The 144,179-nt window shown below is 44.1% G+C and overlaps 1 protein-coding gene across 1 annotated transcript; it reads right to left on the bottom strand.

Annotated features, from left to right (window-relative positions):
* Positions 1-33,128: 33,128 nt before the first annotated feature.
* Positions 33,129-35,711, bottom strand: LOC142775318 (ankyrin repeat and LEM domain-containing protein 2-like). The gene has a single exon (XM_075876666.1). It carries the CDS (start codon positions 35,709-35,711, stop codon positions 33,129-33,131), a length of 2,583 nt encoding a protein of 860 aa, XP_075732781.1.
* Between the last annotated feature and the right edge of the window lie 108,468 nt (positions 35,712-144,179).

Genomic DNA, 144,179 nt, shown 5'->3' with positions numbered 1-144,179 from the left:
ACTAACTCCTTTTCCCAGTCATTCATACCGCGTACATCACAGGAATGGAACCACCTACCCGCACTGACGGCAACAATCTCGGACCACCAACTTTTTAAAACTGCTTTAGCTAACATTGTATAACGTGTAACACTGAAGTACATTGCATTTTCCTCGTTTTGTTGTGTTTATACCTTTCTTTTGCTCTGTTTTATATTACGTTTGTAACTATTGTAACCCACTCCCCTCTCTAATGCCTCTGGCCCTGAGGGTACCTAAATAAATAAAATAAATAAATAGAAGAACCAGAGTAAAGCAAATGTGCGTATATTTAGCCGCACAGTTCATATAGTCCCAGATAAAGAGAACACGCAATATGCCTCATCAGTGACGTTCGGCAAATCACAGGCCGTATTTATTTCACAATGTTGCTTTTACTTATCCTTCAATTATTCGGCGAGCCTTATATTGAGTGTTGGCAAAGGTGGAATTTATCCAAGGGTTCCTAGTTAAATATTGGTAAGAGGCATACGAGAGGAGACGTACGGCAGCGGAGCTCAAATTCAGGCACATTGTCGTGATTTCAAGAAATAAAGGGATGGCCACATTGCGCAAAGACCAGTGGCACCGTATTTTATTCTCTTTTTTATCTTTACTGGGAATCCCCCCCCCCCCCCCAAAAAAAAAAAGAGACCGTCAGCGACAGAGTAACGCCTCACCGCTCTTCTCGTGCGCGCACCAGAGAGTTATCTCATTATTGCGTTCAGCGCTTCCGACACGTTCTATTGCCAAATCTCGGCTGCCGCGAAGAGTCGCACATGGCGGTAGACGAGACATGCGTAAATGCATTCGCCCACTACAACGCCTAGCGAGGACCTAAAGAGGGCCGAAATAGTAATCCAGGTCTGAAGTCAACTCGCCTCTTTTACGTAATCTGGGGAAAGCGCTTCACGAGGTTTCTCTTTTTATGCCTCGTCGCGGTGTGCTTGCCTCTTGGTGTTCTATGAGCGGTTGTGGCTGCATCGTATGGTTCACCTCCATCCTACGCTACGTTTGCAGTTTGTGTGTCGCAAGGAGAGTCCATTTCACTGTTGGTGAAATGGGTTATTAAATAATCGCGTTTGTGCCTTTACTGGGTGGACGCCCAGTGTGTATACGCAGAAAACGTAGCGACATCTACAAAAATAAGTTGAAATTCCGTTTTTCTTGTCGGTTAAAGTTGGGACTGAGGATTTCTTCACTAATACGTTCTAGAGTAGTAACCTGCATTGCATAAAACCTCTACGAGTTGAAAACAAAAGACTGAAGGAAAGATGGGGAAATACTCTGCACACAATTGTTGTGGCTCACTGGGCTGTTGCATACGTTGCAGCAATTCGATGACGCCGGGAAGTGCTTTACCCAACTTTCAATTCAGCGTTTACAGAAGAAATGTTTCGGCTTTTCGGGCACACGAACACTATGTTGAATTGAGTGAATTTTTATGAAATACCTACATGATTCCTCATCTCTCTGCAATGCATCGTGGTACCCTTTAATAAAAAATTGACTTTTTTAAAGTCAGTTATTTCAAAATAAATAGTTTCTCTCCAGTTAAATTTTTTCGTAAGTGCTTTGTAAATTTACGAAGACAGACTGCAAAGTGTCGCCGGTTTCTTCAATATAAAGTCCCCGCATCATTGATTTAACTCGTCATAGTTTTGTCGTACCAGGCTCCTTCTGCCCGGGGCATAACGCATATAAGTTCTCGAACATCGTTTGTAGTTACACATGGAGCTTCAGTGTGTTGATAAACTTTACTTCCGCTCGAAGGTGGAGTACTTTTACCCCTGTCACACGTGGAGCCTTAACCATTGTTGAGCTGACTACGGGTATGACTAACCACGAATGGGGGATCTACGTGGCACACGTGCAGTTAGTCTCTTAACTGGGTATCTCAAACCGAGCTATCGGCAAGCATCATTTACTCTCACAAATGAAGCGCTAACAAGATGACGGACAAGCTTCGCACCAGCCGTAAATCAGCGCAACGTAATGGGCTGCTTCGCGCTGTTTCAGCATTTTCACCGAACACGACTTCGGCAGTATTAGCTAGTGAGTATCGCTACACGTTTCTTGGGGGGAACTGCTTTTCACATTATTCGTGTCTTGCCCTCAAATAAAGCTGCAAACACTCAACCCGTAATCTAAGGTGTAACGAATCAACACTCGATTGCGGAGGTGTGGAGGGTCTGTCTCGCACCATGAAACTTGCCGAGGTTACGCTCACCGTAAGTTCAGCCCGTAGATTCATACACTTAAACAACTGAGCTAACTGAGAGCCTGTAGCAACGGCAAGCTGCGTTTGCGTTAACCACACTTAATGCTGTAAACCACGGTGGCGCATAACTGTAATTAAAGTTCTCCGTAAAACTCGAGTATTGCATGGGATTGGCATAGTTCAGACTACAATTATATTCGGCCACCCTATGTCGTTGAAGTTGTTATCATTGACCAGCTTATCTTTTAAAGAGGTAACGCTTGCCTTCAGGCAAAACTCTATTAGAATACTTGAAAATGCCCACACATACACACTCTCTGTCTTTCATTTTTATTAAATTATTGTCTAAATAAAATTATTTGCTGTAGTAGTGCGCAGTAAACCTATAAAGAAATCTCAGCATTTCACCAGGCTGCATATTGAAGTAGTCGGGGGTCTGTGCATAGGACTGGAGCTAATCAAAGTCTCGGGGATATGTAAAAGAGAGGAGCCAGGGCTGAATACAGAACGTAGGTTTACAATATGCATATATTTATTGTAGCGTCATTACACAATTGATGGTAACATCATGAAAGCTGGATGGGGGCATCTGGGAGCTTGTATAGGGGTGTCTTGGTTCTCGCGTTTTATGCGCTGCTGTTCCCACGATTCCCTGCAGAGAAAAAGAATGGAGGCCAGGGCAGTTGCCATCTTCAAATCTGCCGCCAAAATGGGAAGGTGGAATATCGTTTCCATCCCAACCCAGGAAAGAGGGAAGAGGCACGCCCATTCCGTCCCGTGGCGGAGACGAAAGCACCGCACAAACACATTGCGAACAACACAACACTGCGTGAAGACGTTGGGTGCTATAGGCGCAGATCAACTTTCGTTGACTTATTGATGTGTTCAGCGGCTCCAGGTAAGCCATGGCTTGTAGAAAACTGTCGCCATGAAGGCACCACGGAGTACGTGGGAAATGACCCCGCAGACGGATCTCACAAGCTTGCCTCATTGTCCGGGGCACCTTGACGTATACAAAGCAAGCAGCCTCGGTAAGCGGCTTTCTCATCATAAGTTCTAACTGTGTTCGGGCTCCCCATACCAGTGTGAGGTGCGCGAACGCCGCACACCGGCTTTCTACATAAAAACATTACCCACGCCCGCGCACGCACACGCACTCGCGCGCAAACACACACACACACACACACACCAACAAACTGATAAAGATATACGAACACCGCACTAGAAAGGTTATAAAAAGCGCACTTCACATAAAATTATCTTTGTATAGGGAACAGTGAAATGAGGCCACGAAAGAATTCTTCTGAAACTCTCATATTGACTGCTGCCGCTAGCGTAAATATTTTCACTCATAAAATTTTTCGTTGCAAAGTGTGCGGTCACTGCGCTATCTCCTGTTTATTGGGAGATATCCCCCATTTTCCTGCCCCCATTTCCTTGCTCCGTTGAATATACTCCGAGTGCGCGCTCACAGCATTCATGTCCGTAATCACGCTAATGGGCTTGTGGATCCACTTTTTATTTATCGGGCTCAGGAGAGGGTATTGGCAATCTTTTCTTGAAAGGTTATTTTTCAAGACGAGTTTTACCATTGTATATGCGTTCACCCGCTATTTCGGTGTTTTTGCTTACCAAGGTGTCTTATGTCACAATCATAGAATGACTTTTGTCGTGCTACTATTTATAGCGCAGCTAGACACACTGGAAAGGACTTTGAAACGGTTTTCGCGATTTTTTACTAACCCATTGGGCCGGTAGAGCAAGTCCCAAGTGTGATTTGAAGATTGATTTGAGATCTCTGCGAAAACTGTACAACTTATTACAACGCTTTGAAGCGTCGAATCGCTCCCGATCACAGCAGATCGCTGCGACTCGGCCAAACGCGTTTTCAACCGCCTACACACCAAGTGACACGATCTGCGCTATTGACATCATTGTTTTCAGCTGATATTGTTGACTGTGCAACGTTCCGCACAGGTATTTCTTTTCTAATAAACAAGGAACAAATGTTGTTCGTCATTTGTAAAACACCCTATAATTTGTTTTGCTTGAAAATTTTACACAAAGAATGAGAACACAATTGCAGTTTAGAACTAAGCTTTGGGATTTCCGGCACATGGTGAACGTTGTCTGCTTGAATTTCACACGCTCTATGTTGACGTAAGCGGACCAGTGGGTATCACGCGGTTGTTGTGACACCACGAATCACCCTTGCGGCGTGACCTCGTTGTGAGCTGCAAGCAGAGCAATTGGCGACAAGTGAAGATACGACACCGTGTGCCTGGGAAAGGCAGCAGGCGCACCGAGTGGCGGCAGCGCATCGGATTGCCCGTATCAGATCGGTGGCGGGGTTTACGCGTATGCGGTCGCCCCTTTAGGCTGAAGACTACGAACATGATTCCGTGCTTGTGCAGCGATTCCGTACTTGTGCAGCTTGTGCAGCAACGAATTGTAGGTAAATAGAGCACCTCAAATGGGGCTAGTTTTTTTTGTTTTCCGATATTTGAACATGCCCTATGCAGCACAATTGAAGGACGCATCAATAAACAGTCTTCTTTACGCTTTATACACTTCAAGGCCACACACAAGACATGCCTAATTATTGTTTTCTTGCAAAGTGTGATTGTTTAAGAAAAAAACTGCAGGTCTCTAAAAGAAACAATAATGATAATTTAGCCTATTATACAGAAATAATGTAGTGGGAGCGTGTAAGAAAATTATATCGAATAAGCGGTATGATAGTGTTAGCACAGCACGTATTTATTGCTAGGATCGGCTCAGAAATGGAATTTTTGAGCAGTACTTGTGATTATTTCTGTTGCAAAAGCTTTTTCCACCAAGAACAACTTTTTAAAAGATCTGATAAGCAAAAGTGAAGTAGCATCAAGGTTTATGAATCCCCAGGTTCTTATACCTACACTACTAAATTCAGTAATGTTATCGTAAACATGCTGGTACATCCAGTACATCTTACAGTTCATTCTTTTTATAGCACTTATTAACTTAGCATGTTTCTTCTGCAAACGTTCCACGTAATTCAACAGGCGCTTGCTCGCTCGCAGCTCATCATGCAGAATATGGTGGATGGCCGATCACGTACGGCCCAAAAGAGTACCACTCGCTCGTCGCTTTACTATATATGCTGCATTCTAGTTTTCACGTCAACCAGCCTCCCCCCCCCCCCAACCCCCTCGAGACACGGGAAAGCGTGAGATGCAGAGACCGACAGCAGGTGGAAATGACAGTCGACGTCTTTACTGCAGACCTGCTAGGCTCGAGTTTTGCCTTTTGTCGTTGAAAGTAAAATTATCGTCATCATGAACCACCACACGCTTTCTTCATCTTCCCTTGCTTCGCTCAAAGACAGGCTCACTGCTTTATTCGGTATGTTATGCAATAACTCCGATCGGGGAGAGAAAGATTGTAGAGCGAAACAAAAAGATCTATAAAAAATTCTTGGCGAGAACAATTTACGGTGAACTGAGAATCCAGACTGCGTGTCTTCGATCAAAAGGTGAATGTCCTAAACCTTCAGGTATACAGTTTTATTTTACTGCCAGAGCTGTATTTGGCTAATGTAGAAATGAAAAAGTGTCTGGCAGCGGTGGCATGAAATGTCTACTTTGGCTGCCCTCCTATTCATTACGTCATTCTCAGCGTCGTAACTAAGAACGTGTGCCATTGGTTGCGTTATGAGTGACGTTGTTCATTTCGTCGCAGCCGTGGGGCGCCGAGCCCGCCACACCAGTTTGTCCTAGAACCTTCCACATGGGTATACTACGGATAATTTATTTAAGAGTGCTGGCAGTAAAAAACTGAGAGAGCTTGCATTCTCCGGGATAATGGTGCAATCCTGGCCCAAAAACAGGACGTTGCGGCGTCAACGTGATAACTGCGAAAGCGCGTTCGGCGGGGCGAACGCCCACTTTGACCGGGAGTTTCCCCAGCGGCGCATTAACTTAAGGTGCAACGTCCTTGACCACCTGTGGATCAAGGACAATCACTGTTAATAATGCATTGCGATACTCATTTAACCGCTCATTACATTTGTTACATGAGGCAGCCAAGTTGGACTAAGTAGGAACAGTAGACTCGTCTTGAAACATTGTAGATAACATGGCTGCAATTTGCGCATATGTCGTGAGTGGCGTTGGTTTTTCGTCGGAGTCTTCGATGCGAGAGTGCAAGCCATGGATGACAGCTCCACTTTGACATTATCGCGCAGACTAGCAGATGCAAAGTGAGGCCGAGGAATGGCGCGTATGGCAGCCCTTGTACTTGAAGCTCTTCGCATAACAGAGTGCAAATGAGCGAACGCTAATTTGCATCCGAGGAAGGCCAGGTGTCACAGGCGTCTGGGTGCAATCAAATGGGTTGTAGTTCATCAAGATGTTGGCAAGTCAGGATGACGTTTTTGACTGCATGGGTGTCAAACGTGACGTGCACGTCTACCTTTGTCAGGGTGTGTCAGAATGGGATCGGCTTCTGTCATCTTCGTGTCCACGCGGCGGCAAAGGGCACGAAGGTCTTCGATGTACGAAGTGTACGTACGTCTGCCTTGGACGTTGGGCGCATTCGTCCAGGTTTCGTTTCGTGACTTCGAAGTGGTTGTATGGTGTTCCAGAAATCCTCGAGCTTCGTTAAGTACAGGTAGGCCGATTAGTGAAGCTGCTTTCGTGGTTAAAAACACGATTTTGCGACGTTGTACAAATGAAAGGCAACAGGACGAAGTTTTTCTTAGTTTCGCCCTATTGATTATACACATTTGTCATCGTGGTTAACAGCGCGAAACACCCGGACAGGAGCGATAGAAGGACACGGTACAGCGCTGACTTTCAACTGAAATTTTTATTGAAAACACGAGAATATATATATAGACAGAACAGAAGACCTCGTGACCAAACCAGCCCCCTCAATCGATAAAATTATACACGGCGACAAGGCTTTGTCATGTGCACGCAATCTTGCCACAAAATAACACAAACTTCAAACTATAAGATTCCAATGTCGCCAAGAAAACCGGGCATGAGCAGACGAATGAACTTTAGCCACTATCTAACAAAGATAATTCATTACCAAGTAAGGCGATAGACGGCTGGCTAACGCATTGAGACCCTTTCTTATTTATAAAAAATGCCTCCATAATTTCTCTTGAAAGCTTGTCTGGGTGCTTGAAGAGTACTTTTGTTTTTTCAAAAAGTGGGTGGCATCCACATTCGCGGCAATGCAAAGACAAATGTGAATGCGCAAATCCTTTCAAGGAACTGTGGTGTTCCCTTAGCCGTATATTGACACAACGCCCGGTCTGACCAATGTACTCTCGCCCGCATGAAAATGGGGTTGAGTACACGACATTCTGCATGCACGGGAGAAACTTCATAGTATGTTTGATACTACACTGCTGATAAATTCCAGTCTTCCTGCCTTCTATGCGAGTGTTTACTGCCTGGCACAGTCCCTTAAGCTTCGTTCTGCTTGAAAACCCAACGTTTAATCTGAACTTAGATGCTACTTTCTTTAATCTGTGCGAAAAAGAATGAACATATGGAATGTAGACAGAACGGCTAAAATCTTTTTCTTTCACTCGGGAGGACTGCCCCTTGACCTCACGCAGCAGCTTATCGCAAGTCGTAGAAATGATAGAGTGAGGAAAGCCTGCATCACGCAGCCTCTCCACCTGATAGTTAACGCTGTCAAGCATACGATGGGGACAACTCTTATTGAGGGCGGACCTTATAGCGGAAGTGGCTATACCTCGTTTAATCAATTTCGAGTGCCCTGATCTGAAATCAAGAAGAGACTTCTTTGACCTCGGTTGATAGGTCCAACACACATGTTCCGCTTTGAAAGACAGTCTAAGGTCTAAGAACTGCAACTCCTCCTTTTCAGGAACCTCAATAGTAAACCTAAGACCTTGTCCCTGTTCATTAAACAACTTTACGACGTCCACAATCGATCTTTGGAAATTTAGCCTATTGACGAAAACCAAATAGTCATCCACAAAGCGGAAAATTCTCAAAGCTAATTCACCTAGGTTATCATTTATTTTGCGGTCAACGAAACTTAAAAAGATGCTGCTTAGTACTGGCGCTACGCAGGAACCTATGCACACTCCTGCCCTTTGGATAACTGTCCTTCCTTGCCACTGAACGATCGTGGACTTCAAGTAAAACTCCAAAAGCTCTAGGAAGCTAGCAACCGGTATTTTGCAACTTTCGACGAAGCCTAACTCATTCATTTGTCCCTCGATGGTCTGTTGCACGAATTTCAATAACTGTACATGAGGCAGGGAATAATAAAGATCTTCTATGTCTATGCTGAATCCAAAGCAACCGCCAGGGTTATTATTCTGCAGAACTTGAACTACGCAGTTAGAACTGGCGACTTCGAAAGGGTCCTCCAGCTTAAGCTGTGCGAGATTAGTCTGCAAGTACCCTGAAATAACATTTAACCATGACCTTCTTTCCGAGACGATGGTCCTGAAAGGATAGTTCTGCTTATGCGTCTTTACATAGTTCTGCTTATGCTAGTTCTGCTTATGCGTCTTTCCTGCGTAGCGCCAGTACTAAGCAGCATCTTTTTAAGTTTCGTTGACCGCAAAATAAATGATAACCTAGGTGAATTAGCTTTGAGAATTTTCCGCTTTGTGGATGACTATTTGGTTTTCGTCAATAGGCTAAATTTCCAAAGATCGATTGTGGACGTCGTAAAGTTGTTTAATGAACAGGGACAAGGTCTTAGGTTTACTATTGAGGTTCCTGAAAAGGAGGAGTTGCAGTTCTTAGACCTTAGACTGTCTTTCAAAGCGGAACATGTGTGTTGGACCTATCAACCGAGGTCAAAGAAGTCTCTTCTTGATTTCAGATCAGGGCACTCGAAATTGATTAAACGAGGTATAGCCACTTCCGCTATAAGGTCCGCCCTCAATAAGAGTTGTCCCCATCGTATGCTTGACAGCGTTAACTATCAGGTGGAGAGGCTGCGTGATGCAGGCTTTCCTCACTCTATCATTTCTACGACTTGCGATAAGCTGCTGCGTGAGGTCAAGGGGCAGTCCTCCCGAGTGAAAGAAAAAGATTTTAGCCGTTCTGTCTACATTCCATATGTTCATTCTTTTTCGCACAGATTAAAGAAAGTAGCATCTAAGTTCAGATTAAACGTTGGGTTTTCAAGCAGAACGAAGCTTAAGGGACTGTGCCAGGCAGTAAACACTCGCATAGAAGGCAGGAAGACTGGAATTTATCAGCAGTGTAGTATCAAACATACTATGAAGTTTCTCCCGTGCATGCAGAATGTCGTGTACTCAACCCCATTTTCATGCGGGCGAGAGTACATTGGTCAGACCGGGCGTTGTGTCAATATACGGCTAAGGGAACACCACAGTTCCTTGAAAGGATTTGCGCATTCACATTTGTCTTTGCATTGCCGCGAATGTGGATGCCACCCACTTTTTGAAAAAACAAAAGTACTCTTCAAGCACCCAGACAAGCTTTCAAGAGAAATTATGGAGGCATTTTTTATAAATAAGAAAGGGTCTCAATGCGTTAGCCAGCCGTCTATCGCCTTACTTGGTAATGAATTATCTTTGTTAGATAGTGGCTAAAGTTCATTCGTCTGCTCATGCCCGGTTTTCTTGGCGACATTGGAATCTTATAGTTTGAAGTTTGTGTTATTTTGTGGCAAGATTGCGTGCACATGACAAAGCCTTGTCGCCGTGTATAATTTTATCGATTGAGGGGGCTGGTTTGGTCACGAGGTCTTCTGTTCTGTCTATATATATATTCTCGTGTTTTCAATAAAAATTTCAGTTGAAAGTCAGCGCTGTACCGTGTCCTTCTATCGCTCCTGTCCGGGTGTTTCGCGCTGTTAACCACGATGAATGCTCACCAACTAGCCCAGTTTTCCATCTTGCTCACATTTGTCATGTCGTACTCTTTCAGCCATAGTTCGACGTCATTGTCGGGGAGACCAGAAAAGATGTGTAGGCTCCACAGCCGAGCGTTTACAATCCATGCCTGGGCGAGTGATTGTGCAGGAATGCTGCATCATCTGCTCAGCATTTTTTGGGGCGTTACAGCGAAATGGGGGAACAGGTGACAACCTGAATGAAGCTCTATAGGGGAACTCGACACCGTACAGGGCCTTGGGGCCGAAGGAAGCCTCCACCACTGCGCAAGACAGCAGAGCTTTTATGGTATCGAGGACGTTTATTCGACAGAGTCGCCTGACCAACACAACCCTTCGAACGAAGTTGACACTCGCCGACATGGCGATTATATACAGGTGAAGCAGGTGAAGGACAAATGCTGTGAACATTGCGCATACAATGTTTCTAAAAAAGATTTTCTGTTACTCTTTTGGCGAGTTCTATATTTGCCACATATATAACACTCCTTTGAACATGCACTTTCAGTTACGTTATGGGCAGGAGTGCCAGCGAGGGCTCTCCAAATAGAGTGTTATGATCTCCAGAAAAAAACTTTGTGCGTTTTCAGAGTAACAGGTGCTCGTGAGAACCCTCCTAAAAAGTGACAGGTGATCCTATTTTTCTTACAGTACAATTACTGTACTTACATTCCATCATACACCCTATACTATAGTTGGAGATTGTGGTGATGTATAGAGAGAATCGGCTAGGTTCGAAAATTCTGCAAGGGCTAAACACGTTGCCTGAAGCATAATCAGCCTCTAAGCTTATAAAAAATGCCCCTTTCTGAAGAAGAATTTCTTACCTTCCCATTTACACAGCTTTGTCGTTTATCTTTTGTACTACAATAATTTCTATTGAGATCTCGGAAATATATGCTCATGGAACCCAACTCTGAAATTTTGTGCGAGGCGCAACACCTTGCCTAACTTACATAACGCCAATATTACACGACCATTCATTGATTAACGCGTTGTGCTTCTATGTTGACCTCCTTTTCTTTTTCTCTTTTTCGGCACAGCGTTATGCGTAGTGGTACTAGAGAAAACTATGCCCTAAACGCGAGGGCTCCCTATTGCGCTATACGTCCCGCACGCTTTGTAGGTGTTATTACGCTAAATGTAGCCTGCTCCGGTCTGCTTTAAGCTGACTGGTGCATTAATTCGAATTCCTTTCTTGCTCTATATCTAATTTTCGTTAACTTTTTTTTATCCAGCAGAATTGGTGTGCTATTGAGACCAAGAGTGAAAGAGACATTGCAGCTTCTAAGAAAAGTTATCAAAGTTAGCCTGGTTTGGTTTGGCTCAGATGGATTCAATAAGAATACCATAAGCCATTGATAATAGAACATTTACCTGTTTATTTTGAATGTCTGATTCAGTTGACATTTATATACTGTGTACTGCAGGCTCAAGTCTAGGAACAAGTTCGTCATGCGGGGCTGAGCACTCGATGCCGCACCATGGCCCTTATGTTTCCGATATGTGAATCAGTCGCAAACGACGTTCACTGAAAGCTGCGAGCACACTGATATTGCTTTTGAGCTCTGCGGCTCACAGCGGTACCCTTATGATGCGCCTAAGGAGCAGTTGCGTTTCAACACTTGGCCGACCTTTCGAGGAAAAGGCAACGGTCCCTGAATTATTCCGCATGCTTGCAACATCAGAACGCTTTCAAGGCTAAAGTTCTCCTACGAGATGAAGAATTCCACGCTTTTACTTTCTGCCCCTTTTCGATATCACCGCTAGCGCGCATCCCAATCGGCGGCGATATAATACAAGTCAGTGAACCCGGTCGATAAAGATGACTTCTGGAGCTGCGTGTTATAACACCTTGAAAATTTAAAGGTATTCGATAAAACAGCCAAGTGCTTGTCAAGCTTTTGTAGGAATTTGTGTAAAGTTAAAGGGTCAGTACCCTGTGTTTTGTACCGTTCATCAGCTGTAACCGCCCGGCCACCTAATTTAAGTTATTTCCATCGAAACTTTTTTTTTGTATGGCTGCCTATATGATGCCTGTGGCATAGTCGCTCTTTTGTCAAAGCGTAAACTTTTATTTGCGAGCTCAGCGTATACCTGAAAGTTCTTTCGTTCTCGTGATTTTTTTATTCACTGCTCGTGCGTCACTGTCCCTCGCGTGAAGAAAACAAGTGCCACATTTGAAAGGCAAGGAGAGGCGTGAGACGACGCTTTTTGCTCCCTGTAGACGCATTTATCTCGCCAAAAAAGGCGTTCAAGAAGTGCGCCACCTCACCGTTCATAAATTTTGTTTTAACAGCTGCTCTGGGGAAAGAAGGAAATGCGTTACTTTTTATCCGCCATGCTTGCAAGAGCACAAACACACCCACGCACGCACACACGCAGACAGAGAAAGAGAGAGATGGGTATAACTGGCAGAGCTGCAAGCGGAAAAGAATAAAACTGGATGACTCATAATAAACTGCTGTAGACTAGCGATTGTTACTATAGAGACATTAAGGAAAACCCAGGCAAGCTAGCGTTAACTACGACGCGTTACCAAGTCCCACTTTTATCACAACGTATCTATACCTACGTTTCGAACATATTTTTCCTCCAGTACATTGCTGTATATTATTTTCTTTTTTCTTCCTTGTTTTCTCCGCTATAATTTCTTGTCGACCATCTAACCATTCCGTATGGTGTTTAAGTCACGCACTTTGCCTTGTTCAAGCACTGTTACTTTTATACCTTTACGCTTCCACGACGTTCCCATGGCCTGTTGCTGGCATCATAACTGATTCTCTCTGTTGCAGTGATACAGTAATTGACAGCCAGTTAGCAGTACATAGTAAGGACAGCTTCATTTTATTGGTGTACTCAAGAAGAGTGAAGAAAAGTGCGGTGCTGCTTCTTGTTTCCCTCAACTAAAGAAGGCCCAAGCCTGGCCAGTATGTAAGGATATTAAAAACAGTGTTCGTCTTGCATGTCCGTTCCTTCCTTAAACTACTGAAATGAATCTAAAGACACTTCTTTATATATATATATATATATATATATATATATATATATATATATATATATATATATATATATATGAGCTTTGCAATTTTTCTATCTTCCAGCTGAGTGAGTTCGAACGACTTAAGTGAGATCCCATGTTTGGCTCTTCTCAATAGGAGCGTTCATCAAATCATTGGGTGGAGACTGCTCACCATATTGTTTTGTTCTTGATTTTGTCCTTGTTCTGTTGATAGATCTTCACGTTGCAGTTGCTGTAGAAGAGCTGCGCTACAAAAAGTTTAGTGGGGAGGCAAAATAAAACAGAGCCCACAGGGACGCTGTTTTCAAACCTGTCTGTTTTGTTAGCTTACACGAAGAAAGCAGGATGTTGTATTTATAAGAGGAAAAGCAAGAATGGTCATCACATGCGTGGCCATGGAATGCAACGTGCTGGTGAAGGTGTTCACGAAGCTATGCCGTATTCCAAGTATAGAAAAGCGTCTCCGCGGTGCTTTGGTCCAATTAGGGGTGAGATATGCGGCGATGGCGTAGTGGTTAGAGACTCAGCCTCACATGCAAAAGGTCTATCGTTTGAATCCCGGTGCCGCGCAGTTCCCAACCCGATAAAAAAAAATCCGCGTTGTGATGAAAGAGCATTAAGAGGCCTGGGGTGCGGCCTCACCAGTGACCACTGCCGGTAACGCACTCGTTCACCAGAGGGCGATGGTCACCCTGGCGCCACCCTGGTGCAGTATTGGCCACCCTGTTGCAGGTTCTGGCCACTACTTCCCACATGCATACGCCAATTAACTATGGCCTTCAGTCCCCAGCGGCTGTGAAGCAACTGACTTCGGCGGCGGTCAGATCTACAACGCAGCAAAGGGTGCTAAGAATCTCTGGATTCAAACAGGCGCCATTGGAACCGGAATTTGGCAAAGTTCAACGCTAGAACCTTATCTAGTGAGGCAAGTCTACCTGTACTAGTCGAGGAGCTGGAGGGTGTTAAATTGGATGTAATATGGCCCAGTGAGGTTAGGAGAACAGATGAGGCCTATACAGTGCTACAGAATGGGCACGTTCTTTGCTATCGGGGATTGGCTGACAGAAGAGAACTGGGAGTGGGGTTTCTTATTCACAGAAACATAGCTGGCAACATAGAGAAATACTATATTATTAATGAAAGGGTGGTAGGTATTGTAAAAAAGCTAAAAGAGATACAAGACGAAGGTGGTGCAGGCTTCCGCGCCTAACTCCAGTCACATTGACGGGTTAGTTGAAAGCTTCTCGATTGTTTGAGTTAGAGCTTGCTAAGGTACGAGTCAAATCAACCGGGAAAAGCAGACACAAACCCAAAAACTGGTGGGATGAGGAAGTTAAGGGAGCCATAGTAAGACGTCAGGAAGCCGTCAGTGAACACAGGTATGCTAAACAGAGGGGTGAACCGGAAGATGTCAATACAAAATGGGATGACTTTTTGAGCTGCTGAAGAGAAGCGTCCAATTTGATCAGTGACAGATTAAAAAAAAAGGGAGCCCAATGGATGACGGAAGTAAACAAAAAGTATGGAAAGGCACCTGCAAAGCATTGCAACCATCTCGATTCTCTGAGTAATAAAACAAGCATGAAACAGAGGTTTATAACTACAGTTCAAGGAATCAGACAAGAAGGGGATGAGGCAATGGACAATATAAAAACAATGATGACAGAAAATTTTAAACACCAAGAAAGTGCTGCATGCATCGTACCAGATGAGGATGGACCAATTAGCTCAGTTGCTCAACAGGGACCACGAGAGTGGGAAAGGGCCTAAAAAAGAGTTCCTAATAGCACATCAACAGTCCCTGACAGCATCCCAATTATTCTAGTAAAGAAACTAGGACCAAACCCTAAGCAAACATTGCAGCAAGCGAAGCAATAATGAATGGTGAAGCTCCCAATGGGTGGAAATTAAGCAGGATGAGCATGATCTATAAAGAAAAGGGGAACAAAGGCGAACTAAACAACCACCGTCCCATAACTGGGACGTCTGTAGTTTACAGGCTTGTGATGCAGATAGTAAAGACAACCGACATGGGTGGAAAATGAGGGGGTGCTGGGTGAACTACAAAATGGGTTCAGTAAACGAAGGAGGATGAAGGACAATCTGTTTTCATTGAAGCAGTGTATCGAAATAGCGGAAAAAGAACACAGGCCCTTGTGGCTGGCATTTCTAGATATCAAGGGAGCCTACGATAGTGTGATTGAGGAAGACTTGTGGGGAATACTGGACACACTAGATATGAAAGATGGAATAATCGATCTTCTAAAGGATATCTATAAAAGTAACAAGGTAGTTATCAAAGGAAAAAAAAACAAGTATCGGAACCTATAGAGATACGACGTGGGCTTCGACAGGGATGTCCCTTGTCACCTTTGATACTGGTGCTGTATCTCCTTGGACTAGGAGCAAAATTAGAAGTTAGTCGACTAGAATTGAGCCCCCGTTTTGCCAAGCAAGGAAAACACATTGACCAGTCATTACCAGCATTGATGTATGCAGATGATATAGTATTAATAGCCGACAACAAGTAAGATCTGCCGAGATTGATAGACATCTGTGGCAATGAGGGAGATAAGTTAAATTTGAAGTTCAGCAGAGAAAAATTGGCAATCTAGATTTTTAATGATAACAAAGGCAGGGAGCATAAGATACAGGAAGTCATGCTGGAAAGAGTGGATAAAAACAAATACTCGGTCGTATGGATAAATAAAGAGGCTTGGTATCTAAGGGAGCATGAAAGATACGTAATGACTAGGGGCACCAGGAATGCAGCTGTAATGAAAAATGGGCCACTGTGGAACTACAATAGGTATGACGTTGTGAGAGGGATTTGGAAAGGTGTCATGGTCCTGGATTTAACGTTCGGCAATGCGGTCTTGTGCATGAAATCAGAAGTTCAAGCAAGAATAGAAATTAAACAACGTGGTATAGGTAGACTTCCTTTGGAAGCACACGGGACTACCCCAAATCAGGTGGTACACGAGACATGGGATGGACATCGTTCGAGTGCAGGGAAGCTATCAGCAAGATAGATAGAATTGGAGGAGTGATCGAAAAAATAGGAGGGGAGCGTCGGGCTAGGAAAGTTTTCAGTTACTTGTACATGAAATGATTAATTGATTGAATGATATGTGGGGTTTAACGTCCCAAAACCACCATATGATTAAGAGAGACGCCGTAGTGGAAGGCTCCGGAAATTTTGACCACCTGGGGTTCTTTAACGTGCGCCCAAATCTGAGCACACGGGCGTACAACATTTCCGCCTCCATTGGAAATGCAGCCGCCGCAGCCGGGATTCGATCCCGCGACCTGCGGGTCAGCAGCTGAGTACCTTAGCCACTAGACCACCGTGGCGGGGCTACTTGTGCATGAATAAAACTGATACAAATTGGAGGAAACGAACTCGAAAATTGTCAAGCTAGTATTCAGACAACAGCAGAATACCAAGCGAAAAGGAAACATCGGTTAAGAAGAAGGTGAAGGAATTAGAGAGGGACATGTGGAAGATGGGATTGCTCACGAAACCATCACTAGATACCTACCGAACGTTTAAGCAGGAAATTGCAAGGGAAAAGAAATACGATAATTCTCGGGGTAGTTCTCTGCTCTTCGAAGCTTGAATGGGATTTCTGCGGACCAAGACGTACCGAGCAAAATACGAAGGCACAAACACTGTATGTAGTGCGTGTGAAAGGAGGTGGAAACGGCTGAACATTTGATAATGTTCTGTAAAGGGCTCTGCCCTATAGACGAGGATAATGGCGCCGAATTTTTCAAAGCATTGGGGTTTAAGGACAGTGAAGGCGAAATAGACTTCAAACAGGTAGAAATAACCAGAAGGAGGCTAACAGATTGGTGGCTACAATCGAGGTGCGAGTGAAATTCAATCCTTAAACACACAGTGATAGTATTTAACTTTATGGCTAGGTTGCGTGAGCCACCGCCTCATCTAAAGGACACAGCCGGATACATCCACCCATCCATCCATTCATCCATCCATCCATCCATCCATTGCGAGCCGAGACCACGTTTGGGAGCGTTCAAGTTAAAAGTGCTGACGGGTGTACAGCATCAGCTTTTCTTCACCACATGGGACCTGCTTCGACTGATGCTAACAATGCCAAGTGTTGGACATGGTTTACTTACTGCTACAAATAATATATGAAGCAGGCGTCGATTTCTCGAGTAAATTTCCAGTTCACTTCTGTTAAACTGCGGCTTAAAAACACACTTGGCAGGTTCGTTTTTGCTACAGTTTGCTCGTGGATATTTTTATTCAAGCCCATGAAATTCGCTGCCAACGTTTATCTCAGCTATGAATCATTGTGTGTGAAAACTCACGCCGCTTTGTAGTTTTAAATTGCAGCTGCTGCTCAAAAAAGTAAAGTATTGGAAAAATGGACGAAAGGCACATTCATAGCGCTTGTATAAATTCCACAATGAATAAAACTATACGAAATGCTTCGTTCTATCACCTACTGAAATTTCAAAATGAATGGTTTGTTAGCTGTCACACACAATGGTTCATTGCAGAGACAAGCATATGCAAACGAATTTATGGGGGTGCGTGAAACATAGCCATGAGCGAAACATGGCAAAAATAGACTTGCCAAATGAGTACATTAAACCCACCGGCTAGGCAGACATGAAACAAAAATTTCCTATTCAAATCAACCCCCACTCCATCTATACTATAAGTTGCAGCAAACATGCAGAGTCCAACACTTGGCAGCACTGGCATCAGTCAAAGCAAGTTGAGGAGCTGGGTCGAAGCATCCAAGTGTGTCGATGGCTGGAAATTGTGTGGCTGGAAATATAACTTGCAGCTGTGCTCATAAATTGGGCCCTGTGGTCGCCAAACTGGAAACAGAATATAAAACGCATGCATGACAAAACATACACTCCACTGAAATGAGCAAGCTTCCTCACTAACTTCTCTATGCTTCGGCTTTGTGTGGAGGCAATTGGTGCTGTGCAGGCATTTGGCCGTCTTCTGCCGCAAACCAATTCCAAGAGTTTGCGTTAAGTTCCTATGCGTGCCGTACCAGCCTCTGTCTACCTCATTGTGATGGTAGACCACTTGACCAAATGGAAGTTATTGGAACTCTCATCAGCCGACTCTAGGCGGCTCTTGAGGACATCACACCATTGCTAGGTGAACCTGCACACACACAAATAAAAAACTTTGATAATAAAACAGTAAACTAATATTGATTACTTCATCCCGATGACTGAAACGATGTGCTGAGTTTCATAAGCTCTGACTTACACTTACACTTTGAACTGAAACACATGCAGTAGAACCGCATTGATTTATCCTTGAGATATCAGTACAAAATTAACTTAAGAAATGTAAAACAGGCCAAACAAAAAAATGCTGTGCTGGACCACACAAAATGTTGTTTAAATTCATGCACTTGAAAACAAAATATGCAACGTTTCCTGGAGAATTTACTTGAGATAAGCGGCAAAAACATTTAGTGCCCCTGTAGTGTCACATCCACTTAATAGATATAGTGCCTTTATGACCAAAACTTGGCAAAAAGGCCTCACTTATAGCAATAACTGTCCCCAGGTGAGCCAGTGTCAATAAGCGATAACACAGCCCCGTAGGCAAGCAGGACAAGTTTCGAACCTTAAGAAAGGTGTAAAAATTTTTTCAGCCATATTCGTGATGGTCTGGTTGATTTGGCAAGGAATGCCACTTAAAAATGACTTTGGCTTAATTCATATATACCTGGGTGTGTCTAGTGAGAAGTACAGTTATTCTTATTGGCGAAATTTAGCTAGCATCTGCAGTAGCTTTGTGAGCACAGCCTGCCATAGGAAATGGCTGGCAGGCTGCATCCACAAAGCTGCTACGTATGCCCAATAAATCTATCTATTGTTTTCAAATTGGTTCTCTACACAGCTACACTTTTCGAAGCATGTGGCTCATTCTTCCTTTGTGTCCTTAGCTCAGTGCCTCTTTTTTAGTTTTGTTCTGACATCCATGGCTTCTTTAAGCCCATGGCTCCGACTAGCTTTTTATATCTGCTTACAATTCTGACCGAGCCGCCACTTCTATACTTACGATGCAATGTCATCCCCTCCTCCGCTATGTCTGAATAGCATAATAGAGTTTAACACGCACACACAATGTTGACTTTCAATTGTAAATGCAGTTGCAATGGGGTTTGCTTCTCCTCTGTCACATGCCAGATGACGCGGCGAGTGGTGCAACCACCTAAAGCAGCAAAACAGTGACAGTGTAGCCAATGTAGCTCCCTCTACAAAACTCTGAAATAATATGCATAGTCAAATGGGAGTACTTTATGGTCTCACTAAGCATGGCATTTTTATAGCTGCAAAGCGGCATGGCGGTGACAGTGAGAGTCGTGATTTTTGTTTCTTGACTGGCATGCGCTGATGCTATGTTTGGGAAGGTTAGGCAATGATGATGGCACTTAGAGATGAGGCGTCCATGATCAGTGACACAAGGAGTACATAAACAAGGTTGGCGTCGACACACAGGGGAGCTTACACATTTGAGCTCGAAACACTTCAATGGCAGACAATAACTGCTAATGAATAAATACCTGAAGAAATATTTACATTCACACGGAGCAAAATACTGTATGGGTGGTACTAAAGGAACCCATAAGCTGGTAAGCTTCGGGCTTCCCAGGTCACATGCTTGTTTTGAGCTTTTCCTGATGCATGAGCACTGTCGTGCAGCGCATTGAGTAACATATGTCAGCTATGTAATGATAATTACATCGCGTATGCAAATGCTCTTCCTACTAGACGTAAGCACTAGCTTAAGGCCTTTTTTGCATGTACTAATATGCTCAAATACAGTGTTTGTCTTAACATTATTGTTTACTAGTATGACCTACATTGTTTATTTCTTTATTTTTGTACCTAGTTATGCTTAGGATATAACAATATTTGTTCTGTTGAAGGACTTGTGATGTTATTGTTATTCTTTCCTATTGTATTTATGTACCCAACTCCTGTAATAGCCCTGCATTGGGCTGCAGTACTTGAAAGTAATTCAATAATATTAATCAGTCGCTTGCACCTGTCTTGTTCACTCCATTTGGGACAAAACACTTGACCAAGAACTGCGGTATTCGACAAGTCACCTGAATACTAACGTAGGTTCATTCTGATTTAAAAAAATCTTCCCAAACCATGGTTCCATATGATTCGCACACTGCGCAAAGCATAGCATCCTTTGACAAGCCTCTCTCGCGTCGACGGCAGCTCGGCGTGATGACATATTGTTGTATATGCAGTTTTAGAACAGTGCACGCAAACCTTCGCGTTTGTGATGCGCATGCTTTCCAAGCACCCTTCTCGCGGGCTCCCTTTACATGACGCTCGCAAACTACACTTGAGAGCTTTGCGTACGGTATTCTATACGCAAGTTACATTAAGCTAGTGGTCAGCAAGCGCTGTGGGTTATGACCTAGTTGAATAAACACGGCGTGGTTGAGCACATCGCAATTACGGGAGAGGGGAGGGGGATACTCTTCTTGGACGAGGCTAGCGAGAAAAAACATTGAACGTACGCCTACAATACGCAGAACATGTAATGAGGAATTAAGAATTTCACTTCACCGGTTCTATGCAGAAGTACGGTGTCATAGCGGCAGCCTTTGGTCTTCTCATCGGTGCTATCTGTAAGCACTGTTGGCGTCCCCAGGGGTGAAGTCGTCAACGTCCTTGCGGCTGAATCATCGCCGCACTAAGGTGGTCCCTACAACCATATGCTCTTCGGACTTATAACCTTATTGATCTTGTCAAACTGCTATAATATGTATAAGAACGGCGTCTCAGCAACAGTTGGCATGTGAGCGATTGTTCACGCACACAAGTTTTTTTGTGAAAGCCAATGAAAGAAAACACAGTGTTGCTAACATAGCCGTAAAAGTGAATGCTTCACTGCTAAGAAAAGGTATATTAGCATTAAATCTTTTTGGCCTATCAACTTTGCTGTTTCAACTGAAAAAACCCGAACTGTAAACTATAAATATAGAGAAACAAGCATAAAAACACTATCAATATTTATTTAGTTGTCACCTTTTTTTTATATTGAGTTTCGTTTCCAAAGGGCACCAAAGCTAGTTAGACTTTTTTATTAGTGCGCTAAGGGTTTCCACTATTTCTTTTTTTTCTGGGCTCAGAAATATTTGTCCTAGTAAGAGATTAAGCCGTCAAGATCACGTTGCGGCCTCATAGAATGGCGCATCAGCAGAAAAAGCAATAATGACGTACGTGACGGGCCTTTTAAATACAGCTTCAGCCTTCCGCCCAATTTTCTTCTAAAAAGCAAAACAACAATTTGTTCGAAGCTGTCAGGTTATTTCTCCCGCACTTTGACACGAACAAATCTTTTAAAAAAAGTTAATACATCTGGGGTTCGAACTTGCGACTTGTGGAGCCCCGTACTTTGAGGCAGCGCGCCAGCAGACTGAGCTATCGCAACAAAAACAGCAGCGTGTGTACTATCGAACGACTAAATACTGATATATTATTGTAATAGACGAGAGCACGCCTTTCTCGCACCCTGGCGCCTTTGGTGGTATATTCTCGCTTCCACAGACGCTATAATTTGTTTGCAACTGCAGGCGCTGCTCGCTAGCATGGCACACAGTGGCTCTGGAGTTTAAAATGCGAAAAAGCACGTGTTCATGGTGCGCCCGCTAATAAAATGTCGTGTGGGCGCCACTGCGCTGTCATCTGATGCGACAACAGCCACCGCAAGAGGAAGAGATTGCTGAGCAGAGTCTGTGAAGCTCACAGTGCATCGCCGGAATTGTGTTGGCGTGGTGCTTCGCGATTGCACTGATTTTCGTCCACAACGAAAAACGCTTAGCTCCGCCACCTTAGGTTATAATTGCAATCGGCAGAAAAAACTACGAACCTAGTAAAGTGCACGAGTAAGTATACTTATTGCGTTTATTCAAGCGCGAGTCCAGCTGTTCTACTCAACAGCAGCGATATGCGTGCAGTATATATGCCTGTAACATGCGGCACAAAACTATATCCGTACTCTTTGGCAGGCCGCATGTCAATAATGGGATATACGTATTACGACTCATGCATGAATGCACGCACCGCGCATGTTTAGTACCACTGTAATGACCTACTATTGGGATGCAAAGAGACGTGAACGGCGCGGAAATCATGGCTTTCGATTTGGTTGAACTGTGACATACCTTGACTGTCACTAGGCGAATCTATATGTGCTTTTGGCCGGCGTCACCGTAGCATTTAAGGATATTGTTCTGGCTGGCACTTTTGCACCACGTGCGTGTTCCGAGTGCCGGGCAAGTCTGGCGATTGATACACATGTGGTGCATAAGCGTAAGTTAGAGCCAAATTCTAGTGCTACTTTAGGGCCGGCTTACAGCACAAATTCTGCCGTGTCACAGCCAAAGCACGTTGCAGTTAGCGCTGTTGGCGTTTCTTTCAGTCGGATAATACCTACCTGATGAAGTTACTTCCGCAGTCTGCAATGCACGTGCTGCAGACATTCCGGACTGTCGAGAAAGGTCTCATCGACGTTTCACACGAAATCAGCCTAAAATTGTAGCACAGGAACAGCGCGAAACGTTCTTACAGCCGCACTGGGGTTCTAAAGTTTCGCGTTTGATTTGCAGATCGTCTGCTCGCGTGGCAGTGTAGGGTGTTGCTTCATCGCGTTTGCAACAGATGGTGCCATACGCTTTTCAATATGGCATCAAACACCGAGTTCGCTGTGTTCTGATGTATAGAATGGTGTGTGTGTGTGTGTGTGTGTGTGTGTGTGTGTGTGTGTGTGTGTGTGTGTGTGTGTGTGTGTGTGTGTGTGTGTGTGTGTGTGTGTGTGTGTGTGTGTGTGTGTGTGTGTGTGTGTGTGCGTGCGTGTGTGGTTTACACGTGCGTGCGCAGGTGCCATTTCTTGTTGCGTCAGTACCGTGCACCTGTTGAAATGATGGGCCCGTGGAGGTCAGTCAGAATAGTCGGCGCGTAGCGACTCATCAAAATTCCTCTGCGGAATGTGTGGAGCCAGAAAAAGGATCGTCTGCTATCCTAGATGCCACTTAGGTAAGTTTTATTGTGAAGTAACTATTGGGATCTGGCAATGTCGATTCTCACTTGGGGCTATTACGTTCGCGCTCATGTGAGGCAACTGCTTTTTTTTTTTTTTGCCGTAACTGACAGCTTTCCTCTGCGGGGCGATGCTGTCAGCTGTTTTACATCTATGCATCAGCTGAGTGCCCCACACGAGGAACAAGGGGGGGGGGGTGATGTAGTGTAGTAATGAGAATTCTAGCGTGAGAATGGGATTTTGCAGCTCATATATGAGGCTTTTACTAAAATTTTCAATGAAATGAATGCAGTATATATTGATCAGTAGTGAAAGCTGAGATAGGAAGGATTTTTTGCGTGGAATGTTTCTGTTTAAGCTACTGTGTACTTTTCATGTAAAAAAAGCTAACCTAATAAGAAATCCTTTTAAAGAATATTGAATGAGATGTGCTGTGATACTATTGTTTTCATTTGGTGTAGCTAGTTGTTCAAAATGCTTAGGATCTGAAAAGACAGTGATACAGTAAATTGTGTGGATAAGACTAATACTCTTTTATTGCCAGAACCATTATTGGTATGTTCTCATGACTTGTCCGGTAATACAGCTTCTGTGATCTTTTTATGATCGCATCAATTTGCTGTCTTCATTTTCAGTTTCACATCGGCTGTCAGGCTGTAAGTGCAATTGAATATCATGAGAGCTATTTCGAATGCAAAAGTGGCATGCAACAAAATGGACTATTAGAGGACCTCATTTCTAGCTCGTTCCCCTTGCTAAATTGCTTAGTTGCCGAAATCAAGAATATATTGCTTGTTGTCCAGAATTGCTAGGTAGTCATTAGCACGAAATACTAAGTACTTTTTATTAACATGCTATACTGGCTGTCACATAAAAGGAGCAAAAAAAAACAGGCAAACATGGTTAACTTGTTAGAGCATATGTCTGCCAGCTTCAGTGTGTACTGCTGCCTTCATAACGACAACATTCGACTGCTGTCTTTGTCGTGGGTTTCAGCTTCTATAGGTGACAACTAAGTTTGTCATGTCGTTCTCATGTGGTTTGTTGATTTGATTCATATGTGGGGTTTGACCTCCCAAAACCACCATATGATTATGAGAGACGCCATAGTGGAGGGCTCCGAAAATTTCCACCACCTGGGGTTCTTTAACGTGCACCCAAATCTTAGCACACGGGCCTACAACATTTCCGCCTCCACCGGAAATGCAGCCGCCGCAGCCGGGATTCAACCCCGCGACCTGCAAGTCAGCAGCCGAGTACCTTAGCCACTAGACCATCACGGCGGGGCGTGGTTTGTTGCTTTGTCAACAAATTCGCTTATGTGCTTGCCCTTCATGATCTAAGATTTGAATGCTTAAATCCTTAATATTGTCTCACTGCTATTTTGTTTCTCTTTTTTCTATGCAGGCAAGTTCAAATGAGCTAGCTGAAGACATTGTTGGGCTCAAAGAATAAACAAGTCCATGGGATGATTTTTCTTTCATGGTGATTCGGAAAGTAGCCAAAAAGCTCCTGTTGATGCTCAAGTCTTCGATGGGGATGCTGATCTTGAATTTTATATTACGAAACTCTGAAGTAATGCCTTCTGGCCTCTCTGCAAGCAGGTTGGAAGCTATGTGCTAGTTGTTGATTTTGTTTCAACAACTAGACTGCAATGGGCACAGGTGGATGGCTTGCTAACGCTGTATAATGCAATATGTTGAAATAATTTTTTTTGCGTGCATTTAAAGGGGTACAAACACCAATTTTAAAAGCTCACTTAACTCTACCATACAAATATCGTTTATATGGAGATGACCATGAGCTTGTGTGAAAGATTGGAAGGGCGGAGAATATTATCTCATCTTGGTGCACGTTGTGATGTTGACCCGATAGTGTGGTTCTGGTGGCCCCGTGCACCAGTATGGGCAGTGTTGATGATGTCAGGAACAAAACAAACAAAATGGCTGCGTGTACGTCACTAACAGAGCCGACCATGAAAATGTGTCATTATCTTGAGCTTGGGTGAGATTGTGATGAAAAGCTTGTTTAATGTCACGGTGTAAGGGTACGGTATGAACTGATACTAATATGTACTTAATTTTTCAAGGTGCACTGATACTTACTAGTGCTCTATCAGGGCCCTTGAAGGCTTTGCCTTGCGTTTGATGCTGAAAAAAGCAACTAGTAATGTTTGCATCATTCCCTTTGAATACAGATTTCACAATTTCGGAGCCTTTTGATTTTTGTTACTTTGAAAGTTCTGGCAACCTTCGAAGCCCCGTATAAGTGGATGAAATTTATAATATTATTCTATTTGTATTCTACATCCCCTGTCAACATTGCAGTCAGTAGGACCTTGCACTCATGGAAATCAAATCTTCATGTACAGAAAGAAACTAATATATTTTTACAATAATTGTGTGGCTCTTCACATTGTAGAATGTGCTGCACTGGTGAACACCATTTAAAATACTGTCATTGGACTTAGGGCGCCATGTCGGATTGTCCCTGACGCATATGTACAGATACGTGTTTGTCGTGCCCCAGGTATACACACGAGTTTGGTACTAATGACTGCTTTAAATTTAGATTTGCATTTATTGCAATGTCTGCTACGAAACAACACAATCCAGAATTTAGGTGCTCCTATATTCAAGTACCTAATTTATACAGTGTTCTTTTCAATTTTTCAATTATTTCATTACTATCAGTATCTGTTGGCCAAGTATAATGCGATAGATTATGTAGTACGCTGTACATATTCACTGCCGCAAAAAAGCTTTGTGTTAGTGTAATAACGGTGTATTCTGAAATAAGGTATACAGACTACTGAATGGCTTTGGTTTCTGTGCTTTTGTCGGTCATCAGTTTCACAATGTGTACTGATTTCGTGTTCCCAGGTAATTGTAGGGCTGTCTTGTGTTCTTTGATGATCTGGAAATCACCTGGCCAAGCTAGCTGTGTTGTGCCACGTGATGTGGTTTGTGCAAAAGAATATGGCATACCAGAGAGGGATATACATAGGTCAGCAATCTTACTCATGAGTCGACTTATGGTCCTACCTACTCAACTTCATTTCTATCACTGTTATGTCGGCTTATGTTCATGCTTGTGCCTACCCACATGCTTCAGTGCACGACAACTTATACACCATCTAAATATTTGTTGATAAGAGGCATAAGTTACGGCAGTGCGTTTTTGGCCTCAGTGCACAATCTCTTTCAAAGTACATTTTTTAATAAAAATATCTCGTGTGAGTTGCCTTTCAATGAGAACATCTTTACTAAATTGCTACTGATAACTCATATTAAAAGCTACCAGGTCAAATATACCAAGGAGGGCACCAATTATGGTAAATATTAGTACTGAACGAGTACTATGAATTGTAGTGGTTTTTTTATTGTTGCATCTAAAAAAGTTGAGGTGACAAAACTTTATTGGTGTTTGGAGTGCAGTTAATATATTTCTAATACTGCTCCCTAAAAATTTTTTTAGTTTTGACATCGAGGTGGTGGTATTAGAGGGATACGTAAACAGTGTGGCATATGTCTGAGTCGCTAGGAGGTTGTAACAAGCACTCTAGATCCCGGTAAATTGTACATGTTGCATGTAAACAGTGGAGGGTGAATAGACATGCAGTTGCTCCAAGAGCAACTTTGGTTGCACACAGACACAGAGTTTGCAAATAAAGTGAGCTGTTCTATCTCGGTGTGATAAGCTCTATTATGGAGGTTGTCTTCCGTATGCGGGCAATTTAACAGAGCTTGGGAAACAATGCAGGTATACCATATTACATTGAAATAGTACTCCAAGAAGCATGGCATTATGCTTTCCAAAATGCGGCGGTGCTTCAATAAGCTGCAAGGGCCAAGATGACTTTGGTATTCGTTTGTCAAGGGCCTGGCGTACTCACCTAGGCAACCAAAACTTTGAAATAAAACCAAAGTTTGTTATACGTGTTTCCTGCTTTCAGTGTTAATTGTGAGCGTAACAATAAATGCCAAGAAAAGTAAATATCATTGACATCATGGTTAGAAAAGCTAAATATAGATTAACGTACTCAAGAGTCAACTCACTGAAAATGATTGAGCCACGAGTATGAGAGTGACCGCCTGAGTAATATATATTTTGGTGAGTTTTAGTACAAGTGAGTCTGGTTGAGGAAAATATTGATGAGTGTGAGTTCGAGTGGACTCGGTTGAAGAAAATTCTTAGTCCAAGCCCCACGAAAAGAATATATTTTTCGAGTCCACCAGAACACAACCGACCAGAGCACACCACACTGGGTCAACTTTCACACCAGAACACATCCCACTAGAACACATCCCACCAGAACACATCCCACCAGAACATGTGCCGCCAGAACACAGCCGTCTGGGTCGACGTTCCCCCAAGGACACACCGTACTGGGTCGACTTTCACACCAGAACACATCCCACCAGAACACACCACAGTGGGTCAGTCTTCTCACCAGAACACAGCACACCAGGGCTGTTGTATACACAAAACACACAAGTGTTTTCTTGTGTATCCAGCAGATCACACTATAACACACCAGACGCACTCTGGTGGGATATTCAACTGGGTTGTCTCTGTACATAAATAGAAGAGACGCTGAGAACGTAGTAAAGAGAATTTCGTGGCACGCATGTGGTTTTATGAGGTACCGCACATTTCAGATCGTTCCCCTGCTTATCAGGCTTTAAAAAATAGGGGACCATAAAGCTTCGCTCTTTACGAGTTAAAGGGGATAGCGATATGCTGTTCCTAGTGCGGATTTCAAAGACTTAGCGAATGAAACCTTCTCGAATTTGCTTTCCACCCACTATACGTGGCCTTAGGGATATAAGTGCATTAGCGTGTGTGCCTTTTGTAGTGCGGTACTGGCTTTCAACCGCGGAGCCATTAGAATAACCACATATACAGATACCTGTTGGCAATGCACACTTGTACCACGCATTATCACTGCAATATTTCATGTTGCATTGTGAAGCATGTATACAGGACGCGTGCGTTTGTGAAACATAAAAGCTGTTTTCACTGCTTTTCCAAGCAGAGGAAGTTCTTTCCACTGTTTTCACAAGCAGAGGCGTGGCTTTGTTCTAGAACATCCACTTTCCCCACAGGTTCGATCCCCACTCCAACCTAAACAACCTTGGTTTGGTCTTTGCTCTACTTCAGGGATTTATATTATCATTTACTTTATTCGCATCGGTCTCGATGTTTCGTTCACGCATAAGATGATGATTATTCACTTCCAATCAACGACGCCGACGCCGACACTTGAACTTTTGCAAAATGAGCTCTTTCACGCTATTGCGTTAATAACTCATGGCATACGGTACAGAACCTGAAAAAACGTGAATAGCCACTTTGACCTAACTGTGTCTCAAGAAGCTTTCTTGGTGGCTATGTATACTCGTGCGCATGTTTTCAAGTGCAGTTTGCGACTGTGGTAGTGATGATGGCACAAAATATATTCCACCGAAAAGGTGAAGCAATGAATGTGATAGTGAGAAATTTCAATGTTGTACGAGGTGAGACTGGCAGGCAACTCATTTAGATCATTCAGAATTAAATTACTTATTTTTATTGTTTAAATACTTAACATTTCAAGGAACGAAGGTGGATAAAAAATTATAATGAGAAATTGTTAGATCAGTTTGCAAAATGTCCGATTAGAGAGTTTTGAACTTTTTATCGGTTAAATATAAGTTTTTTTCTGCTAATTTCCCCGAAATAAAAAAACACCAAGTCACAAACCCACTCACGTGCCAGTGCGCATGATAATTCTAGTGCTCCCTAACGTTGCGCGTACGAACAACTGTGGCATTTGCCCGATGGTGCTGTCTCAACAGGGCCACAGTGATGAAGGTGGCTTAGCGATGAACACGTTTTGCTATCAGCCACAAAAGTTATAACCGCTGTGACCTCTTATCGCTGTCATGAACCGGTACGAAATAAGCGTATCGTTCATGCGCGGAACGTTAGAGAGCCCCACAATCACGGCACGCGTAGGCACGCCAGTGGCTTTGTCATGTGGTATTTTTTTTCTGTACTTCGCTAGAAGCTGTAGTTAGCAGAAAATCACTAATAATTAACACATATAAAGTTCGAAAATGTCTGATCGGACGTTTTGAGAACTGATCTGCAACGTTCTCCAGAAAATTAATATAGAAGTGTACAGATCTAAAAATAAATGTAATAAACAATATTTTAGAACACGAAAAATAGTCACTCCAGGCAACGGTCAGCAACATGCACTTGGCCGTGGTCGGCGTATTTTTAAACTCTGGATAAAGATAACTGATATATATATATATAACGGATAACGAGCTACTTTCCGAACTTTCCGAACGGAAAGTAGTTCGTTATCCGAAGGATAACGAACTACTTTTTGCAGAATCTTCATACTGTATTCACAGGCAAGATTGGCTGGGGCGCCGGGGAGGCGGGGTTGTGGCGCTTGTAAAGCCTAGTTTGCCTTCCTCCAAAATTGATGCAGAATGTCGTCATGAAATCCTGTGTGTAAATCTAACTTTTCCAACCAGTAAAACAGAACTAATCGCATGTTATCGAGGCCGCGACTCTGACAATAATTTAACACAAGAACTCTACTCTGTTGTCTTAGACCTAACTTCTCGCTTTCCCCGTTCAAACTTCTTGTTGTGTGGCGACTTCGATTTCCCAGACATTGATTGGGTTCACCTAGCTGCTCACTCACAACTTTCAAAAAACTTTCTAGATTTGTGCCTTGTGTTTAATTTTGGCCAAATGGTTACTATGCCCACTCGTGGTACCAACATACTCGATTTATATTTGGTCTCTACTCCCGATCTTGTAAACTCAGTTCAATGCGTAGATGGTATCAGTGACAATAAAATTTTATTAATTGGCCTTTCCATTCCTATTCCTACCCGACAACCTCTCAATGAGTCCATCCGCGATTATAACAAAGCCAATTATTCCAAAATAATGAAGAACTGGCAGATTTCTATGAAACGTTTTTTCATTGTGCTGCTTCGCGAACGGTCGAACAAAATTGGGTGTTATTTAAAAACAAATTGCTGTCCTTAATTTACAGACATGTACCTATAATCTGTATTCACGGGGATGCCGAAAGACCATGGTACTCTAATTCCTTGAGGAGGCTGTCAAAAAGAAAAAAAACGCCTCTTCAGAGAAGCCAAGTTATCGAAATCCCCTGTAAAATGGGAAAAGTATCGCACATGTTTGCGCGAGTACACTTCGCTGTTAAAAAATGCAAAAAGGCAATTATTCGGTCATAATCTCCTCGGCATCCTGCGCGACAACCCACAAAAAATTTGGAAGTATTTGTCTCCTAAAAACAGCGCTGCTCAAAACTTCCCATTTACTAATCCCGATGGTTCGGCCGTTTCCGCCACTGAATCCACCGAAATCATGAATTCCCATTTTTCATCTATATTCACGCGTACACCTTTCACTGATGTTCCGTCCTTGCCGCCCAGAGACTTCCCGCAGATGCCACGCATTTTTGTTACAAGCGAAGGAATAGCAAATCTAATCGACAACCTTTAATTCTCGAGTTCCCCTGGCCCAGAGAATATACCCGCTAAAATTCTGAAAAGCACAAAAATAATAACCAGTCTTATCCTAAATTTTTTTAACCAATCCCTTGACACTGGTTTTATTCCTAAAGACTGGAAGATAAGTAAAGTCACCCCCGTGCCCAAATCAGGAAGCCCTTCAGACCCCTCCAACTATCGTCCTATTTCGTTAACATGCATTGCCTGCAAGCTGCTAGAACACGTAATGTACTCCCACATTGCAACTCATCTGGACCAAAATTCCCTCTTTTTTTCTAACCAGCACGGGTTCCGGCGCGGACTGTCGTGCGAGACACAGCTGTACGAATTTTCTACTGACCTTCATTTTAACTTAGACTCTTCTTTTGAAACAGACGTAATATACCTCCACTTTTCCAAAGCTTTCGACCGTGTTCCCCACCGCCGTCTAATAAGTAAACTTTCTTATCTCAGTATAGACCCCTTAGCTCTATCTTGGATTAAAAATTTTCTAACCGGTCGTGTTCAGTACACTATTGTCGCGAATAATGAATCAACCCGTGTTGATGTAGTTTCCGGTGTACCACAAGGTTCCGTTCTTGGGCCTCTTTTGTTTATAATCTTTATTAATGATATTCCAGACAAAATTTCATCCACCATTCGCCTTTTTGCTGACGATTGTGTGCTTTACCGTCGCATCTCATGTTGCAATGACCAAATTACACTCCAGAATGACTTGTATAGCATACATAATTGGTGTTCGCTGTGGCTAATGTAGCTTAATACACAAAAATGTAAATTCATGCAAGTTTCGCGCAAGCGCACTAACTTTTTCTTCCAGTATTCTGTGAACTTCCAACCCTTAACCCAGGTCGACTCCTATCGTTATCTTAGCGTAATAATAACAAGTAGACTAACATGGTCCGAGCACATAGAACAACTAGTCACCGCTTCAGCAAAATCACTTGGCTACATTAAAATATCGCTTACGTCCTGCCCACCACAAATCCGAAAATTAGCTTACGAAACCTTCACGCGTATTAAACTTAAATATGCTTCTGCTATTTGGAACCATCACCAAAATTACCTAATCGACGCATTAGAAGCAATTCGAAATCGCGCTGCCAGATTCAGCACCTCACAATACAGTTCGCACTTAAGTATTACCAGTATCAAACTATCCATCAACCTCCCTTCTCTAGAAATTTGCCGCAAAGTCACTCGGCTCTGCCTTCTGCACAAACTATACCATAATATCCGTCACAACGCAATAACGTTCTTCTACCTCCCGCCCGTTCATCGCGTCGCCTCTTTAACTCCCTATGTTTACAGCGCTTACATGGTTCAACTAACGCTTTCAATAAATCATTTTTACCTACTGCCATTGAAGACTGGAATAACCTGCCTGAATCCATAGTGCACGAACAAAACCCCTTAAAATTTAAACAGATAATCACAAATCACTTGATATGTTAGTTAATTTACAATCGTTGCCGTTTTCTTCCACGCATATATATATATATATTTCCTTCTGATGACATTGTTTTTTATCATGTAGTTCACTTTCGATTATGCTTTGTACCATTGACAATCAGGCATCTGTTGAATTGTGTTTTTGCCTCCCCCTTATGTAATACCCCGCAAGGGGCCTTCGAGGGTTCAGTAAATAATGAAATAATAATGATATATATATATATATATATATATATATATATATATATATATATATATATATATATATAAGGGAAAGAAGTGTATACCTAAGGGCTCGTTTTTCCCTGTTTTGACACAATATTAATGAGATTGAGATCTAACAGACAGTAATGCCAGGGAATGTACAGGGGAAGTTTTTAGAAGCAATGGAATGTAAATAAGAAAGAAAAGTGGGTGAAAAAATAACCCGCCGTGGTTTTTTCACCCTTTTTTCTTTCTTATTTACATTCCATTGGTTCTAATAACTTCCCTGTACATTCCTTGGCATTACTGTCTGTTAAATCTTATATATATATATATATATATATATATATATATATATATATATATATATATATATATATATGAATGACGGTGGCGACGGGAATAAACCAGCCTAGACTGTCCACACCATTGCTATCGCGATAAAATAGTTTGAACATGGTTTAAGTCAACTGCTAAAGCTAAACCTCATTTGCGAGGCTGTCAAGAGACCGAAAGAACCACCATTTCTGTGGTGGTGCATGTGCGGCCATAACAATTCCCACATGGCTGACACTACCAACTGCTTCAATTTATTCAAATGCCCGTGCTGACACAAGCAAATGACAAGCAAATGAGTCGGAATTAGAATTCTCTAGATCGCATAGCTACAGAAAGTCACGGTTGTCCTTGACTGCCATTCCAAAGCACTTTGGGGCGCAGTTGAGTGCCCAATATGTTCCTCTTCGGCGTGTGGCATCCGCCAGACTTGCCGTCTCTGCTGCAACTTGGAGAATCCAGAGATAATGTGTGCAGGCTGCGCCTCAGATTTGTCACCATAGGACTCGGCCAGGTTGAAGTGGTTTCCACTGGAATTGAGCACACAATTTGCATCCACTGGTGAACACAAGGATATGCGAGTGGGTCCAACGTATTTGGCTCCAACAGACTTGGCTCCAGAGCCCTCAGCACATGCAAGTCCATTTTACTGGGACAAGATCCTTCTATGAAGAAGAGTGGACCCTCTTCCGGAGTGTGCGCCGGAGTTGATGAGCCACTCGAGGTGCAAACACTGGCAGGAGGGGTGAAAAACAGTTCATCCTCTTCTTCCTGCTCCTCCTCAGGTTGGGCTTCGCAATTCACGGGAAAAAACTTTTTCGGACTTCCCATTGTCTTTTGAAAGCACAGGCAGGGTAATGGTTCCGCATCTGCTGTGTCGCTCTCCAAACAGGCACGCAAAGAATGCAGCACACACTGCAGGTGCCGCTTCAGAGTTCCCATGCTTCGACGGCTCGATCGCTGTCGATAACGCTGACAGCCATCGTCGCTGACACTAACGCAGTCATTTTCGTCATCGCTGGAGGAAGGAGAAGTGGGGACTCCTTGGTTTAAAAAGAGAGGTGGCGACCTTGTGTGCAAGGCGCGGCACAAGCTCAGCCGCTCCGATGGAGTCAGGTTGTCATGCAGAAGTAAGTGCACTTCCCGGCACAGCCAAGTGTGTAACCGCCACAACTCAGGTCCACCAGTGCGCTCGAGGTGGGCCAGCTCAGGCAGAACCTGCTCACTTAGCTGCCAGGCGAGCTCGGCTTCTGACACTGGGCCTGTGTTATGGGCCACTGCCCAGTCGAACAGTACATTTTCCAAACGCCGAGCTGTTGGGTGAACACCTTTATACGATGCCCCACCCTGAAGAATGGTGCAGCCTGGCTCTGCCTCCGTAGCTTCCTTTTCTTCGAGAGTCCTAAACATCTTGGAACCACGAAGGTGTTCCAGGTGGTCTTGCATGCTCTCACAGGTCTTATATTCTGGGCCCAGTTCAAGATCACCGAAGGCTTCACAAAGCTGGCTGATTAGACTGGACATCAACAGTTGATCAGATGCATCTGGGAAGTTCTCTAGAGTTCGTTCAGACACCACCTGTGAACGCTTGCATCGTAGGTGGGCCTCAAGTTTTTCTAGGCCCTCTGGAGAAGCCAAGTTGCACCAGCAGCCAAGGAAGGGCCAGTACTCGTTCCAAGCGACCTTCATTTCCTTGGCAAGACCGCGACCAATGCGCTCTAGCCCCTTCTCGATGTCAGCAAGTCGCACTCTCTCGATGGGCGAGAGTGGTTCTTTGAAGCCAATAAGCCGCTGCCTTGGAGTCTTCCACTGACGGTAGATGTTGCGGGCCTCAGTGGGAGACATGGGTCCTGCGGCGGCCATGATGCTCAGTGATGTGTCACGCGGGCTTGCCGTAGGGCTCTGCTTGGGTGATGCACTGGGGGAGAATGGTTCGCCGACTGTGGGTGCCACCGTGTTGTCGTCCGACCGGAGCACTGGCACAAACAAGCGTTCTTCAAACAACGATTCCATCCTCTTTTTGAAATCGGCCGTTGCAGCGGGCACCCTGTCGCAAATTATATCCCGTGGCGTCTTTCCTTCCTTGTTGCGCCTGTTTTTATCACACTCGGGAAATGCAACGAGAATTTCCGCCGCTTCGTAGCACCCGAACTTGCAGGCCAAGTGCAGCGGTGTCTCACAGCGCCCCTTTTCAGGCATGTTCAAGTACAGGTCAACGAGAAATGTTTTGCGCTGATTCATCACGTCAAGGCTGTCATCGGGGTAGATCAGCTTAAGGAAAAGTTCATCCTGGAGAGTTTTCAGGAGCAAAAGTACCAGCGCTGGCTGACGCTTCGCACACGCGACATGCAACGCATTGTACCGGTAGCCCTCCTGGAGGATTGTCGGGGTGTCAGCGTGTCCAACAAGGTAGCGAGGATTGGACAAAACTGTTTCCTTGAAGAAGGTGGTATCTCCGTTCTCGACCGCCTTGCGCAGCTTGACCAAGTCCTGGCTCACAGGAAGTTTGTAGTCACAGCTCGTTTGCCCAATGAGTGCTGTGGTTGTACAGTCTGGCACATAGGTACTTTCCCCAGCCTTCTCTGCTGGAGCAAGGCTGAAAGCTACTGCTTCTTCCCTGGAGCCAAAAGCCTTAAACCTTGCTCCCCGATATTTCTTCAAGATGAGTAATGCCGAAGAGCGCTCCTTAAAAACCAATGGCATTTCTTCATCATCGCAAGGAGTGGTACCTGCTTCCAGGGATATGCCGAAGTACGCCACCGGTGTAGCGGCATCCGTCGACGACATGTTAGACTCAGTATCGGCTGAAGCAATGGTGGCCATGATGATGACGATAATGATGCTCCTCAGAACATTGCCACCTACCCATTCCGGGGAATCCGCCATTTCTTGTCTTGTCTTGTCTCCTAGGAGATCCGCCATTTCATCAACTGCATCCAACTTCGTCTTCTTTGGTTTGCACGCATTACGAACGCTATGGCGAACTTGAAGCACTTCTAAATCACTGCAGCCATACCCCATCAAGTGACACATTGTCTTTAGTAGACATTACACGCAAGAATAGGCCAATGGCTAGTCCTCCATGAATATTTTGTCAGTTACTGAACTTTGAGCCTAATTGTAGCAAAATGCATGTGGCAAACTGTAGAGATGGTAGAAGACGAGGAATGGCCCCATCGTCATCAAGATCAGATCACATGACTTTATTTGAATATACTGGAGAAGCACCACCACCATCATCATTGACATTATAATCATCATCATCATCATCATCATCATCAAAAAGAGGTCGACGGAGAGATTCACGTTTGAGGCATCATCATCATCACCATGTCGACGGCGGTTTCTCCTTTTTCTGAACATTTTGGTGTCGTGAAACGCGAGATAGAGGGCCTACAGCTCTTAGACAGAGCGGACTTCTCGAATGGTCGGCCGCATCTGCAACCTGGAATACTTTTGTGAAGCCACCGTTGGGCGAAGCTGATGTGTGAGGCTTAACCCTACCCAAGACCCTGATAATGTGGTGTATCTCTGCAATGTCTGGTACTTGGTGTTATTAAACGTGTGGCGGATACCGCACTGACGGAGGCTTTGCCTCCCGACACTGCTAGCCAGTGAATTTTCCCGTTTCCGATACATGTGGTTACGAGTTCAACTTATGCGTCGGGCGAACGTGTTGTTTCTAGTGCGTATATGTGTGTAAACTTCATGTTTATGCGTATTTACTTTGTTGTTCATTCTATAATATGTCCCAGCGTTAAATAGCAGGTCCAAACACGTTTAAAGTGCACGTATTTTTTCGCTAGGCACACTTATAGATAACAAATTGTATACGACGTTGCAGTGGTGCTCGAAAACTCTGGCGAGTACCGTTACAAAATGCTCACAGAAACAGATAGGCATCACGCGTATACACTGTCGCTTACCAATTTCTGCAATATTACCTACTACATGGTCAAAATTACTCTACTTTGACTGACGCATAAAAAAGCTCAGTTTTGTACTAGTTTGCTTCAACTGCTACTACTACTAATAAAATAATAATAACAATAATAATAAAATAATAATACAAATATAATAATAACAATAATATTAATAATATTAAGAATAAATTCAATAATAATAATGATGATGGTACACTCTCGTTGATGAAGCGCAGGCCCCTACCCCCAATAAAATGAAAGCAGTTAGCATGTGTTCGCAAACTAACAGAAAATAAAATTCACATGGACTCTTATGCATACCGCTAACGTGACTCGAAGGAAAAACTATCTTTTCCGTTCGCCGCACTGGTGTAGCGACGAATGTGGTCGGTTGCTGACCCGAAGGCACCAGATTTGATCCCCGCCCCGCTGCCCACGTTTTGATGGAGGCGAAACGCCAGTGGCCTATGCATACATACTGTGCGAAGCTGGTGTTGAAGAACAAGAGATTGGAGAAATTTTCGGAGCCCTTAACTAGCGTTTCCCATCATTATACCGTGTCAAGTTTTGGGAAATAAACCCTAGGTATTGTTAAAACTACCTTCGCATTAGTAGAATGTATTGATTCCTCCCGGCTTCGAAAGAGTAATGCGCACCTCACGTGGTTTCGTATGTCTACCGAGATTAAAAGCATTGCAAGCTTGCCGCCTCTCACGGGCCTCACAGATAAATTTTGACACCCAAAACTTTCCTTTAAGCAGCGGCGCTCTGGAGAATAAAAAAAATTTGTGACCCTTAAGCTTCGCCTTTAAGAGTTAAACGCGATAGTAATATAATGTCCCTAGGGCATACTTTAACTACTTAGTGCATAGTTTTTAATGCATGTTGTTACTCAAGAAGCTTAAATTGTGTGCCCCGCCGCGGTGGTCTAGTGGCTAAGGTACTCGGCTGCTGACCCGCAGGTCGCGGGTTCGAATCCCGGCTGCGGCGGCAGCATTTCCGATGGAGGCGGAAATGTTGTAGGCCCGTGTGCTCAGATTTGGGTGCACGTTAAAGAACCCCAGGTGGTCGAAATTTCCGGATCCTCCACTACGGCGTCTCTCGTAATCATATGGTGGTTTTGGGACATTACGCTCCACATATCAATCAATCAAGCTTAAATTGTGAATTACTACAACGTAATCTGTCAAGTTTAAAGTGGCGTTTTCGCATATGGCAGTACTCTGTAAAATTGGAAGCATGCTTTAAAGCACCAGAAATTATTCGCCTGAATTCTTCTCGATCTTGCTATGGCCCCACTACGTAGTTTTAACCAAAGAGGTGAAGCAACGTGTGTGCCTCATGTAGTAAATGGCCGGCCATTAACTATAAAGTCGTATAAATAATCACTTCACCTGACGACCAACGGCGATAAACGCTCGTGCCATACAATATCACTGCACTATTATATGTTGTATTGTGAAGCCTGTATACAAGATGCGTTTGTTTGGAAACCATAAAAGTTGTGTGAACTGCCATTTCATGAAATTCAAGGCTGTGTGGTAGAGCACCTACTTCCATGCAAGCGATCCTGGTCTCAGCCTCGCTCGGAGCAGTGTTTTTTATTATTTTTCTTTGCATTGTCCTCGATTTTTTTTCTCAGGCACAAGATGATAATTTTTCGCTCCCAACCAACAACGCCGACGCCGGAATTTCTGCTAGAAGAGCTCTTCATTACTGTCACCTTCAAATAAATCCGTGTTTAACAAGCTTTATGAATTAGTTACCTTATTAACACTTTAGCAATGGTTAAATAATGATTTCCGCATCGGTGTTGAATTCTTGTATAAAGACAAGAGGATTCTGATGGTCATTTATTTTCAGTCACGTTTCACGCTTAGTTCTCATCTTGTTTGATTTTTCTTGTTGTATGCTGCTTCTAGAAAACGTGTTTTTTTCCTATTACCTTGCAGTTTTCCTTCACTTCACAGCTCAATGAGTGCTCTTCCACAAGCGAGAATTCCCCTTGAGCGAAACTTAACTAGAAAATGAATATAACTAGTGAAACGAGCATTTTGTTCAAACCGTCCACATGCGTCCACGTGGTTACGCGTCATCCTATAAGGAGCAAGACAAAAATGTAACGAAAGTGCAAGCCGCAACGAATGGCAATAAAAGAGTAACATTGAGGACATGAATCCAGGAAAACAGTGCTTGCTAAGTCAATATAAGGACATCGAATGAGTCTTGAGCTACTGATGCCTCGTGAAGACGACGAGGGCAGCTGCCACTTCCTCCAGCGTTTCTCTTCAGCTGTCAGATGTGCGGGGTGGCGTGAAAATGAGGCTGGCTGCCGCAGGTGCTTCCCATGGCGCTTTCGGGGACATCTATTCGGGCCCCGATATAACGGAAGACTGCCACTTCACTCGCTGCACCTGACATGAAAGTTGGTACTGCCGACCCGCTGAGAGAGCGGAAGGCGATGGAGGTAGGGCAAATGGCCGCAAGAGTGGAATGTACACTGAACTAAAATCCGAGTTAGCTACGGAGTCTCCACGCTGCGACAGGCTAATGAAAGCAGAGTGTGAAGAGGACAAGCCTTAACAACGTCGCTGGCTCAAAACATCTAAACGCCTTAGTTGTGCCTAACTCGCGGCTATGTGCTTTTCGCTCCATTAAGTAAGCGCATTAAGTAAGCAACGGCGCTAATAGGAGAGCTCATAGCGGTGTTTCTCAATGTCGACGCTCATCTTCACGGAAGCGTTTCCCGGCGGAGGTGCTTTCTATAGCTGACACATTTGCATAATTCCTCGAATTAGGCTCATGTACGACTTTTCCTCAATTTTGTAACTTTTATTGCGATAGCAATTGTTAGGACACTCACGGAGTGCGACTGCCATCGCGGTTGGCACTCTCATGATGTTGCATAAGAACCGCAAATCGATACCATTACCTCGTGCGTCGCATATGTGCGAGTGCAAGCGCGCGGGCACCGCGGACAATCGCTTAGCGAGAGCAGCGGAAAAGCACCGGTCGTCTTTCGTCACGCGAAAGGGCCGTGTGTGGAGGAGGGTAAACGTGTCTCTATAGCTTGATAAACCGCACGCAGTAGCGTGGGCCTTTCTATGCAGTCTTCATCACGCAGCCTATAGCTTTGTAGGCGCACGTGTCACTGGTTGGTACGCTGATAGAGAGCACAAAAGTTGCTTCCCATGCTGTGGCGAACGTGCTTCCTTACGCCGATATTTTGTTCAGTTAGGCCAGGTTGGATGCCATAGGGGTTGGCTGCTAGCCTCACTTCGCATAGCATTTCATTATGTTCATATCGAATTTACTACTTCGTGCTTGCTGAGAAGATGAGCCTTGTGTAGGTCATTTTTAGCGTGTTTCTGCGGTTCGGTATTGTGAAAGAGCGATGAAGAGGTGAAACTGGGCTAGTAAGCAGACTATGTTCATGCGACCAGCCAAAAAAATGAAAATTGAACAGAAAAAAAGTGACGAGGATATGCGTATTCAAGCGGAAGGACAACCTGTGTATAACGTTCTCGTAGCATGATTCCTGTGATCTTTGAACACTAATGTTGTAGGAAGACTTTTGATCGTCGTGATATGAAATAGAAAAAGTACATCAAGTTATCTGCAAGCAAATAACATTTAATTGAATGTGCACTTCAAATTGTTAGAAGATATATAAGAATATTACGCGCCGGAAGACGAACTTGCTTCCTCTAACGGAATCATCCGCCCTGAGTGATTAAAACCCCATTTTTCGTTGGGGTATACCTCGTATGCATCGTAACAAAATACTGCGTGGCTTAATCACGGTGGAAACAGTGCATGTCAAAACAGATACACCGCATTTCGAAAATATGCAGTTATATTACCGTTTAACAAATAAAAAACAAAACTATTCAATTATTTCACGTATTTTGTTCCTCGCGTGGAGAATAGCACTAAAGAAACACGAACAATGAAGCTGAGTCCGTTTTAGACCTGTTCCTTGTAAATAACGGCATTATGCGACGAAATCCCCAAGTTGAGGTTTTTCAGGGTATATCGGACCATAAAATCACCTGCCTCACTATGCAATTAAACGCTCCGCTTCAAGCTACAAAAGAACAACGTCTAATACCCGATTTCACACGTGCTAGTGATGTAGACATACTTGATGTGCTTGACAGCTCGTTTCCTGAATTTGTTTCTATGTGCGGATCAAAAGAATATTCGATTGACCACATCTGGGGTTTCTTTAAAAGCGTAGTGTTTGACACAATGAATAAATTTGTACCCTTCCGGAGGAAAGTACTGAGGCAGGATAATCCGTGGATAAATAAAGAAATCGTACGCATGGGACGAAAACTAAAAAAGCAAAGAAAGCAATGTAAGCAACGCCCATCAACAGCTGCCTCTGATAGAATGCACGACTTGCGAATGCAACTGAAAAACAAAATTAAGACAGCAAAAGAGCATTATCAGCAAGTGTCGTTAAAAGAATTCATGATTTCGTCTCCAGACAAGTTCTGGCGTTATCTCGCACCGAAAAAGAACACTGTTATCAGCCTTTACGTAGACGATGAGCCTGTTTACGACAGCCCAGATGTTGCAGATGCTTTGAACCGGTATTTCTGTTCAGTGTTTACTGATGACGATGGAAACATCCCGCAATTTCCTTCTTTCATTGAAGTGCCTCCTATCAGTGACGTGTGTGTCAATGAAGAAGGTGTCTTTTCCCTTCTGCTCCATCTAAATGTTAAAAAGTCCCCAGGTGTTGATGGCATACCCAACGCTTTTCTTGTGAGATATGCTGAGTGGTGCGCGAAGTACTTGTGTTTACTATTTAACAAATCTCTCGAGTGCTCTGAACTTCCTGAGGATTGGGTGTATGCTAAAATCACTCCAATACCGAAAGGTAACGAAAACCGTTCTCACTTATCGTCATACAGACCGATTTCTATTCTCTCAACATGTGTCAAAACGCTCGAACATATCATATTTAAGCACATTTCACAATTTCTTGAGAGCAATTGCATTGTGGACGCCCGACAGCATGGCTTCCGCCGGGGACGGTCCACTGTAACTCAGCTTCTGGAAACGGTTCACGACTTCGCTGCAACACTGGACAAACGGGGGCAAGTGGACGTCATATTCTTAGATTTTGAGAAGGCGTTTGACCGTGTGTCGCACTCAAAATTGCTGAGTAAATTGACGGCCATTTTGAAAAATGAAACTTTAGTGGCATGAATTAAATCATACCTTTCCTACAGGCAACAGAGCGTAGCCGTTAACGGCGCATGTTCTGCGGCCTCGCCAGTACTTTCGGGCGTCCCACAGGGCTCTGTTCTCGGGCCACTTTTCTTTCTCGTTTTTATTAACGATATTGTACATGACATACCGGTAAAAATTAAACTTTTCGCAGATGACTGCGTTCTTTACAATGAAATCTGCAACCATAACGATCAGGCCGTCTTAAACGCGTCACTTAAAAAAATACAAACATGGTGTACTAGGTGGCAGATGACTCTTAATTACAAAAAAACTGTTTCAATGACCATTACACGCAAAAAGGCCCCGTTGAAGCACACGTACCAAATAAACAATCATAGTCTAGCTGAAGTATCATGCTTCAAATATTTAGGAGTTTTAATCACATCCGATCTGAAATGGAACGAGCACGTCACGTACATTCAGAAAAAGGCAATGCGAAAACTGGGATACTTAAGGAGAATGTTACCGAAAGCTTCTCAGGATACCAAACTGCTAGCTTACAAAACTTACATCAGACCACTATTAGAATATGCTTCAATTATCTGGGACCCATACACTCTAGTTAATACCAATAAGCTTGACAGCATACAAAGAAAAGCCGCGCGATTTGTTTACAGTTCATACAGCTGGAAAACGTCTCCTACGAGTCTTCTCCGCAGGGCCGGTTTGGAAAGCCTTGCGGTAAGACGTTATCATGATCGGCTAAAATTTTTTTATTTGATGTATAACGATAGACTTCAAATTAACAAGGAAGCATACATCCAGCCGAGCATTTGCCGCCCAACACGATCCAATCGCCCAATGAAAGTCGCTGAATTTTCGTGTAAAACAAACGTCTTCAAAAACTCCTTTTTTCCCCGTACGTGCCATGAGTGGAATCTGTTACCTGCTAATGTTGTGCAATGTTCTGATGTCTCATCCTTTCTTCGTGCCCTGTTGAATTCGGCATGATTTTTTTTTCGGTTCAAAGTGTACCCTTAGAAGTGTATTGTTATGCTTGTATGTTATCCTGTTTTCTTCTTTTGTATCGCCCATACCTGCTCAAAGCCTGGCACCCAGGCTAGCAGTAACCTTTAAATAAATAAATAAATAAATAAATAAGAAACAATGATTGGTAGGCTAATATTACGTTATATAAAATACGCCAAGCTTCACTTTAGCAACAGCATCGCACATATCAATGAATAAAGAAAAAATCTAGCATGACGTGGTCATTTCCAAATCCGCAAAGGAGCTTCGTGTAGTTCCAACAGTCGTTTTCGGGTGGTCTCAAGGCTAGGTACTCGTTTTCAGTAATGTACTTTTGTTACTGGTTCTTACAAAACAAGTGAAAGACGCGGTAGGGCAGAGCATAGACGCATGAACAGGAACGTATGAGGAGAGCTTTAGGAAAACGAAGTAACGCAAGGAAAGTCGGGAAGCTTCAAGATTTGAGATATGATTTAAGATTTAAGATTTGAGATGGTAGGCCTGTGAGTGAGGCTTGACGCAAGCAATGTGTCTTATTTCTCAGAAAAATGTCCAGCAAAGCACGTAGTACGGGTACATGACATGATGACAAGGGCTTAAAGAATTACAGGTCGAGCAGCTTGCTCTCCATCGTATACAAGCTATTTACAATGGTAATTGCTAAGAGAATTAAGAAAACATTATAATTCAATAAACCAAAGGAACAAGCAGGATTTCGAAGAGGCTACTCGACAATCGACCACATTCGTACTATCAATCAGTTATTAGAAAAATCCTCCAAATACAGCCAAGCGCTATGCATAGCCTTCATAGATTACGAGAAGGCATTTGATTCAGTAGACATATCAGCAGTCATGCAAACACGACAGAATCAGGGCGTCGACAAAGGACATACAAACAGCCTGGAAGAAATTCCTAGAGCATAAACTGCTATCAAATTACTCCATAAGAAAAGCGCCAGAATACCCATCAAGAAGAATTTAAGACAAGAATACAATCCCCAGTGCCATTTACCGCGTGCTTACAGGAAGTTTTCAGAGGGCTAAAATTGGAAGAGTTAGGGATAAGGTTTCATGGAGAGTGCCAAAGTAACCTGAATTTCGCCAATGCCATTGCTTCGCTGAAGAACTCAGGAGACGAATCCTAACTCGTGTATAACAAGTTAGACAAGGAGAGCAAAAAGGTACGTCTTAAAATAATTCGCAGAAAACAAAATTAATCTACAACAACTTCACAAGAGATCAGCGCTTCGAGAGAGATAATAGTGCAGTTGAAATTGTACACCATTGTGTCTACTTAGGACAATAATAACCGTGGAGCCGGACCACGAGATTGAAGTAACTAGAAGAATAAGAATGGAGTTGAGCACATTCGGCGAGTACTCTCAAATCATGACTGGTAGATTGCCACTATCCCTCAAGGGAAAAGTAGATAACAGCTGCATCTTGCCGCTACTTACCCACGAAGCCGAAACCTGGAGGCTTACAGAGAAAGTTCAGCTTAAATTGAGGGCAACGCAGTCAGCGATTGAAAAGAAGATGATAGGTGTAACCATAAAAGACAAAAAGAGAGCAGAGGGGATCAGAAAACAAACCAGGGTTCATGATATCTTAGGAGAAGAAATGGACATGGGCCGGCATGTAGCGCGTAAGCAGGATAACCGCTGGTCACTAAAGATAACTGACTAGATTAACAGTTTAACCAAAACGCACGAAGCCGAAAAAGAAAGTAAGGTGGGTATGGGAGATTAGGAAGTTTGCGGGTGTGAAGTAGCAGCAGCAATTACAGGATCGAGTTGACTTGCAGAACACGGGAGAAACCTTTGCCCTGCAGTAGACGTAGTCAATCTGATGATGATGATGACAATTACATTGTTTACTTTAGATCTTCAGTGAAGTTCACTTCTATCTGTGTGGTGAAGATAACTAGGTGCTTGTGGTATTTGTTAGCATTGCAGGATAAAATATTCGAGAGCGCCGTATTTATGACATAATGTACACGATTCATCCTGTACAGACAACGAGTTGTACTCCTAAAAAAGTAGCATATTGAGCCTTGCTTGACCGGCTTGGCGGAGCTATCCTCGAGATTGACACAAGCTCCAACTTCACAACCGTCTTTTTCCGTCTTTTTTTTTCTCTCCTCCTCCGACAACCTTAGCCGAGTCTGACAAGGCTTATCCATCGACGTATATGCCAAGCATCGCCAGCCAGATATTCCTCTATACAGAAAGCCACCTCCTGTTACAAAGCGTAGGCTAGTGCGCCACCCCTTGAAAGCTCCCGCACTCAGAGAAAGGGAAGTGGCATACATGGCCTAAATATTTCAGGATGAAAAAGTACTCAAGGTGTTCAGTGCCTAATTGCCTGAACTTGACCGAAATATTTGGAATCTTGTAAGGTCACACAGACTTCAAAATGAAAATGATAGACGCATAGTTCCCCCCACTCACCCCGTTTTTTAGAGGGTGGGGGGTTAATAAAAATTATAAGTATTCCATAGCTTATTGCGCAACGTCTATATCATAATAATGGGTCAGTTGAGTGCCCCTTCAAAAGTTTTTGTATGGTTAGACGTAGAGCCGCTTTGTGTTCAGCTCCACTTTCGCAATGACGCCAGCTGCCTAGGTGGAGTCTCTCGTTTAGCAACGCGTGTAGCCTCGTTTCATTTGCTTTGACTGTTTAAAATAGAGCACTGTCCAAACCCCGTGCTAAGGGAAAGTAGTTGACTGTGGTGGGACTACTGTGGCGAATGGGAGCCATGAAGTTCTCAAAGAACCCGTGTTTGACAATCTGCCCATCGTTTCCTGTAGTGACCCATGCGTGAATCACTGAACGCAGCATTTGGTTTACTCGCGTGTCGATAACAGCTTACCAACTTACCTGCTTTATGTTAGCGGATCTGCGATGTAGTATTTTTCGTGGCACCATTGTTACAAAGACAGAACGCTTAAAACTAATTAGATAAGGTTTCCCTAACGTCAACCATTTTTGCCTTTCACCATCCTGCTTCGCTTTCATGGAGGCACGGTAGTTGCATCGAGGCGATAGAAGGTGCATAATTGCGAATGATCGCATCTTTGAAACACTGCCCTCTAATGATTGTTCTGGAACGTTTTGCCTGCCTCGTTCTTTATTGCAGCGAATGTAATATTTTTTTATCATAAATACGATCAATCATGCCCGTAACCAGCCGGGGGGGGGGGAGAACAGGGCTAGGGGGTCGGGACTCTAGTGCGGACCCCATTTTTCCTCGCTGTTTTACCAAGAAAAAAAATTATAAAACTATGTTTTTATGGTCTTCGAAAATCCCCCCTTCTCTCCTGAAAAAAATTCTTGGCTACGAGCCTGTGATCAATAAAGGCGCGCGCGTTACCCCTTAAAATAATTTTACGGCTGTTTTGTGTAATAAAAGCGCAAAAATATTTCTTTTTCTGTACCTCCTTCCCCAACCCTTGTTTCGTCCCTATCAAATGTCTCTGCCATCTCCCCCCCCCCCCTTTTTTTTGTGGTTGCTTTGAAACAGCGTCTCTACACGAGTAAGTCCATGCTTATAAAACAGCGCAACAAATAACACAAAACACTGATGATGAACAAGACACAAGCGCCGGTGCATATATCTTCGTGTTTTTTTATCGTCAGTGTTTTGTGCTTTTTAGTTGCGCCGTTCACAACGATGAGCGCTTACTAACTCACCGAATTAGCATAGCAGTGGTTGTGAACGTGGTCTCTATCAGTACCGGCATGCGCTCACTTATGATGAGCTGTGCCATCGCGATTGACTCCGGCCTCTTTTACCATCAACTTCCTTGTCTCTACACAAACCGTACTCTCAAAAATGCTTTTAGAAACACACCAAAACTGTGGGTATTGATTGATATGTGGGGTTTAACGTCCCAAAACCACCATATGATTATGAGTGACGCCGCAGTGGAGGGCTCCGGAAATTTCGACCACCTGGGGTTCTTTAACGTGCACCCAAATCTGAGCACACGGGCCTACACCATTTCCGCCTCCATCGGAAATTCAGCCGCCGCAGCCAGGATTCGAACCCGCGACCTGCGGGTCAGCAGCCGAGTACCTTAGCCACTAGATCACCGCGGCGGGGAAAACTGTAGGTACATAGGAAGCAAAGAAATTTTCTCCTCAGTGGCCACGAAGGAAAAAAAAATTTGGGTTGCATGATCCCACGTACCTTATGAATCGATGTTATTCGAAGCGTGTGGATAGAAGATGATTGTGTCTTATTTTTTTATTGAGTGAGACTTTATCAAGTGACGCTGATTGTATGTACGAATGCACGCACACACTTTACGGTAAACCGCAGCATAAGTTTCATTTTAGCAGTTGTTTACAGTTGCGTTTTAATGCCAACAGCAACATGAAAGCTCTCTGGATCACCCTTTATTGTGCATATGGCGTTATTAATTTTATTTTACCTATGAAAACCATTTTTCTTTGGGTAATGTCCATTAAAATATTGACGTAGTACTACCTACCACTTTCGTTCTTCATGCTGTTTTGCTCTTCAATGTCAAATACAACGTTCATGAAGACCAATAGATAATAGAGTGAGTGAGGGAGGAAGGGAAAGAGCGAGGGAGGGAGGGAAGAAGTGAAACAACTTTATTTGGTGCACAATAGACGTAAGTAAATTCTACATCACCTGGCTAGGCCCACTAAGGGATTGTCAGGTTAAACCAGACCATTCCCGGCCACGATATGTAACGCGGAAAGGCAGGAACGTTAACGGGAAAATAAACATATAGTTTGCAATCCTGCACTAGTCAAGAGGTAAGGGGAGACATAAATGCAAGGAAGAGAAGAATGAAAGAGAGAAGGAGGTAAGTAGAGTGCAGACACGCACCAGCCGCTTTCTCAGCAATCAATTTTGGGCCACACCGCATTGGTCTAGGGGCTAAGCTACTCGGCTGCTGACCGGAAGGTCGCCGGATTGAATCCCGGCTGGGGCATCTGCATTGTAGATCAAGGTGAAAATGCTGTATGCCCGTGTGCTGAGATTTGGGTGCACGTTAAAGAACCCCAGGTGGTAGAAACTTCCGGAGCTCCCAGCTTGTTGTTTCTTGTAGTTATATGGCGGTTTTCGGATGGTAAACCCCACATGTCATCATCAGCAGTTACTTTTGAAATGCCGGAATAGTTGAGCTTCAATGCCAGAAAGCAATGAAGCTTTTGTTGAAGTTTTTACGAGCAGCGTCTCTTCTTTAACCAACCAATTGTGATATAAGGTATAGGGGACGCTATTTGTTCTGTGTCAGTGTATTGCGGCAAATATGATGTATATTTGACAAAAATAGCGGGGACAAACAGACAACTTTTAGTTCAGCGGAGTCAAACATTACATGCGCTGATAGCCTAATAAGTTTGAGCAGACTGACATTTATTCAGAACTAAATATGGGTTTTCTTTTTGGCTGTGGAGGCCTCTCCATGTCTGGAGAAGGCTGCGATTACAGGAAAGGTCAAAGGCCCAATGCGACGGGAGTGGCTTTTATATCAGTGGGAAAAATATCCCTCTAAACTGCCTCATGAACGCATAAAGGTTTGTTGATGACTCTTTCGGGTACGAGAGAAAGAAGTGACGGTATGGTCACTACATTGTGTTTGCTCCCCTGCCACCCGCTGTATTGTGAGAATGGCGCTGTGGGTACAAAAATAATTTATTGTAAAATATATCAATATAGAATACGTGGGCCGTTGCCTACCTACGTAAGACTGCTGAAAAACTGCAAAGTTCAGTCATTACTTTCCTTGTTGAATGCAGTGCATCCCATATTAGCGACGGTATTTGACAAAATACTATGTTTCAATGGTTTTTATTTAGTTTTCATTTGATTGCGCTTCACCCACAAACCCAGCTCCCACTGCCGGTCGCCGGCCGTGCCGGGGTATCTGGAAATTTCGAGACTATTGGAGACTATGAGAATACACACAGGCCACGAGTAACCGAGCTTGTTCTAGATCTGACGCCATCACCTGCGATAACGCTGAAAGGTTCAAGAAAGCCGATGCACTTCACGAATAAGCACACACCGCCGGCCCATGTTTGTGATTGCCGCTAACCGTGCGCAGCCGGTTGCTCGTACTTTGACCAAGGTATATGTAAGCTTGTGGCGTAAATTTCATAGAAGCCCTTGGTTTCAGTAGTCCGCGGCTCGTTCCCACCGTTGCCATCTACGTGAGGAGGAGACAACTAACAGCAAAAATAAAATAAATAAATAAATATGACTTCACAACCAAAAGTCGTAGCGACGTTGCGCATTTGCCCTACATGGCGCAAAATTTAAATTTTGTTTTTTGCTGACTTGTTACGTGCATTTATTATTACGCAATTTTATCGCGCCTTAACTGTGTCTTGCTAATTGCATGCAAGAAAAAAGAAACGAAATAAAGTTGTTTTATTAGCCAAGTGGCGTACTTGCGATATGCCCAAGAAAGTTCGCAGAGGCAATTGGGAGACAACTGTTTACGAGCGCAATAGCATAATAGTTTGAAAACTCGCGTTGCCCAAACCTTGAAAACCACTGCAGCGAGACAGCAGTTTTAGAAATATAGCTTTAGCAGCCGTAGAGTACATCGTCTTGTTGCTTAGCCTGTCGCGTTTACAGTCACAAAAGGCAAAGGCACACTAGCCGTGCGCCAGCGAAAGCAGTCGGCAGTCACAGGAGCGGCTATCTTCACATTCTGTGAGCTTGTTGAGCTATGAAATATACAGTATGGTCCACTCTTGGAAAGAACACGGTAACGCGTGGCTTGCAGCCCACGGGGCGCAAACTGGTGGCGAGATTCGTAAACACAGCGCATGCGCATAGACGCGAAAGGGTGGGGCTTGCCGCGTTTTGTGTGCTACTTTCCGCTCCAGCGATTGCAGTGCGCTTGATACCGCGCTCGCCTTTCCGCGATGCGATTCATCTCCCCGCCACTCTCTCTGCTGCTCCCCAGGTAATCAGCGCGCAGAAAAAAAAGTGCCGTTCATTTGTTGTTGTGCTTTCTCGGCAGCTTTGTTGCGATTCCATTCATGGCCACTACATCATGTCCACAGCATCTGATTTCAGAATACAGGGGAAGTGCAAAAAAAAAAGCCATCTGCCTATAATATTTAGAAAAAGATTAAGGCAACACGAGTTTGAAAATACTTCGATGTAATCCACTATGACGGTACACAAAATTATGTAATTATTGGGGATTGCAATACCCAGCAAATGTTAGTTTTATCTCGCGTTACATTTTGTTTTCTTCGTTCAAGCAAAAACGCTAGAAGCCCCTTATTTGAAATATGTGATGGCGTTCACTTTTCCGAAAATCATTACGTTTCACCAATAGGGGCGCTGAAAAACGGTGTACATAGAACACTACGGAGTAAACAAAGAAACATTTATTCGTAAAACCTTTGTGACAGACAGGTCGACTGAAGTGAGATTTTTAACCTCGAAACATTGGAATAGTGCAAAGGTAATGAAAAACATCTGTGCCCTGCGAAACACAAAATAAAATGCAGATCTGTGTAAGCAAAATAGGACTACACGTGACAGAACTAGGAACTAAAAAAAAACTACATTCGTAATGCGGATGCATACGCTCATAATCAGAAAATGGCCTTTTCGCGATGGCAGTGACAGCACGCTGGCTCAATTTTTTGGTGTAAAGCTCAACTATTCGAAGCCTTTCGTCCTCAGGTACTCTAGCTATGCCGCTTTTAAGAGCTAGCTCTACAGAAAACGTGATCAGTGAGTAAGTACGCCCCCAGCTGAGCAATTCTGCGAAAGGGATAACAAAGCCCATCACTCGCGTAGCCTGGTGTTTGTGCCCACCAAAAATGTAAATGTAAGCTTTCCAAACGCTGGTAGAACCAGCCAGGCGCTTTTGATAACAGATGTGTAAACCGATGGTCGATTAAGCAGGTACAGCAAGTTTGTCGCTAGCGCGCTGAGCGTAGGGCGGGCAAGTAGCCGACGACGCGGGCAAGTACCGCCGTTGTGATTCAGCGCGCATACTCCGCATTTCTGAATCTCGCCAGCAGTTGGCACCCAGCGGACTCCCGGCCACGCGCTCGCGTTTTCGCCTAATAGTGGACCCTACTGCACATACAAAATTAAGTAAAATTCTGAAGCTACGCGTGAAACCACCACGGAAAAGTAAGCGATGCTTCGTTGACCTGGTAATGCACCAAAGCAAAAACACGACAAGCTAAACACAAGCTCTGATAGCATATTGCCTGAATACGCCCCCAAATCTTGGCCCATGTTACCAGACTGCCTGCATAAGCCCACTGTTTCTTAACGAAAAAAAAGGGCGCTCAACCACATACCAAAGACCGAAGCATTGATAAATGTATCTACTATTTTTTGTAACAAACAAAATTAAAACTACTGAAAATGAATGTTTAAAAATATTTTTGTTTTCGGCTATATGTCCCCCCCTCACCTAGTCGCGCTTCAATTGTCACTCGGTTGTTGATGACTGTCGCAATAGGTTTCAAACCACTTCTCTTTCCGACTTTCACGACCTATTTGTATTCACCTTGCTTTGACTTTGTTTCCTGGCCACAAGTTGGTCTAATTGAAGCGTTTATTCTTTAACAACCTGGCTGCGTTTTCATTTCATATCATCATGAACACGTGACGTTGTGTTACAGACACTCGAACACCGTCAAATTGCGTGACGTCACGGCGAGATTTAGTGCGTACACTTATGAGACACGTTGCCATTCGTCTTCCGCTCTTGGGTTTTTCGCGACTTATGAAGCATCCTCTACAAGTTCGACAATATCAGCTTTTGCGTTACTGTACTAAAAAAAGGACAATTTACACAATATACCTTAGTAATTATTCTTACAATCTTTATTGTATTTTAATTAGGTTCTAATGAACAAGCTTGCATACATGCAGCCCCCCGCATCCTTCCGACAGTATCGAGAATGATGACCTGCACGCAACGAACGACTATAAAACATCAACAGCCAATTTGTTTGGCATACACGTAAGGCTAACCATCAAAAAGCTTCATGAGAAAACTACCCTTACTCTTCTATCTAAAGCAATGATTCGGCATATATAAAGGCGAGAGCTCAACAAATTTGTTTGCCTTCAACGCTTGGAATAGTGAGGCTTCTGCTGTCCAACTTTCACGATTGTAAACACTTTTTGTTCTGTTTTTTATCTCTCACTTCTGTGTTTGAGGCCTTACTTCTCATTCCATTATAAGAAAATAAACAATAACATTTGCTTTTACAAGTGCCGAACAGTGTCATGCTGAGCTCGAAAAAGAGAAAGTAAGGGGGGAAAATGGCTCTTCAGCATCGTGCTCGCTTCGTTTTAGCGCAGTGCTCGACTTTATGTCGTGGTGTTGATCTCAATTTCTGAATGTTTTCAATAGCTGAAGCTCAGTGAAGCCGGGAACAGATTCTTCGAGGCAAGTTCCATCGTTTATGAATCATGGAGAACACGCTGTCGATCTCGGACACCAGAAACGCATCTAGTGACTGCTCTTGGTTCCTGTTCACTGTGGAATCGGTAAGCTCTTCCTTACGTTGATGTTTCTTGGGCAGCAAGCTTTGTTCGAAATTTGCGAGTGCACCAATATGCGTGTGCTGAAACTATGCAAGACGAAAATATTGGAAGCTCAGGAACATGCATCTAGAACCGAGCCGGTTTTTGAGACGAATCTCAGAAACTAAAGACGTCTTTAAGGTTGAAGCTATATGTTGCCATTGTTGTAGGTTTTATCTGAAACGACGAGAAAGAGAAAGTTGATAAATGGGCCAAGAGTATCATAAAGATATTACAAGAATCAGAGTGAATCCAACTCCAATACCAAGCCCCGCATAAACACAGTTGCCGTTTCCAGAAGGTAAACGGTGCACTAAAATGAGTGGCGTCACACTTAACCAAATGAATGTGCTCTTCAATGTTTGTAATACCTCAGAAACTGTGATCAACTAGAAGCAGCGTACCCGACAAATACTTGGAATACAGGAAGGAATAAAAGAAGGAAGCAAAAGGGCACAAGGCAGAGAAGTTTACCAATCCAGTTCACTCTCTGTATATACTTCATGAAGATTGCGAACAAAGAAATAATGAAAGATGAATAAATGAAGTAAACTTTGACTTTCCGAAACCATGTTCCCGGGATCGTTAGCACAGAGTCACCCTAGATGGAGTGTCCCTTATTATAGGAATGATGAGAAAAAGAGGGGAAGTAAAAAAGGAAATAAGTGTTGTGCATTTGCTGACGGGTGAGGAACTGCGTAAAAGAAACCTAAGAAGGCATATAAGTGACTGCTATGGTAAATAAATGCAACGGAATTGCTTATCGCTGTGGTTAGTGTTGGGGCGAAGCATTCCTGATCTTATATATGCTGCCAGATTGTTTCTGAGAGAAATGTGTTTGAAAAGCAACAGATTTTTGTTATGATTCTGGCAAGCAAATCAAGAAAGAACGCGTCTTCAAAAATTAGTTTCCTCTATTCTGGTGTAATGTTGCTGCGTATGAGCTCGCAACAACAAAAGACGAAAAACCAGGCTCGTTGCGACCTTTCTGTTAAGTAACATTTCAAGAGGTACTTTTAAGTAGTATTTGCCGTCGTTTGTGATAACGCAGACACCGGTTCTCGCCTATCGCGTCTATTACAATATAAGTATATATGCTACCATCAGAAGCCACTACAGCTATAGTCGTTCGCTCTACGTAGCTGCTTGCTCTGCTTCTCACGTTGTTGGCAACTTGGGGGATGAAGGCTGTTTCACGGCAGCAGCTCCCTCCACACGTTTTGCTGCGTTTAGATGGTCTTGTACTTCATCGGCAGTGAAGTGGCGCATTTCGGACAGGCTTTTTTCCCCTAATTAACCAAACGCGGGTGATTAAATTTTGAACAAGAAAAAAAAATGGGGTTAATGGGGAAAGGAGGAAATATACTAACACCGAGAATATTGCTACGTTTCGCTTGAGTATTTAAGGGGCGTCAAACGTCAGCATTCATGAATATCAATTTTAGTAAGACAGGGGCCGATATGTCGATGACGTCAGAGAAGCCACGAAATGTTATATATATATATATATATATATATATATATATATATATATATATATATATATATATATATATATATATATATATATATATATATATATATATATATATATATATATATATATATATTTATATATATATATAGGAAGCCTCTCAGAATGTCCGAAACTTTTAAGGCCAAGGAATTTAAGCATTGTGCATGATATTTAGGCCTACAAATGTTGTCATAATGAACACAATTGATTAACAGCAGAAAAGGTGTGAACAAATCCACAATACGCAGCAGGTTCAACAAAATCATCAAGCGAACACGCACAGCTGTTATACACATGGTTAAAATGATTAAAAAGAAAGGCAGAGAAGTTAATTACAATGTCTGGTCCATATGGCGTACTAGTTAAAAAAGAGTAAAAGACAAAGAATAGAGTACTAGCACAAAAAATTTGTGCACAAAATTCTTTCGTGGAGCTTGTTCACCAGAGCCTGATTTTAAATGCACCGCACCCGTATGGAACACAAGATGCGAAGCAGCACTCTTCCTGCCTTAAGAACTTCTTCGCTGTGTCCATCTTGACTTTTAATTGTACTTGCTTACATATAGAACAGAAACTTGCTTACATATAGAACAGAAAGAGCCGACAACAACACGGGGATGTGAAGAGCAGAAGTACCCACGTTTTCTCTTCATACCTTTTTCGACTATGCGCAGGCTAGACCAGGAGCGACAGATTATACGGTGGAATCAAACACACGCCTTCCACGTGACACGCTGGTGGTTTACCACAGGAGCACGCCAATGCTTGGAGCTTCCCAGAAGGTAACTTTCATGCCTGACAATCGTAATGGTCATGTGTACAGGCGTCTCAGTACGAGATGTAGAATCACAGTAAAACGTGGTGCAAGTGCACATGTTCATGGCGCGTGACACCATATGAATTACATCATGAGTTCGTGGCCTAAAGCAGGCGCCCGTTAAAAAAAACACACACAATACTGCTTGAATTTCCCCACGTGCATCAAACGAGAAGTATCACGCTCTGCTGGTTTAAAGCATGTACCTCATTACAAATGGCACACGCGTATAGTGGCAATGTACGCTTTCTCGTGCACGCACACAGAGTGCGTACACTGTCGGCACAAAATTGTTGTTGAAGAGGGCGGAAAACTTTACCTTTAATATAGGTGTTCGTGCATGTGTCCATGCGTCCGTCTGTTCGTCCGTCCCCGTGTGAGTGTGTGTTCGTCCGTCCCCGTGCGAGTGTGTGTGTGTGTGTTTGTGTGTGTGTGTGTTTGTGTGTGTGTGTGTGATTGATTGATATGTGGGGTTTAACGTCCCAAAACCACCATATGATTATGAGAGACGCCGTAATGGAGGGCTCCTGAAATTTTGACCACCTGGGGTTCTTTAACGTGCACCGAAATCTAAGCACACGGGCCTACAACATTTCCGCCTCCATGGGAAATGCAGCCGCTGCACCCGAGATTCGAGCCCGCGACCTGCGGGTCAGCAGCCGAGTACCTTAGCCACTAGACCACCACGGCGGGGCACCACGGCGGGTGTGTGTGTGTGTGTGTGTGTGTGTGTGTGTGTGTGTGTGTGTGTGTGTGTGTGTGTGTGTGTGTGTGTGTGTGTGTGTGTGTGTGTGTGTGTCCTCGATTCCCATGTTTGCTTTCACTGTACGAAATCAAACTCGGCGGCAGCGACCGTGGTGGCTCCTCTTGCAGACAGGCTGAGGAGTCCGTCATTTCTATTTATAATTTCAAAAAGCTACGTAGGAGCAGCTCACATCGCACGAAATGAATAAGGGATCTACTAATGTGCTTCAGACGACTTTTGCTTATTTATGACCAACTTCTGCTTCGACGTGCCATTATTCAGATTTCGTCGCTAAGTGAGATCAGCTGGAACGTGTTGCGGGGCTGTAAAGAGCAGAGCTTTCCATAGGTCGGATATTTTTATAGCTCTACGCATGAGAATTTTATGCCTAATACAATATGAGATCAAATATGAGAGTCCAGAAAGGAACACGAGACGTTACTTACGTTATTATAATAGATATACATTATTGCGAAATAAGGAGAAAGTAAAGTTAACAGCAACCAAGAGGCAGTTGAATACGGCTCAAAAAATGCGCGTTTCATATGCATTTTTTTCATACACACCTCACTTTTTATGCCTCATAAAAAAAAGAACGTCCCTGCACTGCGAGCACTGTGATCATGTCAATGCGTTAGAGGAGCTTATTATTTTAGAATGTCCGCAATAAGATCAACAACCCACTGAACCAACTTGACAGACGACCATTCACGATTATAAAAGTACTTGAACCGTGGCGGCATTGGGATAATCAAAGGCGCGCAGTGAGCGCCCTTCGCAATTTTTAATGGACACAAATGTAATGAACTGTTTTTAGTTCATATTATACCTTACCACTATCTGTACGATCTCTATCCGCAATGTGATCCCGATGTATGAACTGGACTTTGACTATACATACTGCGCTCATTCATGAATTATATGCCTTATAGTGTATATAGTATTGTATACATTGCCTTTGATTAGTTTTTCTTACTTTAGTCACAAATTTTCTTTTTTGTGTGTTTATATTGTACATTATTGTTATGATGTTGGGATAACAGGCTCAAACGTAGCAAACCTTCCCCTGTTTCACGAAATATTTACAAAAATGCATTGTTCACCTATAAAACTAACGGCAGAAAACTTCTGAAATCACAAGAATTTCGGAAGAGATGTACGCGTTGAATGGCACGCCATTCAACAACGTTACTTGTCAACAACGTTGCTGTGGCAGCCAACTCTACGCGTGCCAAATAGATGGCATACCAGCGTGGCGAAATTAAATGTGCGGTTGTTGACAGCCTGACCACGCTAAACGTAGTTTTCACAGCCTCCTAAATAAAAGAAACCAAAACTGTCATTGCACATTTAAGGATTGAAAGTTGGAGTTTACTACTGCGAGTCAATATCTGGTATTTCCAACTTTCTAAGAAAAGTGCGCCGTACCCACGTATTTTTGGTCGGTGTGCTGGCGTGACATTTTCTGTTCCATATGTTTCCCTGAGCATTACTTGACTTACACCCTGTCGGCTTAACCTCGTGGAATAAACAGCATTTCAACACCGAGTGAGTGTAGCCGCAGCGGGAGCTGTCTCGCCGTAAGCGCAGAATTGAGTTGGAACATGCGAGGCTGCCTATGCGGGCCCTGCGGCGACAATGAGCTCTACGCAGTGCACCCCGTTTCGAAACGCGCTGGCACCACACTCAAAATTGTCGTTCGACCAAATGCGCTGGACGGCACTTTCGCTACAGCCCCGGGCGAGTATTTTGTGGTGACCCGGTGATAGTTCCCACTTTTCACCTTGCAAAGCTTGGTGTATCGACAGCCGACTAATTCACTTTCGCAGACCATCCGCAGTAGAATTACGGTGATGTAGAACACAGAGTGACACACGAATTCATATCTTAAAGGGAACGCGTACTCGTTTTCAATCATCTGCTCATTTATCCCGAAATAAAAAGCCCTACCCTTTGTAATGTATCAGTGGGCATTGGTTTTTTCTGTAAGCGAGTGGAAAATTTTCGAAAATATTATTTTAATTTAGGTTTGTAGTCCATTTTTACCCAGTACGAAGCCCTATAACTTTATTACTAGACGCTATTGCTTTGCCATATTTGCGATATCGGGAAAACTGTAGCGCACAGTGTATCGAAAGAAGTAGTTGTTTGTATTAAAGCTGAAGTTAGGAACAACGCGTAAACAGATGCCTAATTTGTATGAACTCACGCATTTTTTTAGAGTATGCGAAGTGAGAAGAGCACCTACAGGTGCTCGTTTGATTGTGCATAAAAAGTAAGCCGACAGAATTGCTCTTTATAGTATTGATCTACATTCTCCAACATCGTAGACAGTGAAGTGCATTGAATATACCACGCAAATAATTAAATAGCGAAGTGCTCTTTGTGCTACTTTTTTTTTTGCAGAGAAATTTCAACAACCATTCTACTCTCGCGGCTGATAAGTAAAATATAGAGAACTGTCCTGCGTCAGCTGCAGACTCCGGACGCACATTTGTGTTCGCGTGAAAGCACGCCATTCTAAAACATACGATGTCTGGCTGAGCGCATGGCCCCCAGCGTAATGTCATTCTTTTATGGTTACAAATTCGCTTGTGTAACATAATGTATAGAGCTTCATGCTGTCCCAGTTTTTCGGGAGACCACTACAAAATATATATTTTTAGCTCTTCTTACATTACCGCATATGCCAACCACATAATCGAAGGTCCGAAATGCCGCATGCTGAACACAAAAACATAAAAAACCTGGTGTGAAGAAAGGTCTATGAAGTGACGCGTATCAGGTAGGATTTGTGCAAAAAGGGGACATATAACCACCAAGAAAGAAAGAAACTGAAAGTGAATAAGGAATCTCATCTGATGATCTCACTTTTTGACGCTTGAAAGTTTTCGTTTATTGGCCATGTTTTCTTCTAGCGTAAAGTTCGTGTTCGTTTATTTGGTTCATATATACTGAAATCAAAGTCCTGCCACCCATTTATTGGCCCGTCCTCTTTGTGGGTGAGAGCCATCAGCAAGAGGATATCATCATAATTAGACGAAAAAAAAGAAGGAGTGGAAAGCTATCGAGCAGTACTTCTTATTGTTCAGCTGCTTCAATTTACTGAGGAAAAACATATTCAAAGCAGTGTTTGTTCAAATTAGATTGAATTTAAGTATTTGAAATATTCTATCCTTGGGAGCTTACTCAATAAGTCATTGTCACCGGCATCTCTGTTTCACAGTAGTGAAATTTTGAGTCATTCAAGTTCTTTCCAATTTTTAAATTGTTATCATTTGTTTAATATAACTATTTTAAAATTCCGTAGTCATACAATTATTTTACGATCACTTTCATTTATAAAGAATTTGTTTTTAGGCAATCCTCAATAGTTGGTATGAGCCATAGATATAGGTCATTATCATCATCATCGTCGTCGTATACGAGGGAACATGTATGCGGGGTGGTTCCAGGCGTTTTCTCGCCTCGGCTAGTACTGGCCTACGCGTGAACATTGTCCGCAGGGCGGATGGCTCAACCCAGCTCCTTTCCATACTCGCTTAGACGTCAGTGACGTCTAGGTGCATCCTCCTGGTAAGTGCGGCCATAATGGGTGATGCTAAATTATGCACAACACACTGATGTCTGTCTCATGCCTCGGCCATGCAAATATTGCCTAGTCGGCCTCTCTTGCTCCTATTTATTTACCCATTGATTGTTTCTTGCGCAGTGTTCGGAGCTACGTTCCGGTGGCACTGGTAGCCACCAATGAGGATTGAATTCGAATGAAAAACAAAAAAGCACTCAGGAAGAACTACGGAAGACGACTTAACACTCCCAACTGATCACAGAGGTGCAGCAGTCATGCAGTGGTCATAACGGTATTCTGTGCTGTTCACCGGACGAGGCTTGCGTTTTCGGTCTGCTAAATACCTTTGTCTCTCACCTGTTGAGTTGTTTTGTACCTCCTCAGTTGGCCTGTGCAATTAATATTGTTTTGTGCAATCAATATTAGTTCACATGGTTACACATTCAGATTGGTGAAAATCGGCACAATGATTTTCCCCCTTGAGACAAACAGTCATTGGTTGCTATCGCCAACCAGTAGCAAAATAGTAACCATTATCATCTATGCCTATGTCTTTCACCTGTTATCGGATAAAACGCACGCAACTACCATGGTACATTGTGGTGGTGCTTTGCGAGAGAGCTGTCTCGCAAGGGTAATAATGTAAACCACAATTAAACTTTACAACGGATTCACTGGGAGCCTAGTCATGGAAAAAATCTTCCAAGTGGAGCTGCGCATAAGCGTAATTGCATCCAACTTTTGAGTACAAACATGCTTGCTTGCTTCAGTTGCTAAAAGGCTAATCTATATATGCTGCTCAATTGGGCAGATTACAGCAACAATTATTGTTTCACTGTGTGTCCCTCCCCCAAGATATAGAAGTTTTCTGCAAAGGAAGTTTTCATGTTGTTCATAGTGCTTGATATTTAACAGTGATGAATACTAAGAAAGCCAGGAAAGCTAATTTTGAACACCGTGGATATTACTATTTCTTCTTACTGTACAACATGACGTGCAGGTGCATGCATACACTGACGACATTGCATTGTTTGTTACAGCTGCAGATATACATGTACTGTACAATGTATACCGATATATATGAACAGTGCGGAAACGTGGCTGGAGGGCATTATTTATCTTCAAATCTCGGGAAAATCAACATCATAGTTTTCTCCCTAAGTGTCTTTGTTCGAATTACGGTATTTTGCCGACAAGATGTCATCGCACAGGTGGAATCGGTCAAGTATATAGGGACGACTACTACCAAAAACATAATTGGGCTATGCATGTAGAAAATATAGCAGCTAAAGGAGTACGGCTGGTAGCGTTGCTTCGTAGAGTCAGCAGTAAACAATCTTATTTACGCGGTGATATGCTCATAATTATTTATTGTACGTAAATTTACCCGACATTTGAGTTAGGCTGCGTCTTATTTCTTTGAGCACATGCTTACAAGCTTCGACCACTTGTTCTTCTGGAACGTAAATCATTAAGAATATTCCTTAGGCTTCCAAAATGTTTGTCGCAAATAATGTTGTTTATAAAGAAGTGTGTCTCACATCTCTTTTTCCACGGTTACTAATTCTAACGATACGTACTTTCCTATACTTATACGCAACGCCACAGATTAGCTTACAGCATGTTTTTACTAATGAGCCCACGTAATTGTTTAACCATTTGAGATCTAGGATCTAGGTTAACGTGTCTACAAGTGATTGTGGCACAAAAACTCTTGTTAACCATACAAGTAAAGCTTCTTAAATTATACTTCTACTTAACAGAGCTCCTCAAACAATTAGAATTGAATTTTACAGTATTATTGCTAATAGGTGCAAACATTTACGAAATAGGTACCAAAATACCAATTTGAAAACACACTTGTCAAATTTAGAAACATTGTACTAGCAACTCATGCTTCAGTTTTTAAACAAAAGGCAGGAGTGAGAATCGCATTATGAGCTTTATATATGTCATGTGCAGTTCGTTTGTCTGACCTAACGTCTGTTTATTAAGCGGAATTGCTTGAAATTATCATAGTCTTATACGAATTATCCCTATCAATAACAGAAACTTCTATTCTGACAGACTTTCTGTCTGTTCTTTGTTAGAGCACCTAATTTGTCGAATGGCTTAGAAGTGTTTTATTCCCTTGTCCTAATAAACTTTCGTCTTATTCGCTTTGTGTGTGCACCAGGTCACAAAGGTTTACTTCCAGGGAGTCTGCAGATTCACTTGCACTGGTAGTACATGATCATCCTATAAGCTCTATATTGCCTGTGTTGGCGTTTGTTACAGGGACGCGATTCGAAACGTTTGTCAGCTCGCATGACTTTTCTGAATCTTTTTCGGAAACATCAGAGTTTCCTGAATTAGTGCACCTCTATAGGAAGGTCGAAATATCAATTACATGACTACGACACCAAGTTTTCCCACTGAACAATTACCTACACAGGTCTGTTCAGGTACAGCCACCCATATGCCTTCACTGTAGTGACAGTAAATGTCTGCACCATTCCTTTTTAACATGCAGGTTGTTCACAAATCAAAGAAAACGATTACTAGAAGAACCTCTCCAAAAGATGGGCTTAAATATATACTTTTCAGTGGTGGAACTGAAATGGGCTTCAGCCACAGAAACGTTTGCGAAGCCATGTGCGATATTTTACGGAAGGCAAAAGGTATGGAAAGTGATGTTTACGTATAATTTCACTGCTTACAACCTATGGGCTTGTTTGAATTTTTTCACAAAATTGATTGCCCGAGTGTGTTACTTTTTAAACTATCTATTCTGAAACATATTCGGATTGTAAAACAATTATATTTTTGAAATGAGGTACCTTTCACTAAATGACAGATCTCCCGTGGCGGGTGGCGCCAGGTCTGTATGGATCAGCCAACTAACGAACCAACCAACGAACGGGCGGGAAAGCTCACCAGTGAAGCAATGAAGGCAGGCGAAGTGGTGTGCCGCTCGAGAAGATGGGCTCATGCCGGTGTTTATGGGAGGTGCTTTGGATGAGGGCGTGCTCCAGGTCAAGTTCTGGCGGCCTGTCTCAGATCTTAGGACGAGGTCTGTACAGCGGCTCCTGCCTGGGTGCAGTGGCCAAGGGCAGTGGCGTGTGTTGCCTTCGTGGGTCGTGGCCTGACCCTGCTCCTTGGTAGTTGTTGCCCATCGAGCAGGGTTGGCCGCTACCTGCTACTAAACAGTGCCACACACGGTGGCACATCTTTTTGCCGACGATCATTTATGCCACACTACCTGTGCCACTTCTACCCTTGCTCCCGTAAACATGCACACCATGCCGGCAGGACACAGATCCAAACAGTGATACGGTATTTTTCTACCCTTTGGGAATTATACGCACTCGACTTTTTCATGTATTAGCGTAACCGGACACTTCATGTATTATTCAGGACTTACTCCCGCGTACTTTGCATGATGCTTGGTTAGTGTTGTGTATACAGTTTTTTCTGATACCGTTTTTCTCTCTTCTGCAGTGGCAAACAAAGTTTCATTTTTCGTCTAAATCACTCAATTAAATCCTTCCTCATTCGTTATCACCAAACGTACTGACGAACATCCTAATCATTACATCTGGTAACCCTGAGCATGCATTTGACCTAACTATAATACCTGATGGCTTGTCCTAAACAGGATACAGACTGCTTATATAGGCTATCAGACTCCGTGAAATTGAATGCTCGCGCTTATATACTGTTTATCATACACTCCGTTCCACCTGTGGCTGTGCAAGCCAGGAAGTGCCAAGGGTCATCGCGATATCTGAACGAAATATTAGAAAATTAATGTTGCGTGACTTCTAGTTTTCTGTATGGTCGTAGAAGAATGACCAAAAGAACGTAGCAACTCGTAGAGGTACAAAACAGGGATCAGTTATTGCAAGCCAAGTACACCAGTAGGAATTAGTCGACCATCAATTTATACAATTTCACGCTGACAACCACACAAGTGTCGCAAGCATTGCTGGATGCAGTTTAAATTTGTGTTTATATCCCAGAAGGGATTCCAATTCACAGGACTAGATCCATTATATATTTATTGAACCTATGGTCAACGATGTTAATAAAAAAAGACAAACTTTACTACTCTATGAGATATCTTTGCGGAAGTACTGAAAGCTATACGTAGGCTAGCTTTCACCTTGGAAATGTAAAATATTACGATCACTGCTTTAAGAACATCTCAAGATCCGGGAGCAATTTTTCTGATAGTCGATGACATCATAATGAACTGACAAATGCTTAACTAAAAGAAACAGTCTAGCATTAAGCAGCAATATGTCTTAGACATTGAATAAAAGTATGAACCAGCTTTCCGAAGGGAACTATATTTGGATGCGAAGAAGCAGCAGTGCTCACGCCGTTGACCCGGCTTAAACAGGCGTCACCGCGGGTGCTGGAAGAACGGTTTAAAATGAAATTCGGTTAGCCTTTACTAGTGTAAGCGTTTCTTGAAACGCAAAGACACGGGAGGCGGTTTGGTTTCGTGGAAAGTTTCATGACAGATAAGCAAGCCGAAAGAGTGTTTCCACTCGGTGTGCGCTCGACCGTTGCGAGTGGTGGATAGGGTGAAGCGAGAGAGATGACACGCGGTGAGCGGTGACAGGTTAGAGAGTGTGGCGTCAACAGGCCCGCGCTGCGAGGGAAGGCGTGACCAACTTGGTACCGCCCCAATACCTGCGGCCAGGGGAGCGCGGTGCCGCGGAGGGACAGCATTACACAGGCTTTTTCACATCTAAAACTAGAAACTTAAAAACGAACAGTTTGACAAGGAGGTGAGCACGTTATTAGGTACCAATTTGACAAGGGTGGAGGCTTGTACTTATTGGAGTTACGTGAATATGCTCTAACAGCGCGAAGACACAAAGACATTGCTTTTTTGTTTTGCTTGTCTCCTTGATTTGTTAGTCTACTACCAGATTGGAGTTGCACGCAAATTTCCTATGGCATCTGATAGTTTGACTGTGTGAACAGCGAATAAGCGTGGCAATAGCTACGTTCTTAGTCTAACCAACAGCAAAGGAAGTGCCAGAACTAGCGCAGGCATGAAACGAGCGACAAAATGTAGTGGTGGTGCAAGAAACAGAACGCCAGGAAAGAACAATATATTGAGCCTACTAAGCGGTGTTTGTTCGCAGATGAGAATTGGCGATTCGCACAAGCGACGTTCTGATGATGTATTGGAGCACTCGTAAATTCCCCACACTAGTTTAGTGTAAATATTGGCAGATCCCACGTACAGTGGGAATCGATGATATGCGAAGCACGAATGAGGAAGATTCATATGTCACTTTCAAATCAGCACAACGTTACAAGGTGGACGTAATTAAGGCCGTACATGACATTAACGTCATAATTACCATCTTTGAACGTGTCTTTACCGTCGCTGTCAATTCATATCACGTGATACCAAATTCGGCATAGGTGGAGCTAGGGAAACAGCTCTGAGCGCACTATGAGCGTAGCATGTAGTCATGTTTTAGATGACACGGATGTCACGGTAATCAATTTTCGGGGTGTCATTTAGGTTCGTCGTTCATTGACATCACGTAATACCAAATTTGGTATATTTGAAGCTAGCGAAACGGCCGCGAGCGCATCCTGAGTGTGGTATACTGTCATCATTTTACATGACACGCATGTCATGATTATCATGTTTACACGTGTCATTTACATTTTTTGTCCCTTCGCGTCGCGTAATACCAATTTTGGTATAAGTGAAGCTAGCGAAATTGCCACGAGCGCATCATGAGTGTGGCATGTAGTCGTGTACTTACATGACACGCATGTCATAATTATCATGTTTGGACGTGTCATTTACCTTCGTCGTCTATACTCGTCCCGTATACCAAATTTGTGAAGCTAGCGAAACAACCGTGAGCCCTCTATGAACGTAGCGTGTAGTCATGTTTTACATGACACACATATCAAGATTATTATGTTTGGACGTGTCATTTACCTTCGTCGTTCATTCGCGTCACTTAATACCAAATTTCGTATATGTGAAGGTAGCGAAACGGCCGTGAGTGCATCACGAGTGGGGCATGTAGTCATGTTCTTACATGACACGCATCGCCCCACCATGGTGGTGTAGTGGCTAAGGTACTCGGCTGCTATCCCTCAGGGGGAGGAATAGAATCGCCGCTGCGGCGGCTGGATTTTCGATGGAGGCGAAAATGCTGTAGGTCCGTGTGCTCAGATTTTGGTGCCCGTTAAAGAACCCCAAAGAGTCAAAATTTCCGTCGTTCTCCACTACGCCGTCTCTCATAATAGCGTTAAGCTCCACATATCATCATCACTCATCTCACGATTATCATATCTGCACCAGTTATATACCTTCGTCATCCATTGCCGTCCCGTAATATCAAGTTAGGTATTTGGGAAGCTAGCTGAACGACCACGTGTGCATAAGAGCGTGGCATGTAGTTATGCTCGTACATGACACGCATTTCATGATAGCGCGTGAGGGTCTGTCGCTTTTGTTCGTCATGCAGTCATGTCATACCATTCCAGTTTTCCAATATGTCATGTGAACAAAACCACCGAGAGAGCAGCAAGACTATGAAATGTAAATGACATTCATGAAATAAATGCCATGATTTCCATGTTATGACTAGTCAGTTATGCTCACCATACATTCATGTTATGCCACAGAAATTTTGGTATTGATACCATAATCGGAACGCCCAAGCGAGCTAAAAGCCGTAGGCGGCTGGATAGATAGATAGATAGATAGATAGATAGATAGATAGATAGATAGATAGATAGATAGATAGATAGATAGATAGATAGATAGATAGATAGATAGATAGATAGATTCACTCAAAGTCGCTGAAGTTTGCTAAAAATGCTTCGCGTAAACTAAATACATAAATAAATAAATAAACAAATATGTGCCGTCTAGACCAAAGGTGTGGAAAAAATGGCAGCATATCCACGGAGTGAATGATGGAGAGTGGGGCGAAGCATTCGTCCGTCCATTCGCTCTTGCTTCCATCCGTCCATGCGTCTATCTGTGTGACCGTTCATGCGTCCACCTGCCCGTCCGCGCGTTCATCCGCCCCTGCGTCCGTCCCTGCGTTCGTCCATGCATCCACCCCTGCGTCCGTTCATGCGTTCTTCCATGGATGTGTCTGTGTGTCTATTTGTTCATCTATTCAACATTCCAAATACCACCATCTCACATAATTTCATCCTATATTCCCCGTATAAAAGCACCGCCATCCAGCGGATATTCCTTGGACTCAACGAGAGGTGGCACACGCACACTTTATTACGACTTGCGCTTCAAGTTTACTTCCCACCTTTAACCACCTCAAGTTCATGGTATATACTCGTTCACTGTATTTAGGGCACTGCGGCCCAACGCTCGCTAAATCTTTCTAAAACCAAGGAGGTTGCGCTCAGCGAGTATCACGTAGCAACCTTTTCCTGTCAGATAGTGCTCAATGTACATGCCGATGGCTGCTAATGAAAAATGAGAGACAGGAAAATTCGGCTTTTACTTTCTTACGGCTTGCGCTCCGTATCTACTTCCCACCCTTAACCACCTCGACTTCATGGTATATAATAGTTCAATGTATCAACATCATCATCCTCATCAAATCAAATTTTATTTTCGCTTCAGACAATACAGCGCATTGTCTCTGCGAAAATAGGAGACCAGAAAAAAAAGCTGCGCTTGCGCAGCTTGACTAACCTCTGGTCACCCGTACAGCAGTAGTGACAGGTCAAAACATCTAACAAGTCTATATAGCCACAGTATATACAATGCGATTACCAAAAGTAACCAAAAGTGTATTCATGGCACTGCGGCACAACGCTCGCTAAACCTTTCTAAAACTAAGGAGGTTACACCCAGCGAGTATAACGTAGCAACTCTTTCTCGCCAGATAGTGCTAAATATACATGCCAGTGGCTGCTAATGGGGATCGCAGCGTGCACGTTAACTAAAAGCCGAATGCTTCTGTCTCTCATTCCCCCTTAGCAGACATTGGCATGTACATCGAGCACAATCATTTATTGTTCAAGAACCCACAGAAGAAATCTTTCACCGGCACCACCTTGAAAGTCAAAATGTTATACTTGTTACACACTACAACGGCTACGAGGGACGAATGGGTACCACTATAAAGAGCTTCACCCCTAAAAAACAGACACAAGACTTAGGCTAGTGAAAGGCGTGCTAACGACTAACACCACGAGTTGAAACTATTACGGAGGTAGACGTTATCCCTTTCATGAGGTCAGGAACCTTCGACGATGCGATGACGACGATGTGATAATGACAACACATCCACGGCGGTTGGCTTCTTTTTTAGAGTCGTGGTGATTATCATCGTACACCACGGCGGTGTAGTTGTTACTGTGCCCGGCTGCCAACCTCAAGTGCATGCGTTCGATCCCGATAGTGACTGTCACATTTGGATGGAGAGTATATGCTATAAGGCCGCGTATGGTGCGAAGTCATTTCGCTTTAGGGAGCAACAGATAGCGTAAATCTTCGGAGCCCTCAGCTATGGCCTGCCATTTTGGCATCAAAACGCCAGAGCCTAATGGTGGTATTAGTCTTTATTCATCACCTTTTTGGATTAGGAAGATTTCTGGTGTCATTCGTGTTGACAGTGATGATAACGCCAAAAATAACGCTTCCCGTTTGATAATAGGGCATACCAGGTTTTTTGATACACTTAAAAACACTGCATGTCCATGGAAAAAGTGATGATGAAGGAGGTAAAGCGTCCATCCGTCCAATTGTCTGTCTGTCTGTCTGTCTGTCTGTCTGTCTGTCTGTCTGTCTGTCTGTCTGTCTGTAGGTCTGTCTGTCTGTAGGTCTGTCTGTCTGTCTGTCGTTCTGTCTGTCTGTCTGTCTGTTTGTCTGTCTGTCTGTCTGTCTGTCTGTCTGTCTGTCTGTCTGTCTGTCTGTCTGTCTGTCTGTCTGTCTGTCTGTCATTCTGGCGACGAGCACCAGCCGCCGCGGCACTCCGCCCCCGCCACTTTGCTTCGTGCATGCCCCTCCAATGATCAGCCCCGTACGGCGGCGTTTCAAGAGGCTGAGACAGGCACTCGTTCCATGCGCACCCAGGCACAGTCCACGCAGTAGCGAATTGGATAGCAGCAGTACAGCGCCATCTGGAATGTCCTCATTCAACTGCAGTTTGTATGGATGAATGAATGAATGTATCCGGCTGTGACCATTAGATCGGGGGGTGGCTCACGCCACGTAGCCATAAAGTTAAGTACTATCAGTATGTGTTTAAGGATTGAATTTTACTCGCGCCTCGATTGTAGCCATCAATCAGTTAGCATCCTCCTGGTCATTTTTACCCGTGTAAGTCTATTTTGTCTTCACTGTCCCTAAATCGCTGCTTTGAAAAATTCAGCGCCATTATTTTCGACTGTAGGGCGGAGCCCTTTACAAAACATTATCAAATTTTCAGCCATTTCCTCCTTTTCTCCGCACGCACTACATACCGTGTCTGTGCCTTCGTATTTTGCTCGGTACGCCTTAATCCGCAATACACCCGTTCCAGCCTCGAAGAGCGGAGAACTACCCTGAGAGTTATCGTAGATCGTTTTACTTGAAACTTCCTGCTTAAAAGTTCGGTAGGTGTCCAGCGATAATTTCGTAAGCATTCCCATCTTTCACATGTGCTTCTTTGTTTCCTTTACTTTCTTGCTAACCGATGTTTCCTTCTGGCTTTGTATGCTGGATGGAAGGATGGATGGATGGATATGGCTGTACCTTTTAGATCGGGCGGTGGCTAGCACCAACAAGCCGTAACAATATGAACGAAAAACTAGATTTATTTTTTTCGCTTTAAAAACTGAGGTTGAGGATTCGTACTTTGCAGTGAAGGGTTTAATTTTCACTCATGCCTTAACTTTAGCCACCAATCAGATAACCTCCTTCTAGTTAATTCTGCCCGCCTAAAGTCTATTTTGCCCTCCCTGTCCTAAACCCCAGTGCTTTGAAAAACTCTGCGCCATCTTCCTGAAATATATGGTGAAGCCCTTTACAGAACATTATCAAGTGTTCGGCAGCTTCTTCTTCCTCTCCACACGCACTGCATACCGTGTCTACCCCTTCGTATTTGGCCCGATATGTCTTGGTTCGCAATACTCCCGTCCTGGCCTCAAACAGTAAAGAACTACCCCGAGTATTATCATAGATCCTTTCCTTGGCAATTTACTGCGTAAAAGTTCGACAGATCTCTACTGCGGACTTCTTAATCATGCCTATTCTCCACATATCGGTCTCAGCTTCCTTCACCTTCTTCTTAACCGATAAATCTTTTTGGCTTGGCCCCCTGCTGTTTTCTAAGTATTTACCAGTCAATTTTCTGGTTCGCTTCCTCTATTTTGTATCGACATCCTTCATGTACAAGTAGCTTAATACCTTCCTAGCCCAACGCTCCTCCGCCATTTCTCTCAATCACTTCTCAAATTTTATCTTGCTTCCAGCTTCCCTGCCCTCAAATGATGTCCATTCCATATCACCTTGTACTCCCTGATTTGTTGTATACCCGTGAGCTCCTGAGGCAAGTCCACCTATTCCACGTTTCTTAATTTCTAATCTTGCTTGATCTTCTGATCTCATGCACACGACCACATTACCGAACGTCAGACCAGGAACCATGACGCCTTTCCATAATTCTCTCACAACATCATACCTATTGTAATTCCACAGAGCCATGTTTTTCATTACCGCTGCATTCCTGTTACCTTTAGACGTCACGTATATTTCGTGTTCCCTTCGGTACTCGGCCCTATTGCTTATCCATACGCCCAGATATTTGCATTTATCTGTTATCTCTAGCGTGACCTCCAGTATTCTAAGCTCACTACCTACACTGTCATTAAAATCATGACTGCTGATTTTTCCTTACTGAATCTGAAATCTAACATATCTCCCTCATTACCGCAGATGTCCGCCAATCTCTGCGAATCTTCCTTATTGTCGGCCATTAGCACTATATCATCTGCGTACATCAATGCTAGTACTGCCTGTTCAATGATTTTTCCTTGTTTGACGAAAGAAAGGTTGAAGCCCAGTCACCTTCTCTCTAATTTGGCCTCTAATTCATGTAGGTACAACATGAATAATAAGGGTGACAGGGGACACCCCTGCATAAGCCCCCGTTTTACCTCTGCAGGCTTGGATACCTGTTTTTCTCACTTTATAACCACCTTGTTACCTTTAGAGATATCCTTTAAAAAATTAGTGACTACATCTTCTACGCCTAGTATGTCTAGAATTTCCCACAATTCCTCTTGAACCACGCTATCGCGCGCTCCCTTGATATTCAAATTTGTTAGCCACATGGGCCTGTGTTCCTTTTCTGCTATTTCGATGCACTGCGTCAGTGAGAACAGATTGTCTTCCAACCTCCTGTGTTTCCGAAACCCATTCTGCAGTTCCCCAGCACCCCCTCATCCTCTATCCATGCCTGCAGTCTTTTCTTTATAATCTTCATCGCCAGCCTGTACACCACTGATGTCACTGTTATAGGACGGTAGTTGTTTATGGCAGTTTTGTCCCCTTTTCTTTTATAGATCATGCTCATCCTGCTAAGTTTCCATCCATCGGGAACTTCACCATTGATTATTATTTTGCTCACTGCCTCTCTCAAAGCCTGCTGAGACTTCGTACCTGATGTCTTCATCCTCATTATTGGAATGCCATCTGGGCCTGTTGACGTACTACTAGGAACCCTTATCTCAGCCTTTTCCCACTCTCGTTGTGAAAATGCAGCCGTTGCACCACTTGATTCGTCCTTGCCTATTGCCGTGCATAAAGCACTTCTTTGTTAAACATTTTCTCTCACCCTTGTTCTTATATATCCAATAGCTTCGTCCTCTTCTAGCCTAGCACCTTGAGCTGTAGTTACAAACATCTGCTCTAGGCTCGTCGCATTTCTTAGGGAGTTTAGATAGTTACAAAATTTTGCGGCTGCCTTTCTACCTTTTTTGTGTACTTCTGCCAGCCATTGAGCTCTTTTTCTTCTAATCTTTTCATTGATCAGAAGGGAGGCATCCCTTCTAAAGCTTAGAAAGATTTCCCATTTTCTTTCAACATCATCTGTCGGTTCACCCTGCTGCTTAGCATGTCTTTGTTGCCTAGCGGCTTCCTGACGTTTTGCTATGGCTCTCTTAACTTCTTCATCCCACCAACTTTTGGGTTTGTGTCTTCTTTTCCGGGGTTTGATTGATGATTGATATGTGGGGTTTAACGTCCCAAAACCACCATATGATTATGAGAGACGCCGTAGTGGAGGGCTCCGGAAATTTTGACCACCTGAAGTTCTTTAACGCGCACCCAAATCTGAGCACACGGGCCTACAACAATTCCGCCTCCATCGAAAATGCAGCCGCCGCAGCCGGGTTCTTTTCCGGGGTGACTTGTCACGTGTCTTAGCAAGCTCTAGCTTAAACAGTCTAATTAGATTCGTGTATGTCAACACTGTTTTATTATCCTCAGTGATTACTTCTTCAATTTGTTTAGTGGCTATTTCAATTTGCCTTTCTGAACAAAAATTTTTTCCCGTAGTTGCTCATCTTGTCTCCTTCCCACTTTCTCTGCTCTTCCAAAACTTAGCTTGATACGTTTGTGATCACTACCCACACTTCTCGAGCCACCTTCATCTATGTGCATTCCCCTGAGCTTATCATACATCCTATGTGACATCAGTGCGTAATCTATCGTCGACAGCAGCCTTCCTACCAGCCACGTTATTCTCCCTTCACACTTCTCGGTACTGTTGCAAATGATCAAATCAAACCTTTCATGCATATCCATGATCATTTTGCCTGTCGGGTTGGTATACCCATCTATATCTTCTATATGCGCATTTATATCTCCTAGCATAATTATCTCGCACTCTGCTCCTAACTCCTAAATGTCATATGATATACACTCTACCATTGCCTGGTTTTCCTCTCTGGCCTTTGCTCCCGTCTACAAGTACACAAAACCAAGGAGTTTCATTTGCCCTGCCACTTTCCCTATTAGCCATAAATGTTCCTTGCACTTTTGCTTGACCCTTTGTCAGTCTGTACTTTTATGAATGAATGCCTGAATACGGCCCCCCTCTCTGCTGCCTTCTGTTTTATTACAATATTCCCACGCATAGTCCGGATTGTTCGGAGGTTGTTCCATGTGCCTGAGATGTGTTTCTACAAAACCGTATACGATCGGCCTCTCCTCCCTTAGCTGTTCTTCTATCTCTTCCCACTTCATCTTGTTCCTACCACCCTGCATGTTAATATACCCTATGTCTGAATTGGTTCGGCGCTCGTGGCTACGTTTATATCTGCCCCGGACTCTACCTATCTTAGATACTGGTGCCACTTTGGAATTGTATCTGTTGATACCACCTGTCAAAGAGTCTCCCTGGTTGTTTTCCTCGTTACTAGCTATCCTGCACCCCGAAGGGCTCGCTTGCCTCCCAAAAAAGCTACTGCGCGTCCTGCAAGTCGCAACCCACCTCATGACCTAGCCGCCCATCGAAGTGAATTCTGTCTCGTTGAAATCCACCCCACCTATGCACCTCTCTGTTTATTTCCACCACCTCAAAGCCTTTCTCTCGACTCATCAGCCATATCTCATGGTTTGCGTTGACAACCGCTCTTTGCAGGTTGCTATCACGCACCGGTACCTCCGGTATCGTGCATATCACTACCTGTACCTAAGGAGAAGTGGCGCGCATGTCATCGACGCTTTTCGCCAGTGTGGTTGCTAGTCCTACTGTATCTTCATTAAGTACATCGTTTAAACCGCCTAAAATTATCATGAGGTTTCGTCTATCAGCTGTATATGCACTTCTATGAGACAGCGCTATCTATTATTCAGTTCGGGAGATACTGTCTTCATTTTTTTTTTCTCGTTTTCTTTTTCTGCCGGTTACGCCTGATGCCGGACAAGGTTAGACTAAGAGGAGCTTCGCCCCTAAAACAACCACATACAAGCTGCACTTTTTTTTGTTCGATAAATATTTGCGCCATTAGCGTGAACAGTGGCGGAGTGAGGTCACGAAAAAGGCCAATAGCATGCTCCTCCTCTGTGTTGTCACGATTACCCTACAGAACCTGCCTTCTTATGCAGACGCAGATCGGCGCGGAAGTCGCGTTCGCTTTTAGTCGGCGCCACGGGCCCCATTTGACTGATTTTGTTCGCTAGGCTGTGGGTTCTTGCGCTGTTGTGCTCATACGGCATTAAGCAGGATTTTTGGTACAGCAGCAGAGACGTGGTAATGTTATAGGTACAGCACGTTGTTCATATAGCTTTATGTTACAACGTATTTGTTTGTGTAGATTCCCTCTTATTGCACATGAACAACCTGAGTTGTGTTTTTTTACTAGTAATAAAATTTAACGCTGCGAGGCCTGTCAGCTATATAAACGGTAAAATATAAAACTTCAGGGTGGCTGCCATTTGCAGTTTTACTTTAGCAGCGTTGGTATAGCTGCAAGATTCTAGTTGTTTCCGCGAACCAGCTTCATATATTGTTGAGAGTCTCTTGTGCGGTGCCTGAAAAAAAACATCATGGTCATTTGGAAGTGCCAGGAATATTGAAAAAGCCTATTCCATCCTCTGCGGCCTTAAAAAACATTACAAAAGGCATTTTACAAACCACGTATGCTAATCGAATTTATGTTTACACGAGTTCTTCGGTCTTCAAAAGTTCTTAAAGCACATTTATTAAACAATCTCTATAAATCATTGTCAAGCTCTCAGACAACACATCTATGGTTTCCGAAGTGAGCCCCTGTTGAACTTATTATACATTGATTCCCCAGTAAATAGGCTTTATTGTGTGATTCTAAGGCAGTGCTTCAAAGCGTGCAAAGTTCATGACGTGGAAGCTACGATTAATTGCTTCGAGATCTCCAGAGAAGTGAACAGTGACTCCATCATTCATGGATTTTTTGGGAGACTTTCTACGGGTACTTGCATAACCTTTCAGTTCTTTTTGTTCCCATCGTATTGATAAGGCATCTAACTTTGCTAACCAATCACACTAAACTACAAATCATAAGATATACAGACTTTTTTATGACACGTAGAGGCTCAAAATAAAAAAAAAAACACTCAGCTTGGCACTCCAGCCGAAACTAATCGTGCTCTTACTTTGGGGCGTTGATACGCATACTTTTATTATTCCTCAATTCAAGTAATCGTTTGATCTTATTTCACATGTTATTTATCAGTGTTTTCCACTGAACGCAGCTCTGCACGAACCACACCAGTACTGCATATGATGTAATCACATCTCTTAAAATCGACTTTCAATAAATTTCAGAGACGACAAAAAATGAATTAAAAAGTAGAAAAACAGAGAAAACTTTCGTAATTTCTGTGTTCACGTAACTTGCGAAGGCATAAGGGAGTTTTAGAATAGCGCTCCGCGAGCCCTTGCGGTACAGTCGCTGCCACTGCGCATGCGTCGTAACGCGAGTCGGCGTTCGCGTTCGTGAACCGCACGCAGAAAATCCGAAATCGGTTGCGGTGATGGTGGCCCGCATGTGGCCCGCAAGCGCTGGTTTCGAGGCTACGGTGTCGCTGCGATCGTGCGTTGCGGTTCGCAGCAGTGCAAACGCTATTCTAAAACTCTTATGGTGCCTGTTTCACCCGCAACGCCCGCAGCGCTTGCAAACAGTATTCTAAAACTCCCTATTGTCTGAGCTATAGCGCTTGCGATACCGCATTTGATAACAGCAGGCAAAAGGTATGCTATGCTGTCTGCATTCTCTTCCTGGCTTCTCTGTTTTGAGTTATTACTATCGGTCTTGAGGGTCACCACAGGAGAGACCGACGCTGCTATCGCTATGACGAGTTAAACCAGATCACGTGACTCGCCTTTACCGCTTGAAGACGCACCAACGCTGTTCGCTGCATCTCATTACGGAAGTTGAAGCTCTATTTTTCCCTCCAGTATTGATTGTTGCTCTAAACCTCAGTGCCGAACGTAATCGACTAAGGCTGCTGAAAGTTTTTTGCACACACCCCGAAAACCAAGATGCAGCGAGATGCATGGTTGATAAACCTGAGGATGGGAAAGCAACGCAGCATTCATCATCGCGTGTGCAGCTAGCACTTGCATGGAGAGGATTTTGTGAACGACGTTGGAGCTAAACTAATCGTTGGACTAGGATGTGAGGCTTTCTCGGAGTACACACATAGGACTTTATAACGCCTATTATGCCGGCTGGAGGACTTATTTCACCTGGTTGCCGCTAAATATGGCGAGAGTGACTTTGATATGACGCTGTTCTTTTGCGTTGGATATATTCGAACGTGGTGGGCATCATACACTGCCTTTGGATGATGTACTGAGCTGCTGGTTCACGAATGCGTAGAAGCTAAAGACGGATAGAGTCAAGCGAAACGAGATATAGTAACCGTAAATAATAGTCGAGCAAGCGATGCAAATTGATATTGAAACATGCTCACATGATCTCCCATCAGTGATTAAACCACGCGCAGAGAAGCAGATGTATGCATAGCGGAAGTGTGGATAAGGACGACAGATATACGAGGTTGAATTTCCACTTATTCAAGTAAACCTGTTATAAATCATCATCCGTCGTTCTGGTGACACAGGCAAGCCGTACAAACCATGGTTGTTAGCAATACTGCTATTGTGGCAAAACAGCTCATGGCTACTTGCTATGAGAGGTCAAGCGAACCTAATAATCAATGTCAAAGCGTCATTTACACTCCGCCGTTTGACTGCATGCAGAAAACTAAGACGGGATGTTGACGCCAATTTCGTGCGGCTATCTATGCAGCTCTAACGGTTACCTCTCGGCCGAGCACTTACCACGCAGAAGCATGAGGCAAGTTCTCGCCGTCATGCTTGCCTCAGTAAAGATATAGAAGTGACAGATCTGAGAATGTTTCGAGTTACAGATTACTGGGTAAATTCTAAAACAATTCACACTTTACCGCAGTGGCCTTTTCGCGTTCGGCGTCTAAGGCAATGCACGTGCCTGTCCTTCGAAAGTGCATGATGCGGTGAGAACGAAACGTTGTCTTACAAAAAGCTCTTATTGGCAAACGCTCTAGACTTTTTACCAGCTAACACAAACATGTTCAAAGCCGACAAAGTGAGAAAAGTTGTGGCTGAACAGCCTGAATCTCTGGAGACGTGAGACGCTTCGCACATTGGTACCACGAGATGTCGTTTTATACGTCACAAAGAGATTCCGGCTGATGGCACAATGTTATGTCCTCACCGCCAATATTACGACGAAGTAACATAAGAACACTTACCCCTAAAGAGACAAAAAAATGCCGTCACTGGTCACCGTACACAGAAATGTAACCGAAATTTAAAATAACGCCACAAACTCGCCATTATGAACTTTCCATCACCCGTCGATTTCGTTTCCTCGTTTAAACTCACAAAGAACAGAATGTTTTTTATCTTGGACGTGTAGTTTTTGTGCTTTCAATGACGGATTCATTATGTGTCAGCCCTATTTCACCTTTCGCTGTCCCTTCATCTCAATACACACCGATATGTTCTACATACACAGTACGTAAATACATACATACATACATACATACATACATACATACATACATACATACATACATACATACATACATACATACATACATACATACATACATACATACATACATACATACATACATACATACATACATACATACATACATACATACATACATACATACATACATACATACATACATACATACATAGAACTAATTCACTGATTGATGATTGATATGTGGGGCTTAGCGTCCAAAAACCACCATATGATTATGAGAGACGCCGTTGTAGAAGGCTCCAAAAATTTCGACCACCTTGGGTTCTTTAACGTGCACCAAAATTTGAGCACACGGGCCTACAACATTTCCGCCTCTATCAGAAATGCAGCCGCCACCGGGATTTGATCTCGTGACCTGCGGGTCAGCAGCCGAGTAGGTACCTTAGCCACTAGACCACCGCGGCGGGGCGACACACACACACACACACACACACACACACACACACACACACACATATATATATATATATATATATATATATATATATATATATACATATATATATATACATATATATATATATATATATATATATATATACATATAATGAGATCTAACAGACAGTTATACCAAGGAAGGTATAGGGGAAGCTATTAGACCGAATCGTAATGTAAATGTGAAGAAAGAAAACTGGAAAAAAGGTAGCTTGCCATGAGCAGGAACCAAACCCGCGACCTACGAATAACACGTTTGGTGCTCTACTAACTCAGCTACCACGGTGTCTATCTTCCCAGCAGCTTTATTGGGTTTATATAATAATTATACATGGGAGTGTCAATCAGCGCCACCTGTAACCATGATGGCGAGTGTGGCACACTCTTTATGAGCCTGCTTTGGCGTCACGTAGCGCGTGAACTTATTACGAGCTGGCAGCTGATCAACACTCCCTCGTACAACCTAAAGACACCATGTCTGTCAGTACGAGGCCCTCGTAAATGAATCAAGGAAAGCTCGTTTTTTTTTCTGTTTCACACAATAATAATGAGATGTAACATACAATATGCCAAGGAAAGTATAGGAAAAGTTATTAGACCAAATTGCAATGTAAAAGTGAAGAAAGAAAAGTGGTTGAAAAAACCCACGGCAGTCTATCTTCTCACCCACTTTTTTTCTTCACATTTACAATACAAGTGGGTCTAAAAACTTCCCCTATACTTTCCTTGGCATTATTGCCTGTTAGATTTCATCAATGATATGATTATGCGAGACCCCGAAGTGGAGGGCTCTGAAACCTTTGGCCATCTTGTGTTCTTAAACGTGCACTGACGTTGCGCAGCACTCGGGCTTCTATCATTTCACTTGCATCGATATGTGACTGCCGCGGCCGGGATTGAACCCGCGACCTTCGGGTCAGAAGCCGAGCACCGTATCAGCTATTCCACCGAGGCGGACAAATCAATAAATATAATGATCCCTTCGCGAAGAGGGTATTTGGTTCCACCTGAAAATATACGTGAAAATATACACAGGCCTCGATTTCTACTAAAATTACCGCTACGCTTAAAAATTACTGGGTGGCTAATATTCTAGAATAATTCGAATTCATCCTCACAGACAACTCTCTCTTATGAGTCTGACCAGAACCACGAGGTTTATTCTACAAAGATACGTTTCGGCATAATATTATCAGAATCCCCCATACTGTTGCATAACATGTTCATTAGGAGATAATATGAACAGTCGGATAGTTTTTTTTTTTGTTTTCTTTGTGTGTGTGTGCGACTACGAGTTTAGGCATGCGCAGGCTTTTTATTTGCATATTTGCCTGAAAATAACGCTTCGTTCTTTCGCTTCGCCACTTGACTAAATCTGCATTTTGTTTATGTGGATGCAGCTGTTACTGAATAGCAATTCAATTTGCGTTTTCTTGAGTCCTTGTGATTTCGAGTAGTCCGTTAATTGGTTTACGAAACTTGTGCTTGCTTAAGATCTTGCTATCAACAGTGGATTGGAAATGTAGCAGTGCAACTATGTAACATCGCACGAAGTGACAAAACTTTTAGCCATGTGCTTCATGACGCATAAAGCCCATTACTCTTGAAAGTAGACCGAGAAATTTTCACGTACTTCGGTTCAATACGTAGCCGTGAAAAATGCTTTTCAATATGCTTACTAAGATGAGCAATCTAGTGTCGGCCAAAGAATCATCTACTGTCGTTTATATAGCGAACCTTTACCCAAGGACGGGGTGGAGCTCTGTGTAATGTTTCAAGAAAAAGCATGAGTTCTTCTTTTTCTTCATTTTGTCGAAAACAGCTTGCACTGCTGTCATACGAGAGCACTCTCTCAACAAGCGAGATAATATACGGAAAACTCTGAAAATACGTGAACTTAACTATGGTGAAATGGTCAGCAAACTAAAAATTTACACCATATTATCAAAGGTAACCCTGATGGGATGCGAAGCAGCACCGTTGCGCATGGGTGGCGTCACGGGTTGAACGGCATTAACGCGGGTGCTGCGGAGAGCGCTGGAAGATTCGCGAGTGGCGTTCGCGGTAGCGGAGTGAGCGGCGGTAGCAGTGGGTGTTGTGGGCGAACGGACGAGGCGGAAGCTGTGGGCGCTGCGGTGACCGCACAGCAGGTAAGGAAGAAAGTGACGTTAGCGCACACAGCGAGGGAAGCATGAAGTCAACACGCAATTTTGGCGTGCCCTACATGACAACGCTCCAACACCTGCGGTGAGGGGAGTGCGCTGCGGCACATTCATACGGACACACGGAACACAGCGTTACAAAGGGCTAGTCAAAGAGCTGCTTTGCATCTAAAATATGATGGCCCACACCCAACACCTTGGCTTGATGAAAGTGTGATGACACAAAAAGAAAAGAAGCAAGAGTGGATAAGAGCATTCGTAGCGTTGTCCTCGCGAACTTGATTGATTTGTGGGGTTTAACGTCCCAAAACTACCATATGATAATTAAAGACACCTTAGTGGTGGACTTCAGAAATTTCGAGCACCTGGGGTTCTTTAACGTGCACCCAAATCTGGGCACACAGGCCTACAACCCTCCCGCCGCCATCGGAAATGCAGCAGCCGCCGCCGGAATTCGATCCCGCGACCTGCGCGTCAGCAGCAGAGTACCTTAGCCTCTAGACCACCGCGGCGAGGTTTGTCCTCGCGAGCTTAACACGATTGAGTGCCGAAAGCTGAGAGCGCCCTAATAACGTGCGGCAACGGCAGGAATTAAATACACCAGGCCATCTCTAATGCGCGGCTGATGAATGTTGGACTTTAGCACTCATAATCTTGAAATATGTGTGACGGCAAAGCTATATAGGGCAAGCATTATTACATAGGTAATCAATAAATAGAAACCTTTCAGTGGCTTGTGATTCACTGTATACTATGCCACAACTGTATTTCTGTTTGTAAATTGGTTTCGAGAAACTAAGTGCTTTTAATATTGCCACGTTCCATCCTCAAGTTTTGTTATCGTACCGTTTCACTGTCAGTAATATGAAGCGCAAGCCACGCCTACAGTGCACCGTTCTAGATGCTTCTGTATAGCTGTAGAATATTTTGTTAGGATTACGCCCACATTGTGAACATGACAGATTATTCTGGAACCTACGTCAGCGCTAGCGATAACACTAGAATATTTGATGGCAATTGTACAAATGCTGACACGCCTCGCCGCTGCCCTATTGCAATGTACTTCAAGCAAATAAAACTTCTGGACTCACCCTGAAGCCATAAAAGTGTCGTTTTGCATGCGAGTAACTCTTGTTTTTGGGATACGTGATAGGCAAGTCCGGAGTACGCCCCGACCTGCAAAAGACAACACCCAACGCTGTATTTCCATCACCCGTCGACAAGAAGGCCGTACGTCGATTTCTCGGTCTCTGCACCTATCACAGGCATTTCGTGAAAACTTTCGCCCGCATCGCCGAGCCGCTCACTAACCTGACAAAGACCGATGTCAAGTTCAAGTGGGAAACCTCACAGGAGGAATCGTTTCAAGAACTTGAACGACACCTGCAGACACCGCGAATACTTGCTCATTTCGACAAAAACGCTGACACGGAAATCCACACCGACGCAAGCAGTTTAGGGTTCAGAGCAATACTGGTGCAGAAGATTGGCGGACTTGAAAGGGTCATCAGTTATGCAAGCCGGTCGCTATCTAAGGCGGAAGTCAACCATTCGACAAGAGTAAAGGAGTGCCTTGCCATCATTTGGGCTACTTCCAAGTTTCAGCCTTACATCTACGGCAGGTCTTTCAAAAATGTGAGCGACATACATGCCATTTGTTGGCTAGCCAAGTTGAAGAACCCTTCAGGTCGCCTCACACAGTGGAGTCTGCGACTTCAGAAATTCGACATCACCGCCGTTTACAAGTCGGGGCGAAGGCACTCTGACGCCGACTGCCTGTCACGCGCCCCCCTTGACCCACCGCCGCAAGACGAGGACTGCGACTGCTTCCTGAGAACCTTAAGCGTCGATGATTTTGCAGAAAGACAGTGTGCGACCCTGGAATCAACGGCCTTGTGAAATATTTAGCGGGTAAAGCTGCCGTTGTTCAAAAGGTATTCAAGCGAGGACTGGCGTCGTTTTTCTTGCATAACGGCGTCATCGTCAAGAAAAACTTTTCACCACATTGGGCCAACTGCCTTCTCGTAGTACCTTTTGCATTACGTCCAGAAGTTTTGGATGCTCTACACGATGACCCGATGGCTGGACACCTCACTATTTCCCATACTCTCGCGAGAATACAGGAGATGTATTGCTGGCCACGACTTGCCGTGGACAGAACTCGTTACGTCAAGACATGTTGAGACTGTCAACGACAAAAGACGCCGCTGTCTAGGCCAGCTGGACTTCTCCAGCCTATCGAGCCACCTCACCGGCCCCTTTCAGCAAATCGGCATGGACCCAACGTTGATTTTCGGAAACAATGATCGCTGTTCCCAGCGTCGATTTGCGGAAACAAATGAATCGTCGTAGCTACCGACTACCTTACCCGCTAAGCCGAGACAAGGGCTCTGCCCAAAGACAATGCTGCCGAGGTAACAAAGTTCTTCGTCGAGAACATCGTCTTGTCTCACGGAGCTCCAGAGGTCCTCATCACGGACAGAGGTACGGCTTTTACGGTGTACCTAACTAAGGGAATCTTTAGGAGAAGCCAGACAAGTCACCGCTAGACCACCGCCTATCATCCACAGACCAATGGCCTCACCGAGCGTCTTAATAAGACCATCGCCGATATGGCGGCCATGTACGTCGATGTTGAGCACAAGATGTGGGATGCAACCCTTCCATACGTGACCTTCAAGTACAACACGGCCGTCCAGGAAATGACGTAGATAACGCCGTACAAGCTGGTGTTCGCAAAAAGTCCAGCCATGATGCTCGATGCCGTGTTACCCAACGTCAGCGACGAAGAAAACATACGTGACTGTCTACCTCCAGCGCGCCAAAGAAGCTTGATAGCTCGCCCGCCTATGCATCAAACATCAGCAGACGTGGGACAGCCGCCGTTACAATCTTCGACGAAGCTACGTAGAATGCCAGCCCGGCGACCGCGTTTGGGTATGGATGCCGATACACCGACGAGGACTGAGCAAAAAACTTCTGCGACGCTACTTCGGACCGTACAGGGTAGCTCTACGTCTCGGCGCACTCGGCTACGAGGTTGTCCCCGACGACATCACGAACTCTCAACGGCGCCATGCACGACCTGAAGTCGTCCATGTCGTTCACCTCAAACCGTCTTATGCGCGCTGAGGAACATAATTACTGCATTATTTGTTGTTTCTCTAAAATTGTGCTTTATTCTATTTGTTGTATTTTTTTGCTTTACTGTTGCCCCGCCACGGTGGTCTAGTGGCTAAGGTACTCGGCTGCTGACCCGCAGGTCGTGGGATAAATCCCGGCTGTGGCGGCTGCATTTCCGATGGAGGCGGAAATGTTGTAGGCCCGTGTACTCAGATTTGGGTGCACGTTAAAGAACCCCAGGTGGTCAAAGTTTCCGGAGCCCTCCACTACAGCGTCTCTCATAATCATATGGTGGTTTTGGGACGTTAAACCCCACAAATCAATCATTGCTTTACTGTTATTTTTGGTTACATGCGTCTGTCTCTCGTATTTCGTCTTAAGCATCGGGACGATGCCTTTTTCAGAGGGGGGTAATGCCGCGTTCCGTCCTCAAGTTTTGTTATCGCGCCATTTCAATGTCAGTAATATCAAGCGCAAGCCACGCCTACAGTGCACCGTTTGACAAGCTTTTGGATGTCAATAGATTATTTTGTTGAAATTACGCCCACTTTGTATACATGACAGGTTATTCTGAAACCTACGTCACCGCTAGCGATAACACTAGAATATTTGATGGCATGTGTGTAAAGGCCAACACGCTTCGCCACTTGTCACTTGAACGACGTCCGACGCTCCCTTTTCCTCTATAAGTGCAAGTCTGCTACTGTGATCAAACTTTCCATTTGCCGGCACAAGTTCAACCAAATAAACAGTTTATCCTTCAACCTATATACTATCTGCTTCTTCGTGGACGTCAGAACCCCGTGCCAATATGCTGCAAGTGGTTCTTGCCGCATTGCTCGTATTTCTTAGTTGTGATTTGTCCTCATTCAAGTTAAAAGCACAGCCACCACACAATGCAAAAATAGTTGAAACAATTTAACTTACTGAACGTCACGAAGACTATGCTTCATTTTGTTCTACAGTATAGTTTCGCCACCATCTGAACTGTTTAACAAGGTTTCGCGACGTTAAGTGAGCGAGGCTGCTTCAAATTTAAGGCTGATAACGTATAGTGGATCGAACGTGAGTGTAGTGAGGTTTTTCCAATTTCTGTGCAGACACCCACTAAGCCTGTTTTAGACAGTTTCTTTTTTTAAAACCAGAGGAGAGTAGCGGGCTTGCCCAATTTCTGTGGCACATTCTCGCTCGGAGCTGCGTTACGCATCGGAGGGATTAATCTTAACTTTAAACAGCTCCGATGTTTGAAAATGGACTTGCAACTCTAAAGATGCGAGCCTTGTTCACAATGCAATCGAGGCCATGCGTGGAAAGCTCATTCAGTTTTTAGAATATAATTCAAGCAGTACGTGTAGATAATGGAAAGAGTTGCGTCGGGCCGATTGAGTGTGCTGTATGTAGTTAAGATGTTCCAAGTGAAGAAATGAGGTCACCTTTTTATAGACTTACATTGGCGCTATCTCAGTTGATTTGGTAACTCAAGTTTAGTCTGTGCAGTATTATATCAGAATACTAGAGTAGAGTTAGAATATACATTGTGAGAATTCGCTTGTCCCAAATATGCTGTTCGGCTAATAACGTGTTTCAATTGGGAGTCTTTTTTCCCTCTTGCTCTGAATTTTCTTTTAACCTTGATGCAGGGCAGCTGGGCGAACTCTCATGTGGTTTAAGCCTCTTTACCTTTCATGTTTTTATAAGCTTGATCTTTCCTCTACGTCATCGACTGACGCAACAAAATGCAAATTATGTGCGCACGTTAGCGCACACAAAATATATCTCAGCATCACGTATTACGTGGTTGGAATCAGAACGCTTTTAGCGCACCCTAAAGAATATGTTCAAGGGGGACCTTCACCGGGCTCTATACTCTGACATAATGGCGTTACATCAGGAGCAACACAGCACATCCCAGATCGTGTCTGGATAGAAACAACTGGGGGTTAAACTTTCCAAAGTTTCCTTCGTTTGTACCTTTACCGTTCATTCATGCATTTCCTTTCATATATTCCATACCTTTGCCTTTAGCTCTAACACGGGTGCAAAACGTAACATTATCTTAGAGCACATATGCCTTAGAGCGTTAACAGGAGTTGCATATATATACATGGTGCATATCACCATGTGGTACATCCAAACAAATCTATCTGGTTTAGATAACGCCACCACTTACTCTGACGCTATGTGACCTTTCCGCTAACTGCAACCACGTTTCTGGCTGTTATCTGGGCTCTATGCGGCGCAAGACGCTCTAGAAAGCCGCAGAATTCTCAGTGTTTTTCCTCTCACGAAGCCATGATTATAACCAACGTATTATGGCAAACTTAAAGACAAAATGAAAGTTTTTCAATTGGAACTTCACTAAACAACATAATAGCAAGCATGAACGATCCCTTCTTCCAACGATTCGGCAAGAACATGATGGGCAACCAAATAACAATTGACAACGTTGAATCAAAGATTGCTGAGCCCAAGTAATAAAGTTTTTAAGAAAAGACATTTAGTAATTCAAAATTACCTTCTTTTTTGAAAAGCCATCCATTCAAAATAGTTTCGATAGTAGTCCGTCCTGCATATAGCTGAGTGACGTATGCTCGCAGGCACGCCGGATTCACGAATACTACTAGAACAGCGCAAGTACAGCATATAATAAGAGAGGCACGTTTGCTGTACTGAGGCGGCCATTAAAGGTATTGCCGTAATCGTTAATACCTTTCCTGAAAGATCTCTTTATGAGACATTACCTGAAGAAGTGGTTAAATCTAGTGCATTTACAAGATATAATAATTTACTATGTGATGGTTTTGATAAGCCCCTTGAATGCCAGTAGGTCCATGATAGTATCCACACTTCTGGACAGGCCATTGCAGTCTCGTGCTGTACGCAAAGAAGATGAATGCTTGCATGATTGATGTGTTCCTTACGGCTTCGTCTTAAGAGCAGCTTCAATCGTGCGTGAATTCCAAGTAGTCCAACTTTTCATTCTACTGAAGATGACTGCTGAAATCTGAAAGTTTACTGATATGAGCTTAAGGAGGACAATATTGGTGGATTATAGCAGCTTCCTTCTTTTTTCTCTAGATCTTGCTGTTTTTTTTTTGTTTCTGTATTCCTGCTTTACAACATCTTGCCGTGCATGCTTGAAAATTGTATTGTGATTTGGCCCTTCAGAGGTGAGATAAATTTGGTGAACTATAATCACCCGCGAATTGGTAAATTAGGGCTAGTAGATAATAATGCACCATTTTTTTCTCAGTTTGAACTCGTGCTTATGCAAACCTAATTGGCAATAAAGGGACCCACGCCAGTGCTCAAACTTTCACGAGCTGCGCTCGGGCCAGCTCAAGGGACGGATCACACACCGTTTATCTTCCTCTCGCACACACTTCCTAAGATAAATGACATACGTTCCATGTCATTCGCTAAAATTACCACGTAAAGGCCGAAACTTCCCATGTATAAATGGCCTGCCCTCATGCATAAGCGAGGTGCTTGGCACTAACTTTAAACTCGCACTTCATCTACTCTGCCTTAGGTCGCGGATTTCACCCGGGAGTGTAGCCTACCTCAGCTTGCAAGTTTCATCCTGATATCAGAGTGGACCTAAATCATCCACAGACTATGCGGCATTGCAAGGACCACTGACCGTACACGAACCGATGTCACATTTTACGTATTCAGAAGCTATAAAAAGCAGCCATAGGCAGCTGCAACCCGCCACTTCAGAATGTGATTCTGAGGTGGGATGAGGTGGAAGAAGAGGCCTACCGCTAGGGCAATAACATCTCTTGCCTTCTCTTCGCAGCCTTTTTTTTTTAAATTGGGATAAATAGGATTATTGCTCTTCGTGCGTCTCTCTTAACAAGAGAGACTTGAGGTACGAGCCAGCTGTTCCTCTGTTTGCGTTTCATGATAACTGTATGTCTTCTGAGGTGGGTTCAGAAATGTGTTCAATCTTGTTCCATTTCAATGGTTTACATGCACAAAAGAGGACTAGCACTAACAACGGAGTAGTCAGCGCTCGCACTGCGTCGATTTTCGCGCTCATTTTTTTTTTCATTTAGAATCTTCTACAGCTTTTTTTTTAAGTGAGCACCTCGCACCCTCTTGCTCTCTCTTTCTCACTGTTTTCTGGATTATGGTTGTGGTTATGCATTTCAATTTTCAGAACTCTTTTATTGTATATATAGCGCGGAAATGGAAATCTCTCCCAGAAAGGGTGCTATAATGATTAGTGAGAATACGACCTGAGAAGATTATTAAAATAAAGCTTTTACATTTACGTCACCGTACTTCCTGTAACACGGTTTTAGACTAGCTTTTAGTATTACTTATTACGTTAAGGCGAGTAAACGAGGTTCTAACATCTCCCACCGTTCAAGGTGTATGAACAGCATTTACGAATAGGTGTTTTGCCGTTTTCGTCTCGAATTGTTGAAGAGCTACCAGCGTACGATAAGTTTACTCTGTGTAATTTTCTTTATCTGATAACAAAAAAACGGGCCTTTGCTGTACGTCAATGACCTTACCAGCTCGGCGCCACCCGCTTCTAGTGTGATACGCCTCTTTAGCTACGAAGAAGTTGCTTGCGCTCATATGCATTAAATGGCCACTTCAAGGCACCGCGCAGCAGTCTAGCCTCTATTGGTACTGGCAGCCAGGCCTATATTTTACAGCGAAAGCTGTTACGAGATCAAAACTCGGGTCTCACGCAGCGCCGTTGTTGCCCGCAGCCGGTGTCTGTAACCACAACGCACAAAATTAGAAAAAAAACCTAGTACCAAGGACATAGTGTATCTCTAACCCGGTCTCCTGGGTGCCAGGCTAGTATTATACTACTGAGTCACGCCGGTGCTTGGGACTTGGTGGCTAACTCGACTTAGGCAGGCTTGATGTCGGAAAGCAATGGCGTTCATACGACTAATAAAGTGTTTTAAAACAGCGAATCAGCAAGCAGTCGTCGCACAATGCGAATAGCGTAACGATTCGGTCGTGATGCTCCAACCCATTAAAAAAGCTTCTTTTTGTTCGGCTATTAACTGTGGCGCATACAACCTTCAGGGATAATTTCTCATCGTTGTCAGCCACTGCATGAACAATTGGCACAAATTTCCTTGCAAGTGTTTAGGGGATACCAGGCTTCTCAGAATAATGACAAAAATTAGCATACTGAATGCCGGCCAACTACGCCAAATTTTTTATTATTACCGTAGTGAGTATCAAGCAAGTGTGCTAGCAGCACTTACCCACTCAGTGTTTAGAAAGGCTTTGAAAGGCCGCTCTTCTAGCTTTCGCGGTGACTGTGCTGGGCCTTCCACGCAGGCCTGGCATTGTAATATGAAGGAAAACATCAGCAGGGCATGCAGAAATGAGCTTTAGGGTTTGATATGCATCAAAAGCTAGCTACCAAGATTTACTGTGTTGGCGGGCTTTGACAACTGTACGTCGACTTCCTGGTTCGGAAAAGAGGATCGTGGTTCCTCTCGCTGGACGACGCATTGACTACGTTTTTATGATGGTAAAATTCAAGTCTACTTTTCAATATATGCTCGCGAAGTTACTTGCGTGATAACCACGTGCGCTTATAGATGATGTCGCGTGTACTTTTTGTGAAATTTATTACGTGACTCTATACTATAAACTGAAAACTGCTAGTTTTCATTGTTCGAGTAAAAGTTTTTTACGAGACGTTTTCCTTTGTAACTTCTCAACTATAGATGAATTCGGAATGTAAATTTAAGGGCTAATTTTCTTTTCTTTTCAAATAATGATGTCTGTTAGAGGTCGTAACCTTCCTTGTGAATCACACAGAGCTTGTACACTACGATCACTCTATAGCATATCGTCCGACATACCAGAGAGTTTCCTACTCTGTTCTTTATTGTCTATATTGTCGCGTTTCGATGAAGGCATAATGCTTAAGACCCCGGTAACAATACAATCAGGGGCAAAGAACTCCAGGTGGTCAAAATTTCTGGAGGCACCTCATCCCCCCCCCCCCTTCCCAACGCCGGCTCCATAATAAGTTGTTATAACGTTGTGCATAAAAGACACGGTCCCAAGGAGAGACGATGTAACCCATCGGGCGCAAAGGATCTCATTGTCGATTTATAGTTTTCGGGCGTACATCCCAACATTTACACTATTGTAGTATTCCACAAACTTTAGGCCCATGTATATATATGCTTTTCAGCTATATGCGGATGATTGTGCTCTATTCGATGTAATGAAGTATCCAGAGCTCTGCAAGATACTTCATATTTCATCTGGTTTTTCCTGCTGCCGATGCGAAACTAGAAAATTAATCCTTAGACTAAAAACAGATCTCGTCTATACTCGCGGACAACTGTTTTTGGCAATGAAGAGAGAGTTACGGGGGTGGAGTAACTGTACATGTACTCCTCCTCCAAGTAGTCCGGTTTGGCTCGAGTTTGGAATGACGGCCATGTTCAAATAATAATATTGCATTCAGTTTACTACGTCTTCTTAGACAGCCATTTGTTAGTGAAATTCGTCAGAAGTTTCTTTGGTGAGTCGTTCCAATGGCTGGATGGAGACGAGAGCTCACCGAAATGTGGAGACGCCAGTTTGACAGTGAGGTAAAACGAGCGATCTGAAACGGACGTAAAATAAGCAACGTTTTCATTAGTGCAAAAATGCGGGATTACACTGCATGAAGTAAAATAATTATGAACATGTCATAGTTGTGAGCTGCGTCTCCTTATAAACAACATCGCTTAGAAAATAAAGGGATGTTTTTTATATAATTTTCACGTGAATAATACGGGCGCAATCGTAGGACTATATACTTCCGTGGTGGCACAAGCCCAGTTTGGCTCTGTAACATTCCCTTCATTGCCAAGAAAAGTTGTCGGCGTTTATAGATATCTACCGATTTTCACCATGTCATGCTTTTGCCTATGCAAACTTTCCTGAAATACAGCGCGTAAGTGTAACCACAAGAAGACTAGACTAAACAAGAGTAAAGGAAAACTATGTCAGGTGTAGTAGGATACTGCAAAGTGCCATTACGGAGGAAGAGCAGCGTCTCAAAATATCACACTTTTCCTGGCAATAAGGATGACATATCGACAACGTCACGAACTGCAAGTATGAGCCTCCTAGGACAGAGCACCACTCGTGGTGAATAGCGATGAGACTGTTCTAATATTGTACAATAATATGAAATCGGCCCTGCACGACTTTTGACAGTAATTGTGAAATTTGTTCATTAACAGCACTCAGTGCCTCACTAATCGACTACCACATATATGTTGCCAATCCGTAAAGTATAAGCGGAGTTACGTGAACTTGTCACACGCTTCGAGTGCTTTCTCTCTCTTTGCGAGCGTGCTGAAAGCTACGGAAGGAGGAGATGGCAGGGGGGCAAGATGTGTTCTTTTGTAAATGCATGCCGCGACCATAAAAACTGCATTTCGTTCTTTAAAGGCGCGGCTTATTTTCATTGTGGTCGGGGCCACGCGCGTGTGCATGAATGTGATGGCGTCCCAGATTGGCCACGGTGAGCATCCAGTTCATGATCCTAAAATCAGCCAATAGCTGTGGACATTGGGTTCATGATATGGCCATTTGGGCTCACGACATAATTTATTGAAGAAAGAAAGAACGATTTGTGAGTGATTTTGACAAATAAAATCTAGGCCACGTGCTGCGCTATAATATCTTCTGGCTCACGTGTTCTCAGAAGCCTCGAAAACCAATTGACAACGTATTTGGACCATACGGGAAAAATTGTTGCAAGGTCCCTTTAGCTCTTTTTTTAATTATATAGCATATACTGCGAGGCTCAACCGAACACGTTTCCATAAGGGTATGATGTATTGATAATAGCTTGGAAACGATCCTTTACTCACCCCCACTCCCGTCGCATAGTATTAGGAATACTTTGGAATGCGTCTGACGCCTCCCAGAAATAAATGGTTAAAAGAATTTTTCACAAAATAGTGACAGGAGCAAATACATTGCAAGCGCCCTATTTCCTTTTGACATTCTATCTCAACGCCTCCATTAGATGACCGAGAGAGACTACCGGGGGAGATAGTCATATAGTTTTCTGCCCAGCGCGTAATTTCGCGTGTTTTGAATGGTGCGTTGTTTTCTTTCACAACTTTACGGTCTTTACGGGCTGTGTTACCTACCCCCACTTACGGTCGCTCGCGATTTCTCTCTGTACGGCTTGGAACTAGTGATCTTTATACATATCTTCAGTTCTCCTATTTGCCATCGCGAATTGCGAACAGGCTTATTGGTACAGTACGTGCCGCTTGACGCGTGTGCGATGCTTACCGAGGTTGGTTGGTTATGTCCTCCATATGCGAAGCTTGTTTTCAATCATGCTCGTGCGTTAGAAGCCGAAAAGAAGGAAGGAAGGAACAGGCGAGATAGAAGATGTGGGTTTAGTAACATGTGTAAATTCACTCGCATATTACCATGCACTAGAACAAACAATGCAGGAGATTGAAATATGTATATAGAAAATAGAGAGGGGAAGAACATCCACGCAAAGCTGGCATAGCAGCACGCTGAATAGTCCCGCCCATCACACGTAGAAACTAAGTGCTGCTTACACATTTTGTGAAGTTAAAAGCAAGTTATGACATTCCAAACAATTCAAAGGAAACGAGCCACAAAGGCCGCGATGACGTGCGCTTGTGTGTATAGTTCAGCAGACGACAGTTCTCATCTCTCGCAAGCACGTCATTCGTAGTAAAGTTCGAGCCGATGTTTGGCTTACTTCGTTCAACTGCAACTGGAATACACAATGACAGCCGAAAGAAACTCATCTAATTCAAACGGCGCTCTTAACCATCACCTGCCGACTTATCACGGCAGTGTTCTATACGACTACATCTCGCAGCCGCAGCAGCAGATACGAAGTGTGAAAAGGAGTCATTGTTTAAAGAAAGTGGGCATAGCAGAGCTGCGACTTCGGGCTCCGCTTGTTTTATATGGTTGCTTTAGGAGGTTGTGTGTCTCTAAGCGACTTGTGCTATGAAAGGCTTGTAACACCCCATGCAAAGAATGCCATACGTGCTACATTTGCTATACTCCCGTGTGTTTTCACCAAAGCAGTGGGGTATAGTGCCTCTTCGAAAGCAACCTTTAGCTAACGATCAACTGCAATGCCTCCGATTAAAACGCGATTAAAAATATCGTGTTGCAAAATTTTGTGGTCAATGATGGCTTCAATGTACGCTCTATTGGTTGCGCACACAAATACTGTGTTGTGCATAAGCAAAAAAAATGTGAGAATTGTAAGTGATGAAAATCATGGCCCAGAGCCCGAATGAAACCCAGAGATAGACGGAGAAAACTTTTTACTGAAATAAGAATTATCAGCCAGCCTATATTTACCTACTGCTTATTCTGCAGTGAAAGAGAAGGAGGGGGAAAGATCCCTTGGAGGATGCGGGCATTACAAAACCCGTATTTTATGTTTTCTTCACATATTTAACCCCGGCCTTCGGCGTGGCAAGCAGAAGTTAGCCCAGAGTCATGACAGGGCTTCAACCCGTTCCATAAAAAATTTGGCTGTAAAATTTTGTGTATCGATTTTGCCCAGTCTGAAGGAAAATAGAGATAGGCGGCCTTCTTTTGAAAGCTAGAAGAGCGGCCTTTCAGAGCCTTTTCTAAACACTACTTTGGTAACTGCTACAAGCACACTTGCTCGGTACCCACTACGCCATAGATAATCATAATTGTGTGTAGTGGGCCAGCAATCACAATGCAATCCTTCGTCATTCCTTGGAGAAGCGTGGTATCCACTGCAGACGTATAAGAAATTTTGTGCATTTTTTTTACGCCGTGGCTCAGGCCGATGAAGAAATATGCCTGAAGCGGGTATGCGCTACAGTTAATAGGTGATGAAGAATAAGGTATTAGTAGGTTGGATCATCGGGCGACCCACTCGTTACACAATTCACATTGTGTGACACCTGGCTGGTCTGTTGATGTTCTAAAACGCTTTATGTCTCATACTACGCAATTTTTTGGGTGACATCAAGCCTGCCTGAGGCCAATTTAGAAACCAGTTTCAAGCACTGGCGTGGCTCATTGGTAGACTACTGGGATGGCCCGTAGCGTGCCAGCGGGTTTGAATCCCATTTTGTCATTAGTATTTTTATTTACTGAGTTTTTTTTTCTTTCGATGGTGGTTATGGTATCTGGCGGCGGCGGCAGACAAAATACGGCGCCACGCGTGACCCGTATTCTGATCTCATAAAACTTTCACTGCAAAATTAGGCACAGTAATAAATATTATACATACACATACAGTATGTAGAGAAGCAAATAGCGCGAAGTCATAAAAAACTAAGTTAACGAGGCATAAAACGTATCATTTGATATTTCATTAACTACAGCGTAAGGTATTCTATTCCACGCCCATATTGTTGTTTGAAGAAACATCATTCTGAAGGATTCTGTGTTGCAAAACATTTCACGCACCTTAAGAGAATGATTGCCTTGTGCAAATACGGGATAAGGTCTCGGTATACTCCTTCCAATCAGTGCCAGCTTCTGAGAGAAAAAAAATACAATGCAAAACTTTCAAACGAAGCTTTTTTCGTGCGATCTTCTAGTGACCAGCATTTAAGACTCGCTTTAGCCTGGATAGAACTGAAATTGTGCAGTTTTGTGTCTCGTACTTTGCAGCTAAAGTCTGTGTTTTTTCTATCATCTCCTTGTCACCTACCATAGGTGGGTCCCAGACCTCTCAAGATTATCCAAGACTGATACTGAAGACAAACGTCTTGAACGGCAGTTATTTTGTTTGCACATTGAAATATTTTGCAATACGCCGCAAAAACCCTAACGACTTACTTGCCCTGGCCACTATGTGATCTACATGACCATGCAAATAAAAGCCATGAATAAAATGTACACTAAGAAAATTATATTCGTACATTTGGAATAAGGTAACAACTTGTAAAATATACTGAATGAAACGTGCGTTCTGTTTCATGGTAAATGACATGAAAACAGTCTTATCCAAATTTACCTCATGTTCCACTTCCGGCACCACTGACAGACGAGGGTTCTGTCATATGGCAAAACGCGACAAACATGTTTGCTTGAAATAGGCCTATATAGAAGTGGGGAATCCTTAAACTTCGCTTTTAAAAGTTCAACGCGATAGCGATGCCCTTTCTCTTGTGCCTACTTCTAACACTAATGCATGAAATCTTTTCCGATTAACCTGCTAGGCACCCATAGCGTGACCTCAACAAAATAAGCACAGTAACGTACGTGCCTTGTGCAGAGGGTGACAGGCTTTAGAGTATGAATTTATTATGATAATCACATGTTCTGACGCCAAACAGCAACGTACGCTTATACCACACATTTTAACGATGATATTTTATGTATGATTGTGAAGCATGTACGCTAAATTTGTGTTTGTAAATATATAAACTAACTGCATTTCCAAGTATATGAAGGTGTTTTCGTTGTATGCACAAGCACACGAGTTGCTGTGTGGTAGAACACCTGCTTGCCGGTCAAAAGATTCGGGTTCGAACGCCACTCCGATCCACAATTTTTTATTATTTATTTTATTTGCATCTTGAGTTTTGGGTCCCGCACAAGATGAAGATTTTTGCCCTCACAATCCATGACGCCGATGGCAACGCCAACGCCGGAATTACTGTGAAATAAGTTCTTCAACGGGCGTCAAAACGCAGTCATCAGCGTACAATAACAAGCATGACATCAGTCCTTCCCCAATTGCATTTATGAATAAAGGAAACTAGAGTGGTCCCAAAACGTAGCAGTGAGGTGCACCGGAAGTGACGTCCCTTTTTGATGACTCAAAACTCTGCTCCTTCTTTTTGCCCCCCTTACGTTCACTTCCCTGTCCCACCTTTTTGCTATCCAATACTATTCAAGGCTATGTTTCGCTCAGCTGACGTGCCTGGATAGACGAGCTGTTACGATGCTCACCCTCAGATCATGGGAACGTGGTATTATATACCGTCTCATCAAAAAACATTTATCGCGAAGCATTTCTCTCATTCTATTTATTCTACACCTTTTTACTTCTTTCTGTCTTCGCTCTCGTTGTCAAACCCATCAGATTGACGGCATTCCACATCGGACAAATTGGTGCAAATGTTTTGAGATCGAAGCAGAAGATGAAGAAAAGGATAGCATCACGAGAAGAATAATAGCTCCGCTGTCACGAAAATCTTTATTTGTTTATTTATATAAATAATTTTTATTTATTTATTTATTTATTTATTTATTTATTTATTTATTTATTTATTTATTTATTTATTTAACCACATTGCGACCCTTCTCAGAGGCCTATGCGGAGAGGGCTCAGGAAAAATAATGTTCAACATGATAGTAACAGAAATGAATTATAAAAACAGGGCGACAAAACTAAATAAAATAACAAAAAACTACCGGCAATCAACATAGAAAAGTTTCTCAGCTTACTCCAGAAAGAAATAGAACGCCCACAACGATTGCGACATGAGACATATGACAGAATTGGGGTTTCTCTATGATAGAATAAATAAATATACGTAAAACTTTGAAATAATACCATCAGATAAAAACACCATATATTTACACAGTATTTTTGTCCAGTATGCCCACAATTATACACTTCGTGAAGTTTCTTCTTTCTGCGGATTAAAAATGTGATGTCAGTTTGGCGATAAATACATCCAGACAATGAACCTGAAGTTTATTTGTAAATGTACGCCCCATATGTATACACTATTATAAAATCGATAATTAATCATGTCCCGTTTTTTCATATACTGCCTGGCTTGTTTATTGAGACAGATTCTGATGGAGTGGCGGGGCAGTGGCTGCCCATTATCTTGTTTTTTTATAATTTAGTGGTCGTGATTGAGCATAAAAAGAAACTTCATGACAGTCACCGACACTCTAGGGTAGGCAGTTCTGCTTGATTTCTAAGGACAGTTACACTGCTGTGTCGACAATACTTATAAGATATAAAATTTATAGTTTATTTATTTCGCATACTTTCTAAATTTAGGGCAATTTGTTTGTGCTGAAGCTTTCACACAATGCTACCGCATGTTAATATTGACCTTACCGGTATTTTATTTGCGTCTAATTCTACACGCAATGTAGCCTCAGGCAACTTTCTCCGCAAGAAACCTAGCATTCGAAAAGCTTACATGCGCGTGTTTTTTTTTTTTTACGTGAGCATTCTATTGCAGGGCTCTTACAAAGGATACGTCTCAACATTTCACCGAGTCTTCTAGACGTATGTCGTGTTGTGCTACAAGTAGCCTCAACACATAAAAAATCGCGGTGCAGAAACATAACATCAGACCAAGCATCAAGGCCACCAGAATCTCATAACGAGTGGGTGGTTTGAAATCCCGCCTATTTCAAAGAGCTCAGGCATAACCAACTGTCATTATTGGCTGCACCGGCGAAATGTGGAGCTGCTCGCATAGCCCGTCAGATTCTGAGTTGGTACATCGTTAATTTACACTGCGATGAAAAATGGCGCAGTGCCCACTTCACAACTGCACTTGTTGTAGGCCTGAATTCCCGGAGAGTTCCGACTAGTCAGTGATACGTGCGCAGAGGTTCTTCTCCTCTTGACATAGATGAGGTCAAAGAGCTTCCTATGAATGCACTAGAAAGATATCTGAAGCTATTGTCTATGGGAGCTGCAACGCAGGGCACTTTCGCCTGCATGTGAATGATGGGTAGTGCACAGATATGTCTAACTATGGTTCTTTCCGCTTCACTTGCCTTCACGTTGCCTGGAGCCGCTTTGTCACGAGTCGGCAATCAGCAAACTTTCAGCAGCTTCACTTCTCCCCCTTAATCTTTTGAGCTTACCAAGCCAACTCAGCTCATGAAGTGTACAGTGCGCGGTTGGTAATTCATTCGCAACAAAACCAAAACACTGGAATAAATGAAACCAAAAGTGCGTTCAAAGCCCGTAAACAAGAATACTAGGCAAATTTGTGTACTACCCATTATTTTCATGGTGGATGAGTCAGCATCGTTAATCGTACGAAAACTCCATGGTTTAGATGTTCACTGAGAAGCGAAGCCTGGCAAGCGAATAAAGTCATGTGTCGAATTGGGCCTTATCACGACAGTGCATTGAACTCTTTGAGGTGAAGTTCAATTTTTATCAATCTTTTTTTATAAAACCGAAACACACTTTATGAGGAAGTACCTTTTGGTACACCTGGCTATTTGTAAAAAAACCCATCGTTAGATGGTTCTATGACGAGTTATTTTGTGCGTTTTTCAAAATGAGAACTGTAGCGTTGAAAAAGGCACCCGGACGGGCTGCGACATTTAAAATACTTGTTGTAGGGAACTATGCGAACGATGACGAAGCAGCAAGAATCGGCAAGCCACAGCATTGGTGCACACGCACGACCCGAGCTTGGGCTTGTTTTGTATTTTCGGATTGTTGACGTTCCTCGCTCTTCTGGCGTTCCTCGGCCCTCCAGTAGGTCTGTACGTAAATAAACTACGTGACATCTGGGGGTGGGGGTGCTGGATATGTGGTTGTGCTGGCTGCATGCCAGCGACGTAAAGCCCCACCTCAATGCCCTGCCGGTACACTTCGGCCTCTGCCTTGTTCAGCGCGTCCATTTGACCACGTCGGTGTCGACTTATACGGACCACTTCCCACGTCGTCTTCTAGAAATAGGTGGATAATTGTCGGCGTGGACCACCTCACGGATTACGCGAAGACGGCAGCACTACCCGCAGCAACCGCGAGGGAAAAGATCGTTTTTCATCTTGCGCAACTTTGTTCTTCGCCATGGTGCTCCCCGCGAACTTTTGAGCGACCGGGGGAGTGTTTTCTTGTCTGAAGCCATTCAAGCCTTGCTCGCTTAATGCAACATGGTTCATCGCCTGACGACAGCATATCACCCGCAGAAGAATGGCCTCACAGAACGATTTAATCGCACTTTCGGTGATATGTTGACGATGTACACAGCTTCAGACCAGACCGATTGGGACATTGCCCTTCCATTCGTCACGTATGCGTATAACACCGCTACGCACGCGACAACAGGGTTTCCGCTTTTCTTCTGTTGTACGGACGCGAACCATCGTGCACGCTGGACACTATCCTTCCATACACGCCCGACTCCTCTGAGTACACTGCCATTTCTGATGTTACAAGGTACGCAGAAAAATGCAGACGATTGGCCCGTTCATTGACAACCGAGGACCAGGGCCACCAGAAGCTACGGCATGACACCGACCGACATCTCTCTACTTTCACGACTGGTGCTCTTTTTTGGCTCTAGATTCCATCGAGTACTCCTGGCTTTTCGTCGAAATTACTGGCACGGTACCACGGGCCCTACCGCATTCTCGCCCGTGCGTCACCAGTCAATTATGAGATTGAGTCTTTGACTTACGCGGTTGTGGACGAGAAATTGTGCATGTGAGTCTCCTGAAGCCGTATTACGACCCCGCTATAGTGACTACGCCTGAAGTCGCCAGGTTGGCTATGCTATTCACCGGGGGCCAATGTAGGGAACTATGCGAACGACGACGAAGCAGCAAGAAATGGCAAGTCACAGTGTTGGTGCACACGCGCGACCCGAGCTTGCGCTTGTTTTGATTTTTGGCCTGTTGACGTTCCTCGCTCTTCTGGCGTTCCTTGGCCTTCCAGTAGGACTGTGCGTAAATAAACTACGTGACATTGTTTTTTTCTTTACTTTTTGCTATCTCTTTTTTCAACCCCTAACTTTCTATTTACATTGCGGGGGTAGCACACCAGAAACTACAGTCTGGTTGACCTCCCGGCCTTTCTCTCTCCTTACCTCTCTCTCTCTCTCTCTTGTAGAGGTGCGAACGCCTATAGTATGAGAGCAAGCTTCTTTCTCTGGAGTTTAGACATTCGTGTACCGTTTGTGACTGTGTGTACTTTACCTCAAAGCTCTTTGTGCTGAGAACAAACGCAGAAAGACACTAGCACCACCGAGATAAGGCCCAGACACAACTTAAAAGCAAACATATCAGTCTTCGGAATCGTCCCGTTTCGCTGCTTGAAGCTTTGAGCGGCTTAGAGCAAGCTTCGCCATTTTTTTTCTCTCTCTTACGGCACACAATATATTAAAAAGTAGTTTACTTACGAAATAAGGTGATGGTCATAAATTTTGATGACTTTCCATAAAAGTAATATATATATATATATATGTATGTATATATATATATATATATATATATATATATATATATATATATATATATATATATATATATATATATATATATATATATATATATATATATATATATATATATATATATATATATAAGGGAAAGAAGTGTATACCTAAGGGCTCGTTCCGTTAGGGGCACCTGCTCACGGCTGGTTATTTTTTCATCCACTTTTCTTTCTTCTTATTTACATTCCATTGAATCTAATAACTTCCCCTGTACATTTCTTGGCCTTACTGTCTGTTAGATGTCATTCATATATATATATATATATATATATATATATATATATATATATATATAATATATATATATATATATATATATATATATATATATATATATATATATATATGTGTGTGTGTGTGTGTGTGTGTGTGTGTGTGTGTTTCAACATCGGCATCAACGTGAGTCATCTTTCTAAACGTGGTAGCGTGGCGGCGAACAAGCCCATAAGTCAGGGCCAAGAGAAGTTTCGAAACCTTAATAGGAACTTTGCGAATGAAGATTCGAGACTTCAGTTTATTTATTATATATTCCTGTTTCATGTTTTCCTTTTTTATATAGGATAGCCAGCCTTAATTATAACAGCACCATTTCTACCCCCCTCCAACTGCAGCACTATGATTGAGAGGGAATAGAAATAAACCTAATCATTCGCGTTAATGAAATACAACCTCCTATATTCTTATTAGCGAAAATGAAAGGTATAACATTGACACAAAAATGGCAGATTCCACGTACAGTGCGAATCGATTATAGGCCAAGCACGGTTGAGTAACGATGATATGTTACTTTAAAATCAGCACAACGTCACAACGTTACAAGGCGGACGTAAATCATGCCGTACGTCACTCCTATGTCACGAATATCATGTTTAAACGTATCATTTACCTTCGTTATCTATTCACAACACGTGATAACACATGGAGGTATATGCGGAGCTAGCGAAATGGTCATGAGCACGCTATGAGCGTAGCAAGTAGTCATGTTTTACATGACGCGGATGTCATGCTATCAAGCTTGGGCGTCTCATTTAACTTCGTCATCCGTTCACGTCCCGTAATACCTAATTGGGTATATGTGGAGCTATCGAAACGACCATGTGTGCGCTATGAGCGAAGCATGTAGTCATGTTTTATATCACACGCATGTCCCGCAAGTGCGAGTTCTAACTCCGCATCGGCGGCTGCATTTCCGATGAAGCCAAAAATTCTGTAGGCCCGTGTTCTCAGATACGGGTGCACGTAAAGAACCCCAAGTGATCGGAAATTTGCGGAGCTCTCCACTAAGGCGTCTCTCATAATCATATCTTGGTTTTACGACGTTAAAATTCACATATCAATCAATCATGACACGCATGTCATAATTATTATGTTTGGACGTCTTATTTACCTTCGTCGTCCATTCGCGTCATTTTAAACAAAATTTCGTCTATATGAAGCTATCGAAACGACAATGAGCGCATCATGATCGTGGTATGTAGTCTTGTTCTTACATGATACGCTTCTCATGATTATCGTGTTTTCACCAGTAATATACCTTCATCATTCGTTAACGTTCCGTGATACTAAATTTTGTATATGTGAAGCTAGCAAAACGACCACGAGCGCACCAGGGCGTGGCAAGTACACATGACTTGCATGAAATGCATGCCAATATTTTCAGGTTAGAGTCGGTCACCTATGTTCATCATGGAATCATGTGATACCATATAGTTTTACAATATGTCATATGAACGAAACCACCGCAAGAACAGCAAGACCATGAACTGATGGCATGTTAGGTTTAACGTCCCAAAACCACCATATGATTTTGAGAGACGCCGTAGTGGAGGCCTCCGGAAATATTTACCACCTGGGGTTCTTTAACGTGCACCGAAATCTGAGCACACGGGTCTCGAAAATGCAGCCGCCGCAGCCGGGATTCGATCCCGCGACCTGCGGGTCAGCAGCCGAGTTCCTTAACCACTAGACCACCACAGCGAGGCCAAGATCATGAAATGTAAATTATGAAATTATTCATATACATGTCATTATTTTCGAGTTATGATTTGTCAGCTCGTGATACGGTCATGTCATACTAATTTTGTTATTTCATACTATTATCGAAACACCCAGGAGAGCTAAAAGTCGTGGGAGGCCAGATGGATGGATGGATGGATGGATGGATGGATGGATGGATGGATGGATGGATGGATGGATGGATGGATGGATGGATGGATGGATGGATGGATGGATGGATGGATGGACGGACGGGCGGGCGGACGGACGGGTGGGTGGGTGGGTAGGTAGGTAGGTGGGTGGGTGAGTGGGTGGGTGTGCTCAAAAGTGCCGAAGGTCGCTAAGAAATGCTTTGCATTTATTAATAATACCGAGTGTACATTGCACAATTTATGCAATTAGAACCTGCGTCCTGTCGAAAATATTGCGCTGCTGATGAGTACTAATAAAGCATCATTGCATTTTACGATGAATTGTCGGAACATGTTTCTCGATAGTGACGCTAAGCACAAAAAGTTTAGAAAGAAAGTCTTCATAAATACTAGGCTCCAAGTGCGCATTTTGAAGTTAAGCAAGCAGTCCATCGAGTTGCTTTCACCTGTTCATTTAGTCAAGCTTTCGGATAGTATTTGTAAAAAAAGATATGCTTGAGGAGACTGCAATAAATAAATTTTGCGACCACATTTGTAAGTGTCCTCGTTTTATTACATGCAAGTTTTGCATATATGTATGTACGTTTCGCAATTGAACTGTCGTAAAGTTATAGACTGCTTGTTACCGCATGCAGGCAGCAGGTATGCCCTGCAGTCGCACTTTTTGTTTGTGCTGAAACGTCACCCAAAATATTCAACAGCGAACTTGCTCTCGTGTCGCTATTTTGGGAAAACAGTAAATATGTGATAATCCCATCAACGCATACGAAGTGCACTACAGAGCATCGTTCCAGTGACCGTTGCGTCATCGTTTCGTAAATATGTCACCACATCCGGGTGTTCAGGATCACATGTTCGTCAAGTTTTCGTAGATTCTTTTTTTGATTCACGGCAGCGTGTTACGAAGCGTAAGTTTCCTCGAAGATATGTGAACTGTTATAGCGAGAAAACATCATTCTTTAGTCTCCCTAGACTCCGAACCTCAACTCGAAAGTAGCCGCGATGATTAAGCTGTGATCGCCAGGATGTTATTCCAATCTGCTTCGCACAAATTGTTTTGCTTCTCCAAGTCAGTTGGCCCGTTTGTGTCGCAAAGAAAAACACTCAGCGGAGAATTCTAGCTTAGCTTCGAGCAGCGAGTAACGTTCCTTTCCCAGTTCGCAGTTTACTGAAGGCAGCATGCTTTTCTTTTTTCCCGAACCTATTGTTGCGATTCGACTAGTATTAAGCGCGGAGACTTTCCGCATGCATCCTTATCAATGCTTTACCAGCCTATATATGTTGAAAGCTTGAGTTTAGGTTGGCATAATGCTCAAATTGCGAGAAATCTTTCCTGAAGTTCAATCTGTTTTAGTTTTTCTCGACGATACTTTCGAGACTCGGCCGCCATTTCAAAATATTTTTTTACTCGCTTTCAGACCAAGTCTAAACAAAGTGCGCGTCTTGCTTTAAAGGCACAGCGGCCACCTCGCTTTTCAGCATAATCATGATTATTAATATAGCGGTTATTTCTTTCGGCAAATATGATTATTTATGTCATACTGCGTAACTAGAAACTGTGCTTGCTGTTGTTGTCCCAAGAGATTCTACAACGGGAAGGACCACTTTTCTAATTTTTGCTGTTACTGAGCAGTGTCTTCAAGCAACGGATGACATTTTTTTCCCAAGAGCTCAATTCAGTTATCGTGAACAAGTTTTTAAATAATGAATTCCGCATAAAAGCTTAAACTGTTCTTTTTTTTGTACCAAAGCGCTGAATATATAACCTATGAGACTCATAGTCTCATGCGTTACTTATAATAAATCATGATTGATTTTGATTGATGATTGATATGTGGGGTTTAACGTCCCAAATCCACCATATGATTATGAGAAACGCCGTAGTGGAGGGCTGCGGAAATTTCGACCACCTGGCGTTCTTTAACGTGCACCCAAATCTGAGCACACGGGCCTACAACATTTCCGCCTCCATCGGAAATGCAGCCGCCGCATCCGGGATTCGAGCCTGCGACCTGCGGGTAAGCAGCCGAGTATCTTAGCCACTAGACCATCGCGGCGGGGCTTACTTATAATAAGTCATAATAGCCCATGAGAAGCAATAAACCGATCGTGTGACAACGTGCGAGGACGCCTTAGTATCTTCACAAAGTTATTAGCGTTCTGTACGTACAGTGCTTGAGATGCTTATCATAAAGTTGTGCCTATACTTTATTTAGTGCATAGAAACTATACGGACCTCCACGTTTTGAGACCTGTAGAAACAGAGCCTTTCTCCGCCCAAGTTAAGGTTACACAGGGAGGCTTATAAGGCGTGTGTGCCTCCCATTTAGGAGGAAAAATGTTCTAAGTCACTTATACACAAGTGCGTTTGTTATGAACCGAAGAAAGGAATTATGATGTCACTTACGCTATCATGGTGACCGTCACTATACCGCTGCACTCATTTCTGCTTGCCACCGAACAATACCTTGGTAGTTGCCTGAACCTTGTCACAGATAGGTGTTTCGTGCCACTTGTCTCCGCCTAATGACAGTGCCGAGCCAGTCAATATGGGCAATAATGAGGACAGTGTTGATCAAGCAAAGGAATTATATGATCGAATAGCGAGCGGCTTCATTTTCTGTAATGAAGGATTACAACCTGCATTTCAAAATAAGTTTCCTTTAAGCTGTTCATAAGAACCGACACCACCTAATCATTATGTGCATGGCACGCAATATCAAAAGCGCTCTAACTTATAAATTAAACTGACATAGTTTTGCCCTTGTGAATTTGGCCCACGAGGTTTCAGCCATGAGATTGCAAGCGTTTTGAGCACCGATGGTGGGTGCGTGCGTTCGCATGAGGAAGATGACCCGCACTCCAATAACGGGGCTGTTGAAGCTTGTTGGAGCGACATGCAAATAGCCGCTTATACAGACACTAGGGTGGAAAAAGTAGAGCTTATTTGTCTCCCCGCTCCTTCTGTCCTCGTTTATATGCGCTGCAATTCCCCAAGATCCGCTCTCTTCTGTAAGCGGGTTTGTGTATGCAGATACCGTGCATTGGCCACTAAAGCGCTGGCTCGTACTATATGGTATGCGATAGGACTTAATGGTTATTTTGGTCAAGCTTTGTTGCCTTGTAACAGCCAGTAAAAGAAACACAGCATCATAATGTGGGAGTTCATCGCGTGAGTTTATAGGGCGCGCCTCCATAGTAAACAGTAATGGAGAAGCACAACTACGCAAATGCATTGTTGTCTGCAGAGAAAACACGTTTGTGTTAACAGTGCTACTGAGTTTTACTGTATTTCTGACACACCTATTAGCCCCAAATAAACTTTGAATTCCGAAAGGCATTCCACACAATAATATACAGGCAAGGTAAAACGGGTAAAAAAAGCGCAATATCTGGCTTGTTCTCTACGTTTTATGTACTTATACGCGGAAAGCTGCCAGAAAGGTCGGCTACGTTTATTAGCAAACTTTTAATTTACAAGATAAGAAAAGAATATTATCCTCTAGCGACAACAACGAAGAGCAGCTGATTGAGAATGATTCGTGGTGTAGAACATGCTGGTTTATATGTTGATGAAATGCACTGACAACGTACTCAAAATACGCGTTTGAAAGACTCCGTTTCGCCTGTTTAGAACGGCCGCAAAGGCGTCATGCTTGTATGCTTCTCGCGACAAGCGTGTTGTTGTCGGTATCAGACATAAGCATTTTAATTATACCAAAAAGATCATGTTCATTGCAAAGTGCTTCTTATCTATCTATCTATCTATCTATCTATCTATCTATCTATCTATCTATCTATCTATCTATCTATCTATCTATCTATCTATCTATCTGGCTGCCTACGAATTTCAGCTCTTCTGGCCATTTAGATAATCGGATATATACCAAAGTTCATATAGCATAACATGACTGTATGACAAGCATAAGCGACTAGTCATAACATGAAAATCATCCCATGTATGGCATGAATGTTATGATGTACATGTCATCACCTTGCTGCTCCTCCAGCGGTTTCGTTCACATGACATATCGCAAACCTGGTATGGTATGCCATGACTGCATGGTGAACATAAGTGACAGGCCCTCACGTACTTTCATGACATGTGTGTCATGTAAGAACATGACTACATACCATGCTCAAGATGCACTCGCGGTCGTTTCGCTAGCTTCAGATATATTAAATTTGGTATTACGTGACGTGAAGGATGACGAATGTATGTGACTGGCGCAAACAGAATAATCATGATATGCGCATCATGTAAAAGATATCTACTTGCTTAGCTCATAGTACGCTTGCGGCCATTTCACTAGCATCACATACATCAGATTTGATGGTACGCGATGAATGGATGACGAAGGTATATGAATGGTGCTAACAGAATAAACATGGTATGTGTGTCATGTAAGAGCATGACTGCATACCGCGCTCATGATGCGCTCGCGGCCATTTCGCTAGCTTGACATACACCAAATTTGTTATTACGGCACATGATTAGACGACGAAGTTAAATGACACTTTCATGTATGATAATCATGACATGTGTGTCCCGTAAAATATGACTTCATGCTATGCTCATAGCGCACTTGTGGCCTTTTCGCCAGCTTTACATAGACCAAATTTGGCATTACGTGACGTGAATAGAGAGGAGCACAATTGCCAGGCGCAAACATGATAATCATAATATGGAAGTCATCTACAGCGTAATTTACGTCCGCCTCGTAACGTTGGGCTGATTTTATTGTGACAATTCAACCTTCCTCATTCATGCTTCACTTTTCATCGATTGGCATTATATGTGGGATCTACCAATTTTTCTACTTAATGCCTCTTCAATAATTACCCTCATAACTCTTATGGCATAAGCGCAAAATCACAGATAGTGTCTTGTGATGAGCGGGCTATATACGTAAAGAGCCATTAGTGCAAACTTCACCGGCAACTCTACTGTCTCTTCACTACGCCACGTGTTCACCACATCTCTCACTAATGATTGTTGGTCGTTTGCGTACCACAACCACACTGTGATTGTGTGGGATGCCGAAGTCCAGTGTTCCGAAAATTTCGACCACCTGGTGTCTTGAACGTTAGTGTACAATCTAGGTACATGAGTCGCGAGCTTTTCCCCTCCGTTGAAATGCGGTCGCCGGGATTTGATGCGGCGACCCGCGTCGAGTACCACAACCACTACGCACCGGGGCTGGTACAGTACAAGTTATCAGAGTAAATGGTGTTACCATTATCGAAGGACTCGACACCTGCACCATGACGAATCATAATAATAACTTCATACTCGCATGTTTATGTATCACTTCTTAGCAGTATGCTTTTGTCATACCTCAGACTGGTATTGTAAAAAAATGCCTATGTTCTTGTTTCATCGAACATTAAGGTAAGATCATCGAGTAATACGGCTTGTCTCGTGTCCTCTCTAGGTTCAGTGATGTATTAGAGCACCTAAGGTATTTTAAGCTCCGTTCAAGCCTCAGACAAATACACGTACTCGTGTTTGTGCGCGCATGCGTGCGACTGCTCACGTTCATGTGCGCAGCAAAGAATAGCACCATGCCCACATTATGCAGGGTGAGTGGAACTGCCCATTCTCAAAGCTTGAGGTTCTGCGATATCACTGGCATCTCGCAGCTCATGCACGCAAGCCTTTAAGCTTGATGCGGGGCTTTTTAGAGCAATCAATTTTTTTTTTGCCTGACAGACGACTCATTCTGCGGGCTTCCATCAGTGGTGTGGATGTGTGGATATGTTCTTTTCATTGTCTTTCTTATACATCCCTCGTTTCGCAACCCCGGTATCTCACATACCCTTATTGTGGCGCCACCAAGTGTAATCTGTTCAGTTTAACTTTCTCTTAGTTTCACTGTTAGCCACCATTGCCTTCAGAATATTGCGAAACATTGAACCTGTATGGTACCAGGCTTATAGGCCACAAAAGAGCATTACTCCGACCCGTCGGCTGTCCACGGCTGAACGACTCCGAGCAACATATCTTTTTTTAAGACTGCACTTCAGAAGGGTGTTTTCTTTGCTTGCCTGTACAGCCATACTTTCTCTGAGTCTTTTTATCTTTTTCAAAATTTCTTGCCATTTTTTTGGTGTCGGCATAGGTCTGTATTAGATTTCTTTAACGAGCTTTCTACACTACTATGTAACCTATTCCAGCAAGGCATTTCAAGGTTGAAGCCCTTTTGTCTGGTGGTATTTTTTTCGGGGGAATAAAAAAAGAATTGTGACAGTTAACCAAATAAAACACGCTGACGATACTACATTACCTCGAAACGCTCCGGCGAACATGACAGAGCGAACGCTTACTTTAAAAATAGAGTTATAAGTCTACATGGCGGCGATGTTTTAGAGGCAGGCAAATTTACCGCATGCTACATCTGTCGTCGAACGTGTGGTAGCTGCCTTCTCCATAATTTTCTGATTTGTTGAAGCGCATCGAAATGCCCCGAAGGAAGGACGTGATGCGCGCTATTATAGACGGTACATTGAGCAGGAGCCATTCTACTATAATCTACATTCGTTTAACAGTCCAGAGACCAAGTGCATCTTCTTATCGACTATTCTACAAGACTTCATGATAGTTGCTGGTATACTACTCAGGAGAAACTAAAAAAAAAAGTGGGAATGAATACGTCTGATTTTGTTGCGTTCCAAGACTACAGACTTTACGATCACCGCTGCTTTCTGTGCCAGACCAGTTATTTTCGGATCGAGGGAGATTATCTAGAGCATCCTCATTCAACGGTTATCGTTCCTGACCTCGTTATAATGCAGAATACAGAAAAAAAGGTTCGGTAGTTGGGAAAGCATGAGGTGCGTTGGGGTCACGCGTTGGAAAAGTGGGTCTGTACAACAAGTGCTGCAATCAGTATCGGAGCGGCCCCCTCCCACCACTTGCACTTCTCCTCTGTATTGCACTCGAGACATAAAAATGAGGAGATCCTTTTTTTTACGACCTCATGTCGAAACAACACAGCTTTATAGCCAGCATAGAATACCACCGCGTCGACTAATTTCAGCAAATGCACTTCAGCAGATGTGTAGAGTTGAGGGGGGGGGGGGGGGCAAGTTTTGTTTTTGTACGCAGTGGTTTGCTTACTTTTTGTTACGAGAACGAAATGAAGAAGAAAATATAACCTTAAGACCCGCAGCAGAAACCACTGAGCGTAAGCTATGTCTCATGTGAATGGCCTCATACAAAACGCCAAGGCTACAGGCGTCGACGCAATGTTTTGCAGGTTCAAAATCATTCAAAGAAACAAAGTATTTTGGAGGATTCAATCTGGTAGCACGCCGGTGTATGAGACATGTTTGGAACAGACAGCTCGCACCTCATTGAGGCGTATATTTCGCGCTTCACCGAAATCCCTGTCGTTCAGATGGAACGAATATTGAGATATTGTGCAACACGAAACCTCGCTACGTGTCTCAACATCCTACGTACTGGAATTTTAGAAAATGTCTTCGAGTAGTTCAAATGCCGCCTTTAGAAGTGATCGGAATGGAATGTCATGAATAAAACAGAACAGCCATTTAAAAAAAAAAAGAGTAGGAGGGGAACGAGGAGCGACGTTGTTTGCTGCAGGCGGATCTGTAGCCTTACTAAGATTTTCGATATTTGCAATCTGGAAGTGCCACGTATAAGAAAGCCGGTGTAGTTGATCACATCTATAGTAGTGCCACGCCTGCTTGTTGTCTTGTTTGGATGTATCAGGGTTTCGCCCTAAAGGCTAATAGCAACACTTGACGCAGACCACGTCGCATTGTTTGAAAAAGAAGCTTCGCGATTGTTTGAGATCATCCCGCATATACGCGCAGTACACGAGTGGACAAGTTAATTGAGAGCTTTAGCTAGCACCAGTGAGTACGTTGAAGGTTTGATGACTGCCTGATGGAAGAGAACGTGTTAGGCCGTTGATCATATTACCGACCACCGGTGGTCTGTTTGCCGCTAAGAGTGTTCAGCGTGAATTACTTGTATACCTCGACTTTTCATTTTTCGGGCACAAGTTCACCCGAATAAAAAGTTCTTGTCTTTGCCCGTGGTGGTTCCATAAAGGACCTTCCCGATGTCTCCCCTCAAGACAGTAATAAAATTTTTTGTCTGTCTGTCTGTCTGTCTGTCTGTCTGTCTGTCTGTCTGTCTGTCTGTCTGTCTGTCTGTCTGTCCCTCTGTCTGTCTGTCCGTCTGTCTGTCCCTCTGTCTGTCTGTCAGTCAGTCAGTCAGTCAGTCAGTCAGTCAGTCAGTCAGACAGTCAGTCAGTCAGTCAGTCAGTCAGTCAGTCAGATTTTCATCCGACCCTTTCATTTTAATATTCATTATCTAATTTGGTGTGACGAAGAAACTTTAGGAGGAGCCGCAACCCCTCTCGTGCACCTTGAGCGTTTCCATCTACGTTTCTATCACTCTAGCGGCCTACGTGTGGGCGATCTCATGATAATCACCCTAACTTGGGGTAGACCTAAATCACGAATGGAAGGCAAGAGGGTTTGAGGACTAGGACTGTCGCCTCATGGCAAAAATAATGTGAAATGCCTGTAGTGTATGACGTCAAACCGTTCCCTTCAGACACGTGCGGCACATACCCATGTATACCGTGTGTGGGTGTGTGCCATAGGTATGCGGGTAGTCACCACAGCTGTTCTACAGTCTATATTTGCTGAGAATAGCCACTACAGATAATGGTAATGGATTTGCGAAAGCTGTGAGTGAGTGAAGCAAATTTTTTTTGTCCACAATAGATGAAAGTTAACTCGGTGTCACTTGGATAGGCCCACTCGAGAGCAGTAAGAAACAGTCGCAGCTTTGCCGCAAAGGCGAAGTAATGAAAGCGATAGCAGCAAATTGCAAGGTCACACTCACACAAAGAATTGCAAGCAGAACGGAACGCGCCTAGCGTTTCTGATGCACAAATTACGCCCGGAACGTACTCACAGGTAAAGATGAACGCGAATAAGCGTCTCGGTTGTTACTTAGCTCTGTCTGAAAAGCGCGTTTTTTTCGCAAACGGACACTGTGCAACAAGTGCAGGGACCTTTTTGCGCCGAGTAACTACAACAGAATCGTGCCGGTGAAAGCCCAATGTGTACTATTGTCCCCACCACGAGATAAGCAAGCGCAGGCGGGAGCGTCCCCTCTCCGCAGGGCGAAGTACATATACGCGTGGGGTGAGAGCGCGCGCCGCCGCGTCGTGATAATCTGGCGACGCGTGTTCATTACGCCATCTCGCGGGTATTGCTGAAAACACAATAGGTTCCCCAAGATTGCCATCGCCAGCTGTAAGTGGTAGATATAAATAGCTTGGAGTTTCAACGTTGCACTAGGTGCTCCTTCGTGGCTCAGTTCCTTACGCCTCGCACTTGCGATTCAGAGGGCGGACCTTCCATTCCACGCACTGGAGTCATTTTTCTTGCGTCTTCATATGTAGAGATACGTATACATATACAGTGAATAACGCCGGTGTCGACGCTGGCACCAGTGGCAAAACCCAGCCTAAAGTGTCTATATAGTTTCCATCGCAATAAAAGAGACATCAGTCGCGTTGACCCGACGAACACAAAGAATATGTGTTATAGTCCCTGCAGGAAGTGATATTGATATTGATTGATATGTGGAGTATAACATCCCAAAACCACCATATGATTATGAGAGACGCCTTAGTGGAGGGCTCCGGAAATTTCGACCACCTGGGGTTCTTTAACAGGCACCCAAATCTGAGCACACGGGCCTACAACATTTCAGCCTCCATCGGAAATGCAGCCGCCGCAGCCGGGATTCAATCCCGTGACCTGCGGATCAGCAGCCGAGTACCTAAGCCACTTGACGACCGCGGCGGAGCACGAATATTTAAATTAACGTTCAGTTGAGTTAAGTATTCTACTGGGGGGGGGGGGTCATGAAGTTCACACACAAGCGAGAGTTCGCTGTACTTAAATTTGAGCATTTGTTAAAGAACAAAGACCGCTAAAAGCTATTACGAACTTCCCCGCATTTCTCACAGTGGTAAAATATTACTGTAGTAGAACTGATGATGATGATACGTAGAGGTTAACATCCCAAAAACCACTACATAATTAAGAGAGACGCCGTATGTATAGTGGAGGGCTCCAGAAATTTCGACCACCTGTGGTTCTTGAACGTGCACCCAGATCTGAGAACACGGGCCTACTTTATGTAGTATAACTGAAAGGCGGGCGATCGATTTGTAGGGTTTAACGTCCCAAAACCACCATATCATTATTAGAGACGAGGGCTCCGGAAATTTCGACCACCTGGGGTTATTTACCGTCCACCCAAATCTCAGCACGCGAGCCTACAGCATTTTCGCCGCCATCAAAAATGCAGCCGGCAGCCGTGGCAGCCTGGATTCATTCCCGCGATCTGCGGGTCAGCTGCCGAAAAAGGCGGGCGAGTCGGAACTTATAATTAATTGGGCAGAGCAGGAATAGGAAAGACACGAGAGATGTAAACAGGAGAAGCGCCGGTCTATCAACTAAATTTTATTTGAAGAGAAGCGCGCATATATATATATATATATATATATATATATATATATATATATATATATATATATATATATATATATATATATATACAAAGTATAACGCCACGCAAGATTACATCTGATCAACAACCAATTAATGGCAAAAAGTTGCCATACTCCCACAGCCTGATATTCACGCGTCTGCCGGTCTGTCCAATGCAGACACTGCCGCACGTGTAAGGAGTTTTATTAACTACACCGGTCGAAAACGCAATGTACTTCTTTGTTACGAAGCGCGCCTCCGACGACGTTACGAAGGGCGCCACGAATATCGCCGTTGCCACCACTGTTACGAAAGACGGCGACGCCAACACGGTCCCGAAGGCGCCACTGCTTCGAAATCCACCGGGAAGGTCACCAGCCATTTGGTAGCGTAAGTTTCTCAGCTCGCGACTGCTTCTGCGCAGAGCTGATAGACGAGCGGACGAGACGATGGTGAGGTAAACAAGACTTATGTACAGCAAAGACATAGAGGCGGTACAAATTCGGCACTGGGGCCGACAGCTTAGAGCCTCGGACAGCCGAGCTCTCTCCTCTGACACACAGGTCTACTAGCAAGACGCACAAGCAATTTTAACACTGCCGTGTTTACACCCTCCACATTAACTTTGGTTTCAAAGCGCTCTGATTTTGCTTGAAACGATCAAAGCTCACTCTAATGCTTCACACAGCCCTTTTCTAAACTACTGTAACCTGAGCTAGAGTAGTCTGGTGAACTGAGGGGAAAACATCAGGCACTCACCGCATCAATGTCGCTGACACCGGCCGATTTGATTAAGCAAGCGCTATCGACCATCCTTGTAATTCTCTCTACGCGTCTTTAAATCTTGCCACATAGGCTACCCAATTCATTTCTACCTGAAAATAGATCAAATCTATAAAGCTCCCCGGCTTTCTTCAGTCTATGGGAAATGGAATGAACGCAGGGATTGACAGGGTGGGGTATCATCTCACCTCGTGAGTCATTGCCGTGAGTGGGGTTGCACTCCCTTTTCTGAACAGATATCAATCATCGATCGTCATCGCCATCAACAGACACCACGTGAGAGTGTGGAGGCTTACCACATGGCGAAGTGTGTTGGCAATGGCGTTAGCCAGCCATCTGTTGCTTTGTCTGAGCAACAATTGTGTTTCATTGATCGGATGCAATCTTTCGATGCGCATAGATATATATATATATATATATATATATATATATATATAATTTTTTCTCCAAATAAATTTTCAATTGTTAGACCAATGCTCTCCTGTTTAATTCTCTTGGGTGTTTCCTTTTTGTGTGCTGCCCAAATATGGCGGAAAGATTACGTTGCACGGCTGCTGACCCGAAGGTGGCGGGCTCGATCTCGACCGCGGCAGCGACATTTCGATGGAGGCGATATTGTAGAAGCCCGAGTACTGTGCGATGTACCATGGGGTTTGTCGCCTTGAGACCTCGTCCTGCATATTTACATGCAATGTACTACATTTCCGACGCCAACTGAGAAATATCGATTGATTGATTGATTGATTGATTGTGTAATTTATTCATTTAATTCTTGACGTACTGATCAATTAAGTAAATGAATGAATGAATGATTGATTGAATGATTCATTGATTCATGTCGGTTCACGTTAGAGAAGCCCAGCTCGCCGAAATTTCCTGAGCTGTTCGCTACAGTGCGCTGTTTAAATATATCGTGGTTTTGGCACGTACATTACATTCCCACAAATTAGTGTTATTATTACCACACTATGACATAAAATCGCGCTTTGAAAGTGTAAAACTGCTGAATTTTGAAAAGTTTCGTGCTAAACGATGCATTGTGCTTCATAAAGCACTGCCACGTTGATGTTGCACTACGTTATACGTCACTAAATAGGAAGCTCTAAGGCATATCCCGTGGGATGTTTATACCTTTTCACCGCAAGAAAGCTTCAAGTTTTATAACAGTTGACACAGAAACGAATGGCGCGTTTGTCGTTACTGCGTTGCATTTTAACCACTGCGTTTTAACCACTACGCTGCATTTCAACCGCAGCGTTTTAACCGCTGCCTCGCAGGAACATTTCTCGCATGTCCTCCACTACACTTGTGGACGCTGAAATTTTGGTTTTCATCACACTTGTAGCCCTCTTTCTAAATTGGCGCGTAGCACTCTGCATATGCCACTTTTTAAAGGTCTGTGTTTAACATATCTTGCTTATATTACTTCTGATGACTTGATCGTTGCACCCATGTTACAATGTGTGATACTAAGAAAAGATGAAGTGTGATTTTACTATTTTTCATCGATACTAGCAGACTTGCCGCGTATATGGCGCTCTCTAAAGAGGCACGTGAACTCTCTTTGCAGATAATTATACTCTCTTTAAAGTTGGGTGATCCATAAGAGTGTTAACGTGTTTCTTTAGAGAGAGTCATATGCGTGGCAAGTCAGGACTCATCGAAAAGGGCAACACAAACTAGAACTGTGCACGGGCCGAATTTCAGAGCCCGGTCGGTGACCGCTGACTGCGCTGAAAGCACGCCCGAGCCCGATGCTAGACGCCTAGAGCCCGCCCGGCCCAGCCCGACGTGCAAAACTAAACCCCGGGCCATGCCCGGTCCAGCGTAGCATTATGAAAGTTTGCCTAGGAAACAAGATGTTTTCCGGTAACGCGACTTGTTATTCAACATATCAAAGTGAAACCTAAGCAAACGACCCATAAATGTCTGTATATGCAATGATTGCAAGTTTCCGTGCAAAAATAAGCTGTTCAATGATTCGGGCTTCAGTGAATTATATACAGTGCTACTGTGTCACATATCCGGACCAACTGAAGGTTCCTTCGCTGCTCGCACCGGTAGCCACAATTACCAATATATTTCTAGGAATCACAGAAAGCTTGGATTGTTTAGAAACATTTGTTCTTCCAGAAGTTTACCAGCTCAGATGTAGCAGACACGAGTATTCCGCGTATAGATAATCCCAAAGCTTATCTTGCGGGACTTCCCCCTCTGCATTTGTATTTTAAATGGCTGACAGAAAGGAAACTACCATAAAGAGGTAGGGCAGGGGTAGGTCATGTAAAGGCACTACGCGGTGGAAAACAGTTTCAGCACAACGTCGATATTTTGGGCTTGATTTGGGCTTTGCATTATTCAACGCCCGCACGACAAAAAGCATTGTAGCCCTAGGACCTGGCTGGGCTGGAGCTTTCGGGCTATCCGAAGCCCGTGCTCAGATCTAATACACACTAATCGTTTTCTTATTGTTTGCTGCAGGTGGGTCATAATGCTGTTAACGGTGATGCCTGTGTAATCGCTAGTCTTTGCAGCCGACGAGGCTGGCCAAGCAGGAAAAACAAAACAAAAAACAAGCGGCTCCTTACTTGAATTTTCCACAGCTTTGGAGGCGTAGAATATTGACACAAATATTTTCTACACGTTCGTAACCACGTGAACTAGGCATCGTCTTCTAATATAAGTTGTTTGGAACATCGCTAAACAAAGAAGTCGAGCATACCTTGAAGCGCACCAGCGCAAAATGAAGAAGCTACAGAAAATACTACCAGGGCAGTGCTTTGCCACCTATGTGCCTGAATACTTGAAGATTTGTTCAGCATGCATTTGATCCAACAAGCCTGAATTGTCATCCTGCTGCCGAAAAGATCGACATGCCATTCACACAGCACTCCTTCAACAGTCCCTTAACAAAACATTTACAAAAGTTTGAATTATCGAACGCCGGAGGTTTCCTTTTTCAACTTTATCCCCATAAAGTGAAAGTCCGCATAACAAGATAAACGCGACTGCTAGCAAGAAGAAACATGTAATTAGTCTTCTGTGTGATGAACACGGGCTGTGCGAAGGAAGATTACAAATACAGGACTACGTTTTTTGCTTTCTTTTATTTTTGTTCAATATCTTTCATGTACGGCCATGACGCCCTGCAATAACTTAAGAGCCGTCACCATAATTCTACGACGAAGTGTAGGTTGTTATCCCAATTTTACGATGATATTAATTCTTCCTCAGCTCTGTTATCACAACAGCAACCGTTTTCTTGATTGGATTTGTTTTTGCTCTTCTCACTCGTTTAACGACCATACTCCGTATTTTTTTTTTAAGTCTGCTTTATGGCGGGCAATCTAGCGATGAAGGAAGGGGAATGAGAACACGGTGCCCGACAGGGGAGTTCAGTTTTTCGCGACTATCGTAACAAGTGGTTTTTAGGTTCACCAAAAATAAATGAATAAAACCGCCACAAACTTCACAATATACGTAAGAAGCGTTGTCCTGTCTTAATTATGGGAAGGCATACAACATACCTCCTGCGCAAACAGGCCGCGCAGCTTGCGTGGCACGACATTCAGTGCACAGCTGGCTTAAAACGGCTCGGCTGGTCATGACGCATAAAAAAAAAGCATGCTGGCAAGCTCCCAACAGCAGACAATCTCACCTGATCCACGAGGCCTCAAGTTCGAGTTGTAGCACGCAACCTTCCGCTTCTCAGGCACTTACCAGCATATTACAGGGTTGCAACTGATTGATATACCAAGTTCTAAGGAACTCGCAACCTCCTAGTCATTTAGAAGGCCTTAAAAAAATAAGTGTGTGCGCAAGTGACGTCGCGAAATGGAATGCTGGAAGCACTGCCTGCACAATGAGAATGTACGTGGCATCTCTGGCAGCCCGAACGCGGACTCGTTCCTTTGCACACGGCAGGAATTCGGTGAATGGACACATGGTGAATGCTTATTGAATGTTAGCTGGGACTGCACGAGTGATGCTGCCAATATACAGAGCTCGCCATCCGGTAGATCCACTGAAAGTCGCCTAATGTATTGCTTATCGATTCCCGCACAATAAGCAAAAACACATACACACCCAAGGAGGAAAAAAAAAACAGGTGTGTAAGAAAAGGGCAGGACATGTCGTTCCACCTCTCGCGAATATTTATTTCTGAGAAGTGTTTGCTTTTTTAGAAAGCGTGTTGATGTCGCATAAAACATAGTGCACGCATCCTGCCTCCAAATCGTCTTCTTCTTCCTTTGGCGAATGCAATGCGGGTATGCTTGCGAGTTGTACTAGTGAAAACATTTTCAAGTATCGGCTGATTCCATTTAAACAAAACGACATAACCTACAAAGAAAACCAAATGTAGTTATGGCAAACGACAATAAATGAACTCGAAAAAGCAGCTTATATACCTTCGCGTTCAGTAAAAACATCTTCGTAGGGCGATAAGCACACCACAATACACTAATATCTCCTTTAGAATACTACTCAGGGGTGGTTACAGCCTAAATAAAAATTGAAGCAATTTGAAGCAGTCCCCTATATAAGGGTATGGTGACATGTGTGCCACCAAGCTTCAAAGAAAAAATAACGGTAAAGAAAACTTTCTTTTTATGTTAGCCTGCTGCCTTCTCTAATTTGATTAAAACAATGTTGTTATAACAAAGAAAACTATAAATTCAAGGTTCACCTTTGTCTCTTCAGGCAGAATGACCTCACTTTCCCACTATTTCTGTCCTTAATCTCTACTTTTTTCCCACCAATACTCTAACAGTCTTTTATTTGTTTCTATCGCGGCCGTGCTCAGCTTCCCATGGTTGTCCACAAAACCGAAGGCCTCATGTAGGCTCGTACCCACACGTACATCTGCGTGGATATCGCAAACGACGAGTCCGCGCCCACAGTGGTACCAACATATAGCGTGCTACAATCGTCACCTGACGTCACAGAGGACAATTCAAGTGATGAAGCCAAAGCTAATCTGCTAATGCGTTTTTAAACACTTTAGCCGCAAGAATTTTCAGGCTGTATAAAACGAGCGAGTGAACTTACAGCAATTAAGGAAACGTGCCGCTCAACAGCAATACCCGCCACGCGTACAGCACAGATGCACAACTGTCAACGAGCCCGTGGGATTGATGAGAGGATTGAATCGCCGCACATGATTAGATGTCAAGGTGGGATCTGCAAAACGAAGCGCCGACTTCCCCTCCGTTGCTTGCTATCGTTGTTCTTCGATCCAATCGATGTTTTTTTTTTTCAGTTGTGATAAATTTACTATTCACCTTGGCTTGCACTTACCGGTAACGCATCGATGTTCTTTTTTAGCGCCTTCGATGACATCGTAAACGTGACAAAATGATTGTTTCTTAATAACCTCACCGGGAAGAACTTTTGAGGAGCGGGTGCTCTGGTTACACTTATTTTGTTAATTTACAGTGAACCTGTAGTTCTCCATAATCAATAAGTTCTTCGACAAACACACACGATGAGCTGCCGGGATCACGTTTGAGCATACACAGGCTGTTATTGAATATTTTAGCTGCAGCGGCGTACGCAAAATGCCTTTCACGAAAGCGCCTTCTGCGGACCTACGAGCTAGCGTTTGCATCTATTCTCATTTTTTGGATTTACCTGGCAAACGTAACTAACTTCTTAGTATTTGGGGGAATGCTAAAGTTACAGCGGGATCTGTCGCATACGCCTGATACTGAGGCATGGTACAGTAAACCAACTAGCTGGAGCGGCAGCTTGCAGTTCACCACGGTTGAATAGCGGTTGCAGTACTATAGCCTGCTAACCAAGAAGTTCCTGGGTTCAATACCAGCCATGGCGGTCTCATATCAATGGAGATGCATGGCTGGAAACCAATGTGCTTCGCGAGGCCCGTGCACGTTACAGAACACCAGATGGTAGAAATTTCCGGAGTCTTTCACTATGGCTTCACTCGGACGAAGGTTGCACCCTAGATATCATATCATTTTTATTATTAGAAGCTGCTTTCACGCAACCTAAAGCTGCTCATACGACATTATCTCCAACTGGAAAATTTCAGCTTCACGCGCTGAGAACTGAATGCCACGCGTCGCACAGCCGAACCTCGCGCTCCACAACTATGCTGCAACACGTGCAGGAGCACAGTATCCCTGACGTCAAACAATCGCAGCAGTTACCTCGCTTGTGGAGGCCTTGGCGGTCAATACTAGCAGTCGGCTACCTCTCAAGGCGGATGGCCTGTTGCATGAAGTCGGCACAGTAGGCGACCAGACAAAAGAGGGGGGGATAAGACATCGGGAGCGGATGCCGCATAATACATAATCAGGTTGCCGACCCCCTGCTGTATACATAACACGTAAACATTGCAGCACACACACACTCTATATATACCGGATGTTGCAGCTATCGTACAATATTAGAGGAAGCTGAGTGGAATTAGTTTTATATTGCTCACACTTACCTTGCGCACTACGAGAATTCTGCGTTTTTTAATTGTTCGATATGTATTACAATTATGAAAGTAATTTGACAAATATATAATTCCGGCAACAAAGCAGATTTGCGAAATTTGAGAGCTTCTTCAGGAACCCTCATTGCATTATATGCCTTAAAAGAAGTCTCACGTATACCATGTTTTCGAGCCTCAAAAAAAAGCCCACGAAATACAAAAAGAGTCACGTGACTAGCACATTTGTGCATCAAAAACCTGCGGCCATGTTCACAGTATATGGGTTACGAAACAGAATGAAAAGTGTCGAAATCCTATTGCCACAGGTATCGATGCCAACCGACGATTGAAGCGCGACTATAGGTGAGGAGAAGCCGAATACCTAAAACGGAAAACTCAATATATATTTTTGGGATAATCATAAGATGAACAGGTGAAGTGCCTCAGACTGGTTGGTCGACGTTTCGATAGTCGGACCTATCTTTTTCAAAGGTGCCGTGTCATCCTTGGCATGTTAGTTTTAAAGGGGTTAGTGGTGCATCATATCATGGTGGTGGCGCGTGTCCCTGTTGATGATCGCTGTCTGAAAAGCAAAAAACTATAATGAGAAGAGTGCAGTCCTCGCTTCACTTCAAGTCAGGTGGTATTGATTCAAAAACGTTATTAAAAAAGCAAAAGCGCAAAGGTGGAGCGGTGTGATGCAAAGGAGGCGGCCGCTTCAGACACGAAAAGTAAAAGAGCTTAAAGCTTCGGAGTTGGCAGACGGTCACCACGTCCCGTCCGGCTATCAGAAAGAGTTGCCGACAATAGCGGTGTACGCCTGTTCCCGAAAACCTATGAATGAGACATACAACAATAAAGCAGTTACAAACAGGGGCGGGGGAGTAGGTGGCGTATTTTTAAACGCCAAGATGTCTAGGGCTTTATATTTTTTTAAGGAATATAACTTTTCATGTAATTTTAGTTTTATGCATGTGAAAATTTGCTATAAATTTGCTACACGGTTTCTCTGACACCTGGCTAAATAGTCTATCCCAACGATTTTTTGTCGAGTGCCATATATGAGGGGGAGGAGGCATATCCAGGCAATCTTCTATCAGAGGTTGTGTTTAGTACAACGCATTGCTGGGTCAACGAGGCATCACTCACTTTCGCTTGGTGGTTAAGTATGTACCTTTCGTATTTTATTTATTTGTTGACGTGCTGTTTACTGGTATGATTATGCAGAGCTGAACTAACTCACAGAATATGTAGAGAGCATCTCCTCTGACTGCCAACTGCCTTCGCGGGCACACGGCCTTCGTGCCCTCGCCTTTTTAGCCAGTAAATGTTACACGGTAACGAATGAGACGCTGTGCTCAGCGCCTGCCAAAGCGATATTCTGAACGCTTCTGTACCGCTGCAGTGGTTTCCCATGACTGTGCATTGTGAGTTTCCGAACTGCTATGCTATTGTGCTTGTGAACAGTTACGTCAGAATTTCATATGCGAAGTTTTCGGCGTACATTGTGGGTACAACAATCGGCTGATAAAATAACTTTGCTTCCTCAATCTTTTTGTTGCTCTTTCTTTTCTCTCGCGGACGCATTTCGAAAGCCAAAAAGTGCAATAAAATTACGTATTTACAACGACACGTAAAAAGTCATCACTAACCAAAATTTTCAATTTCGTGCTTTGCAGATATGCACGATGTGACTACCACTTCCGTTTATGACGTAACATTGTATTATTCTCATTTTTGTTAGCTGTTTGTGGCTACCTTCTCACGTAGATTACGATGGTGGCAACGAGCCGCCCACTTCTGGATACATGGGTCTCTGGAGAACTTACGCTACCAGTTTACATATACATTAGTGCTGCTCTCAGCCGTAACTTTAGCAAATGAAATCAGCTACAGCTGCAGCGGGTCACATCCTTTCCAGCAGTAGCCCACCACTTTCACTGTAGCACAAAAGCCTTGCCTTGAGGCGGTGGCAAATCAAGTTAAAATCAATTGATTGATATGTGGGGTTTAACGTCCCAAAACCACCATATGATTATGAGAGACGCCGTAGTGGAGGGCTCCGGAAATTTTGACCACCTGGGGTTCTTTAACGTGCACCCAAATCTAAGCACACGGGCCTACAACATTTCCGCCTCCAAAGTTAAAATCAAGGAGTGTGTCTGAATGCTAAGGTGAGTTGTCGGTGGTTACTTGGCCCGTTGCCAGCCACTTGGCGCGTAAGACTATAGAACTTGTTTCGAGCGCAGGGCAGGAAATCACCGCCAACCTATCAGCCTACTGCTGCAAAGGATCTGGCCAGCCGAGGTTGCAGCTGATTTCGTGGAAGCTTATTGCATGTGCGCGTGCGTATAATATAGTTACAGAAAAATATATAACAACTGCATGTTCCCCGTAGTTACTTACGGAGCAGAAACCTAAAGACTTACAAAGAGGGTTAAGCTTAAATTGAAGACGACGTAGCGAGTGATGGAAAGAAAAATTATAGCTGTAACCTTAACAGACAACAAGAGACCAGAGTGAGTCAGAAAACAAAAAAAGCGAAGTTAGGAATATTATCGTTGACATCAAGAAAAAATGGACATGGGCCGGGTAATCAGCACGTATACAAGATAACCGATGCTAATTAATGGGGCCCTGCCACACTTTTTGAGCATGGCCTTAAAACGCTGCCGATCGGTAGAAGAGGCTCCCGAAGACACGTGAGCCAAAGGTTATAGCGCTGCACATGACCTTGAATTCACTATAAATTATCAAAGTCAGCTAAAAATTGTTTTCTCTTCCCTCGACAAATGACGGAAGACGATCAAAAATCACTCGTAGATTACCCTACTATCACCGATTGGCTCATTTGAGCATGGCACACTTGGTCGTTACAGAGATGGACGCGGGAGGCCATCACTTGACCACGTGTGCACGTGTTGTTGCAATGAAAAAAAGCCGCGTATTCGAAGAAAAAAAAGAAAAAAATGCTCAGGGTCACGGGGCGTGCATGACGTTTTCCGTTTGCCCCTCCTATGCCTCCCTGCTTAGCTTTCAGTGCGTTTGTAGGGAAAAAAAAGAGATTGCTATCGCAGTGTGTGACAAATCTTCCTACCTCTGCTCGTACTGGACGGATTCTTAAATTTTTGCGGCATTGAACTTGTGGGGCAATAGGATATTCCGGTGAATTAATTTTATGGTTAGTCAAAAAAAGTGGTTCAGGGCACCTTTAAAGGTAACTGACTAGATTCCCAGAGAAAGCAAACGCAAAAAGGGGAGACAGAACGACAGCTGGGCCGATGGGATTAAAAATTGGCAGATCCCACTTGCAGTGGGAATCAATGATATGCGAAGCACGAATGAGCAAGGTGGATAAGTCACTTTAAAATCAGCAGAACGTCACGAAGCGGATTTAAATTATACCGTGCATTACTTCCATGTCATGATAATTATGTTAGGACGTGTTACTTACCTTAGTCATCCGTTCACGTCACGCTATACCAAAGTTGGTATATGTTAAGCTAGCGAAACGACCACAAGCGCGAAATGAGTGTTGCATTAAGTCATGTTTTACATGACACGCGTGTGATGATTATTATGTTTGTACGTAACATTTACCTTCGTCGTCCGTTCACATCACGTAATACCAAGCTTCGTATAAGTGAAGCTAGCGAAACAGCCGCGAGTGCATCATGAGCGTGGAGTGCAGTCATGTTCTTTCATGACACACATCACAATACTATGATGTTTACACCATTCAGTCATGTGATTCGTCATTCATTTACGTCCCATTATACCTAATTTGATATACGTGAAGCTAGCGAAACGACCGCGAACGCACCATGAGCGTGGCGTGTAGTCATGACTTACATCACGTGCATGTCATGATTTTCACGTTAGGGCTTCACTTATGTTCACAATGCAGTGATGTCATACCATGCCAGTTTCGCAATGTCATTTGAAAGAAACCACTGCTATAGCAGCAAGACCACGAAATGTGAATCATGACATTTCTGACATACGTATAATTATTTCCATGTTATCACTGATTAGTTGTGTTCGCCATACAGTCATTTTATGTCATACCAGTTTTGGTATTGATACCATTATCCAAACGGTCAGGAGAGCTAAAAGTCGTAGGATAGATAGATAGATAGATAGATAGATAGATAGATAGATAGATAGATAGATAGATAGATAGATAGATAGATAGATAGATAGATAGATAGATAGATAGATAGATAGATAGATAGATAGATAGATAGATAGATAGATAGATAGATAGATAGATAGAGACGCTCAAAGTCACTGAAGTTTGTCAAGAAATGCTTCGCATTTCAAAACCACAGGGATGATGTGGGAGCATGGAGGACAAGAACGCGTTGATTGGCGGATCATGGGAGAAGCCTGCAGTGGAGGCAGTCAGGCTGAAGATTACGTGAGTGCTTGTGCGTGATTGTGTATGAATGCGTACGTGCATGTGTGTGTGTGTGTGTGTGTGTGTGTGTGTGTGTGTGTGTGTGTGTGTGTGTGTGTGTGTGTGTGCGCGCCCGCGCGCGCGCGCCTTACATGCTGAACACACGGGAGATTCCGACTGTATGCTGTAAACAAAAATATACCTTGCTGGAAGGGATTGGGGTATGATGCGCCCGCTGTGCTCCGGTGGCCTCTCTTAAACAAGAATGTGCCGGAGGAAATGCATCAGTTTTCCACCGTTTGTCTTCGGTAGGTGACGTACGAAGGAAACCGGAGCAAAAACTAGGCCAATCTTCTGATTATGTTCCCTTGGTTGCTCCGCAAATGCTCCAACGCATTGCTTTTACTCCGGTGGATGCTCCGCAAACGCCTTGGCTCTTCACTCAGTGACAATTATTGGCTGTTTGAAGAGAGACATAGCCAGCCTCGCCGCAGGGAGAGCGTTTCCTACAAACCAAAATGACGCAGACCAAGTCAGTGCAGTGATGATTGTGCGAAGCGTTCAGCCGCGTTCGGGAAAAGGCAATTGTTAAGTGCACCTTCTAGATATCATAAGCGACTAGAAGCAGCAACGAAGGTAATCATCGACTGAAGGCAGTTCTGCAAATGGTAATCGTGTGATGGTTCCTGGCAGCGAACGAGACATTGTGATCTCGCGAGTGTTGATCGACCCACCTGTCGCTTGTGCGGCGAAAAAATGGTGAGTGAGCTCTTCTTGAATTATGTCTGCTATTTTTGTCAGTTAGTGCTGAGAATTGGTAATATAGGGTTCATGAAGAATTATGTTATGAATGATAGGATAATTTTACAGGATCTAAGTAAAAAAAACTCACCGGAAGTTGCAATAATGTGTTGTTTGGACCATGTTTTCATTTTCTTATCATAATTTCGGTAATAATATTCACACAACTGAAACATTCGGAGACCTCCTTTTTATATAAATATATGAAAATATGATAGTTGTAGGTTCATTGTATAAGAGTTTGATAACTGTTATAGTAATTCTTTCTGGTTAAAACTTTTTCGTCTTTTCAGTAAACATGAACGGTAATATTTGTCTGCCTTCCATATTAAAAAAAAGCCAGGTCAAGGTCTAACACTGCGTATAAATTATTTAGATCTATTATGCAAGAGTAACTAACGAAACACGAATAACTGAAATCAGCGTTAATTTTTCTATAAATGTAGTGAATTGAGCTGAAGTGATGTGTTTGGTAAAGTCTTTTAGAACATATACGCGCACTCATTTAGATGAGAAAAATATTTTGATTGTATAAGTCTCATTGAGATATTTTCGCGGGTCGTCATGCTTTCAGGACCAGAAAGAGAGGGGAAAGGAGCGGACTACACTAGTGACAAGGAATGCGAAAAGAATGCAAGCCGGTAAAACTGTCGCTTGGCAGGACGGGTTGCGGAATGCTTGACAATTCCATGCAACTTGGGTTAAGAAAAAAAAGAAATTCGAGAGCACAGTTTAACGTTGTAGAACGGAGAAGGCATGGTAGTAAAAAAAATGAAAAGAGAGGTCACCTTCTGTAGAAACTAGCCGTATTTTTTGTGTTCATGACGGGAGAGAGTAGTGGGATGCTGCTGCATTTTTTTCAATCTTTTTTTATTCTCGAGAAAAAGAACACCTGTAACCTTTTCTCCTATCCCCTGTTCACCCATTCTCCCTACACGCACGCACTGCCCGTGCTTCCTACCAGGATGTAGAAATAAGGCACCTTCTTCTTCTAACCACAACCACCGCCACCAGTCCTGATGCCATGGCCCTGAATGCAGTCTTTTTTTTAGGAGGGGAGGTGGAGAAAGGAGTCAAGTTTTGTCGACCAAACAGGGAAAACTGTAGAAATCTTCGCATTCATGTGCCTTGTCTCTCTGATAAAACGCTTCTTTCTCTGTCTCTCTGAAGAACAGTGCTTGAATACGAGAATAGTTTTGACCTGGACGAAGCAATAACGCTGGCCTGTCAAGAAAACGGGGGAAAATAGAATTCCTGGAATCCTGGCGCGTATGTCGTGACGTCTGCACTTGCATCACCTGCCATGACTTCCCGACTTTAGCACACACGCGTATGTTGGATAAACTGGTCCACCTTCCCTTATATCTGCCATTATATGATGAAAACGGGGTTGCGATAAATGGCGTGATGTTAGTACCTTTTAGTGCTAATTTATTTCGTTATGTAGTAGTGAACTGTTCTTTATTTTGTGACTGAGGCTGTTTGTTTCGAAGAAATACAAGCTCTTGCAATTACTATACTTTGAAATGTTCACTACGACAAGTAGAAAAACAGAGTAGGCAGTACGAATAAAAACAGCAACAAGGCCAACTTCTCCCTAAGATTATTATGCAAAAGAGAAGAAAGGAACACTTTCCTTAAATACAGGCCGCAAACATACCAGCTGTAAGAGTTTGATTTGCCTCAAGTATGACGACGAGCGTACTTCAGTTGACTGGCGGAACATGGGAGAGGCCTTTCTCTTGCGGTGGACGTAGTCAGGCTGATTAATAAGATGATAACGATGAGCACCAAAAAACACGAGTGTAACATCAACAATAATATCGATAAAATTTGAAAACAATTGGGAGAGGCATTCCTGGTGTTGCCTTGGAGAGTACCAAAGTTCGCTCAATTTAGTGAAAAAAATTCGTTTGAGTGTTTCATCGAGAGTAGGGCTGTCGATTTAGAAATGTTCACGCAAGGTTGGCTGGCAACTATAGTGGCCAGCTTCTGAGGAGGATAACGAAGTAGTTCTGTGGGTTTGTGCTGTGGTGTTCATGCTTTCGGCCTTTGGTACCAAAGTAAATGCCCTGTTTTGTGCCTGCATCCCTTTGTCCTTGTGACAATTTTTGGTGGAAGTGCTGGGTACGGTAGATGATACGGTACCCAGAGAGCACCCCTGACGCAAGCCCATGGAGAAGCTCAGCCGAGCTTGGCCCTGCGCATGTACGTTTCAGCCGTCGTCTCTTGAGACTCGAGATACGGCACGGTTTGCTGCCTGAACGTCAGAGGACTATGAACCAAACACACCCCAACGTCACCACGCCAGTACCAGCGCACATGGTTGTCAACTAACCCAAGACGCTGAAGACATTTCACGGAGCTGCTTTTGAAGATGCCAACGACTGGCTCAAGTATTTCGACCAGGTCACCGTCATCAACGAATGGACACCAGAGCATAAGCTACGCTATGTGTACTGCTTTCTTGAGGACTCTGCGAAAACGTGGTTTGAGAACCACGACGCAACGCTTACGTCATGGGATGAGTTTCACCGGCAGTTCTTCAAGACCTTTGCCTGAGAGGAGAGGAAATAGACAGCGGAGCGTGCTATAGAGGCAAGGGTTCAAGGCCCTAACGAAAGGCCGACGACCTACACAGAGGACATGGATTGAATTTTCAGGCGTGCAGAGCCCTCTATAATCGAAGAAAGTTCAGCTTAGTGCGTGGGTTAAACAAGAGAATTTTGCCGGCCTGATTCTGAAACCATCTACGACACTTGCGGAGTTCCATGAAGAAGCCACTGCCATGGAGAGGGCTCTTTAACAGCGTGCCCGGCAGTATAATTGTGGTGTACATCCAAATGAGGTCACTTCTGTCACTCTCGGCAATGGCATCAGCGCATTGCGAGAGCTCATCAGAGCTCTCATCAAGGTGGAGCTACAAAATATGGAGGTGACTGTTTCACCTGCAGAGCAGCTCTCCGTTGCAAAGATGGTACGCGCTGAGCTACGGCAAGCCCTTCACGCTCCCCAACAGTCCGAGGTGCCACAACAGCGGCACTGCGTCAAAATGAGCTAGGCGGAAGTGGTGCGACGTCTTCCATCGTGCAGTTCACCCAGCGTGTTTTACCTCAATGAGCGATGCGCTCAGCAAACGGTGGTAGGCTTCCGTTCTCGCAGTCCGCCATCGATTGCCGAAGCACGACCGAGGAAAAGTGACATCTGACGTACACCCGACTACAGGCCCCTTTGTTTTCACTGCGCGGAAGCCTGACACGTCTACCAAATATGCCCATACCGCCGTGTGGGTCTCTGTGGATTTTCGCCTGATTCCCTTCGTCCCCGACCTGGCGAACGACCACTGAAAATAGAGTTTCATCTCAAAAATTCGCAATAATTAACATCGGTCGCACGAGCCCCGCTCGTCGTCCCCTGCTCGCTACAGGTCACCAAGCCAGCCAATTTACGCGGCGCTCCGAGACGCCACTCACCCAGTCCTGCAAGTCGGGAAAACTGAGTTCAGCGACCTTTGGAGGTGAGGCCCCTGACGCTGACTCTATGGAAGATCCTACACTACGACGACAGTGACGGCAGCAAAAAGATGTACAGACGCAGTCATACGTGGTACAAAAAGTGGTAACATCAATCATTGCGGCAGCCGTGGACGACGAAGACGTAATGGCGCTAATCGACACTGAAGGAGACTTCCGTTAGGAGCATGGGTCTTGCCTGCAGGCTGAAGAAGGTTTCTACCCAGTGTGCTGGGTCCCAGAGACGTACGGCGGAGGTCATCTCCTCACTCCGGTGGGACGATGCACAGCGTGAGTCAGTATTCACGGATTTACGTATCTCGGAGATTTTGTAGCACTGCCGAGTTACTGGAGGGACCTAATTCTTGGACGGGACTCCCTGCATGATAACAGAGCCGTGATTTACTTGCAAGAGTTGCAGATGACGTTTTCGACGGCGCAAGCTTTAGCGTGCAACCCTCACGACTGTTACGTCAATGCTTTGAGGATTGTCGACGAGGACGTCACGTTACCACCGAAGAGTAACGTGTTGACCTTGGTAACCTGTGAAGTTTTCAAAGATTTTAACGACTACGAAGGTATTTCAGAGGCAAATATACTGCTGCTGCTCAAACGAAACATCTGTATCGCCCGAGGCCTTGTTCGGTTAGAGAATAAATGCCTTCGGGTTCTGCTGACCAACTTCAGCAATGTTTCAGCACGTCTCTAGGGGCACCACTATTGATTTCCTCAGCGAATCGCCGACTTTTCCGATGTCGGCACACTGGATACTTCACCAGATGCAAAAGATTGGGCCAACCTGGCCAAGCGCACTCAAGTTAATCGAGACTTGCCAAGTTCACGAAAAGAGCGGCTACTGAACCTTGTGACGGAATCCTCGGACTGCTTCTCCACAGAATCTAAAGTTCAGCGTACTACCGTTACAAAACACCGCATTGTTACCGAGGGGTCGGCGCGGCCTCTTCGCCAACTTCTGTACCATGTGTCCCCGAAGCAAAAGAGAGATGATTAAGTTTAAGTTCAAAAAATGCTAAATGATGATGTCATTCATCCCTCGACAATTAAGTGGGCATCCCCTGTTGTCCTAGTAAAAGAAAATGACAACACACAATGCTTCTGAATCCCCTACCGACGGCTTAACAAAGTCACAAAACGCGACGTTTATCCCCTGCCACAGATTGATGACGCGTTTGACGATCTACACCATGCCAAGCTCTTTACACCATTAGACCTCATGTCAGGGTACTCGCAAATTGAAGTTGACGAAGGCAACCATGAGCAAACTGCGTTCGTGACTCCCGACGGGCTCTACGAATTGAAAGTGCTTCTGCCTTTCGGCCTCTATTGTGCTCCCGCCAGATTTCAACGCACGATGAACACTGTAGTCGCTGGAGTAAAGTGGCACACGCGTCTTGTATACTTGGATGATGTCGTTGTGCTTTCAAGCACGTTTGGCGAACATCTTTCACTGCTGAATAGTGTCCTCTCTGCAATAGGGAGAGCAAACCTTATTATCAAGCCCGAAAAATGCTACTTTGGCTATCAGGGACTCAAGTTTCTCTGCAACGTGATGAGCCCGGGGGGTGTTCGACCAGATCCGGAGAAGTTGGCTGCCGTTGCGGAGTTTCTTCGTCCTGGAGACAAGAAGGCTGTTCAGTGATTCTTCGGACTCTGTGCCAACTACCGCCGTTTTGTCAAAGGATTTTCGAAAATTGCGGAACCACTTACAAGACTGACACGGCCAGATGTGCCCTTCGCATGGACGGAAGAACAACAACGAGCCTTCGTAGAGCTACGCAATCAACTGCAGACAGCCCCAGTGCTGGCACATTTTCACAATACTGCCAACACTGAGATTCACATGGATGCCGGCAACGTAAGAATCGGAGCCATTCTAGTTCAATAGAAGGATGGCACAGAGCGTGTGATCGCTTACGCCAGCTGCAGTCTAAAAAAAGCAGAGGCTAACTACTCTACCACCGATAAAGAGTGCCTAAAAGTCGTTTGGGCCATTAGCAAGTCTTGACCCTACTTATACGTCCGCCTGTTTCGAGTGCTCAGTGACCACCATTCGCTCTGTTGGCTTGTCAATCTGCAGGAATCATCAGGGCACCTTGCCCGCTGGAGCCTCCGCTTTCAAGAGTGCGACATAACGGTGGTCTATCGATCTTGACATAAGCATTCAGATTCTGACTGCCTGTCTCGTGCTCCTATTTTCCCGACCTCATCCCGCACTGTACAAGATTTACCGTTTCTTGGCATCACCGATGTGGTGCGGATGGCTGAACTCCAACGCGAGGTCACTGAGCTACTTACTGACATCCAGCATCTTCAAGGAGAAGACGTTATCGTCCCACGCCCGCTCTAACGTGGACTCACATTGTATTGCCGGCGGAACATTGTTGTCTACAAGAGAAATTTCGAGAGCCGCCAGGAAACGTTTTCTCCTCGCCGTTCCAACGGCACTGCGTGAGGAAGTTTTGCAGGCGTGCCACAACGATCCTTCTGCCAGACACTTAGTCTTTGCTAAGACATTAGCACGCATCCCACTTTAGTACTACTGGCCACAGCTGTGTTTGTCCGTTCAGCGCCCTGTCCGAAACTGCCGTGACTGTCAGAGGCGTAAAGTTCCACCCGTAAAGCCTTCGGCTTTCTCCAGTCTTTAAATCCACTTCCAGCACCGTTTCAGCAAGTGAGAATGGATCTTCTCGGTTCATTTCCTACCTAATCCCCAGAAAATAAGTGGATAATCGTCGCAACCGACTATCTGACTCGCTATGCAGAAACCAAAGCTATGCCTAGGAGAACTGCCATTGGTGTCACCAGATTATTCGTCCATGACATTGTTTTGCGTCATGATGCATCTGCTATTCTGACCGATTGCGGAGCAGTATTTACGGTAGAGTTATTGCAATGAGTCACTAAGCTGACGTATACCAACCACCGGAAAACAACAGCCTATCATCCCCAAATGAACGGCTTGACAGAGCGGTTAAACAAAACAATGGCCGACATGCTATCTATGTATGTTGATGTAGAGCACAAAACGTGAGATGAAATTTTGTCGTACGTCACGTTTGCTTATGATACGACTGTGCAAGAGACTACAGATCTATCACCATTCGAGCTTATTTATGAACGTCGTGTCACAACAAAGTTAGACGCTACACTACCCGTAGACCAGGACACCAGAGGAAATAACAGCGTTGACGACTTCGTTCAGAAAGCCGAGGCAGCCAGCCAGCTTGCACGGAACCGCATTCGCACGCAGCAAGATACCGATGCTCGCCGTTATAAGCAAGGCCGATGGAACGTCAACTATCAACCACGTGACTAGTATACGGGTGCGAACACCAGTTCGACCTTGTGGGCTTTTGGAGAAGCTATTGCGACGCTACTTTGGCCCTTACGAAGCTGTGCGCTGCCTCAGTGACGTGAATTACGAGGCAGTTCCCCAAAGCTCCGATACTAGTTTAAACCGACAATGTCCACGTCCAGAAGTAGTGCACGTAGTACGGATGAAACTGAACCAAGCCCGCGAGATATGAATACTTCGAACTTTTTCTTATTATCTACAACGGCGTGAGGTAATTTTTTGCGTTGACGTGACCATCTTTCTTTACGATCATCTCCAGCATCTCAGTCAATCGACCAGGACGGTCCCTCTTAAAAGGGGGGAATTGACGCAACGTAGGCTGGCAACTATAGTGGCCAGCCTGTGAGGAGAATAACGTAGTAGTTCTGTTGGTGCGGGCTCTGGTGTTCGTGCTTTTGGCCTTTGGTTCCGCAAGTAAACGCCCTGTTTTCTGCCTGCGTCCCTGTGTCCTTGTGACAATATATAATGGGAAACTTTCATCTGTTTTGAACTTTGTTCGCGTCTCCCAGGTATGTTTTTATGATGTGTTAGCTGTCCGAAAGCGAAGTACATGGGACTGACTTCCTGGCATTGAACGCTGGTCTCGTGTGTTTGTGTGGGTGTGGTTGGTTTAGTAGGCCAGTTATTCTTATGTACTTGCAGAATATACATGATTTAACGAGTATCGTGGCTTCAGTCAAATTTTGTGCATTTCGTATGAGTTGCAGTTCTCACGTGTAAATATTTGTTTTGCTAAATTATGCAAGAAGCAAACAGCTAAACCCTTGCGTCTTCAATGAAGCTCATGGAAGGTTCGTTGAGGATAATGGACAGTTTTTCTCGGTGGCCACGCTTTCTTCGTTTGTCGTCCATTATCTTGCAGCATCCTGAGCTTCATTTTAAAGCGCTGTGCTTCAAACTTGAATGCTGTTGATTTCATGTGATCTATTTTGTTGTGTTTTATTTTTGGTGGCTTTTTGAAGGACTGTTTTTTCTTGGAATTGTTTCCTAAATTCAGGGTAATCAAACACAAATGGCAACTTATTTTGATTGATTTGTGGGGTTTAACGTCCCAAAACCACCACTTGATTATGAGAGACGCGGCAACTTATTTTGAATATATCGTGGAATAAGAACTGAAGTGTTTTCTTGAATTTCATCTGCTAGAGTTCTGTGACAAAAATTGCACAGTAACACTGCAGTGCTTGCATGAGCACTGAAAATTCTTTCATCTAACTGACATGTGAGACGAAGAACCTAAAATAAAAAAGAGCAAGCAATTAAAAATACTAGTACATCTCAGTGAAATTCCGTCCAGAAAAATAAGGACATTTGTAAAATACTCCGGAGGTGCCCCGCAAAAGCTCCCGATACCAGGAGTGAAAAACCCGTGAAAATGCTCCAGAGGTGCCACGTAATCACTCCGGCCAGCCGGAGCAAAAGGCCGGCAAAAAAAATGCTCCGGCGGCGCCATGCAATTACTCCAGCTGCCCGGAGTGCAATCTCAGTGAAGAATTCTCCGGATGTACCACGCAACTGGTCCAGTTAGTCGGAGTAAACACTCTGCTCCGGAGGTCCTGAGCAAAATTACTTCGAATAGGGGTGGTCGATAGAGGACAAACGTTTTACTCCGACCTCGAAGTAATTTTTTGTTACAGTAACCTTTTGCTTGAAGTAGTTTGTGTAAAAAGCGTCGAGTCTCATCCAGTGCATGCGCGTTTCATCTTGCAGCTTCGGCATGTGCGCGTTATATTCATCTGCAGCCACAATAATGTAGGCTAAGAATGAGCGTGTGCGTCGCCCTTCACGCTGACACTATAGCTGAATATTTCTCGGCCTGCTAGGCTTGTAGCATGATATCCATCCTTGCACAAACACGGACGGCATGTAGGCAGTTCATTGCATAGCAGACACGAAAATCCCTAGACATCCGAGAAAATGGACCCACCATATACACAAAATTTGGTCTATACGTCCGTACGCAATCGCTACGCTAATGCGCCCACCAAATTCCATCTTCGCAATCCATTCTGCAGTACATCCAGTCTTTTCAGTTCTTATCGAGAAGTTGCGTCACGGGCGATGTCGCATACGAGGATTAGGTTTTGTGTATGGGGCGCCATGGCAGAACGAACTTGCTTGATCCTTCTTGCGAAACGGACAGCGCTGCATCAAACCGAGCGCGGAAGGCCACACTGCGGGCATCTCACACTGGTTGTGCGACTCGAGACGTTCCATGCTTGCGTTTTTCGTGGTGCTGCTGCTTCCCGTTTCCAACCGTCTCGCCTTCGACAAAGTTTACGAAGGCGACCTTTGGCCCGTGAGTCGTTACTATCGAGTGAACATGGCACGTGCGTGTGAGCCGGGAAACGAAGAACTGCACGCGAAAGGGTAAACGCTCCCTTATGACGCACTACGCAGCTCGTCTAGAGTGTTGGAGTTTGCATTTGTTGCTCATTGTGTTGAAACATAGGCTGCTCTCGCTCGGCTTTCGGCAACATTGATAGGTTTGCCTCTAAAGCACTTGCCTTGAAGGCTTCGCGAGGTAGATAGAACACGATGCTTGTTTGTGGTGTCGTATCAAATGATCCTTCCAACTAGGCGATCCTATTTGGTTATCTGCACCCATTTCCTAAGACAATGCCTCTACCTACTGAATGTCACGTAGAGCCTAACGTGCAGTTTATCCATGTAATATCTAAGCGACTGCGTGCTTCATAAGGGATAACATAATTTTAAAAAATGCAGTGATTTATCTAAGAGGACGCGTGTGTTTAGTTGCCCGAAGATTATGTTAGAAAGTTGGGAACAAAGTTCTAAGTAAACCAGACGTTAGCACATGTTTGATGATTGCCAGTATCGAGCACAATTTATAGTTTGTACTCGAAAGGAAAGAGGGAAGGAGGAGATGAAAAATGAGTTTAGTATTTGCGAAAACTGCCTGTGTTTCACATATAGTATTGTAGCGGTTCCGCAAACCACCGTGTGGATTGGCTGTACCGAACTTTCATAGCGTTATTGTTTGATTGATTTGTGGGGTTTAACGTCCCAAAACCAGCATATGATTATGAGAGACGCCGTAGTGGAGGGCTCCGGAAATTTGGACCACCTGGGTTTCTTTAACGTGCACCCAAACCTGAGCACACGGGCCTACAACATTTCCGCCTCCATCGAAAATGCAGCCGCCACTGCCGGCATTTGATCCCGCGACCTGCGGGTCAGCAGCCGAGTACCTTAGCCACTAGACCACCGTGGCGAGACATATAGCGTTATTGTCGACGCTATCGTAGCGAACTCAGTATTGGACAAGTGACCGATTCAGTTCCGTCAAAATTGAAAATTTCGTGAGCGCTGCATACCATGTGCCGCCTCGCATGAATTAGGTGAGCAACCGTAGATCCAGATCGGATTCCCCAAGAAAATAAACACTTCTCCTGCTTTAACAGCAGATTAGTTTAGGCCGGCCGTAGTATGTCAAACCTATAGGCAAAACTCCCGGGCCACAGTGACTTTACGTAATGTTGCCTTGTAGAGCTGTTGGGCTCCTCCGCTAGCACATACAATGCCACGTCACCAGAACGCCTGCCTAGGCACTCTCCCTGCTTTTTATTGCGACGATTGTTCTCACCATAGCGCAGGGTCGAAGACTATATTTTTGTCTTTTCTCCACGTCCTTCTCCTGCTTACATACTCTCTCCGTCTTTTTTGTTTGGCCTAAATAATAGGTACAGTCAATCTCATCTGAATCAGCCATAAGTGAACCATACGAGTGAGTTAAGGACAAGTGTATGCTCATAAAGCACATGCCCAAGAAGCAATTTTTTGTAACGTTGTACCATAATATGGATCTGACAGACAGAAAAGTTGCCGCTGTGCACAATACGTAAAACTTTGGATGACTGTACAGACGCGCACGATATGGAGGTTCTCGCGCGAGCTTTGACCTGCCTGACGTCCCAGAGGCCTAGCGGCGCGTTTACGAAAGGTGAAATTGATTGATTGACATGTGGGGTTTATCGTCCCAAAACCACCACGTGATTATGAGAGACACCGTAGTGGAGGACTTCGAAAATTTTGACAGCCTGGGGTTCTTTAACGAAGGGTAAAATCAAGGTAACACAATACTTTGTCTCTCATTGTATGCTCCATGCTAGAACAATCACCCCTGCAAATAAGTGTACCCCCTTTCTCTCTATTTTCAACTTTCCATTCTGTAATCATGTGTACTCCGCGTGGGCTCTCATCTCCGCGGGTGATTACAAATAGCTGAGAAAGATGTGTTCCAGCTGTTGCTTGGCTCTGCTTCGTTTAGATATCTTATTTAGATGGGAGTTATCGCAGCTTAAGCAACAGCAAAAAGGTTTAGTGAAGCTTGCGTAATATCACTCTCTCTACAAAAGTATTCTGGGACGAGGTATTGCAGCAGTTCTTCGTTGATGCTCGCGCGGTAACCTTGCCATCGCGCTTGGCTGTGTACTTATGCCCTGATGCCACAGGGAAGAATCTCCCCCCTCCCCTCCCGTCTGTCCTCTCTGCGTGCGTGTGTGTAAGAAAGAGAGAAAGAGAGTGGGAGTGAGTTAGTGCGATGATAATTCATACCTTTGCCCACATTCCGCGAAATCTTGGTTTTACGGTTGCCATGGAGCTGTGTTTAGGCGCATACAGGTTTCTCAGTGTCGCATTCATCTACGGGTACAATTTGCAACTCTCACCGCAATTTCTCCCATGTCAAAAAAGTACAAAATACGAAAAATGCTGTGAGAATATGGCAATGTCGTACGCTAGTTTCTGAGAACGTTCAGTCATTCCTTACGCTAAATAATTGGCCCCAAGCGTTTCCTTTGCCTTATATTCGAGCTGATTTGTTAATTAACAAATGCATCTGTTTTATTATAGAAAAGCTCAAACTTTGCTGAAGAGTACTCCTGCAACTATAGGCTTATTCATAGACAGGCTTATTTCAAGAAACTATATAGTAGGAAAATTTATCCGGCTAGGAAAAATGTGCATATACTGGTTATGTGTACACCGCGAATTGAAGCTTTTATGGTATGTGAGCTACAGTTGCCACAGGAAGATTTTTTTATGGTTTATAGTCCACAAGAAAAACTAACAAATGACTTCTCCGTACCCGTGAGCCGCAATCCTTCTCGTTTGTCTCAGTCCTCTGAAGCTAATTGGAGCTCCATATGTGGCATAGAATTGTAGCAAAAATCAGAAAGGGGAGGGGGTTAGAAACGAGGACACTGCAATACATTCGCTTGTATCCCGGCTGTAAGCTGCCAAAGTGTGCCTGTTATTCTAATATCTTGATAAGTATTTTGGTGATATATTCATCTTTAGGCTTATTAAATTGCATGTTAAGTCACGTGTTAATTTAATTCACCTTTATATATACGTGCTAGTGCACGCGTGCCAAGGGCAAGCGTATCTAGTCGCTTACTGCGACCCACGTGCTTCACATGTTGCATTTCGTTCACGACCAGTCGTACTATCAGTGTCAAATGAAACCCGAACACCGGCAAGCCTTCGCGATGGTATAGTGCGCGCCATCCACTTATCGCTATGAACAGGCACGCATATATGCGTAAAGCTACCAAACAGGATACACGCACCTGTCAATGGTGATAACTAGACGGCATGCACTACACTATCGCAAAGGCTTGCCGCTGTTCGAGTTTCATTTGACGCTGATAGTACCGAGTTCTAAAAGAACAAAAAAAAGTTATGGTTTTCTGCAAAAACCAGCACCTCGAAGAACGCGACCACGATCTTTTCAGATATCTTATGTATACAAGACATGTAGGGAGACTATACTTATAGCTGTCAGCCCCGCAGTTTATTGAGATTCAGTAATGAAATTTTAGTGACTGGAGCAAATTGGCTTGTGTGTACTGAAACGTTAGAGGCAGTCATGTTTCCTCACAATTAATGTTTGAAGAATACTTCTAGCACGACTGTGCTCCAATCTATGACGCCGCGAAGATAACTTGTGGTTTGCATGATTACGCGTGCAATGTGGTCAGGATCGGTGCATTATTCCTCTCCGATGTGACGAACTGTCAATGCTTCCTATCACCAGCCGATAGGATCATCTTTGCCCCTGCTTTGAACCCGTTGTCAGATTAAGCGACACACGCAACTCCCGCGGCACATAGCGGAAAGGAGAGCTTGGCTTGGCGCCGTGCTGACTGTCTTGCTGTGTGGTGCATATATATATATATATATATATATATATATATATATATATATATATATATATATATATATATATTCCTTGGTATTATTGTCTGTTAGATTTCAATAATATTGTGTCAAAACACGAAAAAATGAGCCCTTAAATATACACTAATTTTTCTTATCTATCACGACGGTCTCGTACTGGCAGACTTGGTGCAGTTAGGTTGTATACGAGGGACGGTTGGTCAGCTACCAGCTCGTAATAAGTTCACGTGCTACGTGACGCCGAACAGGCTCATAAAGAGTGTGCCACACTCTCCGCCATGGCTACACTTGGCGCTGACTGACACTCCCACGTTTAAATTTACATATAAACCCAATAAAATGGTGGGGGGGGGGCAGCCACCGTGGTAGCTCAGTGGTAGAGCATCGAATGCGTTTTTCGAAGGTCGCAGGTTCGGTTCCTCCTCACGGCAAGTTATCTCTTCACCCACTTTTCTTTCTTCACAATGTACAATAAAATTGGGTCTAATAACTTCCTCTATACATTCCTTGGCCATATTGTCTGTTAGTCTCATTATTATCGTATCAAAACACGGAAAAACGAGCCCTTAAGTATACACTTCTTTCATATATATATATATATATATATATATATATATATATATATATATATATATATATATATATATATATATATATATGATAAGGTTTATTGACAAAAAATTACACCATATACACGGAGTGCATGATGATGAGGGGGGCGAAGCTTCGAAGGGTTTTATCTCCAAACTGTGAATCACCCGCTGGTTTCATCCGTCCGTCCGTATGTATGTATGTATGTATGTATGTATGTATGTATGTATGTATGCATGCATGTATGTATGATTGATGATTGATTTGTGGGGTTTAACGTCCCAAAACCACTATTTGATTATGAGAGACGCCGTAGTGGAGGGCTCCGGAAATTTCGACCACCTGGGGTTCTTTAACGTGCGCCCAAATCTGAGCACACGGGCCTACAACATTTCTGCCTCCATCGGAAATGCAGCCGCCGCAGCCGGGAATCGAACCCGCGACGTGCGGGTCAGAAGCCGAGTACATTAGCCACTAGATCACCGTGGCGGGGCTATATGTATGTATGTATGTATGTATGTATGTATGTATGTATGTATGTATGTATGTATGTATGTATGTATGTATGTATGTATGTATGTATGTATGTATGTATGTATGTATGTATGTATGTCGGTCCATCCATTCGTTCGTCTGTCTGTCCGTGTGCCTGTCCGTTCGTCTGTGCACATATCTGTACATCTATCCATCCGTCAATCTAGTGAACACTTTATGTGGCGCCATACTCAGATTTGGGTGCACGTTAAAGAACCCCAGGTGGTCAAAATTTCCGGAGCCCTCCACTACGGCGTCTCTCATAATCAAATGGTGGTTTTGGGACGTTAAACCCCACAAATCCATCATGTGGCGCCATCTCACATCTATCATATTGTTACGTGACTTCTAAACGAGGTTGAACAGGGGTTTATTTACAGAGGACGGATTGTAAGTGCGTATCGGAACTGCACGTTATTCTTCTCTTCCTTCTTTTTATCGTTGTAGTCGCTGTTGTCGGTTCAATGTAGTGAACCCACTGTAACATGGCTCTCGTCCCTGACGAAGCCCTCCAGACGAGAAGTCAGCTGGGTAGTCGCTGAGTGAATGACTTGAGGCGGGCTACATGCGTAACTTCTGTCTTGCATTACCTTCTCCCATTGGCAGTAAGGCGTGCTATTCGATAATTCACCTCACTAAGACGCTATGTTATAAGAAACGGTCCAACATAGTTGGCGAGTAGTTTCTGGCACAATCAACGTTTGCGTACGGGAGTTCATAATTATACACTAAGTCGCCAGGCTTGTAAGTAACTTGGCGGTGTCTGCATTCGCATCGTAATTTTGACCGTTTTCGAGAAGCCAGACTTCGCAATCTAGCTAGTCTCCGAGCTTCCTCCAACCGGAATAGAGTTTCTGCGATGCAAGTGTCGTGATGACTAGAGAATGGAAAGATCGTATTCTAGGTGTACCTCACTGGACTAGCGTAAGGAAGGAAGAACGAACTGTAACCATTGGTCTTATGTTGCGCGATGTTGAAAGGGTGTGCGGCGAACGAAAGCACTTCGTCCCAGTTCTTATGGTCAGACCTTACGTACATGGATATCATGTTAACAAGTGTTCGATTCATGCACTTAGTCAAGCCGTTGGTCTGAAGGTGATAAGGGGTCGAATGACACATATTGGAAGCACAGAGACGCAGAAATTATTTAACCGCATCAGACATGAACTGACGGCCATGGTCACTCATTATAACATGAGGGGGACCATGACGAGGTATTATATTACGCAGAATGAACTGTGACGCGTCGACCGCAGTTGCAGAGGGTAGTCCTGCCGTCTCACAGAACCGAGTCACGTAGTCTTCTAGTCTTCGCACACTATTACCAAGCGGTTGCTTTTAAATGAACGTGGAAACGGCCCAATCAGGTCGATGCCGACTTGTTCGAAAGGTGAACTGGAAAGTGCTAAAGACATTAGACAACCGGAGGTGGCGTTGGTAGGCCTTTTATGACTTTGGCAGTCTGTGCAGCGGGCTACGTACGTGTTGGCTTGCGCATTTCGGGCCAGTAAAATCTTTCTTTGGCGCCATCAATACAGAATCCGCGTAGATCCTAAATGACCGGCAGCGGGATGGTCGTGCACGACACGTAAAACCGAAGATAGGAGGGCCGCTGGGACCACCAGAAGATAGCGCGCACCCGTGGCGGCAAAATTCTTTTTATATAGGAGTCCATCCCGAATACAAAAACGGCCATTTGATGAGTCTTTCACCGCAGAGAGGAGCGGTTCTAGAGTTCAATCATCACGCCGCTGTCTCGCGAAGGTTGCGGCGTCTGGGAAATATCGTTGTACATTTGCGATTTCCTGGTCGAAGTTATCAGCGTCGCTTTCCGTGGTAAATAAGGGCAGCCTAAAAAGGCAATCAGCGTCAGAGTGTCGTCCCCACTCTTGTACGAAACAGTAAAATTGTACTCTTGCAGCCGCAGAGCCCATCATGCAAGGCGTCTTGATGGATCGCGGAGATTAACGAGCCAGCACAGAGAGTGATGATCGGTGACGATTGTAAACTGACGCCGTACAGGTATGACCAAAACAGTTGAACAACGAAAATAACCGCGAGGCCTTCTTCTTCAGTTACCGTATAGGTACGCTCAAGTTTACTTAATGACCGACTTGCGTAGGCGATGACGTGTTTCTCTTACCCGAGCGTTGACCCAACACAGCACCAAGACCAATGGCGCTCGCATCTGTGTGAACCTCCTTCAGCGCGGTAGGACTGAAGTGTCGTAGTATCGGCGGTGACGTCATCAAGAACTTTAGCTGCCGAAAGGAAGCTGAACACTCATGCGTCCACTCGAAACGGGCGTTCTTGAGGAGAAGGCTTGTCATGGAATGAGCGACGTGAGCAAAGCGAGGAACGAATCACCTGAAATAGGAGCACAGCCCCAAGAATCTCCGGATTTCTTTCACGGATTGGGGTGGTTGAAATTTCTCAACAGCCTCAGTCTTCGCCGGGTCGGGCCTGATATTGTCTTTGTCCACGAGATGTCCCAGCACCAAGACTTCGCGCTCTCCGAAATGACATTTCCTGGAGTTGAGTACAAGACAAGTCTTTTTTATGCAGCTTAGTACAAGGTTGAGATGCTCGTGGTGCTTCTGCAATGTGCGTGCGAAGATAATAACATCATCGAGATATCACATACATATCTCTCATTTTAAACCCCGCATAATAGTGTCTATAAATCGTTCGAAGGTGGTGGGCGCGTCGCCCAAGCAGCCGTATGACATAACGTTAAATTCAAAAAGTCCATTGAGTGTTACGAACGCCGTCGTTTTTTTATTACCAGTGTGCATTTGGATTTGCCCCTAGCTGGATCTGAAGTCGACGAAAGAAAAGTAGGAAGCCGAAAGAAGACAATTCAATGCATCGTCTTTGCGTGGAAGCAGGTATTCGTCTTTACTTGTAATGTTATTATGCCGGCGGTAATAAACACAAAATCGCCTACTGTCGTCCTTCTTTTTAACGAGAAGGACAGGTGGAGCCCAAAGACTTGCAGACTACTGAATGACTAACTTTTGCAACCTTTCTTCAACTTGCTCACTGATTACGTTACGTTCAGTCGGTGACACTCGCTGCGGCGGCTTCTGTCGTATAGGGTGCGCTGATCCGGTGTTGATACGGGGGCGTACTCGAGACGCTGGAATGGGGATGTCTTATCGTTTTGCGAAAAGTCAAACACTGGCAAGTGCTGGGATAAAATGGCTAGTAACGTGTGGCGCTCACTTGTGCTGAGGGACTTGCTCATCATCTGCAGAAGCTTCGAATCCGAAGGGCTGGATGGGAAAGATTCGTCCGCAGCGGCGTGAAGTACAGCAACTTAAGCCAGTGTTTCCTCTCTGAAGAGTGCGAGCTTCATGCCAAAAGGTAGAAGCATGGGCTGGGCCGCTAATTCATCGTCCATAATCAGGATCGTCCTTCAACTACCGACACCAAGCAATGGGGCACCAACACGTTCTTCACACAAGCTTATTGTATTCTTCACACAAGCTGTTGCAGCGTCAAATACAGAAGGAGCTGCTCCAGAGTAAATTACAGGAATGCACATGCTACACTGCGCAAGAATTACTACATCCTGTACAACACTGAAGGCACTTTCTTGACGCGGCGAGTTCTCGATGAGTCCGGTCGTAAGCTCGTGGTGTACCGAAAGCTCCCCGCTTCGACAGTCAACTGTAGTGCCACACTCCCGTAAGAAATCTAGGCCTAAAATATTGCCTTGCGTAGATTGAAGAATCTCGGGAAATTCAGTGGTAAATAATTTGCCACACAAACCAACATCTGCTGTACAAATGCCAACCGGGCACAATGTGTCACCACTTATACTACGAAACGAAGACATTTTGTTCCAAAAAACATGACTTTTGTCCCAGAAGAGTTTTAAAACTAAGGCTCATCACTGAAATTGTTGCCCCAGTATCTACGAGAGCCATACTAGGGACATTTTCAGCACGCACATGAAATTTGTTTTTCAGCAAGAAGGCTGACGAAGGTGTATCGGTTGGCAGCGCACAGTATCCGGTGACCTCACCCCCATCGGCTGCTCTGCCTAGTTTTCTGGTGGTGGTAACGGGAAGCGACGCTATGGCGACGGTGATCGCGGAGCACGTTGTTACGAAGCGCACTGTCAACGAGGTTACGATGGGTGCCACGAAACTCGCCACTGCCACCACTGTTAGGAAGGCACCCCGCCAATATGGTCTCGAAGGCGCCACTGCTCGGAACTCGATCCGCCGCCAAGGTCAGCAGCCGTTGGTAGCGTGTGTTACTCAGCTCGCGACTGCTTCTGCGCAGAGCTGATAAACGAGCGGACGAGACGACGGTGAGGTATGGCAAGCTTTATGTACAGCATAGAAGTAGAGGCGTTACAAATTCGGCACTGGGGCTGACAGTTTAGGGACTCGAAAAGCCGAGATGTCTTCTCTCGCACGCATGCGTCGGCTTCTCTCTGACTCATACGTCAGCTTCTGGCGACGCGCCTCTGGGCTTTTTTTTTACGCACCAGGTGGATCGTTGCATCACCAACGTCCAACCAGAAGCGCCGCTGGCCGTGATGTCAGAATCCTCTAACGGAGACCCGCCGCTGCGCGTGGTTGCACCCAAGGACGACGGATGTTGCCACGCATTGCGTAAGACTCGCTAGACTTGAAGGCACCGATTGCTTCATCGAGCTCGTGGGCTGAGGGAGCTCGCTGTGCGTTGCGTGACAGACTGGCACCGCCGCTTGATGACGTCGTTGAGTTGATCGTGTCAGGCGGGCTCGATCGCTGGCCTTGACACAGATTGCTTTTGCAGAAGCATTGTTGTTCGGTGTGGACTACCAGGCGTAACAACGTGTAGCAGGCGGTGGCGTTAAGCTGCGGTCGGAGGCTGGTGACGAGTTCCCGAAGTTGCCTTGGCGAAATGGACGACTGGATGTTGGACGTGTAGGTCATGACAATGAAAAGGTTTGATTGCTAATATTGTAGAAACCTCTAGAAGGCGCTCCTCGGAATCGCTGTCGACGGTCACAAAATCTTCAGATGTGGCCTGCAACGCCTCAACTATAGCTCGCAGGAGGCGGCCGAAATGCATGGTGCTGATCGAACCCCTCGTTTTCGTTAGCTGGCATGGGATATCTGCCTTGATCATTGCAATGCCTGTATCCTGTTGTGCTCGAGTGAGTAGTCTGGGACCGTGGCGGGGTATAGGTGTTTGGACGATGCTGCACGTTGGCGAAGGGAGGTCGGTTTGCCGGCTCGGACCGAAGCACAGCTCGGTAGTTGTCCATGTTCCCCGCATTGATAGACCGTGGGGACGAGGAAGGAGGTAGTCCAGACTGCTAGCCTCGGTAGTAGTCATCACTGCTTCAATGGCTTATTTCACGGCACTGGAGCAGCTCTTATCGGACTATCTGTCGTATTGTCGATGTCAGGTCGGATGGGGGGTTAGCGTCGACGCTAGCTTCTGTCGGCACGTTAGCCAAGTGGCCAAATTTGGGCGTTATACGACGCATCTTCAGTGCTTCAAATGCACGACAGTGCTTTATGACGTCGGTCACAAACGACAGGTTCTCTTTGGAGATCAAGAACTGGAACACATCCTCTGCTATGTCTGAAAGAAGATGGACAACTTTGTCTTCTTTGCACATAGCGAGGTTAACAAGTTTACAGAGCTTTAGAATCTCCTCAATGTAAGTGGGGCAGGTCTCACCAGGTAGCTGAGCCCTTTGAGAGAGGGTGTGTTCAGCTCGCTTCTTTTTCGTTGTGGTGTCTCTGAAGCACATCTTCAATTCGTCTACATACGTTTCCCAAGTGATGAGTGTATCCTCGTGGTTGTCGTATTACAGGAGGGCAGTGTCGGTGAGTGAGAGCACGACATACGATAGCTGAGTGGCAGTGTCCCAGCTGTTAAGTTTGCTCACCCGCTTGTGTTGCTTCAACCACTTGTCCATGTCCTCCTCACCAATCCCAGCAAACCTCGGCAGCTTTTTGTAAGGATGGGAAAAAGCCACCGCCCTCGGGACATTGGATTGCAGAGGCATCTCTCATGCTTAGGTTGTGTTACAGCTGCGAGCCTACCGCAAGGCGACAACTCCAACGAGCGCGAAGGAATAGAAATTCCGTTCTTAGAGTCTTGGGGTACCCAGCACCACTACCACTCTGTTACTCGACTTGTAAACGAGGTTGGACAAAGG

The sequence above is a fragment of the Rhipicephalus microplus genome, chromosome X (genome assembly GCF_043290135.1).
Source record: "Rhipicephalus microplus isolate Deutch F79 chromosome X, USDA_Rmic, whole genome shotgun sequence".
Taxonomy (NCBI): domain Eukaryota; kingdom Metazoa; phylum Arthropoda; class Arachnida; order Ixodida; family Ixodidae; genus Rhipicephalus; species Rhipicephalus microplus.
The sequence above is the reverse complement of the archived record's forward strand: the minus strand, read 5'-3'. Positions and strand labels throughout refer to the sequence as shown.

Coding starts and splice junctions, on each gene's coding strand:
- LOC142775318 (XM_075876666.1), bottom strand. CDS start 35,711: ATGGCGGATCTCCTAGGAGACAAGACAAGACAAGAAATGGCGGATTCC.